This window comes from Canis lupus, chromosome 31, assembly GCF_003254725.2.
Source record: "Canis lupus dingo isolate Sandy chromosome 31, ASM325472v2, whole genome shotgun sequence".
NCBI lineage: Eukaryota > Metazoa > Chordata > Mammalia > Carnivora > Canidae > Canis > Canis lupus.
In genome coordinates, this window is record NC_064273.1 from 34,231,546 (window position 1) to 34,340,874 (window position 109,329).

A 109,329-nucleotide genomic window follows, 5' to 3' on the forward strand; every position below is an offset into this window, starting at 1 on the left:
TGGTGCTGCAAAGACCTCTTTCTAAATGTAAATAAATATGTGCTTCTGTTTTAAATTGGGCTACGTCATTCCAACTTCTAGAAAGTTTCAGGCCAAGCTACAGAGGTTAGATTTTCTTACTTTCTTTTTTTTTTTTTTTTAGATTTACTTTCTTAATAATAACACCTGGCATGCATTCATGCATGCATGCATTCATTCATTCATTCTTTGTTGAGAATTTATTCTATTCTGGTAGTGTTCTAGGTAATAAAGATACGTTGTAAACAAATAAGAAAAAAGATCCCTGCTTTTGTAGAGTGCAAAGGATGTTCCGGCTAATTTTAGCCTGAATTATGAAAGTAGAAACACAATCTCATTTTATTCAAGAAAAAAAACATGGCTGGAGAATAATCATTCATAGATTTTTATAATTAGTATAATTTAGTCTTCTTTTTAAATGTTCCAATTTAAGGGTGAGCATTCATAGAATTACTGAGTCACCCAACCTCTCTGAACAAAATGAGTTGTCTGTGTGTGTGCTCGCGCCAGAGCCTGCGTGGGGAGGGGTGGGGAGGGGAGGGAACCAACCCAGACCTAATTAAGGTAAAATTTTATGTCCAATTCCTGCTTTTTCGGCTCGTCACCCTGCAGTGCCATCTGGTGGTTGAAATGAAGGAAAATCGTTTCAGCCTACACAGTTGTGTAGACATTTGGTCTCTGTGCACCATTGCTTGACAGGCATTATTTCATAACTTCCACGCAGTAACTCTGAGAAGGGTAAGTTCAATTTTTTTTTGAGAGAGAGTGTGAGCAGGAGGAACTTAAACAGGCTCCACACCCCCACCATCAGCCCTCAGCCCGGTGTGTGTATCTCCCAACCCTGAGATCATGACCTGAGTAGAAATTAAGAGTCAGAGGCTTAACCAACGGAGTCACCCAGGAGCCCTGATAAGTTCAATTATTATCTTCACCTTATTGATGAAAACAGGGGGCTTTAAGGTTTTCCAGATAAAATATAGAACAACCAGTTAATTTCAGATAGTCAGCGAATAATTATTTTTGTATAAATATGCCCCACATACTCAGATAAGCAATGCATATAGTTTTTTTTTTAGTATGAGTGTATCCCATGCAATATTCGAGACATATCTGTACTAAAATGATTTGTTGCTTATCTGGAACTCAAATGTAACTGGATGGTTGGCTGTTGTGGTTGCCTCTCTGGCAACCCAAGCCTGTAGAGGTTAAGTAACTTACTCGGGGCGATGTAAGTAGCAAGGGCAGAGCTGGTTTTCGAGACCGGCTCTTGCCCAGAACGAAGCTCAGGCCTTCCCTGCCTAAGTACAATCTCCTCCTGACCAGGAAGCACACATGGAGGTGGAGGGAGGCAGAAACCCCACGATGTAATCATGCTGGGACTTCCGCCTCCATAGGCAGGCAGGTAGGGACGGTGTAGCACACGAAGGTTTGGCCCATAATCATTAACAGTAGAGTTTAATTTAGTAAACCTCATGAAATTTTAGTGCAAAAGTGCAGTAGGGCCACAGGAAGAACTAGATCCAGGCACCAGAAGGTGCTGGAAGGCTGGGGAAGATTTTCACATGGCCAACCAGAAATGCCAGCTTGGAGCTTAGGGCTTGGGGCAGCAGGAGTGAAGGCTGGAAGGGCACACACGGAGCTCAGTGGCATGGTCATGGGGGTTGGGGAGACCTGAGATTTCTTTCTTCCTTTTTTTTTTTTTTTTTTAAAAAAAGATTTTATTTATATATTTGACAGAGAGAGAGAGAGAGAGAGAAGCACAAGCAGGGGGACGGCAGAGGGAGAAGCAGACTCCCTGATGAGTAGGGAGCCCTACTCGGGGCTTGATCCCAAGATCCTGGGATCATGACCTAACCCCAATGCAGATGCTTAATGGACTGAGGTACCCAGATGCCCAAATCTGGGAATTCTTAAGAGACATTTTCATGCTCCTTTCCCAACAGAGGAGGGGCCCACACCAAGGCTCCCACTGAGGGATGGCTCCTCTTTCCAACATCCATGGGCAGATAGCCCTGCCTGGAGGCAGCAGGTGGTTGTCAGTGCTGGGCCTAAGCCTTAGCCACCAACTTCTAGAATGTGTGTTTTGAGAAATCTCCTGGTTCACAAAGCCCTTTTATGAAACCTACTCTCCAATCCTCGGGGTGCTGGCATCTGTTTTCGTACTTGGTAGCTGTCCCTCTGTCCACCCCAGCAGGTGGCAGTGGGGACAGCAGACCAGGGCCATGATCAGAGCCCATCCTCTGGGAACTTAGAATTGGGACCCAAGACATGAGTTAGTCTCTGGTGGCAAGGAGATAAAAATCTGGGAGCTGGAAGGGTCCAGACAGAAGAGATGGGGCAGGGAGGAAGGGGAAGGAGGACAGGGAGGAGAAGGAGGAGGAAGAGGGGAAGGAGGGAGAAGGAAAGAGAACCACAAAGAGAAGCAGGGCTCCTATGGCCTCAGCTGCACCTGGGAGCCCAGGCCTGGCTTCCTGGTGACCTCCCAGCTCCCAATTCTGGAATCTTATGTCCAAATAAACCTTATATTTCAGTTGTGAAGCTCTCAAAACCTCCCTGTGCTCCCAGCAGCCCCTCGGCTTTCCTGTGCACATGGCGTGCCACTATCAGGACTGGCATCCTGCATGACACCCATCACATGGTCCAAGAACCACAGCCCCCATCCACTGGGTCGCCCCTTCTCCACTTCAGTAAGAAGAAACACTGCATTTCACCAATTTACCTAGAAACAGGTTTCTTTGGAGACTCTCTCCCCAGGATGTCTCTCCTGTATCTTGGCCTCATGCTAAGTCAGCCCTCCTGGCTGAGCTGTAGGGCTCCTGCTCTTACCTCAGGCTCTCCCTCTCTTCCCCCTGCACGAACCCTTCCTTCCATCCATGAAGGGCCTGTTACATCCCTGCCTTGGGCACATGCCTGATGCTTCAGTCTTCCAGGTATCCTCTCTGAAGGGCTTAGGGCGTTGGGTGTCCCCAGGACAGTGCACCTCTGTGCCTGCCCTGCGGGGTCTGTCGCCACCTAGTGGCCAGGTGTGGCCTATGGAGAAATGATGCCCAGAACAGAGGTGGCATTCTCCTGGGCCAGGTGAAGCAGCCCAAGATGGAGTCATTTATGTGAGGCCAACTCATAAAATTGGGGCATAAAACCTATCGTAATTGCAGTTTCAAACTCCCCCTGAAATCTGAGTTTTAACAGGCCAGTCAGGGACTTTCTGCTAAGCATCAGTGAGATCGCCTGTCCCATGGGCTCTCTCCATCTGCTGAAGGAAGAGGAGGGAATCCACCTGGGACCCCTGCCCTTCTCCTTAAGGGAAATTGACCTTGCCTGAAACAATCCTTTCTTTTCTTTTACAAATAACTTCCTTGCCCCACTGTCTTTCCTATAAAAACCATTTTGTACAACCCAGAGCCTCCCTCTACTTGCTAGATGGGATGCTACCCAATTTGTGAATCACCTAATAAAGCCAATTAGATCTTCACATTTACTCAGTGGAATTTTGTTTTTTTAACACCATGAACTTCCACCGCTTGCCACGGTTTGGACTATGTACTTGCTGTCGGATTTATTTTTATTGCACACCTTTCTCTTCCACCTGACCGTATGCCCCATGAGGCCAGAAATCATCTGTTCTACGCACCTGCAGCAGGAAAGCTGATCCTTGACACACGGTAAGTGCTCCACATGTGTTGAGAAAACAGTGGGTATCCCAACTCCCTGTATGCTAAATGGCAAAATTCTGGAGGTGAATTCACCTTCTCCAGGCTTCACCTGGGTCAGTTCAGGCACAGAATGAATCCCAGGCCCTCTCTGCCAGTGCATTTGGCTTGGCTGAGGTCCAGGCTGGTCTAGTCTCTTTCAGGTCATGGTCAGGACAACTGATGAACATTAATTTATTAGGTGGGAGACCAAAGAAACAGACAGGAAGTATAATTCATGTATTTCCTGTGAATATAAATAGCTGCCAAGTTTGCTTCACACTGCCCTACAGAGTATTGCCTAATGCCATTTGTCCCTAACATATTTTCCTACAAATATTATATGTAGAATAAATAAAACAATCCATGTGTTTTGGTATTAATGTGCATTTCTGACCTAGCACGTGTTGGCCAGTGATAAGGGAAGAGCCCCTGAAGGCCTGATACACAAGGGATGCCATTTAAATTCCTTTCTAAGCCAGCACTGACTGTATGTAAACTTTATTTAGATCAAAAGCTTGATTTATGGTGCCAAGCCTAAGTCATACGTAGCCTAAAGGAAAATCATCTGTCTTTAAGATATGGATCAATGCTCCTCCTGCTGCCTGCATTCCTTGACATTAAAGCTCATGGTTCCCGCCTGTATGTTAATCTATAATCTTTGGAGCTTTCCCAAGATGTGAAAACCATTCATTCTCTGGAGCGCTTTCTTCACTGTGAAGCCCTTGTTTCCCTGGGCAACTGTCTTAACTTGGGCTCAAAGGAAACTCCTTCTTTTAGAGATTCTGAAAGGCTTGTTCATTTAACATCGACACCAGCGAGAGGTAGTGAAGCCGACCCAAGCATCTCTTCCATCAGGCACAGGTGACACCCAACATTGAGCATCACACTAACAATCACAAAGCAATCTCTCGCAATTCGACTTGTGCAAATGGTATCGTGATGATTTAGCTTTCAACTTCATGTATTTTTGTCTTAGGCTTTTGAATTTTCTTCTTATCTTTTTTAAAAGATTTTATTTATTTATTTGAGAGCAAGAATAAGGAGGAGGAGGGACAGAGGGAGAAGGAGAAGCAGCCTTCTGCTGAGCAGGGAGCCTGACATGGGGCCCCATCCCAGGACCTTGGGATCATGACCTTAGCTGAAGGCAGACACTTATCATGACTGAGCCACCCAGGTGCCCCTGTCTTAGGCTTTTTAAAATAAACTTTTTATTTTGGAATGGTTTAGATTTACAGTAAAATTGTGAATATAGTATAGCGGTTTCTGTATTCTCCTATAATTAATATCTTACATCTGTAGGGTGTGTGAAAAACATGAAACAAATCCCAGTTGAGGGATTATACAGATTATCTACTCAGTCCTCAAAACTGTCATCAAAACCGAGGAAAATCTAAGGAGACAAGGTGACTAAATGTCACACATGTGGTTTCCTGGACAGAATTCAGGAAAGGAAAAAGGACATTAGGGGAAAACAGGAAATCTGAATAAATGATGGACTTTGGTTCATATTAAGGCATCAATATGAGCCATTAATTGTGACAGGTGTATCATACTTGTGTAAGATTAATAATAAAGGAATCTAGAAACCCTGTGTACATCACTGTATTTTTTCCTTAAATCTAAAACTTCTCTAAAATAAAAAAAATTTACTTAACAAAGAATACCCACGTGAAATCTAGAAAATACAAAGGAAACCCCCCCCTGAGCTCACAGATAAGAGATTGGTGGTTGGCATAGTTGGGATGTAGGTAAAGATGGTCAAAAGGTACCAACTTCCAGTTATAAAATAAGTGAGTCCCAGGGATGTAAGGCACAGCATGGTGACTAGAGTTAACCGTACTGTTCTATATATTTGGAAGTTGCTAAGAGAGTAGATCTTCAAAATTCTCACCACAAGATACAAAGTTCTGTAACTATGCGATGTGAGGGATGTTAACTAGACTTATTCTGACCATCATTTAGCAATATATACAAATATGTTGTACACTCGAAACTAACAGAATATTTTATGTCAATTATATCTCAATTAAAAAAATCCAGATACTACAAAATAAAACAAAACAAGAAACAATGACCCCAACAGGATCATAGTATAAAGGCGCTGATGAGTTGAACTGTAGGTGGCAATAACTTAATCTGTAGGAATGGGCACGTGACTATCACATCTTTCATTGTAAGGACGGTTTTCCAAATGGGAGGTTAGGTTAGTGAGGCATCTTATAAATTTATCATGAATAACCTAATGGAAAGACAGTGCAGTAGCATGGGAAGACCATGGGGAGTCCTTGGGGTCAGAAGGAGAGGCAAAGCTAGCTTCTGGATGGCATGGCTCTTGGCAACATAATGAAATGTGGAGAGCCTCAGTTTTAGTCTCTGTAAAATGGGTATAATAATGCTCACCTCTCAAGACTGTTAAGCTGATGCATGAGACTGCTTTCCACGGGGAAAGCAGACCCTCCACCTTCCACCAATGCTGAGCCCGCAAATGGGTATGAATCACAGAGACGGCTTATTTCAAGGTGTAAATTGCTTGTAGGATGTATTTGATTCAGGAAGTTAGTTTTAATTCAAGTGCATAAACTATCTAAAGCGGGAACACCGATTTGAAATTTTATTGCCTGTTGTAGGTAATTGGGATTTACGTGCCAAAAATTGATTAAATTAAATCATCTGAAAATTAAATCCCAGGATCTTATTTGCATTGTTCATTTGATTCAGAATAGTTTCAAATAATCAAAAATTTGATATTACCGTAAATTCTAAATTAAAGATATCTAAATCCATGAGGTTTTAATTTACAGTTAAAATAACCAGGTGCTTAAAAAATGTAGTGTCCTTCCCCATATGGACGACATTCCTCTCTTGACAGTGTCAGATCCTGGATCTAATGAGGCAGCATTAAATATAAATAATGTGCTTCTCCCCCACTGCCAAACCAGATGACATACTCACCAGTGGGGAGCAGGGACATTTACTTTCAGAGCATTGCGGAAAGTGTCCTAAGGACAAACAGAGGATCAGAGAGAGGTAGTAAAACAAACAGACAAGCAGCCGGGCAGCCAGCCACAGTGGTTTAAAAAGAGCTTCCATATGCTGGGTCATAAGGTTTGCACTACTGGGTATTTACCCCAAAGATACAGATGTCAAAATGAAGGGGCACCTGCACCCCAATGTTCATAGCAGCAAGGTCCACAATAGCCAAATTGTGCAAAGAGTCCAGATGTCCTTTGACAGATGAATGGATAAAGAAGATGCAATATATGTATATAAAATACACACACACAATGGAATATTACTCAGCCATCAGAAAGAATGAAAACCTACCATTTTCATTGATGTGAATGGAACTGGAGGGTGTCATGCTGAGTGAAATAAGTCAATCATTCTCTGGTCAATTATCATATGGTCTCACTCATATGTGGAATATAAGAAATAGTGCAGACGACCATAGGGGAAGGGAGGGGAAATGGAATTGGAAAAAAATCAGAGAGGGAGACAAACCATGAGAGACTCTTAGCTCTGGGAAGCAAACAGAGGATTGCTGGAGGGGAAGTGGGAGGGGGGTTAGGGTAACTTGGTGATGGTCCTTAAGGAAGGCACATGATGGGATGAGCACTGGGTGTTATATGCATCTGATGAATCACTGAACTCTACTTCTGAAACTAATAATATCCTACATGTTAATTAGTTAAATTTTAATTTAAAAAGAGCTTCTGATGTTTAGGTTTGATGTTTAGGTCACTTATTGGCTTTTTTCACCCTCAGATATGTGTGCTGAGGGTGTCTCTAGGGGGCTGAGTGGATCTGCTATGAAGAACAACCTGGAAGGAGCCAGGTAGAGCCATATAAAGCTTCAGAATAATTTCAGAATACAAGGTTTTCAGTCATGCCTTCTCAGATTGCAAAAGTAGTGTGTTCATTGTAGCAATCTTGGAATATTCAAATAAGGCTCCCCCACCCTAAATTTGAATAATTTGCTAGAGCTATTTGTAGAATTTGGGAAAACGGTTTACTTGCCAGATTACTGGTTTATTACAAGGGCTATTAATGGATATGAATGAGTAGCCAGGTGAAGACATACACAGGGAGAGAGCCAGAAGGGTCTCGAGCATAGGAGCTTCTGCCCCTGTGATTTGGGGTGCACCACTCTCTTGGCACAAGGATGTGTTCTAGAAGCTCTCCAACCATCATCCTTTAGGGGTTTTATAGAGGCTTCATTTTGTAGGCACAATTGATTACATCATTGGCCTTTGGAGATTAATTCAACTTCCATTTTTTTTCCTTCTTCCAGATAGAGACAAAACATGGGGCTGAGAATTCCAACCTGCCAGTTCCAGGGTTGGTTACCCTGGTAACCAGCCTCCATCCTTAGGGACTTTCCAAAAGACACTTCAATAACATAAACTCAGGTGTGATTGAAAAGGGCTTTTTAATGAATGACAAAAGGCATCTTTATAGAAATTCCAAGGGTTTTAGAAGCTCTGTGCTAGGAACAGGGCTGAAGGCCAAAAAATTATATTTCTATCAATCAATCAATCAATCAATCAATCATCATCTATCCATTTACTTATATCAATGTGAATTCCTCCAGAGAAACAGAACCAGTAGCATGTTATTTACGTATATTTCTAGCAAAGCAAGGCTGAAATCCATAAGATAAGCCATCAGGAAGGGCAGGCTGGAAATCTTGGCATGAACTCAAGCTACCATCTGAAGGTGGAATTTCTCCTGAGAAGCCTCAGTTCTGCTCTAAAAACCTTTAGATTGTTTGGATCAAGCCCACCCAGATTATCGAAAATATTCTCTTTTACTTTGAATCAATTGATTATAGACACATCACATCTATAAAGTGCCTTCTCAGCAACACCTAGATCAGTGTTTAATTGAATAACCAGAGACTGTAACTTATCCAATCCAGCTTAACACATGGAACTTACTCATCTGTTTATCTATTATCTATCTATCTATCTATCTATCTATCTATCTATCTATCTATCATCTTTATCATCTATGTATCCATCCAACTGTCATCTATCTACTGTGAGCACTTTCTTACTATACATTCTTTTGTATAAACTATGATCACATTCCTGTTTTTTTTTTTTTTTTTAAGAAAGGGGAGTTACCAAATGAAAGATGACAACTTATTTTAAAATTCTGAATTATATAGGTCAGAGGTCAGCAGACTTTCTCTATAAAGGGCCAGATAGTAAATATTTTTGGCTTTGTGGCCCATACATCTCTGTCACAACGACTCAACTCTGCTGTTGCAAAGCAAAAGCAGCCACAGACAATGTATAAAAGGATGAGCATGGCTGTGTCCCAATAAAACTTTATTTACAAAGATAGGTGTTGGGCTGGACTTTGCCCCAGGATAGACTAATTGCAAAGGGATGTCTTTAGAAACAGTGGAAAAGGAAGCTTGCAAGAGCAGCTGCTGAGGGCAGATGTGGGTGTGTGTGTGGGGGGAGAGGACAGGGCACCTCAGTGCTCAGAGCAAGAGCGGAAGCACCATGGCTACTGTGTGAAAATCGTGACCATGGTTGAGTTCCATGTGAAGCCAGCAGTGCTGCTCTCCAAACGTGGGGTCTCCTTCCTTCCAAGTGCATGGACTTCGCTGCCCACTTTGATGTTAGGTGTTGATTTGGACAGTGAAGCATAAGCAGGAAGGACATGTTGCTTAGGAAGGACACTTGAAGGGCTAGCATGTGATTTGTCACATTTCTGTCCCAATGCAGCAGTTTTCTGAGGGAGCCTCCCTCACCTGGCCAGCTGAGCAAGTGAGATGCCCCGGCCAACCCACATAGTGTGAGTGAGATGTAGACCTGGACTGTGTGAGGCCACCAAGATTTGAGGTTGTATGTTACTGCGACAGAGCCTAGCGCACTCTGAATGATAGACCTACCATCAACCACAGCCCTTACCTGAAAGAGTACCCCGTTACTACCTGTCTTTCGGACCCTACTTTACTTGTCTTCATAATGTATACCACAATCCAGCATACACTTATCTGTTCATTTATTGATTATCTCCCCCTCAAGCATACGAGCTTCCCCAAAGCAGAGACTTCTACGGTGCTCATTGCTGTCAAAGTGTAGTATGTATTTATTATGCGAATTAATCAACATCACTGAAAGCCTTGACCATATAAAGAAGCACTTACTAAATACAGGGTATTGCATCAGGAGTGATATGCAGGATCTTAGTTCTCACAGAGCCGTGTGAAGCTGAATATTGTTATGCTTCTTTTTCTGTATAGGTGAATTATTCTCATTTTACTTTTTCTTTAAAAAAATGATTTTATTTATTTATTCATGAGAGACACCAGAGAGAGGCAGAGACGCAGGCTGAGGGAGAAGCAGGCTCTCTGCAGGGATCCCGATGTGGGACTCAATCCCAGGATCCCGGGGTCATGACCTGAGCCCAAGGCAGACGCTCAGCAGAAAAGGCAACAGTGAGCATCTGCTAGCAAGATGGAAGTTACAATCTTATGTGATTACAGAAGGGACATCCCATCACTTTTGCTCTGGTCCATTGGTTAGAAGCCACTCAGAAGTCTCACTCATGCTCAAAAGGAGGAATTTACACAAAAGCACGAATGCCAGGATGCAAGGGCTGTTGAGACTATCTGGGAGTTCAGACAGATGAAGTCACCTGCCCAGGGCCATGTGGCAGGTGCGCTGGTAAAGACCTTGCTTCCCAGAACTTACCTCACGGAGATGGTATCAGAACTATAGGCGAGGGGCGCCTGGGTGGCTCAGTTAAGTGTCTGACTCTTTATTTTGGCTCAGGTCGTGACCTCAGGGTCATGAGATCAAGCCCTGGGTTGGGCTCTGTGCTGACCATGGAGTCTGCTTGAGATTCTCTCTTTGCTCCCCTACTCCCCACTCCTGTGCACTCTCTCTGTCTAAAAAGAAAGAAAGAAAGAAAGAAAGAAAGAAAGAAAGAAAGAAAGAAAGAAAGAAAGAAAGAACTCTAGGTGATTATGGATGAAAAAGTAATTTGTATTCCCTGAAGCATCATACAAATACTAACTTCGTTCTCACTAGGGTCAGAATCTGGGCTCCAATACATTTTTTTTTTTAAGATTTCATTTATTTATTCATGAGAGACACAGAGAGAGAGGCAGAGACACAGGCAGAGGGAGAAGCGGGCTCCGTACAGGGAGCCCGATGTGGGACTCGATCCCGGGTCTCCAGGATCAGGCCCTGGACTGAAGGCGGCGCTAAACCGCTGAGCCACCAGGGCTTCCCAACTAATACATTTCTAATTTTTTTCTTTTTAAAATGTGAAATAGAAAATTTAGATTTACTTTCAAAAAGAAATCAACTTCTAATGGCCTGAGATGATGAAACAAATTTCTTTTTTTTTTAAATTTCTTTTGGGTTAATACTTTTTTTTTTAAATAAATTTATTTTTTATTGGTGTTCAATTTACCAATATACAGAATAACACCCAGTGCTCATCCCGTCAAGTGCCCCCCTCAGTGCCCGTCACCCATTCCCCTCCATCTCCTGCCCTCCTCCCCTTCCATCACCCCTAGTTCGTTTCCCAGAGTCAGGAGTCTTCATGTTCTGTCTCCCTTTCTGATATTTTCCCCACATTTCTTCTCCCTTCCCTTATATTCCCTTTCACTATTGTTTATATTCCCCAAATTAATGAGACCATACACTGTTTGTCCTTCTCCGATTGACTTACTTCACTAAGCATAATACCCTCCAGTTCCATTGAAACAAATTTCTTGAACCTAAAAATACTTTGTGTCTTCTGGTAACATAATAAGTTTATATCTCTACATTGGTAACAGAAGCCAGTGGAACTATTTCTGCTCACCTCCTCTTTGTCTTTTTATTTGGGCGAACAATGTGTTCAGCTAAAAGAGTACATTTCTCATCCTCTGCAGGAGGCGTGGACATCTGAGTGAAGTCTGGCCACTGTGTGATATGGGGCTCCCAGGGGGAGGCCTGGCAGCCGGGTGGCTCAGCCTGCCTGTACGTCCTCCTCAGCTTTCTTCTTTCCTGCTCCAGCCACCAGCTGGGCTGTGAGAGGATGCTGGGAATGACAGCTTCATGCTGAGGGCAGAGAGAAGAAAGCAGGACTCTGGGAACTGGTTCAGCACTGCTTACCTCTGGGCTTCTTCTTTTTTTTTTTTTTTTTAATAAGATTTTATTTATTTACTCATGAGAGACACGGAGAGAGAGGCAGAGACACAGGCAGAGGGAGAAGCAGGCTCCATGCAGGGAGCCCAATGCGGGACTTGATCCCAGGACCCCAGGATCATGGCCTGAGCCAAAGGCAGATGCTCAAGCACTGAGCCACCCTGGTGCCTCTTCTTCTTCTTTCTTCTCCTTCTCCTCCTCCTCCTCCTCCTCCTCCTCCTCCTCCTCCTCCTCCTCCTCCTTCTTCTTCTTCTTCTTCTTCTTCTTCTTCTTCTTCTTCTTCTTCCTCTCCTCCTCCTCTTCTTCTTCTTCTTCTTCTCGTCTTCTTCTTCTTCGTCTTCTTCTTCTTCTTCTTCTTCTTCTTCTTCTTCTTCTTCTTCTTCTTTCTTCTTCTTCTTCTTCTTCTTCTTCTTCTTCTTTCTTCTTCTTCTTCTTCTTCTCTTCTTCTTCTTCTTCTTCTTCTTCTTCTTCTTCTTCTTCCTCCTCCTCCTCCTCCTTCTTTCTTCTTCTTCTTCTTCTTCTTCTTCTTCTTCTTCTTCTTCTTCTTCTTCTTCTTCTTCTTCTTCTTCTTCTTCTTCTTCTTCTTCTTCTTCTTCTTCTTCTTCTTCTTCTTCTTCTTCTTCTTCTTCAGATTTTATTTATTTATTTAAGAGAGTGAGAGAGAGAGAGAGAATGAGTCAGGGAGGAGGGACAGAGGGAGAGGGAGAAGCAGACTCTCCATTGAGCAGGGAGCCTGCCCAGACTTCTGACCTACAGAAATAAATGGGTGCTCCTTGAAGCCACCAAGTTTGTGGTGGTTTGTCACTCAATCACAGAAAACTCATCCAGTGATATTGTGCTAATTTCTTGGTCCAGGCTTTAAAAGACTAGCAGCTTTTTTATATATGTGGAACAATGGCTTTTTTGTATAATGGAACAATGGCTCTTGGGCTCCAACTCCAAGGAAGCCCAAGAGCTCCTAGGAGAGGCCCTTGTGGAGAACAGAGACTCTGTGCAGCCACAGCCCTGCGCCCCGAAAATAGCCAGGACCACTCTCCAGCCTGTGACTGAGCCGCCTTGGCAGAGCAGTGGCGATGTGGGGAGCAGGGAGGGGGTCCTCTAGCCGTGGTCGATCTGTCCCAGCTGATGCTGTGTGAGGTGGACAGGCTACTTCCGCTGAGCCCTGTCCAGATTGCAAGATAAATGATTGTCCTTGTTTTTAGCCATGGAGTTTTGGGGCGCTGTAAATACAGGGTGAATTTTCTGCTCTTTGCCCTGGACCAAAATTGCTGATTATTTCACCCATGATGTGAATGATATTAAAAGGAACATAAAGCCATTAAAGACGTTTCTACCTGAGGGGGAGAAAACAGCCCTTGCGGCTGTTAAGGGCACATTATCCCAGCCGACTTCCCTCCTGGGATTTCGTGAATCATGGAGTGCAAGGGAAGGAGAGCATCTTGCAAATCCCTAGTCACAAGAGTGGTTTATTAACTTTGCATTCCAGTTAACCACATTCACAAATATGACAGGTTCCCATGCTGCTGAGGGTGTGGTGAAACCAGTCATCTTCGATACTGCCTATGGGATCATAAGTTGGCATCGTTCTGGAAACTTTTAACTTTATCAATCATTGTAAAGTGACTAATGTTTTTACATTATTGGAATGAAAAGAGCCTAATGTAGATACAGTACCAAATGCAAAATACAGCCTAGCCCAACCCTCTCTACACAAACATACATTCATTTCAGTATTATTTGAAATTGAAGAGATGGAAGCAACATGATGTTTAACCACATGGGTATTCTTATTGTCATTATGATACACACATAATGATGTTATATTATGTATCATAATAGAGCATATTACCATGAAGCCATTGAGACAGTGTGAACGAACGGTTTTTAATGATAGGGAACAACGCTTATGATATAGTGTTAAATTAAGAAGGATATAAAATCACATTCTACTATATAATACATGAAAGTTGGTTCTTCAAGTCAAAGATTTCTAGTAGCTAAAATATAGATGCAGCTTCATGTTTAATAATAAAAAATTCTTTATTGTATTTTTTTGTTGTTTCTCTGGAATTCAAATTTGTTTGTTTTTATTTGTTTTTATTGGAGTTCAATTTGCCAACATATAGTGTAACACCCAGTGCTCATCCCATCAAGTGCCCACCTCAGTGCCCGTCACCCAATCCCTCCATCCCCCTGCCCACCTCCCTTTCCACCACCCCTTGTTCATTTCCCAGAGTTAGGAGTCTCTCATGTTCTGTATCCCTTTTTGATATTTCCCACTCATTTTTTCCCCTTTCCCCTTTATTCCCTTTCACTATTTTTTATATTCCCCAAATGAATAGACCATGTAACGATTGTCCTTCTCCGATTGACTTACTTCACTCAGCATAATACCCCCCAGTTCCATGCACGTCGAAGCAAATGGTGGGTATTTGTCATTTCTAATGGCTGAGTAATATTCCATTGTGTACATAGACCACAGCTTCTTTATCCATTCATCTTTCGATGGACACTGAGGCTCCTTCCACAGTGTGGCTATTGTGGACATTGCTGCTAGAAACATCGGGGTGCAGGTGTCCTGGCGTTTCACTGCATCTGTATCTTTGGGGTAAATCCCCAACAGTGCAATTGCTGGGTCGTAGGGCAGGTCTATTTTTAACTCTTTGAGGAACCTCCACACAGTTTTCCAGAGTGGCTGCACCAGTTCACATTCCCACCAACAGTGCAGGAGGGTTCCCCTTTAAAGAATTCTTTAAATAACTGATGGTCCATCCACAAAACAATACTTTTTAGCCACTTAAAATTGTTTTGTAAGGATACATAAATTTATGGAAAGATACTGAGGCCATTTGGTTAAGCGGTTGTATTAGCTCCCTAGGCTACTGATGGAAGTGCCTTAAAATAAGACACATTTATTCTTTCTGTGTTCTAGAGGCTGGAAGTCTGACATCAGGGTGTTGGCAGGGCCTGGCTCCCTCTGAAGGGTTTGGGGGAGACCCCTTCTTTGCATCTTGTAGCTTCTGGGTGTTTCTTGTAGGCACATCAGGCCAATCTCCACCTTTGTTATCACTTTGTACGCTCCTTGTGTGTGTCTTCATGCGAATGTCCTTCTGTGTATGTCTCTGTGTCCACGTTTCTTTCTTCTTATAAGGACACCAGTCATACTGGATTAGGGCTCTCTATGATCCAGTAGGATCTCACCTAATCTAACTAGCTACATCTGCCAAGACCCTATTTCCAAAGAAGGTCATGCTCTGAGGTTCTAGGGAGATAGGAATTTTGGGGAGACACTATTTAATCCAGTTTAGTGGGTGAGGTTAAAAAAGTCAGACTTTGTATATAAAATTATACATAATCCTTCACCAAAAAGTTAAAAATTATACTTGACATACACACATACACTCGTAGACATACAGATGCACATATGTACACTTTAAAGATTGGAAGGCTTTGTAAGAAATATTCCAGAGTGGGGGATCCCTGAGTGACTCAGCAGTTTAGCTCCTGCCTTCGGCCCAGGGCGTGATCCTGGAGTCCCGGGATCGAGTCCCATGTCAGGCTCCCGGCATGGAGCCTGCTTCTCCCTCTGCCTGTGTCTCTGCTTCTCTCTCTCTCTCTCTCTCTCTCTCTCTCTGTGTGTGTGTCTCTCATGAATAAATAAATATAATCTTTTAAAAAAAGAAGAAATATTCCAGAGTGGGTCTCTCTGGATTGCAAGATTTTGGGTTCTGCTTTAATGATGTTATTATTTTTCCTGAATTTTCCACATTTTCTACATTGACAACACATTTCTTTTATAGTGAAAACAATACTGAATTAAATTTTTTTTTTTTGCCAAATTGTCCAAAATTAAAATAGCTGATCGTGTGGATTGCATTGCACATTAGTTTCTACAGGCAACTTTCCTGGAGGGATTTTGCCAATCCAGGATATTTCAGACTTCTTGCAATGTGCGTGTCTTTTGTAGCAGCAATTGCATTAAAAAATAGACTTACTTTTATTTTTAAACTTTCATTTATTTATTTTTAAATTTAAATCCAATATTATTAACATATACTGTTATTATTAGTTTTGGAGGTAGTATTTATGATTCATCACTTGTATACAATACCTAGTACTCATTACTTCAAGTTCCCCCCCTCCCTTAATGCCCATCTAGATTTTTTTATTTTTTAGAGCAGTTTTGGGATCACAGCAACATTGAGCAGAAGGTACAGAGAGTTCCCTCCACACATGGATAATCCCCTCCACGGCCGGCAGCATCCCCAGGCCAGAGTGGTACATTTGTTGCAAATGATGGATCTACAATTGATAGTCATAGTCACACGAAGTCCACAGTTGACCTTAGAGTTATTAAATCTTGGTATTGGACGTGATATGGGTTTTGACAAATGTGTAATGACACCTACCCACCATTACAGTACCATGCAGAGTATTTCCACTATCCTAAAAATCCTTTCTTCTCTGCCTATTTATTCCCCTACTTCCCCAGCAATCACAGATCTTTTTACAGTCTCTGTAATAGCAATCGCAGTCTGCAGAACGGACCCTAAGGAAATCATTAGGCGTAGCCTCCCCGATCCAACAGACACGGTGTTCACCACCTCGTGTGGCATGAAGCCTGATAGAGTCAGCTTAGGTAAGTGATGCTACCTTCAGTTGATGGAATTATGCACAGTCACTAAAAATAATTTACAGTATTTACTGACTGGGGGCAGAGGTTTGTAATATATTAAGTAAATAAAATCTGACTACTGAACAATAGGTCCCATATGAACATTTTCAAGCAGATACATGCCATGCTGTTAACAGGGCTTGTCTGCATGGTGTGCTTAGAAGCAATCTGATTCAAACTTTTCTCCTTTTGGATCACCTGCATTTCCTAACTCTTTTTCATAGTAAATACATATTAATTTTTAAATAAGGAAAATAATAGGAGCCGTTCATTAAAAATGGATAATGCTTATCCATGGGTGATGTTGAGATTATAGACGGTTTTTATTTTATTTTATTCTTCATTTTAGGTTGAGCCTAATATGAAATTGCTCTTTCTGTAGGAAAAAAAATGGTTACGTGTAGGCACTTTTATATTATTACTTTTAATATTTTAAAAAAATTCTAGGGGGATTATGTCACCTGTTCACTTAGGTTCCTCAAAGGGCTCCTGTTGAGGGGATTTAAGACTGTGACTCTCACACAAATAAATCTAAAAAGGAACACATGTCTGAGATTTTATTTAACTCACTAATTAATGAGGAAACCAACTAGCAAGACATTACAACAGGTTCAGTGGAGAATTCCAAGAACACACATGTACACGCTATCACGGATGCTGAAAAATTTCCAAACAGATGCAAAACTGGCCAATATCTGAAGAGCAAACATCAAGCGTATCTTCACCAAAATTCACTTGCATATCTATATATCCATATACAGGAGTAATTAGTATTACTATCAGTTTCTTAGAGCTTTGTATTAGTCGGGTTCTCTAGAAATAGACCCAGTAGGTGTGTTGTGTGGTACGTGCTGGATGGCTGGTTTGTGCAAGCACACCCTGAACGTCCCTGTTAATCACTATCTTGAGACTATATGGATCTCATCCTCCCACTATATTCCCATTGAGCAAGAAATGTAGAAAAATGTGTTGTTCAGTGTTTGAGGTCAGGTGCTCAGGAGACAACCAACCTGGAACATAATGAGGGGTGTCCAGATGGCAGGTCTTCATGTCCTTGGAATGCTGGCCATGCAAGGAGGAAAGGTGACAGGTGGTTGCTAGGCTAGTTGCTACATTATAAAAGCAGCAGGTGGTTTGCCCAATGAGCTACTTCTGGACTCCCTAATGTAAGCTCCCCCAGTGAATCCCTATGTTGATTGCTGTCTCTGGGTCAATTCTTGAGTCTCGTGGGATGACCGCCCACCTTGGGCTTAGAGTCTGCTGGTGCACAGCTGCACGATATGCATGTATATATATATGTATGGTGTATTATGAGAAGCTCACTCATGCAATTTGGGAGGGTGAGGAAGTACAGACCTGGGAGACTTGGTGCTGTGGCTCTCATCAGAGTCTGAAGCCCTCAGTCCAAAGGCCTGAGGACCAGGAGTGCCAATATCCAAGAGCATTGGATATTGGAGAAGGTGGATTATTAATTGCTATTATTAATAAGCAGAGAGAGAAATTTCACTGTTTTTCACCCTTTTGTTCTATTTAGGCCCTCATTGGATTAGATGAGTCTGCCTGCATTCATTCGGGAGCCATATCTGCTTTACTCAGTCTCCGGATTCAAATGTTAACATCTTACCAAGATACCTTCACACACACCCCCAGCAATCGTGTCTAACTGGCTGTCTGGGCACCTTGTAGCCCAGTCAAGTTGATGTATAGAATGAACCATCATACGCTTAGAGTTTTCAATAATGATTGAAGATGGCTCAGGTCCTGTTGCATCAGGTAACTCCATGTGGAGAGCAAGATGGAGTTGCTCATGTCAAGCAGTGACTCATATCAAACAGTGATGTAAGGAGCCAAAGGCATTGCAGCCAAGACCAGATATTGGCCGGTGACACCAGCACCCACCGATGACACCCCCAGACCTGACAGCCAGCAGAAGCATAGGAGGCCTGTAGGGGCCCCAGACGGGTGACATCCCTCAACAAGGGAGGATTTTTGCAGCAAACCATCAGACTTCCCAGACACTGACCCCTCCACATCTGACCACTTCAAAAACACAGCTGCTGCGGAAGGTCCTGCCCAAATGAGGCCCAGGAGCAACAGAGATCCTTGCCTGCTGGGATGTAAGAGGCAGTGCCAGCTGGAAGCGGACCCGGACGGGCCAGAGGCCTTATCTCCACTGTGCACCCACACACTCACTTCGCCTGGGATGGTTCACTTACAACGTCCTGTTCCACCTCATTTGTTGTGTGGCCTGTCTCCTGCCTTGTTTTGTGGGATGTGCAAGAAGCCAAGTTCAACACGCCGTGAAATGTCCCTGAGTTTGGAATCCTGGACCTGCTTCATCATCGCGTGAACCTTGCTTGAGGACCGAATAAAGCCGGCCCTGGGGCAGACACACCTTACGTGTGCACCTTCATAGTGTGCTCACGACACCCCACAAACTTCTTTGCTCATTTCAAAGTTTTTCGCTGCTTTTTCGGACATTTCTTTTTATATGTGAAGATAAAAACCCAATTCTTGACTGTACCCTTTGGTCTGGACCCTGGCTCTCCTCTGGACCAAAGGAAGACCCTGTCCTCCTCCAACCCTCATCCCTTTGCATTCAGGCCCCACTAGGCCCTCTGACTTCCTCGGGCTTGAGGACCTCCCACCGCCCACCTGCTGCACGGACGCCCCCCTTGCCTTGCTTCAAGAGGGGATCCTCCTCAACTTCACCCTCCTACCCACCCCCACCTGAGCTCAAACTTTGTTTCCTCAGGGAAACCCCCTCCCAACCCCTGCACCTTCATCAAAGCTTCTTTTAGAGACTTTGCCACAACTTGAATTTTAGTGTGAATATGTTCTATGTAAATCTGAACTTTGTGATTTTCAAATAGCATAGGCTAAAAATCTTAGTAAATCTTTCTGCTTAAACTTGGAAATAATGCAAACCTTCTAAAGTACCCTTTCCCTCTGCCCCCTGCCCCCCCCCACGCCCCCCCAAAAAAGTCCCTCAGGACCGCAGAGCTTCAGAGCTGCATTTCCAATGACCTGTAAACAGGGTTTCCACCCTGGGTGGCTGGTGGACAGAAGTGTCCGCACCCGGGGTCAGCAGCGTAGACCTTGCACTTGCTGTGACACTTCTGTGGTGGTTACTGTTTTTCCACACGCAGGTTGTTATGGCACTTGCAGGGGACCAGAAGATGCTGGAATTATGGTAAGCTGAAGATAAGTGAGACACAGCAGACACCAGACGAGCCCTCCCCTCTCCTGCATGGGGACACTCTTATCACAATCTACGGAACAAACTTTCCTGACACAACCCTTTAGCCTCTCCCAAGCATTCACCTTTCCACGGCTCGCCACGCCTAAAAGCCTACATTTCGTTTCCTTTGTCCTGTCACTTCTCTTCAAATGTATTGTCCCATGAAGACTCCTTTGGGTTACTCTGCGCTGAGTTTCCCCCACCTGTATGCATGCAGCCTGTATTAATAAACTCTCCGTATTCTCTTGTTTTTCTCTTGTGTGTCTTTTGTCAATTTAATTTTCAGGGCCCAAGCCACAACACCAACGAGCATATAGGAAAATTTCTTTCCCCCTTCTCCTACACACTCACGGTTACCATAACTTAAAGTGTCTAGAAGCTCCGACAATATTCTCCAGTGGTAGTGCTGAGGCTAAGACTCTTCTCTAAAGGCCAGTCCTCACGACTCCTGGTGCTGATACTCTAAACAGTAGGAAAATTAAAAAAAAAAATTTTATTTATTTATTCATGAGAGACATACAGAGAGAGGCAGAGACACAGGCAGAGGGAGAAGCAGGCTCCCTGCGGGGAGCCCGATGCGGGACTTGATCCTAGAACCTTAGGATCACACCCTGAACCCAAGGCAGACGCTCAACCACTGAGTCACCTGAACTGAGAAAAAATTTTAAGAAGTATATCAGGGAACAAAATCGGCCACACTGGCCTTGGGTGTTCATTTTTGTGGCTCATTGTTCTGGAATTATGAGTTTTGAATTATGCTTCGCTTTTAGGGACATAGTTCATAAATAAAATGCTACAATCTTGTGTGCATTTGAGAGATTATTTGACTCACGTGTTGATTTCTGGAATCTATCTGTTGTGCGCACCATTTTTTCTGACTGGCTCCTAGCACAGGACCTTGTAGGGGAGGAGGAAAAAAAAGTCTTTCCCTTCACCCTCTTAGGTGCTATGCCTGAAACCTGTGAATTAAACTATCAGAACACAGGTTAACAGGGTAAAGGTTTATTCTGCAGGCATATGGGAACCGACGGAGGAAGCATCTGGCTCACCAGGTGATTAGAGTTAACGGCTTGTATACCTAATTTAGAAGGGGAAAGTGAAGAGGGAAAGAATCTTGTTATAGGAAAAACAAATAGATTTTTTTTTTTTGGAAGGACAAATAGATTTTCAGGAGAATAGACAGGAGATGGGAAAGTTTGTGATAATGTTTATCTACACAGGTATAAGTGTTCTTTCGATTTTATTTGGGGTCACAGACTCCCCCTGGAGAAGGGATCTGGAGTAGGCTTTGTGTTCTCCCTTTTGTGGGTAGATCCACCCTGAAGAGGAGTTTACAGCAGCCTTATTTCCCAGTAGCTGCTGTTTTTAGCCAGAAAAGGGAAACTCTGAGAAGACTTAAAAAAAAAAATCTGTTAAATGTCAAATATAATTTTCAGCGTAAAATAATCTTTCTGCCAAACTGGCATCTTTTGGGGTGGTATATTCTGATCCCATTCAACTGGAGAGAAACGTTTCCCCCTATTTATTTGTTTCGGGGTCTTACGCTAAGTACAGGATCCACACCCTCGGGTGGTGTCTGTTCTGTTCTTGACCCCGAGTCCCCTGACAAGCTGAGAACGCAGTGCGGGGAGAGAATCCAGATGCTCCGAGAGAACCCCACGAGAGCACACAGTTCCGCGCCGGGCTGCGCGGTCCCATTCTGGGCGGTGGTCTTTTCCAGAAACTGCCACAGCGCTCCGAGAGGCCAAGGTCCTCTGTTCACGGGAGCGGCCGGGTGTGGGCGTGGGAGGCCGAGGAAACCTCTCGGAGGTCATCCTACAAACGCTCCCCCAGGGAGGTGAGGCCGCATTCCAGAGGGCTTCATCATCAGGGCTTCTGGCCTTTCAGGGAAGCACCTGCGCTTGGGGATGTGCAGGTGCCTGGCCCGAGAAGGAACCGGCTGGGCCGGACCCAGGTCTGCGCTGACGCCAGAGGGCGGCGAGGCTGTCCAGGCCCATGTCTGCAGCTGGGAAGCCCCCACCCCCACCCCTGGCCCGGCCAGACGACCACTGGCCAGGCCAGCAGGGCCCAGGCGGGGCTTGGCTCTGTGGGACCGGGAGAGAGGCCCAGAGGAGGAGCCGGGTGGAGGCTGGGGGAAGCGGTGGTGGCCCGGTGGCCCGGTGGCCCTGCCATCCTCAGCCCCACCAACCTGCCCCGGCTGCTGTTTGGGGCTGGCTAATGATTAGCAGGAAAAAACCATCACTCCGGGGCGCGCACACCTTCCGGGAGCCAGGGGCCGGTGCAGGCAGAGGCCACCCCTGTGTTGATGGCCCGGCCTGTGACGTGCCACAGCCATTTCGCGAGGAACTTCCTGTTGACTGGTGACGTGGGTCGGGATTCTTGGGCGGCCACACAGGTTTGTGTCTGCGTCTGCGTGGGGCGAGGCGGAGGACGGTGGGCCAGATGCCTCTGGGATCAGAGGACCTTCTCTGAAGCCCCAGGGCGGGGGCTGTCGTGCTGCAGGTGAGCCTGCTCGGGCCGCGGCCGGGCGTCTGTCCAGCGGGCTTGTCCCCAGGCACCTGTCTCGGGCGAGGGGCGGGCCGCCTGGCCGCAGGCCTCGAGCTGCTCTCCCAGGAGAAGCGGCTCGGGATCAGACACATACTCTTTGTTTCCCAACTCCCACAAAGTTAAACATTAAAAAAGGAGGCTGCTCTGGGAGTTGAGGAACTCAAGATGGTTTTAAGAGAGCCCCCTTTCACGGGGCGCTGCGCTCTGGGGTGCGGGGGAACCCGAGACCCCGCTGGAGTTTGGGAGGTCAGGGTTGCAGGGCTGGAAAATCACCGTGGCCCCGTTGCTCATTCCGTGCACCTGCCAACGCCGTGTGTCCTCCCCCGTGGGAAGGAGAGCTGCTCCGAAGCCTCCGGAAGCCCTCCGAGGGCCCTGAGTCGGTCAGGCAGGGCAGCCCTTCCGGAGGTCGGGGTGCAGGGGCGGGTGTGTCCGAGGGGAGCTGTGCTGGTGCCCATTTATATCTGCGCACAGACGTGTGCAGGCAGCCCCTGGCATGGATTTGGCTGCAGCTAATTCTCACCCACCCTGACACGCACTCGTCCTTCCTTTTGGGATTCGGCTTCGTGGCGCGGCCTGTAACAACGGGACGTTTGCAGGCGCCTTCGGATCTTAGGATATCACGCTATTTCCAGGAACCCAGAAATGTGCGTGTGAGTAATTAAGGGAGATGATCACATCAGCCATCTCCTTCCTGAGATCCCTCCTCCTGTTTAACCCTTGTAAGGAATTGGTTGGTGGTTAAATCCCATCTATTTAATACAATTTAATAAGGTGTCAGGTTTTAAGACTTTGCAGTTTTTCTACTAGAAGCAGGCACTTCCAGTCTCCAAGAACAAAATGAATGAGAAGTCAGTTCCATCTCAGGGATGACCTCAGACCACTCTCTAGGGGTACTAACTTGCAAATTACCTGCCACAGGTCCTCATTTGATTAAAACAAAGGGTCTGATTTCAGTGAGAACCTGGAATCGGCTTTCTGACAGCTCTTTCCTGCGTGCACCCTTCACACCCGGCCCGGCACACATGTGCGTTCGCAGCAATCCTGGCACGGGGCTCCTGCAGCTCTCGGGGTGCTCCTACCCCGTCCGCCCTGTGGGTTCCGCTGGGCTCTTTGGAAACCGAGTCCCTTCTTCTACGGAGAATAAGCCCGACGGCGGCACAACCGAGCCCGTCGTAAATGCAGCACTCTGGCCCCTGTCCCAGGCCTGACTCAGCTCCGTTATCAGGATTCCCCAGGGGACCTCAAGCTGCCCCGGCAGTTTCAATAGCGCTGGCTGCGCAATTGTCATTTATTGCTTTGGGGAGAAGGTGCAAGCTTCGGCTTCTCCTCCAGCCGCGCCCGGGGAGCAGCACGCTGGGGGCCCGGTGCAGGGCCTGGTCGGCCGAGCTGCTGAGTCGTGCTCGTCGAACCCTGAAATCAGTAAATGATTCATTCGGTGCTTCCTGGCTCGGGGTCTGGAACGGGGCTGGGAAGGAAGGCTGAGATTTCAGTTTGGTTCGTGTGCGGCTGCTGAGGCCCGTTTGTGGGGGTCTCTGGCCTGTTTTAGATTCCTGCAGGGCTGACCCCCCCCACCCCCCCACTGAAGACCCCCGCGCCGGGCAGGGGGCTGCAGCACACATATTGTGAACCTTACCTTATGCACATGAGTGGCTACAGTTTTGCACACATGCTGCTTTTTGCTTTCCCGGCACATCAGAGAAACAAAGGGGTGGGAAGCCCGTGTTCCTCCTCACGAGCTCTGAACACCCAGTATCTCACCTGAATGGGAAACGGGTTACAGGCCCGAGCATTTTCCCGATGCTTCACACCGTCACTCAGTTTTATTCAGCCACCGGGATGCTGTGTGCTCCGCAGACCAGACCGAGGCGTGGCGGTTATTTATCGGTGCCCTGCTTCACGTCTTGTGTTTCTGCGTGTGTGTTGCCGTGGGGTCCGCCTCTTTCGGCCTGAATGAGAAGAAAGGAGAATGAAGCTCCGCGTAGGTGCCAGCTCGTTACAAAATCCCAGGGTGGGGGTAGGGGGCGGTCTCTGGTGGAACCGCTGCCCCACATCTTGGAGGGTCCGGGTGGCTCCCTCTCCACCTGCTGATGGGGCTGGGACATCTGTGCGGATGCCAAAGCCACAGAAAACCATCCCCTGGTTAGGGCGCCGTGTTCCACACGGCGGTGGTGAAGCACATGTGAAAGAAAAAGAGCCTTTTTCTGAGGCTAAAGGGCTGTCATTTTTGTGGCCAGTTCCCAGCATGGCCAGTGAGTGACTTTCCGCGACGGCATCGCATAGGTTGGGCGCGGGGAGAAGGAGAAAATAAAAAGACAACATGCGGGGCTGGAAGGTGAGCAAGAGGCTTATCCAAGAACAAGGGATTGGCAGGAAGGGCCAAGACGTGTACAGGACAGGACCCCTGCCAGGGGGCCAGCAAGGCTTTACTGCATCTACCCTGACCTCCCCTAGCTCTGACCTGTGCTGCTCTCCCTCGCCCTGCCCTAGCTGCAGAGCCCTCTCAATCGCATTAGCACGGTCCCACCCCAGGGCCTTTGCACCTGCTGCTCCTCTGCAGATACCTATGCGGCTGCCCACCTCCCTCCCCCACTGTTCACAGAGCACCTTCTCGGGAGCCTCTCTCTGACTTCCCTAGAGGTAGTCATAGCCAGCCCACTCCACACGCACAACCACTTGCACACGCGCTGCTGTTCTATGTTCCTCTGTATGTTTGGCAACTTCTAATAAGCTTATGTTCTAGTTCTTCATTTTATTGCCCGTTTTCCCTTTTGTTCATGTGAACCTGTTGCGGGCAGGATTTATTTTTTTCCTCTGATGAAAACATCACGTTTGAAAGGGTGGGCAGTAGGCCCCTGCCCCTATGGCGCAGGGAGGGCTTCCGTGGAAACGTTGTGCCATCTGCAGTCCATGATTTACATATGGACTTGGGAGTAAGATCATTTAATACGGCGATTCTCGATCTTGAGCACGTGCCAGAAGTGGCTCCTTATTTTATTGCTTAGACAGATTTCTGGGCTCATCCCTGGATTTTCTGATCCAGTGTTTGGGGGAAGGAGCCTGGTGCTGCTGACCCACACTGAGTGGCTCTGACTAATCCATCCACAGGCACCCACAGGCTGGTAGGGGCCCCGCGTCCTCTGAACAGCGAATGCTCATCATGATGGGCTGTTACCTGCCTGCTTTATTTTCCCAGGACTGAAGGAAACGTGTGGAGATGGACAGTAGCTGGAAAGGCATCCCGGCCGTGCTTGTCGTCCTGGCTGGGCTGGCAGGTAGGGCTCCTGCGAGCTTGGTGGAACGAGCCTGGGCATCTGCTTGAAGTGGGCGGAAGGGAGCCCAGCGAGGTGGCCTGGACATGTGGCTGCCAGAAGCTTCTTCCTCGGGCCCTGCTCACAGCGGAGTCTCCTCTATGGGGCCCATTTCCTGCTCTGCTGAGTGGTGGGGGTGGCCCTGCCTGTGCCCTTCATGTGCCTGCAGCCCACCACTCCTGTTCCTTGGTTTGTCCCTGTTGTGGGCATTTGCCCCCCCGCCCCCCGCCCCCGTCTTTCCCTATTACTCATGGCTCTTGTTGAAATGTCCCATCATCTGCCCAGTTTTCTCTTCTTCTGTTTATATCCGGCCTTCAAGGACGGTCTGATCCTGGCATCACTGCCTCCCTGAAGCCCTCCTGACCTGGTAGTTTTCAGGGTCATAATCCCAGCTCCCATTTATTGACAGGGACAGGTCCACTGCCTGTGAGGCCTGCCATTCCTCCCATCAGCTTCTCCTTGACCCTCATCTCCCCCCAGGGAGCCAGTCGGAAAGGACTCCAGGGTGTCCAAGGCCAGGGTCTCCGGATCAGACTCTGCTTTACAGGAGATGGAGCGAGTAGATGGCGGGGTCCTTGGGGCGGCCAGAGTTGGCTTCCCCAGATTACGTCTTGTCTAGATTTCTTTGCTTCAGGTGTATTTATCTTGTTTTCCCAACTAGGCTTTATTTTTTTTTTTAATTTTTCATTTTTTAAAGATTTTATTTATTCATGAGAGACAGAGAGAGAGAGAGAGACAGAGAGAGAGGCACAAACACAGGCAGAGGGAGAAGCAGGTTCCACACAGGGAGCCCGACGTGGGACTCGATCCCGGGTCTCCAGGATCACCCCCTGGGCTGAAGGTGGTGCTAAACCACTGAGCCACCGGGGCTGCCCCCAACTAGGCTTTAAACCCTAGAGGGTACCTGTCCTGTATTCCTCATGCAGCAATTTTAAGGCACTGCACTGAAGCATAACAAACATATAGAGAAGTGCACAAGTCATAGAGGTCGAGCTTGATGAATTTTCACAGATGGAACACCTTCTTGTATCAACAGTGAGACCAAACACCTTCCACAAATGCCCCCTTTGGTCACCCTGATATCCTCTCCCCCAATATTCAATATTTATTGAGAAACTAAAAAGGCAAAAAAAAAAAATAGGATAGGGACTATCAGAGTGTGTTATGGGCTGTAAGGACTGTTCTGTAAGTTTTGGTTGGGGTACACGTGGCCACAGTAAGCCCAGGGGCCCAGGCTGTGGTGTGAACATGTATTTTGGGGGCAAAGATGTTCGGAAAGGCCGGCTTACGGCACGTGCAGTGAGAGGTGTTTAGTAGGTTGCTGCATAAACGTTTGTGTGCAGAGTGGACAGCGAAACACCGTCCCTGCTCGTGGAGCGTAAGGACTTGTTGTGGGGCCAGCAGGCCACGCTCAGCACACATTTTAGGGGCAAGGCTCCAACGCGGCTATTTCAGCCACAGTGGCAAAAAGTCTCCTAGCAGCTCAGCGGGAAAGGGATGTGCTATGGGGCCTACCATTTTCCTGAGATGTTTTTCCTGAAGCTCTGTTTTGAATGAAGGGATGGCTCTGGTTGAGGCCCGGGGATGGCTGTTCCAGGAGGGGAGAGGGTTACGGGCTGCTTCCAATGCCCCCCCGGGGGCTGGGGTCCATCACAAAAGCCTGGGCCCCTGGATGTTTCATCTTGGAAAGTCTTGGGGCAGGGACTCCTTCATTTGTAGTCTTGGCTTTGAATTAGCTGTGAGCAACCTTCATAAGCATCCAAAGGGTCCCTGCCAGCTCTCTCCTCTCCACCTTGTCCCCACGTAATGGTTTATTTAGAATCTGACACCCTTATTTATTTACTCAGTGAATATTTCATGTAGGACCTATTATGTGCTATTTAGTTGCAGGCACTGGGATGTGGTGATGGGCAAAGCCAGGCATAGTCCCTGCTAACAAAGAGCTAAGAGCCTAGCTGGGGAATCAAGTGTTAGTTGAAAAATCAGTATAAAATCACTATTGTGATGATTGCTTCGATGCTTTGAAAGCCTGTTATAGGATAATAGGATAATTCAACCTAAAGTGGAAGTCTGGGGAGGCTTCCTCGGGGAGGAGACAATAAGACTGGGAGCTGAGGAAGGAGACTGGCGTGCCAGGCTGATCACTGCCTGTGCAAAGGCCCTGGGGCCAGAAAGAGTTGATGAGTTGGGTAAATTTAGGAATAGCCTGGTAACTGGAGGGTGGAGTTTGGGGCAAAAGGAAGTTGATGCAATACTAAGTAGGGTTCTAAGATGTGATAATGTTAGGGGCTATCTGGTCTTTATCCCAAATGGATGTGTTTAAAATATTTAAACAAAGACTGAGTGTGGGGGTGGGAGGTATCTGCTCACACCGGTTTGCTGAGAAGGTCCCCCTGGGTGGTGGTTGGCGCAGGGGTGATGCTGGGGCCTCCTGCCATCATCAGTGGGACCTGCAGGGGCCTCAGGACCCTTCCCTCCCTTCTCAGTTTGCTTCTGACGGTCCCAACCCCTGACGTGTTCTGATTCCCGTTTTCTTCCTCAGAGCAGCCACACTAAACCGTTTCTCTGCTGCCAAACCCCTTGCACTTCCCTTTCTCCCTTCTGCTTTTCATGGTCTGCCTATTTCTTTCCTGTGCTAAGTGAGAGATTGGCGATGGTGAGAGTTGTGCAGGTGCAGCGAGAGTGGCCGGAGGAGAGTGTCTAACCCTCTGCCAAGAGGGACAGCCAGCTGCTACTCCAGGGAGCTGAGAAAGAACCTCGGTAGAGGGGTGACAGGGTCCGCCTTTGGGATCAATTTATGGACGGCTCGCAGGAGGCCCAGGAGCAGGCAGAGGAGCGACTATCTGAGTGATCCCCATTTTGCAGATGAGAGGGTGCAGCGAGTCGAAGAGACACTTTTCGGTCCCAGCTGCAGCCAGTGGTTCATGGAGATGCCTGGTGGGCTGGGATCCTAGGCAGGGGAGGAAGCGAGAGGGTGGCGCGGGACCCTGAGTTGGGTGGTCACCACAGCCGGCCGCCGGGGGACACTGGGAGGGGGACGCTGATCTTTCCCGTGGCTCTGCCCCGATTGGTCTGTTTGCTCTGCAGAGTGAAAGGGGCAGCAGAGGGAAAGGGAGGATTTGTGTTTGATGAAAGGTCTTATTTACCATTTTCTCCTATTTGCTCTGTGCAGGGCAGGGTTGCACACACCACAGCCGATAGGATTGAGGGAGAGGAAGGAGGCCCCGGGACCTCACACTATCAGGATCCAGCTTCTGAGTCATGAGGCAGGGCTGAAGGCCAGTTGACTCATGGTGGGAGCCGAGACCGCAGGTGATGCTGTCAGGGGAGCAGAGGGCTCGGGACGGGGTGCCTCCCGTTTGATGCAGGGGTCAGCTTCAAATGCAAAGAGCTCCCACTTGGCCTCCCGCTGCCTCATCTCCCACCTGTAAGGTAGGGTGTGTGCTCTGCACGTCTTCTTGGTCACACACGCAGTCTGCTGGCTTGGGGCAAACAGGGCCTGCAGCGAGAGGCTCTCCCCACCTTGCACCAGGGTTTCAGGTGGGTTTGCGTGTCCTGCAGGAGCTGCCTAGATGGGGCTCCTGGCGGAGAAGCCTGGGTCTTGGTCATCCCGGCACTGGCCACATCCCCGCCGCTGGGCTCCGTCCACGGGACCCCCACCGAGCTGCACCCCGAGTGGGGGCAGAGCGCTCTCGACACCCTGCCGTGGGGAGAGCCGTCTCTCCTCGGGGTGGAGATTTGGCTATTTCTCTTCTTTTGTCCTTCCTCGTAAGATGCAACTCGGGGCTCGTGGAAAGAGCCAAGTTGGCACAGCGGCTGTGGCTTCCCTGGGGAATCATTTCTGACTTCCCTCCTCAGGCCTCTTTTTTTTTTTCTTTTTCTAAAATCCCAAATCAGAGGGATCCTTGGATCAGAAAAACTGGTCCAGGGATAAGGGAGGATTCCCAGTAGGAGCCTCCCTGTCCCTCTTTTCCTGCCATGCCCAGACACAGGAGTAGTCTTAGCTGTTTCTGACTTTTCCCCAGTCCTGCCTCCTTGACCCAGGCCCTGGCTGCCTCTCCCCTGCTCCTGCTGCCTCTGGGGCACTGTCCATGCAGCAGTTCCTCGTCTCCCATCAGCCTGCCTCTGTGGCAGACAGTGCATTCTGGGTACTCAGGTGGCGTGTTAGTGTGTGACCACGGTGTGGTCTTTCCCCAGAAAACTTTAGGGCTGTAATGAGATTCCTTTGGGACCTGTCTTACAAGTTGACCTTATAAGGTTGGAAGGAGAGGGGGCTGCAGTGATTTGGGGGCATCAGTGCATATGGCAGGCTACCTCCTGGTGACCTGCTAGAGTCGTAAGGCTCCAGAAGGTAAGAGGAGCCTGTTGTAGTCTTATCGACATGGGAGGCAGGGCTGAGGAGGAACCACGGATGTGGTCCACCAGGAGGTCTTTTTGCTGTCAACTGAGTGAAATCAGAGGGAAAAGTAGGAAAAAGTGGGAAGGTCTGAGTTTGGGTCCCAGCTCACCACTGTGACCCCAGGTCCTGAGGCTCTTCTGCTTTTCATTTCTTCATTGTTAGACAAGAGGCGGTAAAAAATGAGTGTAAGAGATTTCGAAGACCATCCTTTGCTGTGCAAGTTCTACTTTGGGTCATTATTACAAACGTGGGAAGGTCTTGAAAACTTTGGCCGCCAACTGGCTCCTCTAAGATGACTAGAACATCAGTCCTAGATGGCCAACAGATTTCTTGGGCTCTTCGGGTGTAGAGCATGCTCCACCTCAGGTGATCATGACTGAGTTCGCGGGAGCTGGAGAGGCCCTTGAGGTATATCATGTGGAAGACCAGTCAGAGGTGTCACTCCAGTTAAAACCAGTGTCAGGGTGCATCTGGTGAGTGGAGGGTTGAAATGTTGTGAGAAGTGTGAAGGAAACAGTTTTACTTAAGTCTGTGGCATTCTTGGCTTGTTTTTATAAATCAACGCATCCCATCTTGCAGGTCAACACAATCCCTTCCTTTTTTTTTTAATGATTTATCAATTTACTGTTTTTATTTTTATCTATATATTTTTATAGAAGTTCAATTTGCCAACATATAGTATAACACCCAGTGCTCATCCCATTCTTCTCAAGTGCACATAGAATTTTCTCCAGAATAGACCACATACTGGGTCACAAGTCAGGTCTCAACCGATACCAAAAGATTGGGATTTTCCCCTGCGTATCTTCAGACCACAGTGCTTTGAAACTAGAACTCAATCACAAGAAGAAATTTGGAAGAAACTCAAAAACACTGTCTCTTCTTGCACATCACATAGTGGGGAATGTTTACTGTGTGCTTGAGGGTCATGTGAAGGGCTCTCCGTGGATGATCATATCTGGTTTTTGAAACAAATCACGGTGGTACTAGAGTCCCTGCTTTGTAACTGAGAGGAGTGGGGCATGGAGAAGTTGAGACAATGTGTCCAATGAGCCAGGAGCCTCACCTGAGAGTCCCTGGCCTTAGGCTTGTGAGCCACCTGCCTGTCTGCTGGAGCTTTAAACCCAGCACTAGATGTGGTGAGACTTGCACCAAGCTTCCTTCCAGAAGCATCGCTTGATGGTTCTCATGAAGAGAGTCTGCTCTCCTACCTCCTTCTACCTGTTTTCTCTCTCTTTATATCTCTCCCACTCATGTCCCTTCTTGTCCTTAAGAGGAGAGGCATGGCCTCAATGACAGTACAGTTCTCATGATACTTGGCGGCTGACTTTCCTATCACTCCATGACCGCGTACTCAGAATACAACTGTTGTCTCTCTCCAGCTGGATTCCTTCTCTATCAACCTTGTTTATCCACCAGCCCCAGACATTGTCCTAAGTATCCCATTTGGGGGCTCTAAGGGTGCAGGGGCGTGCAGTGGGCTGTGATTACTGTATGCTGGTGTCCGTCCCCATTCTCTTTGTGAAGAGAAGCTACTTTCCACCTTTGCCTCTGAGCCTTGGGATTTCCATACAGGTGGGAATCAAAGATCCTTCTCATTTTACTGGGAAGATAACTCTCATGTCATAACGAGGGTGAAAAATTGCCTTAAATAACACAGCTGGGTTAGGGAAGTGCTCTCAGGGCCAGGCTGGGATCAAGTATTCAAGGTATCATTCTTCTGGAGATAGAAGAACAGCACTTTTTTTTTCTTTTGGCCCCCAATTTTGCCGGGAGTGCTGAGAACTGTGGAAGGAGGGATTGGACATGAGGGATGGTTGGCTTCCTGTCCACTGGGGAGGCAAGGTGAGGGACTAAGAAGACATAGAGTCTGATCCCTGGCTATCCAGAGGTCACAGCTGGTGAACACAGAAGAGTTAAACTGTGTGGTTGACTCACGTAGGTCCATTCACTTACTGCCTTGAAAAACTGGTTGCCTTCCAGCTTCTGGATCCAGCTATCAAATCATAGAAGGTCCCAAGAATGCAACGGTGCTGGAGGGCTCGGAGGCTCGCTTCAACTGCACCGTCTCACAGGGCTGGAGGCTCATCATGTGGTCGCTGAATGGCACGGTGGTGCTGAGCATCACTCCCACGGAGCCCATCATCACCAACGACCGCTTTACCTCTGCCAGCTATGAAGAGGGCGGCAACTCCATCTCGGAGATGATAATCCATGACGTTCAGCTCGGTGACGCGGGGATTATTAAGTGCAGCCTCCAGAACAGTGACCGGGATGCCTCTGCTTTCCTTTCTGTCCAAGGTGGGTACACAGGTGCCTCTGAGGGGAGCAAGTGGAATCCTCTGGGCAAGACCAGAGCAAAGGAAGGACCCTCAGAGTTCATGTCATGTGTGACGATGGGTCTGCCCTCAACTGGAGCTATTAGAATTATTCCAAACCAACGAATACCTGTTGTTTTGCTATTTGTGATTTCTCACCCCCCCTTCCTCATTGATTCCCTTCCTACTTCCCTTCTTTCTGCTTCTCCTATCTCTCTTCCCCTTTCCCTTTTCTCTTTTTAAAATTTCTTTTAAAAAGATTTTATTTATTTATTTATTTATTCATGAGAGACACACAGAGAGAGAGGCAGAGACACAGGCAGAGGGAGAAGCAGGCTCCATGCAGGGAGCCCGATGTGGGACTCGATCCCGGGTCTCCAGGATCAGGACCTGGACTGAAGGCAGCGCTAAACCGCTGAGCCACCTGGGCTTCCCTCTCACTAAAATTCTTCAAGACAGGTCTTACAACTTTCCCATCTGGTCCATGTCCGTACTGGTAGCTTTTGTGGCATATACTCTACATTCTCCCCTGGCCAGTTGCGGTCACTGCTCTTTGATTTAGGGAGAGTTGCCAATCTTTGCCTTTCCTCTAGTTTTTTTTATACACTTGACCCTGTTTCTTTGCCTTACGTCATGTATGCACTTTGAATCATGCTTTACCCTTTACCTCTTTCCAGCTGAACTCGCTCAATCTTTTTTTTTTCTTTTCTGCCCTTAGCTGTTCTTAGAGTCAAAGATGTGTGTTCACTAAATATACCACCTATTTTAGAGAAAAGAGCAAATGAAATTTGTCATAATGGGTAACTTATTTTTCATTCTTAGAGGTAATTGTGAAGTGCTCCCAAAATGCTATATAGTGAAAAAAAATAAAAGGATGCTTTACAAGAATTCAGAATATCTTTATCAAAGATAAAGATATTTATCTTTATCTTTATCTTTTAATCACTTTGCATTCCTTATATAATTATATGGTATTTATAGATGCATTGGAGCTGATTTCTATGGCAGCATTCCTTACAGCAGACTGCGTCATATTTTTGAAATTTTTTTTTTATCTATTTATTTGCTTGTCTAGGAGAAATTTCCAAACTTTTGATTTGTGTTAATGTTGCATCAAATCTAGCTTGATAACATTTGGTAGACATGCATGTCTACTTACTTCTACTTTTTTTTTCTTCTTCTTTTTTTTTCTTAGCCAAATTGTTGTCATTTTACTCTTACGTGTCTTTAATTTTATGAGGTTTAATGATATTTTCTAAATAGTGATTTTATGAGACTTCCTGGATTATTGGCTTAGTTTGCATGACTAGATTCTTATTTTAATAATTTGTGGTATATGGGAAAGAACACAGGAAAAATAGAGTCAAAGACATGAGTTCTGGTTTTGCTTTTATCGGTTACCAACCTGGTGACCCCCAGATTGTCTCAACGTCTTCATCTCTTAAATGGGGATAAGGGTCCCCTGCCCACCTCACAGGTTTTCTGTGAGGATCAGATGAAACAATAACTGAGGATGGTTTGAAGACTCCAAAGTCCTGTCTGTTTCAATTCATCACACATGCAATTGGGAGCCAGAGTGGTCTAGTGGTTCATGATGCAGGCTTGGGAGCCTGAATGCAAGGTTCAGATTCCGGCTTTATCACTTACTGTGTATGTGACCTTGGCCATGTTATTGAATGACCTCATGCCCTAGTTTCCTCTCAGAGGGTTACTGTGGGATCACATGAGTAGGTTCATGTAAAGCCTTTAAAACAGCACCTGGGTCCTAGCAGTCTCCATACAGCCAATTGCTATTATTTATTGCATTCCTAATAGAAGCACACCTTTGTGTCAAGCATCTGAAAGGGGGACTCAATGATGAATAGAATAAGACAGAGTCCTGTCCTCAAGAGCCTTACATGAAGAGTAGATAATGCATGAATGATGTTCATGCCTTAGAGAGACTGGCAAATACCCTGAGATGGAGACAAGCTCAGGTTTGACTTGGGAAGGGAGAAGGGACAATGAAAAAAGCCTTCATGGACAACTCCATGGTGAGATGCCCTTATGTGCTCTCAAGGTCTGGGAATGATAGGCAAAATGGAGAAGCAAGAAAGGAAGAGGGACCCCTGAATCAAAGAAACAGATTCAAAGGCATGACTTACTGATATGTCTATAACATTTCAAATTCATAAACCCATGTGGTTTTATAGCAGCTTTTCTCAAAGCTATACATTTATAAAATTGTCTGAATATGCCTAAAAATGCTTTTTAATATGTTGATAATTACTATAACTTTTGATTTTAATATGGATGGAAGAATAAGCATCTAGAGGTGTTAAATTCTTTCCCAAGGTCATGCAGAACGAACCCATAGGGCAGGGACTAAACTTTGTCATATTACCAGGTTGCAATGGTCTGAATGGCACTTTGTTCCTAGAGGAACAAATGTTCTCTAAGCAGCAGGATCTCTTTCAAGGGAAAAGAATTTTGAAAAAAAGAGGAAACATTCATTTTATTTTTAAAGTGAATTATCCAAAGATTTATTTTTTCCTCCTGGTGTATCAGCAAGAAAAATAAAGACAGCTTACATAAGTCCCATAGTGAGTCATCCAAAATCTATGTGAATGTTCTAGTCATCACCCTTGTATAGAGTGTTTGTCGTGCTACTCAACAAGATTTGTGAAAGCCAATGTGAAAAGTTGAAGCATAAATATATATAGAAAAAGGAAATGCTTCAGACTGCTTCACTAGTCCATCCATCATCCAATCTACCAATGAATCATATACCAAACTCTAGACCTCTTGTGTTTGTGGGCCACTAGACTTGAGTTCAAGATCATCCATTATTAATTGAGGCAATTCCATTACTTCCAGTTTCTATCATCTGAAAGCCCTGCACCAAAATGAAACAACGGATGGAGAAAAAGGAATAAGGACAAAACCCTTTAGCTTTGAGGGACAAATCCATTCCCCTCTCATTGTTGAGTTTACAATAATCCTTGCTTTAGCAAAGGTACTTTATTTATTCCAAGAGACTATTGAGGAAAGGAATAATTGAGAATGCAATATTTCAGAGAAAGAAGAGCTTTCAGAGCTGATCCAGTTCCATCTAGTTTGGGAACTCTTGGGCATCCCCTACCCTAGATCCTTTCAGAGTCTGTGAGGTCACAACTGTTCCCATAATAATACTAAGATGTGAGTTGCCTTTCCTACTCTCATTTAAGTAGTGCACAGAGAGTCTTCTACTGTATTTTAGGAAGGTCTGTGTAGCTTAGTGGACCTGCATTTCTTAAATGACCAATGTGTGATGATACAAAGTCTTGCAAGAGTGAAAGATCAATCAAAGATAGAGTGATGGATTTTAACGTAAAAGAGAATGAAAATTCCTTTATATACTTTCAGTTTCCACAGTGCAACTAACCTGTAAGAAACCACTACTGGCCCAGTTTGGGAAATCAGAGTATCCTTGATTATCTGAAAAGCCTTCTCATTCTTCCACCTGCATATCCATGCGGGGTCAGATTTTTTTGTATACTCCAAATAAAGCAATATATTGTAACAGATTGAATGCAGAAGCTGATATGAGAATCCAGCTGGGTATTAAAGAGATTTGCATAATTATAAAGCAATGATGTTTTTCTTGATAATTTATTTTGGTTTAAAAATATAGGTATTTCCTCATAAACATATGTTAACTTGTAATGGGTTATCATTGTTATTATAAAATAAATATTTAAAAATAAACGAATACTTAATTCTAATTTCAAGTTTGGTAAATATTGGTAGATAGAATCCACATAAACAAAAGGTCTTTGGAGTCCTCATGATTTTTAAGATTGTAAAAGGTCTTGAAACCTAAACATTTGAAAACCCCAATTTAGTCAAACTGTTTCATTTGACCAATGAAAAACAGAGAGCCTGAAAATGTCAATGACTTGCTCCAGGTGATGGCAATTTTTGTAGGAAATCCAAGATTGAGAACAGAGTTTTTGATTCTTGGTCCAGTGTTCTTCCCATTATATTATGCAGCAGGGAGGATATTTTAACTTGGATGTTCCAACGTTTATATGTTTCACTAAGGCTATGTCTTTATTGGAGCCAATCCTCAGGTTATTTTATTAATATTAGCAGACACAAGGACTATTTTCATATGGGTTTTTTACAATGTTCATACTGGCATATGCCAATATATTAAGGTGGGTCCTTAATAAAAACTTTAAAATAATTTATCTGAGTATTCTATTCTGATACATGATTTAGGGCAAATATTTTTATAATTAGATTTTATTTTGATTTAATTTATAATTGGAAAAGTATTTTAAGGAAATATCATAGGAAGTTATGTTTAAAAATATGTGACCCATAAAATAAATAAAATGAATTGGACTGACCAAAGGCCAGGAAAGACTTGCTTTCCATAAGACCTTGAGATGTCTTCCTACAATGGAAAGAACGCAAAGGTTTTTCCCTTTTTGCTTTGGCTCCCAGAACAGCCCAGGACAACTTTGTAACTCCACTTCAGTGGTTGTGTAGCCTATTATGGCAGGCGCATTTACCTTCTCCTTCCCATATAATTTATACTTTCCTGGACCCTGATTTTTATTTATTCATTTTTTTCTGGAATTATAGATTTTCTGGTGAGCAACCTCACCTTCTTTCAGGAAACTGGCAGATAAAATAAATAAAGACACAGATAAAACCTGAGTTAAGACTCTCGATATAGACATAGCCAGTTAGCACTCATGAAATGTGATTTGAAGGAAAAATTAAAGAAAATTTGGAACCAAGAGACGCATGGTCAGTCCTTCAGAACATTTCTCTTTTCTTCTTTAGTTATGGGGGAGTTGCTCATTCCCAGAGGCAACCTTGTAGTCACTGAAGATGAACCCTGTAATGTGACTTGCTGTGCATTGGGCTGGATCCCACTCCCAGATATTTCCTGGAATATCGGGGTTCTGGTGAGCCAGTCAAGCCATTATTCTGGTCCGGAGCCCAACAACCTGCAAAGTGCAGTGAGTGTCCTGACTCTTACGCCTCAGGGCAATGGGACTTTGACTTGTGTGGCTAACATGAAGGGGTTGCTTGCCCACAAGTCTGTAACTGTCAATCTTACTGTGGTTCAGCCTTCTATGGGTAAGTGAAGACATTTTACTTTATATAAAAAAAAAATTATTGTTGCATGCTTATATTTTATATGTGGTGCTCTTAATCAAGAATGCCTAGGAAAATTGTTTGGTGACCTTGACTTTGGATGGGGATGGTAATGGAGACAAATCAGCATCTGTTTAATGACCCTGTGATTCCACTTTCTTTTAAATTTCATCTTCAAGTGTCTTTCTTATCTACTTACTTATGGAAACCATTAAGAACCTTGACAATTATTTATCTCAAAACACCATCAAGATCAGTGATAGGGATCCCTGGGTGGCGCAGCGGTTTGGCGCCTGCCTTTGGCCCAGGGCACGATCCTGGAGACCCGGGATTGAATCCCATGTCAGGCTCCCGGTGCATGGAGCCTGCTTCTCCCTCTGCCTATGTCTCTGCCTCTCTCTCTCTCTGTGACTATCATAAAAAAAAAATATCAGTGATAAATACCTGAAGTCAATGTTCCTCTGTAGCTTTTATCTGTTGTTCCAGTTTGATCCCATACCCTGGGCCAGTATGAGACAAGTTCTTCTAATATTTGAGGAGGGTGTACAGGTGCTCTTGGATTTCTTCCAACCTTAGTAGAATTATAGTTTCATTTTTTTAATCTGGCAAATCCACAATGTATTTGAAAGTACCTAACTAAGTGACATAAATAAGATGAAGTTGGAGAGGGAGATAAACCATAAGAGACTCTTAACTCTGGGAAACAGTCTGAAAGTTGCTGGAAGGTGGGGGAGGGGTAACTGGGTGATGGGCATTAAGGAGGGCACCTGATATGATGAGCACTGGGTGTTATATGCAACTGATGAATCACTGAACTCTACCTCTGAAACTAATAATACACTGTATGTCAATTAATTGATTTTAAATAAAAAAAATAAAGTTTTCATCCCCAAGAGAACCTACTGTAGGGTCCTTGGCATATTCAAACCTCAAACTACACAACCTGCAGGGCTGCAGAGCCTACTTAAGCTCTGAGTCAGCCCAGGCCAATGAGAAAACATGGGGCCCAGAGCTAGAGATTGACTGACTCCTTAATTTTACAAACTAGGACAGAAAAGGAGGCCCAGAGAGGTGCTGTGCTCTATTTCAGGACATGCATCAGGTTGGGGTGGAACTGGGCCCAGAAGTCAAGAAATGGTTCTCTCTTGACACAAAGATTTTCCCTTTATTCAAACAGCTTTATTTAAAGTTCAGAACAGGGGCACCTGGGTGGCCCGGTTGGTTAAGCACCTGCCTTCGGCTCAGGTCATGATCCCAGGGCCCTGGTATTAAGCTCCAGGTTGGGCTCCCTGCTCAGTGAGGTGTCTGCTTCTCCCTCTTCCTCTGCCTCTCACTCTGCTTGTGCTATGTCTCTGTCAAATAAATAAAAAGTCTTAAAAATAATAAATTTCAGAACAAAACTGCAGCCAGAGCAAGACTGATGAGGAGGAAGGAAGATGTGGCAAAGGAGGAAGAGGAGAAAGCTGAAGGAGGAAGAGGGGGGGAGGGAGATGGAGTAGAGGAAGAAACAATGCTTCACAGAATTTGCCAAGTAAAGGGTCTATTTTAAGTGCTTCTCTGATATTAACCAAATTAACGTGCACAACAGGTCCCTGAGTGGATCCTCATCCAACTGGATGTCTGAGATCAAGATGTTGGTAGAGTTGGTTCCTTCAGAAGACTATAGGGGAACAATCTCTAGGCCTCTCTCTTAGCTTCTGGTATTTGCTGGCAGTCTGGTGTTTCTTGGCTTGTAGAAGCATCAGCCTGAGCTCTGTTTTCATCTTAATATGGTGCTCTCTCTGAGTGCTTGCCTGTATCCAAATTTCCCTATTTATTTATTTTAAAGATTTTATTTATTTGACAGAGAGAGTGAGAGAGCATGAGCAGGGGGAAGGGCAGAAGGAGAGGAAGCAGGGAGCCCCATGTGGAACTCAGTCCCAGAACCCTCAGATCATGACTTGAACCGAAGGCAGATGTTTAACTGACTGAGCCACCCAGGCATCCCCAAATTTCCCTTTTTTTTAAACTAAGGACTCAGGTCATATTGGATTAGAGGGCCCATCCCATCCAGTATAAACTCATTTTAATAAAATTATGTCTGCAATACTTTATTTCCAAATAAAGTCACATTCTGGGAGTACTGGAGGTTAGTACTTTAATGTATGAATTTTAGGGGGGAACAAAAGTCAACCCATGATAATGTCTCCACGAGCCTGTAAAAAGCCATTCAGAGTCTACCTTGTGGTCAGTACAATGATTCTGTGCTTTGCACTGTAGTGATTGGTCCTCAGTGCAGTCAGCCCAAGCTTGCTCCCCTGTTGTTAGGATTTTGCCTCCTGTCTCTGACTCAGATGCCCCCAGAGACCAGGCAGACAACAGAAATGAAAGCATGAGTGAATACATGTGTCAGGTAGGAGGGGAGTGGAGGGGCCCATTGGGAACCAGACCTAATGCTCCATCCACATGGAGCAGCCATACCAGCACCAGGTGGTTGTTGCCAACAGGAAAGGGGATCCAGGACTGCCAGATTTTTGATGTGGATCTGGTGAATATCAATACTTTTGAGGGCGAAGGACACAGAAATCTGTATTTCTTTTTTTTTTTTATTTCTTTGGTTTTAAGTCAAGATCAATTTATTTTAGTTAATTAAATTTGGAGGAATTCAGCTTATTCTCTATTAAGACTATATAAGAAGAAAAAGCTAGAATTCAAACCCAGCTTACTTTTCTTGCCTCCAGTTTATTATTATTATTATTATCATTATTATTTAAAGATTTTATTTGAGAGAGAGAGAGAGAGAAAAAGAGAGAGAGAGAGAACACAAGCAGGGGGGAGCAGTGGAGGAGGAAGGAGAAGCAGACTCCCCACTGAGCAGGGAGCCCGATGTGGAGTTTGATCCCAGGACCCCAGGATCATGACCTGACCTGAAGTCAGATACTTAACCAGCTGAGTCACAAAGGCACCCCTCCAGTTTATTATTTTTAACAACAAAAACCTTTAGAAAAGTTGCAAGACAAGTGCAATGAATATCCATGTACCTTTGCCTAGATACAACAAATATTAATATTTTGTCATCTTTGCCTCTTTCTCTCTCATTTTTTTTTCTGAACCATTTGAGAGTTGATGACACTTTATCCCTAAATACCTCCGATATGTATCATAAGAATGAAGGCATTCTATTTAACCACACCCGATGTAGTTGGCAATCAGGAAACGTACTGCTGACACAAGACTGTTATATAATATACACTGCATATTCAAGTTTCACCAAGTATCCTTTATAGCGATTTTCTTCTCCAAACCAGTATCCAGTCAAAGGCCATGCCTTGCCTTTGGCTGTCAGGCGTTGCAGTCTCTTTCCCTTACTCTTGAATGGTTCCCTTACCTTTCCTGTCTTTGCTGATTATAAACATTTTTGAAGGGTCCAGGCCATTTTTGCAAGATGCTCTTCAATTTGGATTTGTCTGAGGTTTTCCAACATCCTTTGATTTGAGGCTGTCTATTCTAGGCAAGTCAAGGGTAATGTCACATGGGCTCATGATGTCAATTTTCTCTATCAATGGTAATAAGTTTGATCATCTGGTTAATGATTTCTCCATTGTAAAGGTCCCTTTCTCCATTATAATTAATATGTAATCAATGAATACTGTATGAATATCTTATTTCCCAGCGGGCTTTCACCTAATAGCTTTTGCGTTCATCAATAAGTCATTGCCTGACTCTGTTGTTTCTATGGCGGTTGTAAAAGAATGATTTTTCTGGCTCCATCATAATTTTATCTTTGTTAGTTGGTAGTCTTCTGTAAAGAAGAGCCTTCTTTCACTTTTTCTTTTTCTTTTTTTTTAAAAAACAGTTCAAATATGAACTCATTTTTATTCAATACTATAATCTACTCCTGTCATTATTCATCTTGATGCTCCAGATTGCTCCAGGTTTGGCTAGTGGGAATCCCTTCCAGCTGGCTCTGGTGTCCTTTTGACATGGCCCTATTAATTTTTGAGCACTTGGCCCAATAAAATGTTCTGAACTCCCTTTGCATTTTCCTTATTCTATCCTGGAATCAGCCATTTCTCCAAGGAGCCAATCCAGCTGGCTTTGAAGCTATTTAAGTATGATAAAGAGGGATCCCTGGGTGGCTCAGCAGTTTAGCACCTGCCTTCGGCCCAGGGCGTGATCCTGGAGTCTTGGGATCAATTCCCACATCGGGCTGCTCCCTGCATGGAGCCTGCTTCTCCCTCTGCCTGTGTCTCTGCCTCTCTCTCTGCGTGTCTCTCATGAATGAATAAATAAAATCTTAAAATAAATAAATAAATATGATAAAGTATGGTCCAAGCTTTGAAATGGAAGATTTTTTTAAGAAGTCCTATTAGCACCAAATAGAATGAAATCGACTATTTAAAGCACACATCTTAACAAGGTAACAGTGCAACAAGGAGCTCTGGTCTGACTGATGATGCCCCATATAAATGGATTTTAGAGATTCACTTGCCTGCAAAGTTTCTCTTTTGTAGGGGAAGGGCAAGGGACACATAATTTCCCTTGATCGGGTTTAATTCCGTGGAGTGCTTCCCTCGTCAGCTAGGACTAGGGAAGTTAGCGGCCTTAATTATGGCAGCTGGAGTCCCTGCAGCCTCAAAGGGAAGCACAGTGGGTGCCTTGCAATGAGTCTTACTTTATTGGACTCATTTGGAAAAGGGTAATTTGTTCCTAAATTATTCATCAAGATTCAGAGCAGCTGGTGGCTGGCTGCATGTTGTGTATTTTATGCAAGTTTTAGTAGCTGAAGGCCTCATTACAGCCCCGGCTGCTGGTGTCTGGGAGGCTTCTAGGAGCACAGCCAGGAGTGTGGAACACCCAGAATGCACCCTCCTGTGCGCTGTGCAGGCTTCTCCAGGAATCGATAAGCATCATCATGTCCCGCCAACCCATTTCCTCCTAAAAGTGCAAGGAGTCTCTGTTCATTGTGCTCATTTCTGGAGCAGTCCCTGTGAGTCGTTGCAGGAATGACAATGGCAGTTTAGGAAGGCTAATTAGTTCAAGCCAAACAATCATTGAAAGAAAAGCAGGCTGAAAAGGGTACTGCTCATGTTTCTTTTTTTTTTTTTTAAAGTTCAATGTTCTTGATTCCAGAAGCAACGCAGCCTTCAAGCATTGCAGACAGGTGTTCAACTGGCAGGTGGAAGCACCTCTCATGCACGCCTTGAGATAAGCACTGTCCACCCCCTGGGCATCCAGCTGCGTGGCTTTCTCTGTTTTCTCGTTCAAGTGTACAGACTGCGAAGCATTAGAGCAAAGCGACATTTTTAGGACAGAGGTGCACCTGCTAGAGTGTAGTGACTCCAGGTTATAGCCTTAGTTTTGTGAGGAGTGGCAACTTTGAGCACAGACCGAGGGGGGGCAGTGACAGTCCTGGGTCACAGTGCTGGCTCTGGCTGTGAGTCTCTGGGCAAGTCACTGACCTCTTGGGCTCAGTTTTCTTGCTTATAAAAAGAGAGAGGGAGAAGAATAGGACAGGACCTCTCTCTCCCGGGTTGCCCGTTAGTCTCCAGGAGCTTTAACGCACAGGATGATGCTCAGGCCCCACGCCAGAGGTTCTGATTGAATTGCCTGGAAATTTGACATTCTTAGGGAAGCTCCCAGATTCCTGGGCAGTCAGACCGGGGACTACAGAAGAGGGAAATCCCGAAGAAGGCCTTGTCGCCTGACCCAGCCTCATCAGGGGGCCACTATCCACACAGATTGCCTCTTCCTTGCTGTGTGGCTTTGGGCAAGTTACTTAGCCTCTCTGTGTCTCAGTTTTCTCATCTGTAAAACTAAGATAATGATAATATCTACCTCACGGGCTTGTGGTTGGTGTAATCAGGAAGCGGGTTACCATGTCTGAAGCACTCAGGACAGTCCCTGCTGCAAAGCCCGCAGGGTGGGAGAGGAGGCAGTGGCTGTCACTTGTTTCACTGATTCAGAGGTCTCCTGTGTCCCATCCAGTCTGCACAGGAGCACACTTTGCACATGACGCTGATGACATTTTGTTTCGAGAAATTCTATGTGGCCTTTTAAAACTCTGAGCATTTCTGTGAGAGCATCTGGGAAGTACTAGCTTCCTTTTCTGCACAGATGGGAGAAGGACAATCTGGAAGTTGTGATGAAAAGTCGTGCAGTAAACTCGGTAATGTGGTCCTGTGTGAGGGAGCGCAGGGAGGAAGGCCAGTGGGGTTGAGCTCGGAAATCCTCTTCCTGGGTCGCCTCATGCACAGACGAATCCCTTCCAGCAACTCTGCTGTTTGCCTTGAACCATTATGGCCACAGCCTTCGCTAGGGCCCAAGTCAGGGACCAACGCCCAGCGGGACTCCCCATTTCCAGTAAGACCTGGGCTATATCTTCCCAGAAGATATTCCAGGTCGGACACACAACATGAGTTTGAAAGACGAGAGTCTCAGCCCTGGGTTGTTGTTGTTTTTTTTTTTTTCTTTTCCCTGTTCTGAGTGCCCTTGTCCAGTTCACTGAGCCTCTTTGTCCTGTGTCTTATCCACACAATGAAGTGGTTGGATTGTGGACAAGGTCATTTCAAGATTCTGGGCTTTCTGTCCACTGTCATGCTTTTTATCAATATATGACCATTATTTATTTTTCTTTCAGTCCACTATAAATGTGCTTATTTAAAGATTAGGGATGGCTGCATGGTGTGGTGGCTGAGTTGTCTGCCTTTGGCTTGGGTTGTGATCCTGGGGTCTTGGGATTGAGTCCCACATCAGGCTCCCTGTGGGGAGCCTGCTTCTCCCTCTGCCTGTGTCTCTGCTGCTGTTTCTGTGTCTCTCATGAATAAATAAATGAAAATCTAAAAAAAAAGAGAAAAATAAACATTAGTATCACATTGAAGTGTTTATAATAAATACGCATGTATGTTTTCATATATATGTCATATGTGATAAATTAAAAATCATTATTAAAATAAGGAAGGTTCTTTTTTTAAAATAGATTTTATTTATTTATTCATGAGAGACGTAGAGAGAGGCAGAGACATAGGCGGAGGGAGAAGCAGGCGCCCTGCAGGGAGCCCGATATGGGACTCAATCCCAGGACCCTGGAATCACAACCGGAGCCAAAGGCAGATAGATGCTCAACCACTGAGCCACACAGGTGCCCCAAGGAAGGTTCTTCTGTGCAGCTCCAGTAGCAAATTACACCTCCTCATGGTGCATACACCATGCTATTTTGGGGAGCCCTACTGAAGTAGAGAGAGAAGGTTAAGTCTTCCCCCGGTGTGGAACTCTGGGGGAGATTTGACCCCCAGTAGACTGTGATCACAGCATATAGGAAGCAAAAGAAAGAGCCTTGTGGCTTCTGAGAGCAGTTGCTGTTTTGATGAGAGTTTGGGGCTTTTAGGTGAGAGCAGGCATCAATTTGCTAAACTTGGTGGTTAAATTAAGAGACAAGAGAGTGAGTGAGGTCACAATATCACCTGCTCTCTTCCTTGGTTTGGTCACCGAATCCGGTGAGGTAGCTGGTCCCTTCCTTTAAAGAGCTCCTCCCTGAGGATAAGCAGATGTTTCTGTGCTTCATCAGAGGAAAGGTTGTCACGTCAAGATTTGATAGACAGAAGCTTGGCACACTGAACATTTTCTTCAGCAGGGGAAGAAAATGCCCTGATAGAGAATGTTTAAGTCAACAATGTGTGTTGACTTTTTCCAGTACAAACTCCAAGCCCATCTCTTGAATCCTGAGTCAGACCTTAATGTTTAACCCCAGCTGTCTCCCCTATTAAGAAAGCTGCTAATATTTGCAAACTTCAATTTGTAAAAAGTTCATCAGACTGACTTAGGGTGACGTCAGCAATCTTGAACGCGTGTGTTGTACCCTACGGTGTTCTCAGCACTTTCACATACATCCCGAGTCTCTGAACACCTTAGGGGAGGGAACGGGGCAGGAATCCTTGCAGATGAGTGAGCCAGTGGCCAGAGGGAGCACAAGGAAAACAGTGCCCTTGAGCTTTCACTGGATCCATTGACATGAAGCCCAAAGCTTCTTGTCAGTCGCAAAGCTTCCGCATGGTGATCTGAGTTTAAACTCCAGATTGTGATTATCATAAATGTGGTTTTGGACTTAATTTTTTTAAATCATATCCATAAGAGGAAGGTTATGGGAACATTCTGTAATGTGGCAGTTTGCTTAGGAAGTGTTTCCATTTTGGGCGTTTTCAATGTGTGGATCACCAACCACCTGTGTCAGGATCACCTGGGTGCCATTCCACACCCGCTGACCTGGCACCACTGGGGATGGGCTTGGGATCTGCATGTGTAACAGGCATTCCAGGTGATGCTGGGATTTTGCTCTCTGTGTAGCAGCGGATAACTTGTATCACTCTCTGGATGTGTGAAGACATTGGCTTGTTTTAAAGCTTGACTTCTGGGGGTGCTTGAGTGGTTCAGTTAGTTAAGCATCCAACTCTTGGTTTTGGCTCAGGTCATGATCTCAGGGTTGTGAGATCCAACCCTACCCCAGACTCTGTGCTCAGCATGGAGTCTCCCCATCCCTCTCCCTCTGCTTCTTCCCCCATGTGTGTGTGCTCTCTTTCTCTTTCTCTCTCTTTCAAATTGATAAATAAATAAATAAAAAGAAAATATTAAAACTCCAATTCTGGGGCTGAGGAGGGGTGTTATGAGGAGAGTAGAATCCTGTCCCTACCACCTCCACCTTTCTCGGAGAATTCTTTTCCTATTTCTGTCTGTCACAAATTATCTCACAAAAATGGTGGGTGATGTGAAGCTCCATCCATACATCCTCCCTCCCTCCCTCCCTTCCTCCCTCTGTCCCTCCCTCCATTCCTCTGATGTACCCAATATGTGCTAGGTGCTTGGAATATAAGAAAAATAAGACACAGTCCTTGACCTTGAGGGGACTAAGTTTAGTTTAGATAGTAGCAGATGTGTAAGAAGAACTGGAAGTGACAGCCATCAATTTCACAAACATTTAAGGTGGCAATGAACAGGAGATGTTTTCAAAAAATGAAATAAAAAAGAAACATTGCAGGGAATGCAAAAGCTTTGCATGAAGAGCAGAAGACAAGTATCTTTTTATATTACATAATTCTTCAAAGCACAGAGGTCTCTGAATTTTGGCACATGCTCTGAGATCAGTCCATGTATTATTTTTCAGTGTGATCCTTACTTGCCCACGAGTCAGAATCCAGGTGGTTGATGATTGTAGAAACCAGAGCATTAGTGATCATCTCTAACCATTCCTGCAAGGTACTCTGAACATTTAACTTTGACCCAGTATTATCAAATTATGATTTCAAGGTCAATTTTCATGGATGACTTTAAGGAATAACACCCAAGAACTGTTTTTCCCACTATAACCTATGGTTCCAAAAAGCTGGAAAGGCTGTTGTTTTATAAACTCTATCTTCCTTCATAGAAAGTCTACTGTTTCAGTATTTTCTGATGACTCGCATTTAATAAAATAGCATTTGTTCACAATGAGAGTCCAACCAAGCACTCAGGACTGAGTGACAGATTTTATTGAGTAGCAATTCACATTTGAACAGATCAACTTAAATGTGGTTTGACCTCAGCCTTGTTCAGGAGGGGAAGTGCGATGGTGGGTAAGAGCTCCCTCCAAGACCTTCTGGTAGTTCCCACAAACCCTTGGCTGGGCAGTGCTGTCCAACAGGGCAATGCTGTGATGAGGGCAATGCTCTACACCTGTTGGAATCAAGCACTTGAAACGTGATCAGTGCAACTGAGGAGCTGAGTATTTAATGGTATATAATTTTGGTTAATTTAATTTCAATTTAGATAACCGTGTAAAGTGTGCTGGACAGCTCTTCCTAAGACAGGATTGCCCTACCTGGTATAGCTTTCTCTTCTCCCTTTCACTCCCTGCTGGCACTTGCCTATCTGTTCTCTTTCCCAACTCCATGACTACTGGATACAACAAGAGGGCAAAGCGGATCCTAAGGCTGGTGGCTCTTGAGAACCATGGAAAGCAGCAATTATCAGATGATAAATGAGTTCTGTGGGTGTGGTGTGAATTGGCGTGACACTTCTTCAGTGTGTCCTCAGTTTTTCTGGACTCTGGACCCTTGATGGGTGGGAACATGGGAGGGAGAACCAAATGCTAGTCTTTGCAGTCTTGACCAGCAGTAGCTGCTCAGTAAGTATTCTTTGGCTCAATAAAGCATGTTAGAGTGTGGTAATTTCTACTGCAACCGGGGAGCTGTTGTCCCTTGCAGTCTACTCCCCCTCTAGGAATGATAGAGGTGCTAACCAATGAATACTGGGGCTGTGTTGCTCAGTGGTATTTATTGGCAGCAGTAAGTATTGTAATGGAAGATCCTATAGAGTACTGGACATCTGTACATATTGAAGAGAAGTTGGCCTATGACACCCAGCTGTAATGGGTGGAATTGTTATAATATTATCAGAAAATAAAATATAACTGAATTTTGATTACGTGCCCTACACAGTAGCAAGCACCACTAACTACAATTTTTTTTTCTTCTTTCAACCTTATAGGTAGCATTGATAAACCAGGTACATCATTGCCTACCTGGGCCATAGTTCTGCTTGCAGTATCATTGTCATTGCTTTTGATCCTGATAATTATTCTGATTATAATATTCTGTTGTTGTTATGTCTCCGGGAAGGAGAAAAAAGGTAATTTTTTTGTTCATATAGATTCATATATATTTTTGAACTTTTGGCACAAGCACTTGAATTTCATTAGTTCCTCAGCTCTTCCGTAAGGTGCATTGGCCTTCAGAGTGTACTTTACTTGAAACTGGACATGTGAGCTTCAGAGAATGAAAGGACTTCCTAAAGAAGGGATACATTCCTTTTGGGGGCATACTGAGATCTTCACACTTTTGGGAAGGTGAAGAGACAGCACCTTTCTCAGCGAAGACACTGACTATTTGAGTTTTGTGCATATTTGTGAGGTTGTAAGGGCATTGTAATCTGCCATTCAGATACTATGCTTTTTTTCTAGAATAATGACTACCTATCTGAGCACATTAAAACAATATCTCCTATTTTGTGTAATTCCAAATTGCCTTTTGTAGGCAAAATGTTGTAGAGGTAGGAAAAAAAGAAGGTCTTCTGTCAGTAAAAATAGAATAGATAAATTAATAAAGACGATTACACATTTCTTCTGAATGATGTCTTTAGAGATACTCAAAAGCAGTGGCCTTGTTTGGGAGCCAGGCTCAACATTGGGGTGGGCTTGTTGTAGAATTGAGCCGTTTGTGACTCTAAAAACCAAGGATCTTTGTCATGTAGTTGGCTCAGGACTTTCCAAGTGCTGAATGTGTGCCCAGCCTTACTTTTCTTTGTCTCATAAAACCTCACTTATGCCTATTTGAATATTTTCTACAGTTAATTTTTCTTAAAATCAGACTTCTGATATTAGGCTACATGTCAGTTTAATTGCATTTAAAATTTTATTAATACTAATTGCCCTTTGATGAGCACTTTTTGTGGATGTGCCAGGCACCGTGTTTATTATCCTACAGGGAATATCTCTCTTAGTGAGATATTCTGTGTAAAGTGCATAGTTAAGCCGTATCTAGGCTAATTGTCTAGCCTTAGCCCCTGCATGGATTTGGTTTGGGATTGGGAATTAATTCCATGATACAACTTTATTCCCTAGGCAACAGCACATGAAAAGTAGTAAGCTTCTGTTGGCCCAGATTTGGTGGGAATTTGCTTTTACCTGGGAGTTACCCTATATGCCACAGATGGGTTACTCAAGCAAAATACACTGGATTTTAAATGAAAACTATTGGATAATTTAAATTTTAATTTAGAAGTGACTAGGATTGTTCAGTGCCTTCAGATTAATTGTTTTCAATATTATCTGTTGTGGTGTCATTGGAGGACATTCTGGTTATTTGGATTTCTGCTTCTCTAGCCTGGTAAGAAGGCTTGATGGTTGGTGGTCCATGTAAGATGTACACCAGGGTGACTCTGATTCTTAGCATCCTCATTTACAAGATGAGAATAAGTACCATCCTATAGATTGGTTGTGAGGATAAAATACATTGATATGTGAAACTTCCACCGTAGATTTTATCCTCTATTTAACTTTGAGATGAAAAGCTCATAAAAGAGTATGCTGTTTTTATTGCCCTGGTTTGTAACAGGCCCAGGTAGGTGCTATGAGCAGGGCCTGTGACACCTCTCTCACAAATGCTACCCCATCAGGTGGAATTCACAATGGACACTGCACTTCACCCTGACATAAATGTAAAGGATGCAGAGTGGTCCTAGATTTCCCCATGACAATTATTTCCATGCTTAAAAATAATACACATCAAGTTTCTTCAGAAGTACTTTCTGGCACTTTGCTTTACTGGTGCCTGGAAAATTCTCAGTGCTCTGACCGGTTAACTGGGCACTGACCCCACTCAGTGTGGCCTGAGGGCCTTGGGATTGCTTGTGCTAATAGAACAGAGAAACCAAGCTCCCATCTCCTGGAGTCCATCTTTTATGGGAACACTAGTGACATACCAGACTTTCAATTCAAGTAAGATTGCTTCTGAGGTTCAATTTGGGATGTGAATTGGCAGATGTTACTACAACTGAAAGTAAGTGAGAACATTATCTAAAGATAAGGAAGGTGAAAACCTTTTAGATCTCAGTAAAGCTGGATGAATAGAAGGCCTTGACAGGACAGCAGAGTTGCAAAGTGTTCTTTTGAGACAGATGATTGGAGACTGGTTTGTGGCTCTGTTACTATTTCAGGTTCTAAGTTCCTTTTAGTCTAAGAATCCACTGATTAAAAACATTAGTACTTTAATGACAGCTTCTGGGGGTGAATGCAACTCTGCATTGATACCATTGCTACATGTTGATTGAAAAGGTATCTTAGAATTAAGGAAATGCAGTGCTTAAGCGATGTAATTCCTTATTTGTTAAAGTATAGTAATAAAATATAATAGTGTCTAGTTTGTTAAAAATATGATGACACTAACACCTACCTCTTGGGTGGTTGTAATGATTAAATGAAATAATATTTTGCACTGTGCTGGCACACAGTGAATACTGAGTGAATGGCAGTAGGGACTGGGAATGCAGAATGCCTCCTCCTGGTGAATGGAGTCTTTGTATCTCGCTAGTCAAATTCAATACTCATTAAATACTTATTAGGTACTTGCTATACTTCAGGTATAGTAATGATATGATAGTTAATAGTGAATTCTACTTTCCTTATGCTTGAAAGTCATTTGGTAATTCAGTATGGGGGAATTTAATAATACTGAACGGTCACAAATACTCAGCAATGTATTTAAAATCAGGGGGTCTATAAAATTGATTAGATTTTATTTTCAGAATAATTATCCTCATTTTGCTAATGTGATTTTGTTCCCCTTCCCCCCTTTTTTTCAGAATCTAGTTATCAAAGTCAAATAAGGTAAGTTTGAAATCACATCAATTTTCTGAAAACAGGGATCCCTGGGTGGCGCAGCGGTTTGGCGCCTGCCTTTGGCCCAGGGCGTGATCCTGGAGACCCGGGATCGAATCCCACGTCAGGCTCCTGGTGCATGGAGCCTGCTTCTCCCTCGGCCTGTGTCTCTGCCTCTCTCTCTCTCTCTATGTGACTATCATAAATAAATAAAAATTGAAAAAAAAATTTTCTGAAAACAAAACCAAAAAACTGGAAAACAACCAAGCAACACCAACCCTACCACCATTAACACACACAACTGTGGGGTTTCAGAATTGTGTTAATCAAAATTAAGTACTGAAAATGGACAGCTCCGAAAAACACGTATGCCAAATGCAAACTCATATGGTAAAATTAATTGTAAAATAAAATAGGGGATGGAGCTCCTGCCTACATTTGACTTGCCCTGGCTCACTTAGGAAAATAGATTTTCTGCTTGGTGTCTGGCATTTGCAACTCTTTCCACAAGAGGACAGTATGCACCGTGACTGTTGTCCCTCCTGTTTTGAGTCCATCTAGGGGACTTGAGGACCATTTTAAGAATAATAAAGAACCAGGCGGAGGTCCTGCTGGAATTTCTGGGGCAGTGGAGAGCAGTGAGGAAGCCAGCTGGATGGCTGCCGGCACACGAAAGCTGACCAGGCAGACAAATTAGGTAGCGTTTACTGCTTGTACCACTAATGGGGGAGGGGACAGAAAAATCCTTGCCATTCCCACAGCTGTCCAGAAGTAGCTGCAAGCAATTTTAAGGTAGCTACTATGTCAAGGACCTACAATAATACAATAACCAGCTGAAATGTCTGCAATATTTACACAAGTATAAATGCACTAAAAGGAGGGATTTTTAGATAGCAGTGACTTTGCTGGAGGTGTTATAACAAAACCATATCTAATTTTCAGTATTTTATTAGACAATTATAGTTTTTGAAATGCTGTGATTTTAAAATACCCTTTGGCTACACGTGGTGAATGAAGATGTGTGTCATCATTGTGTAACAGACACTGGCTATTTTCCCTTTGACCCCAATCGCTCAATGGTGATAATGTGGTGTTAGGAGAGGTGGCTGTGGTCTCTCTGAGGACACCATGAAGCAGCAGTCTGAAACTACACCTCCTTTGGGGCCTGACTTAGGGCAAGAGGAGAGGAAGGCAAATGGACTCCAGTAATTGTTCTGGCATTTCTCTTGATTGCTGTCATCAGAAGGAGGGCAGCTTGGATTCTTCTATTCACCATTATTGACTTCACAACATCTTTTATTTCTATTTTCTAGGATCTTAGATGATTTCAAAACATAGTACAGTGGTCAACAGCTATTTGGAGTCAAGTAGAGAATAAGAGGAATAATGACAAGAGCAGCAATAAAATGACAGTAGCGATGACAATAGCTAGTATCCGCTGGGTGCCGAACATACATTAGGCCTGGGAAGGAAAGACAGGGTGACTCACTGGGACCCCTGTACCCTATCTGCTTTCCCTGCACTGTGCTGGCTGTGCAAACTCCAGCTGCTCGCTGGTTCCTTCTGCAGTAAAATGACATGCATATGTCTTCCTATAGAATCAATGCATGTTTATTATAGAAAAAAATTAAAAATATGCTTTTAGGAAATGATTTTGAGGGACCTCTGGGTGGTACAGTCAATTGTGCCCAACTCTTGATTTCTGCTCAAGTTGTGATCTTAGGGTCTTGAGTAAGCCTCAGATTGGGCTCTGTGCTCTGTGAGGAGTTTGCTTGTTACTCTCTCTCCCTCTAACCCACCTCCCCTAAAAATAAATGGATAAATCTTTAAGAAAAATAGAAATGATTTTGAAATCTCCCCCTAATTCTATTGTTTAGAAGCAGGTATTATTATCAAAGTATGTGTCTGCTCACACACATATGCATTTACATAGATACACACATATGCATTTTGTGTCACATAGATACACACACATGGATTTTGTGAAATTTGGATCATAGTAAATGTTATTTCACAGCTTGCTTTCTCATTTGGCACTATTCTGAAGATTATTTCTGTTAACAAATTTCTATAATAAATAAATTTCTTTTAATGAAACAAAATATTTGTTTCATTAGCGTAATAAAAATACCTTATTGAAGTATAATGTAAATCCAGAGAAGTACACAAATCATAGGTGTATAGCTTGATTGCTTTTCACAAAGCATATGGACCTTGAGTGGCGACATGCAGAACTAGAACATTCCTAGCACCCCAATCTCCTCATGCCTCTCAAATCCTGTCTGCCCCTTCCTTAGGGTCATGTCTTTTTAAAGTTTTTTTTATTATTGTTATTTAAAAAATTTTTTTAGAGGGAGATTGAGAGAGAGGGACCAGGGAGGGGCAGAGAAAGAGGGAGAGAGAGACTCTTAAGCAGGCTCCATGCCCAACACAGAGCCAAACTCAGGATCTCACAACCCTGAGCCCAAATCAGGAGTCGGATGCTTAAGTGACTGATCACCCAGGCATCCCAAAGGTTATGTCTTCTGACCTCTGTCTCTCCCCACATCCCCAGAGATTAGATTTTAGATTAATACAAACTTTATATAAATGGAATCATATCATATATACTCATTCATTTTGGTTTTCTTAAGTGTCACACTGTGAGATTGGTCCATATTGTTCAATGAAGATGTAGATGGTTTATCATATAATACCACACTCTGGGTATATATGCAACTTATTTTTCCCTTACATGGGCATTTTGGATAGTTTTGGGGGTCATTATGAATTCTCTGGCACTAAGCAATTTGATATGGATCTTTGGCGACAAGTTCATAAGTACTCCTTCCTGTTTGTAGTAGGTTGGGTTTATATCTACCAGTGAGATCTGGGTAGTAGAGTCAGAGTAGGTAGGGCAGACAGCATTGCCATACAGTTTTCTGAAGTGGGTGTGTTAGTTTATACTTTCACCAGCAGTGCATGAGAGCTCTCACCTGTAATAATTCTTACAGGTGGCATGGAATTTCATTTTGAAGATGTATTGTCATGTATTTCACTAGTCCTCAGTGGTGAGGCACTAGGCCATTTGCAGTATTTGCTGTTATCAATAGTATGAATGAACATTCTTTCAAGTAAATCTTTGCACATACCTTTGGTTATTTCCCTATAATAAGTTCTTAGTGGTCACGCATGAATATTATTAAATCTTTGGATATCCATTGTCAAGTTTTCTTCCCCTGGGGTGTTGCACACATTTTTATTGTATTTCAGAGATTGGCACACATTTTCTATAAAGGGCCAGATAGTAAATATTTTGCTTTTGCAAGCCACGCACTCTCTATCACAATGACTCAGTTCTGTTGATAGCTATACATAATATGGAAGCAGACGGGTGTGGCTGTGTTCCAATAAAACTTTATTTATAAAAATAGGTGGTGTATTTGCCATGTAGGTCTTAGTTTGCCAACCCTGTTTAATTTGGTCACTGGCTTCTGAGGATTGATTATCGACTGGGGAATGGAGTCCATGGGGCTATCATGATGAAGTTCCATCTCTCCCCACCTCAATGGGAGCATGAGAGACAGATCAATCACACAGTCTGCTGGTGGCTCTGAGTGTCTTTCCTGATGCTGTGGTAAGTTCAGCAGGCACGAATGCTCTGGGTGGAGCAGTGTGAACTGAACGTCCACTGCTGATTAACATTTGGCTTTTTAAAATGGTCTAATTCCAGGAACTCTGCAAGTATGAAGACAAACAAAGAAACTTCTGAGATAAACTTAAAAAGTGGGAGTGAAAACAGTGCCTATAGCCCAGATGAACCGAGGACAGCAAGTGAGTGGGCATGTGGGGCAGTCAGAAGACCTGGGCATGTGCAAGAGGGGCTGGCAGCACCATGCAGGGGACTCAGCCCTTGTGGGTCATTATTTTTTGAGTAACTTTCAGAAGAAGGAAAAATTTCAGGACTAGAAGTATTCTAGGAGCAGAGAAACAGTAAAAAAAACCCACCCATTTGTCCAAAGTTTAAAGTAAAGTGGGATGAAAATTTAAAGGCTTTTAAAATAAATTTTCTGGTTTCTTTTTTTTTCATGCTTTCTCTTTTGTAAAAGCCTTCTATCTTTAGTAAAGCATGTGAGGAGGCATTTTAATACATTGAGGGTCACTTGCCCCAAATGTCAAATAAAACTGAAACTCAAGGAGAAATCTGTTCCTACTGAGCTCTAGAGGGTGTGGGAGAATCAAAAAAGGAAACCCAACTTTGAAAAGTCTTTGTAGCACCTGAACATCTTCCCTTTCGAGGACACAGTCCTCGTGGGGGCATCTTGGATGGCTTGGCCACCAGCAAGCGGCAGGGGTAGGATTTGATCTAAGATCCTTCTGGAAGGCAGATGAGAGAGGAAGGGAGTACACATGGGTAGGAGAGGGAGACCCGGCCCTTACAAGTTGCCTGGCAAAACAAATTCCATGGAAAGGTGTTTGGTTAGTTAGTTCTTGCTGAGAGGCTCTCCCTCAAATTGTTCTTACTAAGATTGGGGCTGCCCTCCATGGTCATCTCTCCCCCTTCACCATGGGCACCTCCCATGTCCATTCCAAATGGCTCACTTCAGCTTCCACAAAGCATGACCATGTCCTTTCACATTCTGACCACAGCTTACAAAATATCCTATGGGCAAATGTTTATTTATTAGTGTTTCAAGCAATTAATCAAGTAGCTTGACCAGAATCATGGCCCAAACCAAACCTCTTTGTCTTTTTTATCCTCTTGTGTTCTGTATTTATTTTCCCTTTATTTATTAAAGCTACGGATTCACCTTGTCTCTGGATGAGGCTAATGAGTCAAGGAAGGACTTGACTGTGAGTCTGGCATATTTTTATTTCATTAGAAAGTTAAGATTTGAAAAGTATATGACCTCAAGGGAATGCTAAAAACAAGTCTGTCTGTGGTTAAGGATTACTTTATGCTAGGGCTACTACCTAAGAGCCAATGTGTTTCTTTATAAATCAGAATTGCTTGGATGTTATTTGGGTTTTGTCACTCACACTCTAAAATCATTCTTCTCTTGCAGAGCTTGCTTCTCTCTCGCCAGAGTCCTCCGAATCCAGTGCTCTGGAACAACACAGAAACAGGCAACCACATCAGGTGATTGAGACTATTTTCCCTATTTGGAGATTTTTATTTTTAGCCATTTAAAAATCCTTGCCTGTTGGTAGGTGATTATAAAATAGTACTTGCTTTATGTTCAGGTTGGAAGAATGAGGCCTTTGCTCACTGGTCAACCTGCTAGCATGGAGGACATGTAGTGCCTCTTGCACAGAAGTGTAGGTGAGAGCTTGTAGATCTTGGGGTATCTCTTACACGCCCACATAGAGATGCTGAGTGGGCAGTTAGATGTGAAGTCTGGAGTTCCAGCTAAGGAACACTAGTTGTAGATATTTTTGGTTGTTAGGCAAACTCTGGTGGGTTCCATCCTTCCAAAGAACATGAAGAACACAATCACCCGGGACCTATGAGGACACGGTATGTTACTTTTGTGACACAAAGCAGTGTTGGTTGCCACAGATGAGTGAACTGCAGTGCATACACAGAAAATGTGATTCTTTATATCCACCATTGTATTAGGCAAAATATGTATTTTCTGACCTCCACAATGGTACCTTCTAATGAGAAGCACTTTGATATGACTCTGTGATGCTGTCCCGATGTTTATGGATATCCTCCTCTTTAGCTCTTGGAAAAGGCTCACTTGCAGATTGGGTTCCTGACAGGACGTGAGATCTGTGGTCTTGGCTGTGTTCTGCCTATGAGTCCCTATTAGTCTGAGGTGCTGCTGTGGGGAGTGTCTTCATAGACCCATCATTCTTTCTTGGGGGCAGATATTGACTTGGGTTGCTGGGCAGCTCCAGGCCATAATATTACTCCCCATGGTTGGGATTGAGCTTAATCCATATATCTTGTCAGTGATGTGTGCCTCCCAGGCCTTTGTTGGGGAGGCGAGCTTTGATTAATGCTCAGCCATGTATCGGGGGATCTAACTGATGCCATTAGTGGAAAACAAGTGGTAGCCAGATAGTAAGACATATGAGGGGTCTATGGCACAAGAGAACATTGGCATAAGTGACAAATTGTTGGGTTCCTGGTACAAATTCAGGCTATGTCCTTAGGCTGGGTGTCAGGAAAATGGAGAGGTAAATTTCTTTCCATCACGGCTGCTCTCTTTGGCACATAAATCTTCTGATGCATTCAATCTGGCCCAGGGAGAGATAGCTAGGGAGGTATAACAGGTTCTCTTTCAAGGGGCCATCTCTTGAGTAAGGTGTGACTGGCAAAAGGGAGTAATCACCAGGCTGTGAAGGATGTTTCCTGTCAAACCTCCACAACTGGACCTGAGTGGGAGCTGTGGGCTGATGGAAGAGTTCTTTTCACCCAGAACAAAGCATGGTCACCCAAGAACACATTTCCTCCAGCCCTTATTTCTGCGACTTTTCTATAGTTACCTTTTACTGTCACCTGTCTTTCCACCAGACAAGCCAAAATGCTTATGTCTGGAATCGGGGGCATGAGGTAGGCAGGGAGGGAGTCAGAAAATATTATGTCAAATGATCCCCCCACTGAAGTAGAAATGAAGACAAAGGGGAACTCTAGATGCATTTGGATACAGGAATGGAGAATGATGTTTTGGAGCTAGGAGTAGATGCTTCTTAGGCTTGAATGTTTTGAAAATATGCAGGGAGAGAAACTTAAGAAGTCTTTGCTACTTAAATATGTAACCAACTAAATAATCTATTGGTGGAAAAAGAACAGTGGCCTGAAGGTGCTGGGCCCTGGGGGATGGTCACCTGTGTTTCTTGAAGTGTCTGTCAGGCTTCTAGGGGAAGGTGCATCTCAGCCCAGAGCATTAGGGTCCCTATGAAACCAAACAGAATGTAAGGAAGAGGAGCTGCTTTTGCCTGGGCTAGAAACTGGCAGAGAGCTATTTAATCAGCTGTATTCTTCTACTTAGAGTGTGAGAGCTTTAGTGCAAGCACAGTTTTGAAGAGTTCCATCTCCGATCATTAACCAAAGAGTGCCTCTCAGGTATGGGCTTAGGCCCTGTCTGCAGGTTGCCAGACAATCCGGACTCAAGATGTGGTCTACGCTTTCCATGAGCATGTAGTGAACGGAGGGAGCAAGACAGATGGCAGAGGGAGTGGTCTGGCCTCGGAGGATACAGGCCTGCATGTGGGCAACTGGCCACTTGAGAGCTGCCAAGTGGCCAAGCCACTTCTTATAGAAGCAGGTCAAGGTGACCTGTGGCACAAAAGTCCCTTTTAGAACTTCTCAATGCCAGCCCTGCAGCCCTGCCTGGTCCATGGGGCCATGTTCTTGATGTACAGGTGGAGGAGGACCTTCCTCAGAGCTTGTTAGGACTTGGGGCAGGAATACTTGAACCTGTGCTTTCTTGTCTCCTAGCCTTTCTCCATTCTGTAGTGAGCTTTGACAGTTAACAGCCCGGGAGAGGCAGCTGGGAGCTTCTCAGACCCTCTTCATCTTTCTTTCATCTGGGCCTCCTCCCCACAGGCCTCAGTATGACTCTGGCCCATGACAGAGCCACCCATGCTGTTATGGGGTGTTTCCATTCCCAGGGGCTCCTCTGGGACTCCTGCCCAAAAAGCTGGCTTGTTGGGAGTTTAGGACTGTTAACTCCAGACTACACAATTGTGCAGAAAATCTGTACTAGCCTCGGGTTAGCCTCGGGTCCTGAAAAATCCTTAGCTCCAGCTGAGAGATTTCCAGCTGGGAGTCAGCCTGCAGCAAAGGCTTTTCCCATTCCCCATCACCATGGAGCTGGTGGGGGCAGATGCACATCTTATCCATGGAGGCATGGCGTACACATCAGCAGCCAAGGCTCCCATTTTGTATTAATAGATCTCACAGTGGGGTGATCTTGGCTTTGCTGACAGCACAGCTACTGTTGAGTACATGCTCTTGTTCTCTCTTCATGCTGGCTTTCTCGTCTGCTCAACCCGCTGGTCTTATTTTCGCTCAGCATTTTCAGATCTTAACTAATGGGTGGCCATGGACCACATGCAGTCCAGCACAGCATTCCCAGGTGCTCATTAAAAGTTATTTGTTGAAGTGCAGAATGTCTTCCATGTCTCGCATTCTGGTGTCACAAGCAAGGAGATACAAGGAATGTATGTACAGTAGAGATGGTCCCCATGTGGATAATCACAATCTGGTCATGACAAGCTATATTATTACACTGGTATAAATTAGTATGCTTTGTAAAAATATTGTGTTTTGAGTCATTGAATAAAAGTGAATAATTCCATGTCAGATTGCCACTTTAATACTTTGCAGTCTTGGGCACTTTGGTTTTCAAGAGTATCCTGTTCAAACACCAACCAAAGAAGGGGAAGCCTGAAAGGCTAAGGGCTGCATATAGGAATTGTCAATGTGGCCTTTAGGATGACCAGATTTTTTGGTCCTACCTGTGGACCACCTGGCTCAGTGGACTTGGGGAGCAGCCTGAGTGCATCTGAGTTTTAAGACAACATGAGATAGTTGTCTAGGTGGCTGGGTCTAAGGGCAATTAGCTACCTTATAGCAAGATGGAAATGGGTGGCTGCTGGAAGGGACAGTAGGACATTGCCACCAACCAACTTGCCTATCTGCAAGTTGTATCTGCAAACCACCCATGGTTATGATTTGCTAGTGTCCCAGAGCATTCATAATACTCATGTTAAGTACACTGGGTAGGGGTTGTACTGGACTCTTTTCAGGGGTGGAGGGTGCTGTGCCCTTATTGGAATCATGCGTATCCCCTGCAAATAGAGGAGGGTCCAGCCCTGAGCCTTGAGTGTGTATCTGGCTTAGGGACCAGTGAAGTGCTCTGAGGAGCAGGCATTGTGTCAGGGTCATTCACATCTTCACCTTCAAGATCACAACTTTCAGCCCCACCCAGAGTCCCATGTCTGATCTCCAGGTTGTGGTGAGCCTCCATGCATTGCATCCTCAACATGCAGCACCAGCCATGATTTTAATTACATCCTACACCCAACAGTTACTAAGACAGGAAGCTGGAATTTTAATACTTAGGATGTGCTACAAACCCCATTTGTTGCTGTATCAGCTTCCATAACTCTTGCTCCATCAATATCCTTCTGATTGAGGTCCAGAACGCCAGAGACCCATTGGCCTTGGGGAAGATCAGCCTGAGATGTCTTGAGAATCCTCTTTTTCAGATCTCTTGTTATGTCCAGATGCTTTCAGAACTGACAGCCCTGAGAAAGCTTTGGAGGGGGGAGGGCTCTGCTCAGGGACAGGCTGACATGAGTCTGGTGTGTTGGTAACTCTGGGCTGTAAACACAGGAAAAGGTACCTGCTATCTGCCTGGAGCTCTCCCCCTTGCTCATCCCCACCTCTAAGCCCACTCCCCTATTAGGATCTCCCCTGAACATGGGACTTTTCACTAGAGGCTGAGAGATGGGGGCAGTCCTTGTTCCTACCATCAACTGGCAGAAAGGAAGGATGTGCCCAGTATCCTGGATCCTAAGAAATGCTTGCTGAGGATGGAGGTTCATCCAGAACCTATAAGTTCCTGCATCTTGGTACCTTGCTGCTCCCTTGGTACATCTCAGTGGAGCAGTATACCAGAAGCTCTTTGGGTGTTTGTTAAAATGCCAAGTCCTGAGTCTCTTCCAGCCTTTCTTGATCAGAATTTCCAGGAGATAGGGTCAAAGAATGGGTGTTTTAACCATGTTCTTCAGGTGATCTGCTTCAAGGATGATATTTTAATGACTCAAGATAAAAATGTAATGGACGTGTATAGCGCTGTTCCTAAGGGCAAGTCATCACGGAGTCCTGGGGTTTTCCTTACAATCGTGCGATGGGAATGACTTCAACTTGCCAAAAAAGCATGGAGAGGAATTTGGAGTGCTGTGTGATACTATGATGAGTGTCACATGGAAGGGTCTCAATGCTGAGGTTCTTGACAATCGAAGTTCTTCACAATCATGGGGGAACACTTTTTAAACCTCCTGTAGTTTAGGTGGGTCCTAAAGCATACTGCATTCACTCTATGTGAAAGAAAAACAAGATTTTAGGTTGTAGAGCCCCCAGAGCATGTATTAAATTGTAGGAAGTATCAGAAAGGAAAACAAGAAAGTTATGTTCAAAACTGACGTATACCAAAATGTGATGCTTCTCTCCACTGATGATCCCTATCCAGGCTGGACTTAGAGTTGGGATACATCATTCCGACTTTATTTTCTAGAAAGGAGTTTCTGTTGGTGAAGTACAGTAAACTCAAGCATAACTGCCCACAAAACATGTGCAGACAAAACTAATCAATAAAATTAGAAATTTTGACTAACAATTATAGCTAATGGGAAGGGTAAACACCATTTATTTATTTATTTATTTATTTATTTATTTTTAATAATACATTTATTTTTTATTGGTGTTCAATTTGCCAACATACAGAATAACACCCAGTGCTCATCCTGTCATGTGCCCCCCTCAGTGCCCGTCACCCATTCACCCCCATTCCCCGCCCTCCTCCCCTTCCATCACCCCTAGTTCGTTTCCCTGAGTTAGGAGTCTTTATGTTCTGTCTCCCTTTCTGACATTTCCCACACATTTCCTCTCCCTTCCCTTATATTCCCTTTCACTATTATTTATATTCCCCAAATGAATGAGAATATATAATATTTGTCCTTCTCCAATTGACTTATTTCACTCAGCATAATACCCTCCCGTTCCATCCACGTTGAAGCAAATGGTGGGTATTTGTCGTTTCTAATGGCTGAGTAATATTCCATTGTATACATAGACCACATCTTCTTTATCCATTCATCTTTCAATGGACACCGAGGCTCCTTCCACAGTATGGCTATTGTGGACATTGCTGCTAGAAACATCGGGGTGCGGGTGTCCCAGCGTTTCATTCCATCTGTATCTTTGGGGTAAATCCCTAGCAGTGCAATTGCTGGGTCGTAGGGCAGGTCTATTTTTAACTCTTTGAGGAACCTCCACACAGTTTTCCAGAGTGGCTGCACCAGTTCACATTCCCACCAACAGTGTAAGAGGGTTCCCTTTTCTCCACATCCTCTCCAACATTTGTGGTTTCCTGCCTTGTTAATTTTCCCCATTCTCACTGGTGTGAGGTGGTATTTCATTGTGGTTTTGATTTGTATTTCCCTGATGGCAAGTGATGCAGAGCATTTTCTCATGTGCATGTTGGCCATGTCTATGTCTTCCTCTGTGAGATTTCTCTTCATGTATATGCCCATTTCATGATTGGATTGTTTGTTTCTTTGGTGTTGAGTTTAATAAGTTCTTTATAGATCTTGGAAACTAGTCCTTTAACTGATATGTCATTTGCAAATATCTTCTTCCCATTCTGTAGGTTGTCTTTGAGTTTTGTTGACTGTATCCTTTGCTGTGCAAAAGCTTCTTATCTTGATGAAGTCCCAATAGTTCATTTTTGCTTTTGTTTCTTTTGCCTTCGTGGATGTATCTTGCAAGAAGTTACTAGCCAATGGGATCCAACAGTACATTAAGAAAATTATTCACCATGACCAAGTAGGATTTATCCCCGGGACACAAGGCTTGTTCAACACTTGTAAAACAATCAATGTGATTCATCATATCAGCAAGAGAAAAACCAAGAACCATATTATCCTCTCATTAGATGCAGAGAAAGCATTTGACAAAATACAGCATCCATTCCTGATAAAAACTCTTCAGAGTGTAGGGATAGAGGGAACATTCCTCAACATCTTAAAAGCCATCTACAAAAAGCCCACAGCAAATATCATTCTCAATGGGGCAGCACTGGGAGCCTTTCCCCTAAGATCAGAAACAAGACAGGGATGTCCACTCTCACCACTGCTATTCAACATAGTACTGGAAGTCATAGCCTCAGCAATCAGACAACAAAAAGACATTAAAGGCATTCAAATTGCCAAAGAAGTCAAACTCTCCCTCTTCGCAGATGACATGATACTCTACATAGAAAACCCAAAGGCCTCCACCCCAAGATTGCTAGAACTCATACAGCAATTTGGTAGCGTGGCAGGATATAAAATCAATTCCCAGAAATCAGTGGCATTTCTGTACACTAACAATGATACTGAAGAAAGAGAAATTAAGGAGTCAATCCCATTTATAATTGCACCCAAAAGCATAAGATACCTAGGAATAAACCTAACCAAAGAGGTAAAGGATCTATACGCTAAAAACTATAGAACACTTCTGAATGAAATTGAGGAAGACACAAAGAGATGGAAAAATATTCCATGCTCATGGATTGGCAGAATTAATATTGTGAAAATGTCAATGTTACCCAGGGCAATATACACGTTTAATGCAATCCCTATCAAAATACCATGGACTTTCTTCAGAGAGTTAGAACAAATTATTTTAAGATTTGTGTGGAATCAGAAAAGACCCCGAATAGCCAGGGGAATTTTAAAAAGAAAACCATAGCTGGGGGCATCACAATGCCAGATTTCAGGTTGTACTACAAAGCTGTGGTCATCAAGACAGTGTGGTACTGGCACAAAAACAGACACATAGATCAATGGAACAGAATAGAGAACCCAGAGGTGGACCCTGAACTTTATGGTCAACTAATATTCGATAAAGGAGGAAAGACTATCCACTGGAAGAAAGACAGTCTCTTCAATAGATGGTGCTGGGAACACTGGACATCCACATGCAGAAGAATGAAACTAGACCACTCTCTTGCACCAGACACAAAGATAAACTCAAAATGGATGAAAGATCTAAATGTGAGACAAGAGTCCATCAAAATCCTAGAGGAGAACCCAGGCAACACCCTTTTTGAACTCAGCCACAGTAACTTCTTGCACCCTTTGTTTTTATATAAACTCATGGGCTTTGCAAATGTTTTGCATCTTGATGAATAGTTAACACAAAGAGCCTTCCTTCTCGTCTCCTCTTTCCAGGCCTCAACTCACTGCCAGTCCATTTTTCTGTTTATTTTGGGAAACTCTGTTTCTTTCTCTCCTGAGTCTGTCAGTTTTGAAGGGTGAGCGCATGAACGACTTGAAATGTGGATCAAGTCTTCCCCGCTAATCACCACCCTCCTGAGATAAACAGAAATACACTCTTGGTAAATTTAGAAAACGGCAATGCTTTTGTGCAGCCCAGCCGGGCAAACAAAAGGCAAACAACAACTGCAAAAATGTCAAGCATATTCACAGTGGAAGCCCAGTTCTTAAAGCATGTTGCTGAGGTGGCTCCACCAGCTTCCTGTTCTCCCTGTAGGACTGGGAGTCACTAAGTTAAGACCATGTACCAGAGTGATTCTATCCTCAAGACTTATTGACATTCTATTGCAACTTAAATAATGCATGGTGCCCAGTTACATTATTTAGGGTGTGCAATGCAGCTGCAGTGCTCTGGAATCTGAGCCGACACTCTCAGGACTGGCAGGAAAACATATTGCATGTTTTGCAATATGGCAATACTCTTCAGCAGGCATTGGCCCCTCTGGAGGAGTATGTGATTTGCTTAGGATCACATTTCCCAATGAGAATGGCAAAGACTACATTTCTGAGAGGAGACAGCAGCACGGCTGCCTGGGGGGACAGTGGGGTGACCTGTACAGGGGGTTGTTCAAATTTGTCCCTTGCCTTTAGAAGGAAAGTATGGTTTTAAAGAAGGTTAGAAATATTTTATATTTTCATACAGAAGTTAGAATTTCCATAGGAAGAGTTAAAAAAAAAAAAGAAAACAAATTGGAACAATACATCTTTGCTATTAATTTGCCTTCATACAAACAAATATTGGGTTCTTTGAACTGCATTGCTCATTAGGCCCTGGACTCAGAAACTTCTAGAGTGTGTGGTCATTGAAAATAATGAAATAAAGGAAGGACGTGTGTTGACATTTTGGTTCCTCTCTGGGCCCTCACATTTCATCTTATCTGATGAGTGGAGCTTTCTGCTCAGGTGTGCCTTTTACATTCATCTCCATTGATTAAATCCATCTTCTCTTTGTCACCAGGGACATGACCATCAGCGGCCAGGCCCGGTAGGTCGCCCACAGGTTTCCTTCATCATGACCAGTCCTAGGACTGTCAGGAACGTGACTTTGGTCTAGTGAAGATGTCCCTTCAGTTCCATTTTGCACGAGGCTGATGACCTGCATCAACAAATATAGTCCTTCCTCTCTGCCCCAAGCGTGGGCTCCCGCTCTGCCAGTGGTACGAGGAAACAGTGAAGCCGGAGTAATCTGAATGGACACTTCATAGTGAGAAAAGGATCTATTTCCTCACCTTCCAAAGTAGAATTTGGCTTTCAAAAATGTTTCAAGATTTTAGTGAATTCCACCAAGTAACTAAGTAAAAGCTGCAAATTCATCATCTTAATTTACTTATCACTCAACACTCCTTGCTAATCCAATAAATGCAGATAAGCCTATATCCTACCATGACTTTTAAAATATTTTTTTATTTTAAATCATATAAAGATGATATTTATGTATGTTTAATATATGGGGCATTATTGTATATTATCCATGAAAAAAGAGCATACACATTAGGATCAAACAGAAATCTAGGATTGCCTGGAAAATCAGAACTTATGGGTTAGGAGTAAGATTAAAATCAAAGCCGATACGCATATTGTGAAATATTTCATCATTGGATATTTATATGAAGACATTCACTTAATAATAAATAAATAAATAAATAAATAATAAATATCTGCTCCTTATCAGTCTTGCTCTCGTGTTGTCCGATGGGTTAGATGTGGATTATACTTTGTGGGGGATGTACCTTACATGTTACAAATGCTGTGAAAAAACTGGAAATGGATAACATGTTCTTTAAGAAATAAAAGAGAAAACACTAAGCCGTATGTATTGCCTTTCTTAATTCCTTACTATTCAGGTAATAGTTTAAGGAATCATGATATTTAGGAATCAAGCAATTCTAAGAAGTGAAACCAGAGATGTCTGTAAATAAAATCATATCTTCATGTTAGTCTTTGATTACATTTGCCTCATAAAGTTAATATGAACGTAGTTATGAAGAATAAAATTACTGCATTTTCTACATATTTATTTTGTGTGTAGATATTGTCAGTGCATCTCCTGCCCATCCCTTCATGTTTACCCCAGAGGCAGGACTATTATTTGGCTGAGTGCTATGCCAGTTGGTACAGATTTCTATGATGCTTAGTAATTAGAGACAGTAATTAACAACACGCCCAATATGGTCCTGCTAACATGGAATGTGACTTTTAAAATGTGTTGAGATTTTAGTGTTGCTTTATTTATTTATTTATTTATTTATTTATTTATTTATTTATTTATTTATTTTTAGTGCTGCTTTAGAGTTAGTATTTTAAGTTTTTTAAAAAATTTTTTTATTTATTTATGATAGTCATACACACACACACACACACAGAGAGAGAGAGAGAGAGAGAAAGGCAGAGACATCGGCAGAGGGAGAAGCAGGCTCCATGCACCGGGAGCCCAACGTGGGATTCGATCCTGGGTCTCCAGGATCGCGCCCTGGGCCAAAGGCAGGCGCTAAACCGCTGTGCCACCCAGGGATCCCTAGAGTTAGTAAGTATTGATGACAAGAGCTAGTATATGCTGGGTGCTGAACAAACATTAGGTCTGGGGAGGAAAGGCGGGGTGGCTCATCAGGACCCACATACCCTACCTGCTTTCCCTGCGCTGTGCTGGCTCTACAAAAACTCCAGCTGCTCCCAGGCTCCTTCTACAGTAAAATAATATACATATTTCCTTCCTTAGAATCAATGTTGTTTATTATAAAAAATTAAAAACACAGTTTTAAAAAATGGTTTTGAAAGCACCCCTAATTCTATTGTTCAGAATTAGGTGTTGTTAGGTAAGTATGTGTCTGTTCACACACACGTGTTTGCATAGATGCATACACATGTGCATTTTGTGAGATTTGGATCATCATAAACCTTATTTCATAGATTGCTCTTCTCATTTGATGTGATCCTGAAGATTTATAATTGCCTATGACATTTTAGCTTTATTTGCTTAATAAAAATATTTGATTGAAGCATAAGTCCAGAAAAGCACACAAATTGTAGGTAATATAGCCTGGTTACTTTTCACAAAGTATATGAGCCTTGAGTGGGGACATGCAGAACTAGAGCCCCTTAGCACCCCGGCCTCCCCATCCCCCTCAAATCACTATCTGCCCCTTCCTCACAGGTCACCTTTTGCCTCCAGATGTGTTAAGATTTTAGTGATTCCTTAAATGATGTGAATTCATCAGGGTGATGTTTCTTATCACTTAACACTCCTGCTTGCTAATCCACTCAATGATTAACAAAACTATGTACCACCATGATTTAGAAAATATTTTTATGATCTTATACATGCTGCCTCTACCCTGAGCCCCCTCTTGGAATTGGTTATTACTAATTCCAGGACTAATTGCTGGCACAAATGGGGCTGTGGCTGGTATCTCTTCTGACCCACGGTGCTCATAAGTATCTGTTCTGAGTGGCTATTGTTCATGCTGTACTGGTTGTCAAATATTTTGAATATCACCACTGCTTGGAGGATCCCGAAAAAAATGTCATCTCTTCTAGGACTATGTCCCTAAAGTGAGGGAATTGGCTGCCTATTTTCTCTGAAGTAGAGCTAAAATACAAAATTTCTAAAACCCATGATTATTGCTGAGTCACTTTCTTAAGGTAATTTATATGGAAAAAATTGCTAATTCACTTGCTTAAGAATGAGTCTCTTGCTTAATATAGCTTCTTCTTTACTCTTTTGTCTCCCACCACTATCCTGAATGGGTACAAGTCAAGAGGAAAGACAAGGGTCCTGAGACCCTTTGGGCAGTTCAATGAGTGAACACCATACTTTTCACTTCATGGTTTGCTCTCCTTAAACTACCACAGAGCCTAGATCCCAAGACAAGGCAAATATCATGTCATCCATGACTTTTGTAACCTTTACAGAAGCTAGCATTCTGTAGGCATTTCGTAAATATTCAGATCAAACAGGTCAATATTGAGAAAGACAGTATATCGAAGTGTAACGAATATTCGCCTGCTATAAGAATCATATTTCTGTGGTTATTTTAGGAGTCAGCGGGAGTTGCATGTAGAATATGCTTGAACTTTAAGTTTTGAACTCTGCAGACCGGTGCCAAATGAGTTTCATGGAATTGTCTCCGACTTGGTTTGTGCGTGTTGAATCACCCTCAAAATATTTATCAGACTCTGGGAAGTTTTTCTGTGTTTTTCTACTTTCCTACAGTAGCTTGTTCTGGAGTAAGGCTTCTTAAAGGGATCCCCAGCCAGTGCTTACTGCACAAGAGGTGGCAAGTTATTTGAACAGAGCTATCTGTAGCTCCGCTGTCCAAAACCTTAGCATGTGTGGTTATTTACATTTAAGTTATTTGAAAGTAAATAAAAGACAAGATCCATTTTCTTGCCACAGGTGAAGTACTCAGTCGCCGTGCATGGCCAGTGGCTACTGGGTTGGACAGTGTAGATAGAAGGTTTCACTGCTGCAGAAAATTCTATAGGACTGTGCTGACCTGGAGTTAGCTACTTAGAAATGACCTTGATGGGCCAAGGGTGGCCTCTTTTTACACAAACACTCAATCGGTGTTTTCTGTTAGTGTTATGTCTGTATACTTGCCAGCTTCTATTTAGGAACCCTGTAAACCCCAAGGCAGCTCTCAACTGAAAATGGTATTTTGCTGATGTGGTAAATTCATCTCTTACTTCTGCACTCCTGAGAGCTGAAGCAAGCTCAGGGGGATGAGGTGAGAGGGGTCCGTCACAGCAAAATGTCACGGCCAAGGGTGTTCCTCAGAAAGGCAGATGGGGTGACTGCTAAGGGGTGGCTATGAGGTGCAGGTTTACTTTAACTAGTATCTCTCACAGGTGTGTGTCATAAATCCTAGCAGTGCAAAAACACTGTCCATCCTCCCAGGCATCTTTGACCTTGGTCCCTCTGTCAGATTCCAAGCCTGCCCCTGAACTCAGGGACCTTCCACAGTTTACTTAGAGTAGGGCCTAAGTGGTAACATCAACACATGGAAAGTGATTGGAGGGATTGAATAGATGCACTTCCTTCGCTCTGTGTGGCCCTGACCTTGGACACCGTTAGAGTTGCTGAAGTTGCCTTGCCAGACCCTGAGAGTCTGATGACCAAAAGGGTGAATGGGTGCTGCCAAGCATATAGGAGATGCTGTGTCAGCAACTGAATCATGCCATGTAAGTGCCCAGGATGTCATGAAGGGGGATGTCGCTCCATCCTGTGTGAAGGGGGAGGACGGCTCTCCCTGTGAGAACTTGCAGCAGAGATGAAAGGGATAGGGGGGACAGGATGGTAGGAAGGGTTGGGGTCAGTAGAATGGAATAGACAGGGTGACAAGCAGGACTGGAGACAGAACATGAGACTCCTAACTCTGGGAAACGAACGAGGGGTGGTGGAAAGGGAGGTGGGTGGGGGGGTGGGGGTGACTGGGTGTTGGGCACTGAGGGGGGCACTTGATGGGATGAGCACTGGGTGTTATGCTATATGTTGGCAAATTGAAGTCCAGTAAAAAAAAAAAAAAAAAAAAAGGACTGGGGCAGGACCTGAGGAGCTGTTATTATCCATGGGGCTGACAGGACAGGGAGAGGTGGCTAGACTGGTCTAGAGAAGGCCTCTGCCAGTTGCTGGGCCTTAGATACAGGGTTGCTGCCAAGTAGGAAACTTGGCAGTGGAGAGTGAGGTGACCAAGACTCCTTCTCCTCACTCTCCTGCTCATGCCTCCCATTGAACAAGCACAACCAGAGCCAGAGGTCCATGGGGTCAGCTGATGTCATCCATACAGGATGGAGAAGGGCAGGAAATGAATGTGGATGGAAGGCAGGTAGGAGATACCCTGCCTGGAGCATCTGGCAACATTTATGAAACAGAGATCAAGGAATGGAGAATGTGTTTGTAGAGTCATGGGCAAAGACACACGGCTGAGCAACATTCCACTTTTTCCTTTCCGTAACACTGAATCCATTTACCAAGAGAGGACACCACTGGGGGGAAAGAGAGGAATTTGGCTGCACTAAACCTGAGAGGGTCACGGCTTTGATGACACATCAGTAGAACAAAGGGATTGATGGGCTCCTGAAGTCTCTTCCTGGTGCCTACCTTCAGAGAGGTGCTCACACACGCATGCACACACACGCACATACACACCTGCCCCGTCCTCACCTGACATGGCCCAGCTGTTGGGACCAAAGCTCCTCTCACGTGTGTGTGTGCAGACATCCCCCGTCCCTGCTGCCTGGGGAGAGAGCTGTGCTCATCTGCAGATGGTAAGTATTTAACTCTCACCCAGTTCGGCCTGTAAATCACACCACGGCCCATGGCCTCGGGTGAGGCACACCCTCCAACATTTATGAAGCAGGCGCTCCAGTGTCTCCCCGGACCTGGGCGAAATGCAGAGTGGGAAGCGGCAGGCTGGGTCCTGGGCTGCAAGCCACCTCACATTTGCCTTCCTTCCTTCGTTGGTGGAGGCATGTTATTTCTAGCAACACAATGGGATTTGGAACCCACGGACTGGTGGGAGGATTTGTGAGAATTACTGCCCAGCCAGTGGCTTCAGACTGAGAGATTCATGACCGGCGTCTAATCCTACTGGGCTGACAGAGCAGAAAATGAGTGATTCCAGTAACGCCTGGGGGGAGAAATACAGCGCAGAATGTATTGATTATATTTATGTTCAGGAAACTTAAGAAAGTATGGTATTTTATAGGGTAACTTAATTTGAGAACAATTGGTAATATTATGCTTCAATTTCATGGCTAATAAAATCTGAGGTAGTTCAAATAATAGCAAATTATTGTCTAAGTCAAAAACTGATTCTAAACATTATAGTTGGTCTAGTTTTTTTCCTTAGAAAATGCAAATAGAGTGGGAATAGGTGAAATGTGGTTAGCCTGAAGGCTTGTAACCTGACAGTAGCAGGTGTTGGAAGAATGTGCCCATCCCTTCTGCATCTTCACAGTTGTGTGGTGCGTGTGTGTGATGTACATGCGTGTGTGTGATATACATGCATGTGTGTGTGCTATGGTTGTGTTTGCATCTCTCTGTGTGTGGTATGTGTATGTGGTGTGCATGTGTGGGTATGTAGTGTGGATGTGTGTGTATGCATGTATGTGGTGTGCATGCATGTGTATGCTTTGTCTGTGTGTGTTTGCAGCTCTGTGTGTGTGGTATGTGTGTGTGTGTTGTGCATATGCATGTGTGTGTATGCATATATGTGCTGTGTCTGTGTGTTTCCGCAGGTGCCTGTGTCATGGGGGTTAGGAGAGCTGGGAGAAAGGCAGGGGTCCCAGTTTTTCTTCGCAGGTCCAAGTTTGCATCCCTGCGGTCCCAACTCTTCTTGCTGATGGCAATGACTACAGGCCCATCCTGGATGCAGAGGCAGGAGCTTGCCATGGACTCCTCGTGGGCTTCGCCTCATAGTCCCTGGTTAGTGATTCTCCTGATCCTCTCACCTTCCCCTTCTGGGCCTTTACTTCCCCAGCGTCTCCTATGATTGGGTGAAGTTGAGTCCCTATAATGAATCCCTTACTCTGTGTTACTTGGAGTGTTGTGCTTCCCTGATGCAACTCTAACAAACCTACTCCCTGTTGGGTTGATGCCTGGACTGCGTTAACACATCACCTTAGATGTCTTCATTGTGCTACCTGGTGACATAATTGTTTGTATAACGATTTGCTGAATGCCTCCTTTCCCATTAGATTCTGTGAGGGTGGGCAGCTCCACATCTGCCTTGCTCCCTTGCAGCCCGGGCACTAATTCCACCAGGGCAGGCACATTCCATGGGGGTCCATAAATACCTGCCGAATGAATGATTTATTCCAAAAGCAGTGAGGGCACATGAACCTTGATTTTGTTTTTAGGCAATTGTTCACATGTTTTTGAAATCCCTAGGCTGTCAAGGTCCATGAACTGATGCACGTTAGCAGCCACTTTCCACTCACTGTCTCACCTGATGCCACAAACGAAGGAGGCACAAGCATCCACCTACTGCTAGAGACACACACTGTTAAGGTAATCACCATGAGTTTTCTTGGTCAGAGGGTCATTGTTGAGTGGGATTTTTTCTTTTGGAGTCCTGGAGGCTCCTAGCAGCACGATCCAGGTGAAACAGCTAGAGAGAAGCTTGCTGCGCAGGTGACCTTGGGAATGTCACCTGACTCGTGTGAGCTAAATCCCATTGGTAAAAAGTGTGAGCATGGTTGGGTGCTTGAAGTTCTTAATGATTGACAGGTGCCAGTGGCTTCCAGTTGAGGGCAGGTTTCTTTAAAATGATAGTGATAGATCTGTTTATATGAGCTTATGTTTCACTGTAAATGTGTCACAAGAAGTAAAAGCATAGAATGTGTTTGTTGTGCATCTAAGGAACCAAATTTTCCACAAATGCAATGACCTTGGAAAGACTGTGGTTGGCTTTGTGAGGAGCTTCATCCAGGGCGGTTTGCCATTTTGGCAAACTGCATCACCAGCAGCACCACCACCTGCACTATCTGAGCTGCTGTCATGAGACCCAGCGATCGCTCTAGAGTTATAGCTGCCGCATTCTGGTGATTCGCAGTGTGGAGGCAGGGATTTGACTGTCTCTTGTGTCCTACATGGAGTTCCACTGAGCATTGCATTTTGCTGTCTTATAAACAGCTTCCCTGTTAAACCTCTTTTATACCATATACAGGGCGTTATGTTGGAGTTTTATTTAATCTTGAAATTTAGGTATACAGGTAAGTTATCTATGAATTTAATTTCAGAATGGTAAAACAGGCATTGCAGAATAATTGTTATCAAACTGGTGTTGCATTCGAAAGGGCAAGAGCTTTTCCACTATCTGTCAATGTCCTTCTAGCTTCACGGTATCTCTGCATCTCCCCCATTCCCATAGCATCACATTTGACTTCCGGAGGAGGTTTGGCAAAAGCCAAGAAGAGGAAGCCTCCAAGTTAGCATGTTCAGGTATGGATTTCTTCTCTTTCCAGCTGTGTTCCTTTTACCTGGATATTTACACATTTTTTGAAAATGTTTTGAGTGTTGGAGAATTATCAGTGACATCAGAGTTTCACGGGAGACCTTTATAGCACTGCGCTTGACATTGTCTATTCGCAACTTCTGGTGCTGAATTCAGTATTTATATGCAGCAAACTGGCTGCTTAACATTGGAGAGGGGCTCTACTTTTGCCTGGGGTGTAGACAGCTGGAAAGAACGTCACTCGGACTTCAGTGAGAACATGCTGGAGAAAGTACCAAATTGTAGCTTTTCCTGGAGCCATCAGAAGTCAGAGAGCTCAGGGCAACTGAGTAGCCTGAAACCCAAAGGGACAGAGCCCTTCCCCTCCAGCAAAGGCAGGACATAGCAGTTGGCAGAGCATAGGAGGAAGCCCCCTCTACTAGAGAAGTGTTTCAAAGAAATCAGCTAAAATTTTAAGTAACTACACCTGGCCCCAGGATGGACTCCAGCGTGTCAGCCCAGAGACCCTGGGAGCAGCAGATGCAAGAGGATTCACATGCACTCACAGACTCTGTTCCTTGTACCTCCATCAGGAACTCTCCAGAAAGACCAGGGTGGGAGGCTGGAGAGACCTTGAGAGGCCACCTTCTCCTTGCATCCTCACATGGTTGTGCCTCTGTGCATATGCATTCTTGGTGTCTCTTTCTCTTCTTATAAGGACACCAGTCAGATTGGATTAGAGTACACTCCTTATGACCTCATTTTACCCTCATCATTTCTGTAAAGGTCGTGTCACCAAATACAGTCACATTCTGAAGTGCTGGGGTAGGGCTTCAACACATATACTCTTGGGGGGAAATAATTCAGTCCATAATGATACCAAGAACTAAAACAGCCCAAACCCAGTTCCATCTTAACTAGATTTACTCAAGCCTCCCCACTTAAAAAAAAAAATCACCTCTCATCCTATTATAAGTGTTTCCCCATTGCTGCAGTCACTATGGTTGCCATGGTTAAAGATTACATAATAATTCTTAGACTGGATTTGTCATTCTTATGTCTTTTCCTGCTGTTGCACATTTTAGGTTAGTTCCCCTATTTGTTTTTTTTTGCAAGGAAGATTTTTTTATGCATGTATTTTCGATAGTTGAGAACAGGACATTAGGATAGATTCTAAAAAGAGAAATTAGTGCATGGAAGGGGATGACCTTTTTCATGTGCCGAATTATATTTCCTGCAAATTCATGTATTGAAGCCCTAATTCCCATTACAATGGCATTTGGAGGTGGGGATTTGGGGAGATAATTAGGGTTAAACAGGGCCATGAGGGTGGGCCCCTAACCCTACAGTGTTCTTGTAGGAGGAGAAGGAGGCGCCAGCTCCTTCTCCCCACCCTCATCCCCAGCGTGTGCCCACAGAAAGGCCATGTGAGCGCACAGCCAGAGCAGACCACTACAACCCCTTTTACACATTACACATACATTAATTATCCATAAATGCTCTTGCCCGTAATGAAGTCACCTACATTTTCTTCTGGCCATTTACACAAACTTCTCTGTATGACTCCCTCTGAATGACTTTTCTGTCATCTATAAACAGGATATTCAAATGCACTCCTTCATGTAGATAATTTATGCAGATATATGTCGGATTTTAGCACTGATATCCTACAATTAAAATTCATGATTTTTGTATCTTTAAGCTTATCAATAACAAAGCAGTAACTGAATTCAGACATTTCCTTCTTTTTTCTTTTAGATCAGCCCTTTTATGTACATATGACCACATGACTAAAACCAAACTGAAACCCAAGAAAGCCCAAAACCCCTCAAACTAAAAAACCCCTGGAGTTATAAGAATTTGTGACTAAACCCTATAAATATTTTAGCAGACATTTTCCCAAAGTATATTTTTCTGTGTCTTTAATACACAAGGAGTATTCTCTGAATACTTATTGCTTTCACTAGATTTGCATTAGTTTAAAACACAGAGAGGAAAACCTCAATGCAACACTTTTCTGTCATGTGTGTTGGCAAATATGAGGAGTGAAAATTATGTAAAAATTAAAAATGAATAGCCAAGGAGAGATTGGCTATCATTAGATGATCCGACTTTGAAGATGAACCCTTGGTTCCCCCTGCGATATGGCTGCTCTGGGACCACGGGAGTATCACTTGGATGGAGGATCAGATTTTGCTTCAGAGCCTTTGTTGCTGTCTTCAATCGAAGCTACAGTCAGTCAATGAACATTTATTGATTTTCCAAGGTTTCTTAGGATGCAAAGAATAAGGTACTGTCTGCATGGACTTTTTGAATCATTGGTTTTGTCAAAGTGCTGTTCTAAGGCTGACTACTGCTCATGATGGTACACTAGGGACTTGCCCCTGGGTTCTCACATGAGTTACATCATCTGAAAGAGAAATACATCTCTGCTTCTCAGGTTTGTCGATGTTTCCTCAAAGACTGGCTATATTGCAGTCAATGTACAGATCAGGACTTTTAGAGGGAATAGGGAAATTTTCAGATGATCCAAAATTGTCATTTAATGTTAAATTGGCTCATGAATCCAGTTACCTCCTTGCCCAATTTCCTGACATATGCACATAGCAGAATTGATGGGGGGGGGGGAGGGTTTTAGTTCACCTGTAAAGAAGGTGATTTCAGGAAGCAGGATTTAGGGAGTAGGGAAGTGAGGTAGGGAGGGGGAAGGTAGAGGGTATGAATGTTATCCATAATACACACAAGCCAAAAGGGCTTGCAATTGTGACGTGAGGGCCCAGGCCCAGGCTGCTCCTGCAAGGAGCATGGGTACCCCCAGAAAGATTCACCTGAAGGACAGCAGGTTTATTCATGCACTCCATTCCCACTGACTGGGGACATTAACGTCTTCCTTCCTTCCTCCCAGCTGCCAAGAAAATGCTGGGGTGCAAATAGGGGAGGCTCAGGTGCCTGCCTGAGATGGGGTGCTGCACAGTGCAGGATGAGTTTGAGTGCACTGGGAACTCTTCACTACATCTGTGACACTGCATCAGGGAGACAAGATTTGCAGTACCAGGAGCATTGGCCTCAAGTGACTTTGTCTCCCCCTTCCTTTTCCTATCCGACTCCATAGCCAAACAAGCCAAGATCAGAAGAGAGTAGAGGGAGGACTCAAGCTTCTGATCTCAAGACTCCCATAGGACTCCCATAGTCTAAGTCTTGCTTTTTTTTTTTTTTTTTGGTAAACTGTTGAGAAAGTGTGCAGTCCTTGCAGCTGCACTTAGATCATGATAATTATAAGGAAACAAATTAATGAAGAAGCCTGGGGGCATTGACGAGCATTCTTCCATTGTCATGGCTATGCAAGCAGTTCTCTTAAAGACCTATAGGACTAACTAGACTTAAAAAGTAATGAGGGTAACATGTTTTAACTCATATGTCTTTTCAGAGAAAACAAGGGCAGGTGCAACCGCAACCTGAAAAATGCAAAATTTAGATCCATTCTCTGGAAAATGCACAATTCTGAGTTTCAAAGACCAATGGCCAATTGTGGTGGAGGGCATCTGCATGGCTACTGTTGGTCATGGCTTAGGATAGCACCAACATACCCTTGACTTTTTATTTCATCATCAAGATAAAAATAGTAACATCTGTCTGAATGTGATACTACATAATATAAAGCTATGATATGTGGCTTCTAAAAGCTTAAATATAGAAGACACTACTGAGGGGAGAGGTTAAGTAATGTAGAGTCAACCAGGAAAACAGTTAAATTAATGTTTAAAAGAGTGAGCTATTAGTGTCATTACCAAGTGGTAAGGTTGTGAGTGTGGTTACGAATTCATGTTTAGGGGAGGGTGGCTGGGAGATTTTGCTGTTGTTTTCCTGTAATGGTGAATTCCTGGGTTTCAAGGACTTCTTGCTTTTAGGAAGAGATGATGATAAGGGAGAGCATCCATGGCTAGAGTGGGACTCCAGAGATGACTTGGAGATGGAACCATGGCCAACGCTACACTGAATATGTTTTCTAGAGAAGAACACACATTTTAGGCAGCTTGAAAGATTTGTTGTTGGAAGGCAGGATTTTAGCCATGTTGGAGGAATGGATAAAGAGACATAGTGTGTGATGTGCATAAGCAGAAGGGAAGGATGGAAGACAACAGCAAAGTGGTGGGTTTGTACTGATTTACTGTGCAAGAGAGGAAGGGCACCATGGGAAAGGAGTCACTGGAAGAGGAAGTAACATTCCCAGGGGTCAGAGGACAGTCCAAGAGAAGTCTAAGCAGCAGACAGTGGACCAGTGAAAAGCAGGTGTCAGTGAGGAGCAGGGTGGAACCCAGAGTGGGGAAGGTGGGAAACGTTAGGAAGGACCTACCCTTGGCTGGTTCTTCCATAATTAGTGTGTGATGGTTCCTGGGGATCTTCTGAGGGAGGCTTTCTGAATGGCCAGATCCTCTTTGGAGAACTTTGACCATGAATCATCTTCCATTATGTAATCAAAGTGCTGAGTTTCGTTCGCCTTTCATTCTCCTGGTGGTTAAAAGCAGGTTGCTGGTGACTTGGACTGAGTCTGATGGAAACAGGCCACCTGATAGGAGCCCCTCAGTCCTGGCCAAGTGCTTAGCCAGCGATTTCTGCAAGTGACACTACATGTCTCTGCCACACATCTCATTGCAGCAATTAAGGGGGAGGGGCGCACAGGGCATGGCAATCCTAGCAAGACCTCCCCTCCCCCAGCCTCCCTGCTTGAGATGAAATGAGAGCTGGTTTACCAAATTTCTTCTAAAAGACCAACAGAAACAATCTTATCACTCAGTATGCATATCTCTCTTTAGGTCATTCTCCACCAGAGCCCCAAGACTTTTAGTGGCCTTTTCCTATCCTGATTTGTGCCTCACAAGATTCTTTATATCTTTTGAGAGGACTCAGTCTCCCACCCCTTCCCTACCACTCAAAACATTCTACTGTGTCCTCTGCAATGTGATCTGGCACAGCAAGATTTCCTGGACCTTCAAGCTCTCAGGAAGTTTCCTTCTTTCTCAGAATGAGATCTGCTCTCCCCCGGGGACACTGTAGTCCTTTTCATCGTTGGTTATTTCTTCTCATTCTCCGTGGAGCACAGGACTGGGAGGAGGGTGGACATCCTTTCTGTTTCTCATGGCCTCTTCCTACCATTTTCTTCCTACTTTCCTCAAAAATTCTGGCCTTGTCAGATAGCTTCCATTACCATATGTATTAGGCTGGGTTTTCCAGAGAAACAGAACCAATCTCCTCTAATAGAAAATATTATTATGTCATATTAGAAAAAAAATATGTGATACATTGTCTACATATTTGCAGTAAGGAACTGGCTCACATGATTACGGAGGAGTCTAAAATCTGTAATGGGCCAGTGAAGACCCAGGAGAGCTAAGGGTGTAGTTCTAGTTTGAGTTCAAAGACTTGAGAACTAGGAGAGCAAATTTGTGTAAAATCCTGTCTGAATCGGAGACTGAAGTCAGGAGAAGACAAATGTCTCAGCTCAAAGACCACGAGGCAGAGAGAAAAGATTCTTTCTTATTCTGTCTTTCGTTCTATCTGAACCCTCAACGAGTGGATGCAGCCTCCTCTAATGGGAGACGGCATTCTGTTTTACTCAGCCTACTGATCCAGATGTTAATCTCATCCAGAAACCCCCTTACAGACATACCTAGAAGAAAGTTTAACCAAATATTGGGATGCCCTGTAACATGTACAACCAGTCATCACACCATACTGTCCTGTCACGGTCCTCTGCTCGTCTTCTGGTCACTTTTTTTTATGGAAACTTGGACACTCCATCGTTATTATTATCTGGGGAACTGTAGAGAAAATATTTTTATGTTTCTGCACAGTTAGAGCATTCTGAGCAAATTTTATTAAACTTGAAGCCTGGGCTAAAAGAACGAGCCTTGAAGTTGAAGTGTGATTAGACAAGGAGAACTTTCCGGAGAGATTTGCCTCCCTGGAAGTGTATGTTTACAGTTCAAGGTGGGGATGAGACCCAGGGCCATCCATGGGTTCTGAAGCCGGAGACACTAATCTCTTCCTCTTGGAATCATTTATTTACATTCCACAGGGTAAGAACTCAGGATCCTTTCCAAGGAGAATTTATTTACACTAGGGAGTGACAAAGATTCTTTGCTTGACCAAACGTTAGTCAGGCTCCTGAACCTTCTCCCAGACCAGTCTGTATACTTCCTTGTAAAATCTAGTTTTAGCAAGAACCCTGCCAAGTCAGTTTAACCACAGCACCCACCCTGGATGTCTCCTCAGGTTCCTCATCCTCACCTCCCACCCCAGGTGGAGTCTGATCACCTGGCCTGCTTTCAGCAAGAATCCTGTCAGGTCAGTTTTGCCAGAATCTGCTTTAGCCCTGAAAATTTTTTATCTACTCTGCTTAGACATGTTTTATCCACTACCTCACAACCTGCTCCTTGACTATAATTTCCACTTGTCTATGCTGTATCAGAGTTAAGCCTGGTGTATAGTAAAGTATTTTTCCCCCCATCCTAATAGTTCTGAATAAAATCTGTTTTTACTATTATAACTACTGTCCAACTCTGGTTTTTCTTAGGAAGGAAATAAATTTTATTTTCCTTTTTCAGAACAGGAGGAGGACTGGGACACAAGCCATTCTATGTAGCCACTCAGATTTATATTTTTATTTGTGGACCACAGTGTGTGTGTGGGGACATCTGACGTAGCTCTAATTGCATCTCATTGTATTACCGCAGGGGCAACTGGGGGATGTGAGGAAGGAGGGTGGTTATTAGAAGTAATAATTAGTCTGTCTTTGTTCTGGAAACTCACATCAACTTCAACTGAATGTGAGCAGCCATGGATTCTGAACACAGAACATTGTCTTCAACACTGCTCCGGTTCTTGGTGATTGAACACTCCTGTCAAACCACCACACTCAGGCTTCTTGGGTCCTTCATTTCCTCACTGTGCATACACATTTCTTCTCTACTCTACTCCCTACCCATTGCTTTGATCATTTCTTAGACGTCCAAAATTTAAACTCTGAACATATTCTGCTCAGACTCCCCACTTCTTTCTTTTCTTTTCTTTCTTTCTTTCTTTCTTTCTTTCTTTCTTTCTTTCTTTCTTTCTTTCTTTCTTTCTTTCTTTCTTTCTTTTCTTTCTTTCTTTCTTCTTTCTTCTTTCTTTCTTTCTCTTTCTTTCTTCTTTCTTTCCTTTTCTTTTCTTTCTTTCTTTTTTTTTTTTTTTTTGAAGGAGGGGCGGAAGGAGAGGGGCAGAGAGAATCTCAAGCAGACTGCCTGCTGAACAGGGAGTCTGACATGGGGCTTGATCTTATGACCCTAAAATCATTATCTGAGCTGAAACCAAGAATTGGATGCTTAACCGACTGAGCCACCCAGGCTCCCCTCTTATCTTCACTTATTGTAGTCCTTCTGCTCCCATGATCCTTAGTCTTCATTGGGACCGCCAATGTATTAGCAGTCCTTCTTCACTCCTCATGACTCCTTTTTTCCACCCAGTTTAGAGTTCATGGACCTTAAATATAACCATTCCCTTACACACACCCTCAGCTCCTTGACCTTCCTGACATTGCTCGGCAAAACTTCAGCCTTCACTACAGTAGATTTTCTGAGTATTTCACACCTGCTTCCATTGGCAGCATGTGGTGCTAATTGTTTCTGTTTTGAATTCATCACACAACCTCACATAGCTCTTCAGCACTGCCCAGCTATCCTGCTACTTTCTCTTGTCATTTTTCCCCCTCACCTATACAGAGATAATTATTTCATACTTTCTCTTCTCTCCTTAAAATTGCTCATACCCTTATGTATTAGACAGTTTTTGCTCTGTAACAAACAAGTACAAAATCCCAGTGGCTAGGAATTTGTGACCATACTTACAGGTCTGATCAGCCAGGCTGCTTGTTCCATGTGTCCCTCCATGTGTCCTACCATTATCCTGGTAGTAATTGGTGGCCAGGGGCCACATTCTTCTCATGGCAATAGCAGAAGCAAAGGGGCCAAGACCAGGTGGACTAGGTCATTTTGTTTCTCTGTTCACCTCACATTCATTCACATTCCATTGGCCAAGTTAAGTCACAAAGCCAAACCCCCCCTCTCTGTGATGGGAAAGTCTACTCCTCAGATGGAGATATTGGGGGAAGGGAATGATTATTGTTGAACAATAAATGCCCCCAGGTGATGATATTGTTTTATTTCACTGAGTAATGAAAGGAGAACCACCTTATGTTTTCCCTGCCAAATTGTCAGCCCAACATCAGCCTTGGTCTGGCTCATGCACCCTACTTCTCTTGTGGTAAAAAGCCTACTTTCGCTGTGCCAACTGCTCCAGTGTGACTTGGATCCTGTCTTCTTTGGACATGCCAGTTGGCTTCCCTGCGTGGTTGGCTTTTCCTTCTCTCCTGAATCATTCTCATTAGCTAGCACCACTCTATTGCCTGCACTGAAACATCATCCTTGTTTGTTTGACCCTCTAGTCACTAACCCCATCTGCTATTCTCTATAGTAAAACTCTTCACAAGAGTTGCTCCAAATCACAGTTCCCACTATCCCATTTCCCAATTCCAATCAAGATTTTGTCCTCCACATTGAGATCATGCCAGTCAAGGCAACCCTTGACTACCATCTTGTCCAACCCAGTGGACATTTGGCACTCTCCATCATGCTTGACCCATTGGTGGTATTTGACATGGTTGATTGCTTCCTCCTTGAAATCTCCATGGTTTCCCTGAAGCTCCATTCTCCCCTTCTACCGTATTAACTTCTTCTATGTTTTTTTTTTTTTTTTTTTTTTTTTTTTTTTGTTCGTTCTTTGGGATTCTCCTCTTCCTGTGATGTTTAAATCTTGGTTCATTCTGAACTGAGTTTTAGATTCTCAAGGTACAGTCTCTTTCCAGATGGCTTCACATTTCACATTTCATTAATCTCATGGCTGATAGTTCCACATTCTATATTTATCCTTGACCTCCCCCTGAATGCCACACTTGTTATCCAATTTACTATGTGGCATCTCACTGGGATGTTGACCACATCAAATCTGCATATCAATACTAGATTTCTCTCTGACCTCAATGCTCCACATGTCAGAAATGATACAACCTATTGTCTGGGCACATGGCTTTGGTTCTCTTCTTTACATCTTTCATCCAGTGTCTTATTGGAAATATCCTTTAGACACATCTGGAATTCACTTGTCACCACTTCTATGTTAGGCAGAATAGTGACCCCCCCCAAAGATGTCAATTATGTAATCTCCAGAACCTATGAATGTCACTTTACATGGGAACAGGGGCTAAGCAGATGGGACTTAATCACAGAGTGTGAGGGGAGATTATCCTAGATTATCTGGGTCACAAAAGTCCCTAAAATGGAAGAGGGAAGCAGAAAGATGGCGTCAGAGAGATATGATGTGGGTATGAGTCAAATGCTGCTGTTGGCTTTGAATATGAAGAAAAGGAGGCCATGAGCCTAGGAATGTAGCACCTTCTGGAAGCTGGGACAGCCTTCACTTCACAGCCTACAAGGACACAGAATCCTTTGCTCTATAGCCACAAGGAACTGAGTTCTGACATCTTAAATGAACAGGAAACAGTTTCTTCCCTGGAGCCTCCAGAGAGGAATGCCACCCTGCCAACACTTTGATTTTAGCATCGTGAAACTCTTCTGGACTACTGACCTACAGAGTTGTAAGCTAATAAATTAATGTTTCAAGGCACTAAGTTTGAGGTAACTTGTCACAGCAGCAGTGGGAAACTAAAATACAGCCTCTGTTACTATCACCTTGTGGAAGGCGCTATCATCACTCATTGGCAATAGTTTCCTATTTATTTCTACTCCACAAGATAACCAAAGTGATATTTTATTTTTTAAAGATTTACTTATTTATTTTAGATGGGGGGAGGGGAGAGAACAAGAGTGTGCAAGTAAGAGGAGGGGCAGAGAGAGAGGGACATGGGGTTTGATTCCAGAACCTTGAGATCATGACCTGAGCTGAAATCAAGAGTCGGGTGCTCAACAAACTGAGCCACCCAGTCACCCCTTAAAGTGATATTTTAATATATAAATCAGATCATGTCATTCTCCTGTTCCTCTAAAAGCCTCTCAACACATTTTGAAAAAAGCCCATTTTTTAGGGATCCCTGGGTGGCACAGTGGTTTGGTGCCTGCCTTTGGCCCAGGGCGCGATCCTGGAGACCCGGGATGGAATCCCACATCGGGCTCCCTGCATGGAGCCTGCTTCTCCCTCTGCCTGTGTCTCTGCCTCTCTCTCTCTCTGTATGACTATCATGAATAAATAAATAAAATCTTAAAAAAAAAAAAAAGAAAGAAAAAAGTCCATTTTTAAAAAAAATCTGGGTCCTCACATCTCTTCATGCCTAATGCCTGTGTAACTTTATGATCTTGAATTCTTCCAGGCTCACTCCTTCCTTCTCATTTTGCTCCAACCACACTTTCTAAATTGCTCCACTGCAATTTCTAAAATACACCAAGCTCATCCCTGTATCAGAGCTTTATCCTCGCAGTGCTCTTTTTCTTGAATCCTTGCTTTTCTCCCAGATATTCACCAGGTTATCTCTCTGATTTCATCAGGTCATGCTAACATGGTATCCCTAGGGGCAGGACCACTCTACTCTGTCAGCCGTATTTATAATTGGCCCCTGTCCTACTACTACCTTTATTCCTTTGCCACTGTATTATTCTTGGTAGTATTATTACTAGAACTTGAAATGAGTATTATAGACTTATTCCTTTGCTAATTTGCTGTTTGTCTCTGCCACTGGACAATAAACTTCTTGAGGGCCCCTAAAAGTATATCTTGTATATTACTGTTTTGTGTGTTGCTGGTTAGAATAGATTCTGGTATATACTAAGGTTCAATATATTTTTGTTGAATGAGTAAGTGAGGGACAGTATCTGAGTCTTTGATTTTATAAATCCATTTCTTCTATACCTGAAGCACTAGGAGAAGGAGTGGAGAAAGATATTCTCAATTTTCTGTGTAATTAATTCTTTACCAGACAGAGTAACATGTCATCAGGCTCCCTGGGTGAAGGGTCTTTGTATGGCCATGGAAGGCAATGGTGCTGGATTGGGCTGGCATGTTGCACATCTCCCAACACAGCAGAATCAGAGCCCAAGGGGCAGATCAAACAGGGGAGCATTTGATGGAGCTAGTCAGCTGCTGCCTCAGGGTGCTGGGGCTCAGAGGGGCAAGAGGTCACAGCATTTTGCTTGCTCCTTTGGTTTTCTGCTGAACTTACAGAGTTTTTGAGGATAATGATGGCTGGAAGAGGGTTCTCTCCTCCTCCTGTGTACAAAATGAGCTGGTACCATGCTGTCACAGCCTACAGGAAAGGTCACTGAGCATGACCTTCCAATTAAGTAACACATCTAGCATCTCTCATTTCTGATGACATCGCTGAAGTGCTGAGACATCAGGGCATGAGATATTTAAAAAATATCCCAACTTATTCATGGAACAACTCCTTCACATGGGGAGGAAATTCTGGCAGGCGTGTCCTTGGGTCTATGTGACCAGCAGAACTCCTATATGTCACCATCCACTTCCTTCCATGTATGCTTTGGGACCCAGTGGCACAGCAGGGCTCAAGCTTCTGTAGCCTTCTTTGTGTACATCATGAGTTTTCTTATAGTTTTGGCCATTTTAAAATTATAGTTGGGGATCCCTGGGTGGCGCAGTGGTTTGGCGCCTGCCTTTGGCCCAGGGCGCGATCCTGGAGACCCGGGATCGAATCCCACATCAGGCTCCCGATGCATGGAGCCTGCTTCTCCCTCTGCCTGTGTCTCTGTCTCCCTCTCTCTCTCTGTGTGACTATCATAAATAAATAAAAATTAAAAAAAATTATAGTTGCAAAATAGAAATTTACCTTTATCTATTAAAAATAGTTATTTTGTCCTGGTCAAGTTACTCTGCTATTTACTCTTTTTCCTGGATGAAGTAGCAATTTGGCATGAGTGTTGATTTTCATATTTCTATCGGTAGCAATCTACAACTTCGGAGTCACGTGGGGCTGCACAGGAGACATGCCTTATAATGGATAATGATATGTGATGACATTTAGTAGAGCTTACGATGTGCCAGGCTCTGTAGTAAGAGCTGCACTTTATATGTATAGTCCCTCATGTTCTATTCTTCTCACTTCAATCCAGCTTCTATCCCTAGGACAGCAAGGAATCAGTTCATGTCAAGGTCATCAATGACTGCCATCTTGTTAAGACCCAAGAGAGCCACACCAGTTCTCTCACTGGTGCCTCTTGGCAGCATTTGAACCCACTGACCACTTTCTTCTTCTGAAACATTTTTCTCTTTGGCTTGCATGTTGTTTCATTCTCTTGATTTTCCTTCTCCTTTAACTGCTTTCTTTATTGTTTGTTATTACCAGGTTTCATGTTGGAGAAACCTGGTCCATGGTCTTTTTTCTTCTGCTGCTTACATTTTCTCTTTAGGTGGTTTATTATGGTTCTATGCCTTTACGCACCATCTATATCCTGATGATTTATACATTTATCTTCACCCCTGACTTCTTCCCTGAGCTCTAGTTTCATATACACAACTGTCCCCTTGGCATCTCTGTTTAGATGTCTATTATGCCTCTCAAACCCAAAAGCCCCAAATAGAACTTTTAGTGATCCTTGCCATAAAATGAAAAAAAAAATCTAGAAGCAATTCTTGATGCATCTCTTTGCATTATTGTAACATCTGAATACATTAGCAGGTGCTGCCATCTCTATCTCCATAATATACTTCCCCAACTCGTCCACTTGGCCCATGCTTATGGCTGTCACCATGGCCCAAGCCACTATTACCTCTTGTCTAGATAACTACCCTAGCCTCTTACTGGTTTTCTTAGATAAATAAGGAGGAAGTGAGCCCAAGATCATTTTTGGCAATAGCAGCAGAGCCCAGTAACAGAACAACTAGATGCTGAATAAAATGAAGAGGGAGTCTGTGAAATTTGCTATGCAGGCAAGAATAAGACCTTACATCATTATACACAGATGACAAGATCAGGACTGCAAAGTTAACCTGTTCTCCTCAGCTAGGAAGGTATTGTGTGTTTCCTAAGGGCATAATATGGACGTGAGAACCTAACACATACTTGTATATGTGGTTAGCACATACACTTGATTTAACAGCTTAGCAAATACCCTCAACCATTTGTCACAGTGTGATTGTGATTCTCAAGTAATTCCTTTAATTTGACATCACCATTAAAATAATCCCAGTGGGTATTGGCTGAAGTAGAAATACTTGAAACTGGTGAACAACATTGTCACAGGACTGGAACCAGAAAAGACAATGGGACTAATAATAGAAAGAGTGAGTGTATCAGCTCTTCCATTAGGTTGCTTAGATGTTCCTTTTGGGTGATCTCTACCTCAACCTTCTTGGGAGAGAGAAAGACAGAAGATCCTTATGAGGTGGCCCAAGAAAGAGGTTTCTTACATAAATGCACTCAGATATCAGCATAATCTTTTAGAGCATGTACGGAGTTTAAAAGCTTCCTCCCTGAACTTATGTCCATCTAGAACCTGTGTATGGGACTTGATTTGGAAGTAGGGTCTTTGCAGATATATCCAAGTTAAGATGAAGTCATTAGGATGGGCCGTAAGTCTGCAATACCTAATGTCTTTACAAAGGAATTGAACACAGAGATGCAGATGCACAGGGAAAACGGTCAGTGAAGACAAGCAGAGACAAGAGTAATGGAGCTAAAAGCCAAGCTACTCCAAGGACTGCCAGCAACAACCAGAACTGGAAGAGACAAGTAAGGACTTTCTGCTAGTGTCTGCAGAGGAATCATGGCCCTGTTGATGCTTTGACCTCAGACGTCTGGTCTCTAGAACTGTGAGAGAATACATCTCTGTTTTTATAAACCATCTACTTTGTGGGTACTTGTTAATGGTAGCCCCAGGAAATGAATACAGAGCATCTGAATTGGTCACTTTCAGATGCTCAAAATAAGTAAAAATTCCCCATAAAACAGCTTATTTTTATTTTGAAAGTGGTTTCTAAAGATCTACATGGAGAGACAGTATATTTACATGGTGCTCAAATGAAAAATCAATCTGAGAATGTGTGAAAAGCACCCCTTCCTTCCTCTGCTCCCACTTCCCCTCTTCATAGGCAACAATTTTTATTAGTTTCTTGGGTATTTCTCCAGGACAATCTTGTGCATATACAAGCAATTCAAGGACACATTTTCCCCCTATTTAAAAAAACAAATCATAGCATACTATACACTCTGCTTTGCACCTTGCTTTTTTTTCACTCAATTATTTATCTTGGAAAACTTTCCATATGAATATATAAAGAGCATCTTGATCCATTTTTATAGTTGCAAAATTTTCCATTGTGTGCTTGGAATGATAATTTACTTAGCTGCTCCTCTCATGATTGCTTTCCAATATTTTACCTCCCCTTCTCCAGACCCTGGAAACCACCATTGTATTTCCATCTCTATGAATTTGACCACTCTAAGGGCCTCATATAAGTAGATTCATATAATACTGTATATTTGTGTCTGGTGTATTTCATGAGCATGAAGTCTTCAAGGTTTTTCCATTTTGGAGCAGGTGTCAGAATTTTCTTCCTTTTTAAGACTGAAGAATATTGCACATGTATGCACAGACCACATTTTGTTTATCCATACGTCCGTGAATAGATGTTTGGGCTGTTTCCAGCTTTTGGTTCTTGTGGATAATGCTAGTATGAACATGGGGGTACAAATATGTGTTGAAATCTCTTATTACAGTTCTTTTGGGTAGATAATCAGAAATGAAATTGTTGGATCATTTGGTAATTCCATGTTTGTTTTTTTTGAGAAAACTCTCACAGTGGCTGTGCCATTTTACATGCCCACCTATAGTGCACCAGTGTTCTAATTTCCCTACATTGCCACCAATACTTATTTTCTTATTTTTTGATATCAGTCATCTTAATGGATATGAAGTGTATCTCATTATGATTTTGATTTATTTTTCTCTAATGGTTAGTGATATTGAGCATAGTTTCATGTGCTTATTGGCCATTTGTATATAATCTTTGGAGAAATATCTATTCAAGCTCTTTGCTCATTTTTAAACTGGGTTCTTTTTGTTGCTGTTAAGTTCTCCATAATTGCTTTTTATGTATTTAAACACCACCATACTTTGTGTTGTTTTTGATAAAAAATGTATAACAGGCAGTAGTTGCAACATAACTACTTTTCTGCTTCACATTGAACAGAATTTATCTTTTCCTTTCCAACTCAGAGATGTCTTGCCTCAGTGACTCCATTGGTTGGAGTACAGGGAAAACTGGAGGTGTCAGCCATGATACAAATTTCCAGATTGTAGAGCCAAAACTTCTGACTTCTTGGTGTAAGATTTTTAGTTCACATATTTAACATTTAATAAGGACTTGCTATAGTGAACACTGTTCTTGCAGTGCACAAAACAAAAACAAACTAGAAATTATCACTGTCTTTGCAGAACTTGCAGATAGATAAACACATGATTGTAAGAGAGGGTGGAAGAGCTGTAGGTCTTGGGCATCTAATTAGGAATGTCTTTGGCTCTATCTATCTATGTGTCAGAAGACTAAGAGAACTGTTTCTTTATCAGATAATCATAAATTTGAACCAAAGTCTCTTTGCAATGTCTCCATCCGAAACTCATCGCATTCTCATAGGCTCTTCAACTACAAAATGGGACAAAGGTAGGGCATGAATTCATAAAGTGAATGTTATGAGAGTAGAGGCTAGTTGATCTAATTAAATTTTTCTTGAGCACCTACTGGATGCCCAATATTGTACAAAGGCAGGGTCAGAAAATACTTCTCTGATCTTCTTCATGTCAGCCCTGTAGTAAGTCCATCTCCTAGGGTGAGACTGACAAAAATATGGCATATGGCCCTTATGGTAGACATCACTAATTGTGGGTTTTTTCTCACTTAGCCCAGTGATGGCTTCCCAACCCATGCCACCATTCAATAGGGTCTCCATTTGGGTCTCCCAAATTTAGGGGTCTGTATTAATGTCTGCTCCTTAGAGGAGAGGAAACTTTGGTGCTTCAGGGAATGAAGCCAGAGAGGCTGCTCCCCTCTGGGCCTAGATCCTGGTGAGTCAAGTTTGCTACCTCTTTTTTCCTCTTCAGTTTATAATTTCTCTTAAAAAATATTGTGTTTAAGAGAAAAAGCTGAAATGTACTGGTCCCTGAAAAGAAACAGTCATTGTAGGCTTTCATTTGACTGATGTGCTCACACATTTGTTTGCATCCTGTTCGTCTGTGTATCCTTGGCTCCTGCTGTAGCACTTGGGACATGATGGGGATCAGAGAACATTAGCTGGATGGATGACTGAATTTACAAGAAGCCAAAGACTATAGGACCATACCAAGTTACTGCTTCCCAGGTAAGCAAGGAAGCCTTCAGATAGTAAGTCCTATCTGAGGGCTATAGGATTACTACTTGGGAGCCATGTATTCAGGTATTCACTCATGCATTTATTCACTGTGTATGTGTTCGCCTCAGGTACTTGGGAGAGACCAGGAGCATGATCCCCAACCTCATGGGACACCCAGTCTAGTTGAGGTGACACACTTTAGACAAATAGAGAACTAGAAACTGATAAATACTAGGAGAGAGAATGCAGGAAAGATGTAGTTTAGATGGGGTATAAGAGTTGGCTGGTGAAGAGGGGGATCGAGCTTGGCACTCAGTCTTTCACCTGGAGGTCTTCTGTGACTTGACATATGCCCCCAGTATGAATGACCAAGAGGCACGGTGATCTGCTGCTCTTGTTGCATCAGGGGCACCTGGTTCTTAGAGCAAACTATTCTCCTCCACAAGTACACAGTCTGTTATCCAACATGCTCTACTGGTGGTGGGATCCGAGTGTGCTTTCCAACATCATTAAAATTTTAGCTTCTCAGACTTTGATTCCAAAGAAGCAATAAACTAAATATTTAAGAGGCCCAGGATTAGTAGACAACCCCCCAAAAGTACCCTACTTTGTAATTATAAAAATTAGCATAGTTTCCACTTCATAAAAATGTGCTCTTGCAGAGTTTATTGGTTTTCACTTTATGGTGGCTTAACTAAATCTGAGCCCTCAGAGCTTGGATTTTTAAAAAATATTCCACAAAAATAGAGACTTTATTCTGTTCTATTTAAAGCTTTAATTTCTTTTCTCTATTTTATGAAACAATTTTAATTTTATGTCAGATTTCAAATCCTGGTAAGACTTTGGAATGCTTATTCTATTTGATGGCTTCATTCCTGCCTCCCTTTTTCCCTCCTCTCTCTCTTCCTATCTTTCTTCTTTCTTCTCTCCTTCCTTCCTCCAATCCTTCCTTCCTTTGTGTTCTCTATCTTTGAAAAATATAGAATTTGAGCTTAAAGCCCCCCTAAAATTAAGCCTTAAAAAAGGTTAAAACCCATCTTCTCTTTATTAATACATTCTACAAAGTTTTCTAGTTATCTCTAGGGTAAGATAAAGGAGAGCATTTTAGAACCATCTCTACCAATAAGGATATTATAAGAAACAAAATCTTTAAAAATTAATTGTTAATAATGCTCCCTTCATGTGACCATATTCAGGGATTTTTCCATTCGCTTGTGTATAATCAAGTCTTCCCACTATCTATTTTTCCTCCCTGGTGTCTGATGTTTGGGGCCACTCTCTACTTCCTTGGCTGGCATAGTGCTTCCTGAATGTCCCTGTAGCAGTGATCTTTGTAGCAGAGGGACAAGATGCATGTCCTTGGGGTTTTGGGGATAGCCCAAGATGGCTTGCCAAAAGCGCAAGGCTTTTGTGTGATCTCATATTTTGTTTCGTATTTTCCCTACATTTGCATTTTTGTTATATTCCTACTTGTTTTAAAAATGTTTATCTCTCCAAACCTTCAAGTAACTTTGATGCTTTTGGATGCTGTCTCAAGCATATGTGTCCTACAGCTGTGTGTCTGAGGAATAAGGGCTACTTGGCCCAGATGAGCTTCACGGTGTCTGGGTATGGGACTCATCACAAGGTTTGTTGAATGCTCCAGGCAGTAGATGAAGACCGAACCTGGCCTTCTCATGTTGCCCCAGGAACCAGCAACCTGCAGTCCTGACTAGTTCTGCTCCCACATCTCCCCTATGTGGCTTCTGGAGTGTGTCCACATGAGCCAGCAAGAAACTGGAGAGAGCAGGACCATCTACTCCTGGCCTAGACAGGGCACAATTTGCATTTTTAGGGAATATCTCTTTCCTGATAGAAGGCACCAAATGCAGCTTTTTCAATATCCTTCCATGTCTCCAAAGGCCATCTCCTGCCTGAGGCTTCCTTCATTACCCTAGCTAGAGTTGGGATCCTCTCCTTCAAATTCACATAGCAAAAGAAAAGTGGAACAAAACAAAAGGAGGAGAAAGAGTTAAAGGGAAAGTGATGAAATTAGAGAATAATTATTTTGTCATTGTCATTAATTGAGTTAGGTGAAAACCATGGGAAGAAAAGTTGGGGAACAGGGACCTCACACTGCCTCAGAGTAGCACTCTGCAGGCTATTCATTAATCACAAGGGGAAACTTCCCTGTCCAGCCCAGCCACCTGTCAGCATCAGGGTCACAGGAGAAGCTGACATCATGGGCTCTTGCTCTGATGGAGGGAGAAGGGCACGACATCAAATATTTAGCATTCCGGTCCAACATGTCAAACCTGAATCTAAAAATGAGGACATACTCAGACAAAATCAGACTGTTCAACATTCTACAAAACAACTGGCCTGGACTCTTAAAACATATGTTGCTAATGAAAATAAAAACAGAGGATCTATCTGTTCTAGGTAAAAGGAAACAAAAGAGGCATGAAGAGTAAATACATTGGTCCCTGTTAGGGTCTTGGATGACTAGGATATTTGTGTACAGACTGTATATTTGATAATATTATTTATCAATGTTAAATTTCTCAGGTGTGACAATGGTATTCAAGTTATGTAGGAAAAATATCTTTTTTTTTAGAAGAAATGTTTGGGGATGAAACTTGAATTCACTTCCAAATAAATAGATAAGGATAGAGTGGGGGTGGGTGGGCAAGCTAATGTTGGAGGGATGTTCATAGTTGGTGAATTGGTGTCAAAGGTATGGGAACGTTGTTTGTATTCTTTGGTAGGTTTGAAGTTTTTAAAACTTTTGCAGGAAAAAAAATCCACACAGAAGCATACCTATCTACAACTCTCATTTGGCAAATTTTATTTTATTTATTTTTAAATTTATTTATTTGGGAGAGAGCAAGAACACAAGCAGGAGGAGGAGCAGAGGGAGAAGGAGAGAGAATCTTAAGTGGTCTCCATGCTGAGAATAGAGCCTGATGTGGGGCTTGACCCCAGGACCCTGAGATCATGACCTGAGCTGAAACCAAGAGTCAGGTGCTCAATGAACTGAGTCACCCAAATGTTCTTCATGTGGCAAATTTTAAATTTTGTGCTCCAGTTGTTTGTGGGTATTCTACTCTCCTGATGAGATGTTGACTCTTCTCTCTCCTACATTCCATGAGCACTAATGGGGATAATTTATGGCTTTACACACAATACATGTTAAAAAAATACATGTTCAATGAACATCACTTGCATGAATGCTGTGTATTAATACTTTGAATGAATGAATGAGCTTCTCTCCTCTACTCAGCCTGGGACAATGAAAGGGCTCAGTCTCTGTTGCAAAAGGTAGAGAATTTTCACCTTTGTGAGTCATGAGGATTTTGTGTGTCCTTCCAGCATGCAAGTCCCAGGTTAAAGATGCTGGACTTCATGACCTTGAAGGCCTCACCTTCATCTATAGAAGATGATGGGAGATTTTGTGCGTAGTGGCTTGTATGTGGGAGCTATCCAAATAACCTGAAAGTAATGTAATAATAAGGCTTTTATAATAGAGGAGAGATGAGGCACCAAGTTTCAGATGATAAAGTTTTTATGAAGTTATGTTTTAAGGTCAGAAGCATGGATAATAGAAAGGAAAAGTACATTTAAGTCAGAGCAGTCAATTTTTTTCTGAATAATATATTTATTCAAGGATCAGGAACCTTGTATTTTTTTTCTTATTCTCACATGCCTAGGGAAGCATTGGTTCATTTTATAAAGGGGCTCAGTGATAGTGAGGAGGGGCTCTTAACCTTCACATCAGATCTCAACAAGTCTTGGGACTTTCATAATATTTTTCTTGAGTACTCCATAGTTTGTCGCTTTTCTGAACCCATCCTGGATGGAGATGGAAGCAAAGAGCTTCTTTACTGAAGAGTCAGGTTGATAGTGGGGGACTACTTCTCTGCTCTTAGGAAGAAGGGGTTTTCTCCAGTGGGGTCCCCATTGAGTCTTGAATTCTGAGCACCTCCAGGTTAGGATCGATACTAATGGGGAGACTCTTACTGCTGCCGAGGCTCCAGGTGGAAGGGTCAGCATTATTCCTGGGGTGCACAAGAAAGCAGACGCCCATCAATAGTTCAGCCCTATTATCAGTCAGAGGGCCAGCTGACTGCCTTCCTAGCTCACTGGCAAAGCAGGCATACCTCGCCAAAGTAAGTGCTATTTCTTCTTGGAGACAACACAGTTGGTCTCACCCAACAAGAGGGATGTTGCTCCTATTACATGACCTCGTTGTTGCCTCCTTGCAAAGCAGTAAACCCTGGCATCACTGTGCCCAGGAGTGTTTGGCTTCTTCCCAGGACCAGCTTCCATTACAGGAGCCTCCTTCCTGGCTATGAGTGGATTTGTCTTTGTCTGTAGGGAGGAGGACACTATTCTAATGAGATTGTTTTGCCTCGAAATCTTTCCCAATGATTGAAACAGTGGCAGTGGTTCCCAATTCACAGGCTTGTAAGCTATTGGGGATATAGTAAAATGAGACCATAACTTCACACTAAATCCTATACATACATACATATATATATATATATATATATGAATTTTGATTTCATATGAATTTTTTGATTCTAGTCTGGGACATGGAGAGATTCCCCACTTATCTCCCAGTTTCATGGACCAGTGGAGGAGATGTGCTGGTGGGTGTATTCACAGGGCACACTGTTGTCTCTCTTATCCTGGGTCCCCTTGTGTCCCAATGATTGACCTATTTGAATGTTTGCATTTTACCTCATATTAATTTTTGAATAGGAAATACATTTGAATAGGAAATACATTTGAGGGATGCCTGGGTGGCTCAGCAGTTGAGCGTCTGCCTTTGGCTCAGGGCATGATCCTGGGATCCTGGATCAAGTCCTACATCAGGGCTCCTTGCATGGAGCCTGCTTCTCCCTCTGCCTGTGTCTCTACCTCTCTCTCTCTCTGTGTCTCATGAATAAATAAATAAAATCTTTTAAAAAGGGAATACATTTGCAAGGCTTGAAGTTCAAAGCAATGTGAAAAGTGCACACAGAGATGTTTCCATCCATCCCATCTCCCACCCACCTGGAGCTGTGATTCTTCACTTGCCCTCAATGTCCCTTCTATGCTCTCTTCTCCCCACTGAGCCCAGAAACTGCCCTATGAAGTGCACTGATTAAGCTTCTTGGCCATCAGCCAGGGGGAAACGTTGACAGGGGGTCGTGCAGAGAGCTGTAAGGAGCCTGGGAGGCATATGCATATAAAGTATTACTCCCCTTCTTAGAAAAAAGGCAGCACACTTTTCACTGGACAGCATATCCTGGAGGTACAGTATATCAGTGCATAAAGAGACTCCTTCATCTGTTCTCCCTCCTTCTTTTTCTTTTCCTTCCCTCCCCCTCTCTCTCCTTTTTCGCTTTCTTTCCTGCTTCAGTCCTGCCTGAATTAATGAAGTTTTTGTTCACACCTGCTGTGTGTATGTTGGGGTGGGGGTTGGGGAAGGTGTGTTGGGTTGGGGAATGGGTGCATATCCCATGGTGTGGTCCCACTGAGTGGGAGAGGGAATCTGTAGTTGGGTTTCAGTGTCACCAAATCCACCTTTAGCACCAGGCTATTTGAGAGCCAGAAATTAAAAAAAAGATTTGGGGAGGGGGGGCGGAATGCCTGGGTGGCTCACTGGTTGAGTATCTGCCTTTGGCTCAGGGTGTGATCCTAGGGTCCTGGAATTGAGTCCTCCATCAGGCTTCCTGCGAGGAGCCTGCTTCTCCCTCTGCCTATATCTCTGCCTCCCTCTGTGTCTAATGAATAAAGAAATAAAAATCTTAAAAAAAAAAAAGAAAAGGAGAAAGATTGTGGGAATTTCAGGGGGGCTAAAAGTTGGGGGGCAGGAAGGGTAAAGTGTCTTTGACCACAGTGGGTCAGCACTTCTGCTTCACCTTTGCAAATCTTCCTCCTTAGCCCTTTGGTCTATAAGGTGTGAACCCTGGGGAGTCCTTAGTTCTGTGACCTCAATAGGTGCTTGTGGTCCAAAGGAGGAGCTAAAAAGCAACCTGCATTAGGGTCTATCAGATGAAAAAAATGTTTTAGCTATATTTGACTCAGGTTTTAATTTATTCATGGGGCTGAAGGCCTCCCAGCATGTTGCCCATCTGGCATCACTATCTGGGAGCACTATTTAATCTGAGGAGCTGAAAGCCTTTGACCTCTTTCTATTTTCCATTCCCAGTGGCTGACTTACTTACTCTTATCAAGTAAGCGTTACCAGTTCAATTTCCCTTCCAAGGAAGGAAGGAAAGAAAATGGTCATCCTGGAAAAAAGTGGGAGGCTATCCTAGAAGAAGGTTTTGGAGAAGAAGTCACAAACAACTCAACAAGAGCAGTGGAAAAGCATTATATTTCACAGGGAAGCTCTACCAACACAAGAACTGTAAGGTCACGAGAGAGAAGAACCCCCTTGTTTTCCCACCTGGGAATGTTTTTCTTTCAGCCTTTTGAGTGTGCAGAAAATCCATGTTGACTTGGAAATTAGCAGCACAGCCATTCCTCTCTGCTTTTGGAGAGCGAGGCTCTGTCAGGGACAAAGCAGACACCAGCTTTGGGAAAAAACAGTATAGAAGGGGTTCTTGGGCAGGATCCAACTCCCCAAGGTGACCAGCTAGCTTGCTAGCAGCTTCCTTTTCCCCTGGGGTTAGGTGCCTTTCCTCTTGAAGTTATTTGGAATGAAGGCTCCTAAATCTAGAGCCCTGGCAAACAGGTGTTGGGAATGGCTGCCCTTGCACCAAGTGTCTTGAAACCAGAAAAGAAGAGTGGAGGCAGAGGTATACTTTTATCATCATCCTTTCTAAACTGCAAGAAATAATTATCGAGGCCTTTTTTAAACACATTAATTCCCTTGTCTGAATAGAGATTGAAATTTGTTAACTGATAATTAATGTCTTTTTTACCTTTTAATTAAAAGTTAACTGCCAGTGGAAAGTGCCAAGGAAAATTCTTGTGCTGTACCCAGTCAGTTAATGCTTCTGTGCTTTCCTGACCTGTGGCCAGTTGGAGGGCCAGAGGGTGGCATCTGTTTGCAAGTGACAGGTTAGGGACTTGGGGAGCTTGAAATTAAAGTTATTTCTTTTATGCAAAATTATGCAAAAGGTAAGGCTGAAATAATTAAAAATGAAAGGCATGTCCAAGTCCATAACCCCTTGAGCTACCAATCCCAGCCTGGCTTCCTGCTTGCTGGAGAGGAGAGGAAAGCTTTGTTTTGTCTTCCTGAGGATGACTGATGAGTCATCGTGGATAATAGCTTTCTCCAGTATCTTCCGTAAGTGGAGGACAGTTGGCCACCATACTCTGAGTCTCCATTGGGATGATAGCTCCTTTTTGCCCTTCCAATTGTCATGAGCTGTCACAGATGGTGTTTAAAATTTCCCCAAAGGGTACTTTCTTTCCACCATTGTTTATACCTTAGTTAATGGCACGTGTTATGTTCTGTCCAAGGTCTGGGGTGAGGGGGGGGGGCACAATGTTCTTATCTAGAAGTTATTATTCTTACTGTATTTTGCACAATCCAAGCTTAACTTACATCCTTGTAGGGTTCATATTTACCATTTTTATTGGCTCTTGTTATGTGACCATCACCATGCTAATGTCCTGAAATGTTGGTTCGAACCCTGTGAAATTGCAGATATTGAAGTTTTTGATCTATAAAACTGGGCATTTCCTATATGGTTCCACCAAATACTTGATTTCATCTAATCCTCACAATCAGTCTAAGGGGAGGTATCATTTAATTCACCTTTTGGATGGTGAAGAACCCCTGCTTGAGGGAGGTTATGGTATTTGCTTCAGGCCATGTGGCTAGTAGGCTGGCAGAGCCAGCTGTCTTATTCTAAATAGCTTGTGCTGTTTTCACCTTGCTCTGGGCCTTGGGACCCACACCTGTATGTTTCAGAAAGATCGGATGAAGATTCAAGGCTTTTCAGCAAGATGCAGTGCTATTCTCTGAAGAGACATTTAAAGGGGGCTGGTTTTGTGTTGCAATGATTGGAGAGGGGGCCCTTTTGGCATTTACTGGGTAGAACAAGGGTACTAAGTATCCTCCAAAGTGTGGGAGGTCCTGAATAATGATCAGTCATTCTGCTCCAATGCCAATTGCTTTCTTTTTAGAAACATGGCCCAAATGAATGCCAGGTTTCTTCAGAAAATAGAATCTGAGCCTTCAAAGCTGAGAATTTCTGTGCGTTGCTGATAGACTGGCTATCTGACCAGTCCCTTTCTGAGGATGTGCCGGGTCTACCAGTGTCAGGGCTAGCCCCTGGGGCCATGTTTCTTTCATGTGTCCATTTTTTCCAGGCATAGTCAAGCCATCCAGGGGTGGGCACTTAGCCAAGCAAGGCTAATTTCTGGGAAATATGACCACATGTACACAAAGAAATCCTATGTGGCAGGAACCACACATGTGAACTTTGGCTTGTGGGGGGGTCATTTCTAGTCATATGTGATCTTGAGTAGCTGGGAAGGTCACTCTGTGAAGAAAGAGGGTAGAAGCCAATTATCAGTACCTCCTGGATCCCTAGGGGCCTCCAGGTCCTGGGTCCAGCCTTCCTTGTTGATCACCTGCCTTCTTGTCCTTGGGTCCTAGGAAGGAGGCTGCTTCCCTACAATCAGTCATTTTCTTTGGCTTAAGCCAGTTGGAAATGTCTGCTAGTTGTGAAACTAAGATAAGCCTAAGCCAGAGAATGGTATCTGCCCTACCTTTGCACACACATGATAGGATGTGTAAGATGAGCCATGCTGCAGAGTCCCTCTTTAGAAAATAAAGTCATACTTCATGCAAATGAGAAGATGCTCATCTTAATTTGACTCCACAGGAGGTTAATATTTTTGGAGTAGAAAAACTTAGCTTTCATTGTTCAAGGTGAATTTTCCATAATGAAAAAGGCAAATTACCTGTGAAACTGGCAGCTGTTATTAATTAAACAATTTCCAAAGGAAAATTTCCTGGTTTCCCTACTTAAAAACCTTTTTTTCCCTTGAAATCCTTCTTTGAAATTGGTCTCTCTATTTGTCTGGAAATTTATCCAATATTCAGGTATTTATTGTGTAGCTAATTTTCATCAAATGGAAATGCATTATAATAATTGAACTTCATTTCAAAGTGAGAACATGGGTACTTGCCACATCAAATAACTATTGCCTATAAATTCTGTTCTGTGGGGTTTTTGTGGGCAATAAGAACAGCTATATTGCTTGTGTTCAGATCATCACTGCTTAAATATTCCAGCTTAATTATCTTGAAAGTTTTATCTTCATCAAAGTCACTGAGCTACTTGGAAATAATAGTTCCAACATTGGCTAATAGAATTATGTGTGAAAAAATCCCATCCTTAGATGTTGAAAGGAACCATGACAGCAGTAGACTTCTATACTGCTCTTTTATGTTTATAATTACAAGTGTTAGATCCCATCATTATGGAAAAAGAATATACTTCATTTTATTAAAAAAAAAAAAAAGGGAATGTGCCTGTTACATAATAGAAGTGATTTTCAGCATCCCAGGCTTGGGGAAATTCTTTATCTGAGAATTTCCTGGATTTCTTTTCTTTCACTAGAGTCCACTGTCCAGGTGACTCATCAGGGTCCTAGCTAATTTCTAATATTTTGGACTATAGTCCAACTCCTGAAAATCCCCTGGATGCACCCCAGGCTTCAGTTTGGATTATTTGTGTTTGAACCCACTTCACTCATGTATCTTTGTTCACGCCTTAGGGGGTGAGAGGGCAACCTGTTGAGTAAAGTCAGAATTTCTCATGGCTCAAAGGTTCATGATGGCAGTGTGTGTGTGTGTGTGTGTGTGTGTGTGTGTGTGTGTAAAAGAAAGAGAGATAAAGAGAGGGACAGAAAGAGAGAGAGAGTTCAACAGAATAATGACTTCTGCAAGTGTGTCTGTGTCTTAATTACTAGGACATGCGAATATGTTACCTTGCATGGCAAAGGGACTTTGCAGATGTAAATTAAAGATTTTGAGGTGGGAAGATTTTCCTAGATTATCTCCATGGGCCCAACGTGATCACAAGAGTCCCCCAAGATCTCACTAAGACAATTCATGGAGAAGATGGTGAGACTCTGGAGATGATGGTATAACTTGTGGAGAAGATGGTGAGGCTCATGGAGATGGTGAGACTCATGGAGAAGATAATGCAGTTCACTGAGAAGACTATGTGGCTTAGGGAGAGGATGGCGAGGCTCATGGAGAAGATGGTGCCGCATGACAAAGATGGTCTCCATGATCAAACTCTAGTTAGGCCCTCTGAGCCCTCTTTTCAACTAAGCCTCAATATTGACTAAAAAACTACAGACTTTCAGCACAGATGATTTCGCTTCCCACCCCACACTAAGAGACTTAAACAAACACTAACATAGTTTCTAACAGCTCAAGGCTATGTCCCTAGGTTGGATTAAGTGTCCCTAGGATGATGACTGCACTCTCTTCAGTCCTGTTCAGGAAAACTCAAGGCTGCCAAAACCTAGTGATAGGCAAATAGGCCTCTGTACTACTCATAGAGCTGTTACTTTAGAAAGCTTGCCATTATAAATTCTTCCCCTGCCCCTTTGAGATATAAATCTTCTATCACACAGAGCTATCTTCTCAAGGGCCCCAAAACTGTCCTGGAGCAATGTTCAAGGGATAACTCTTTGCTTGCTCTTATTCCCACTTCCTGTGAGAAGGTAAGGGCCTAACTTTAGTGGATACCATGCTCTAACGTGTACCAAGGCCCTCGGTCCCAAAGACATGTGAAATTTGTTTCTCTGTGAATAAGCACCAATGAAAAAATCCAAATGGCCTAGTCACATGAACCAACCCCACTTAATACTCTTCCTTTTAGCATATCCAGGCCTTTAAAAAGTCTCCTGATTTTTGTCTTGGTGAAGTTGAGTTCAGTTCTTGCTAGATCCTCTTCTCTGTTGCAATAATTATTACTGAATAAAACCTATCCTTACCACTTCTAGTGTCTAGCTTGTGTACCTCTGACAAGCACATGGCAAAGACAGTGCAGTTCTTTTTACAGCCCTCAGGCCTCTAGACCATCAGAGATCCATTGCACCAGAGAGGGACAGATTCACACCACTTTTCCATCCAGCTACCATCTTTCCTCAGCCCCTCCTCATTGCATGAAGTATGAAGCCAAAGCCCCTTCACAGATGGATGAGGTGAACAAACTTAGCCACTGTTGAAGGGAGGCAGTGATGAATGCAACCAGGCAAAACCTCTTAGTTGCCCATGCCTCTGGGTCCAGACTTAGAGAAATACTTCTTGTCTTCTCTGGGAACTGTACTATGGTTTTCCTGACTTCTTGAGGTGAATGACCCCCTGATGTCCTGGTCCAATACAATAAGCACACTGTGCATTCACCAGGAAAGGCACAATGGCCAGTAACAGAAGGTGCATTCCTGGCAGATGTCCCTTGGGTTAGCTCTTAGTCAGCCAGTACTAGTACCCACGGATTCCCTCCCAGTTAACCTACCTGTTAGTTCAGCTCAGTTTCCATCTGTAAGAATTCTCCATGTGTAACAAGTCAACCAGGGTCTCATAAGATGCAGCTCTTCCTCGCCAGCCAATGTCCAGAATTACCTCCCTTCTGTACCTCGAGATGCAGCCTGGCCTCCTGGCTCCATGATGCTGACCCAGCTGGCCCTGAGTACCTCCACTCACTTGAAACGTGATTCACTTACTCATCATCTCAGGCCATTTTGATTCCCTGGCTCTGGACCTCTCTGTCTCCTACACTCGGAGATTCTTTGGGAGACCTCCAGGAGAACTTCCACTGGGCCCTCCCTTCCTGTGTTTTGACTCCATTCTCTCCTGTGTCCTCTGGTCTTTGGTCCTCCCATGCCAAACTGCATGTGGTGAGTGTCACTGGCCTGCCACGGAGCCACTATCCCTCCCTACTGTTGGGCCCCTCCCTTCTCCCAGGGGTAAAGCTCCTTGCTGTAGCTATTCACCTATTCCCTGTATCTCTACCCCCCTAGGCTGGTATTCTTACATGTTTCTGGCTGTTCTTCCAATAGTTCAAATGCCTTATGTAGTTCTAGGTATCTTTCTATGGCACCAGAGATCAAAGGATACACAGGACCCTGAAGAATTACTTTTCTCCAAGGATCTTATTAAAGGTATTACTGGGATGCTTGGGTGGCTCAGTGGTTGAGCGTCTGCCTTTGGCTCAGGGCATGACCCCTGGGTACTGGGATCAAGTCCCACATCAGGGTCCCCACAGAGAGCCTGGTTCTCCCAATGCCTGTGTCTCTGCCTTTCTCTGTGTCTCTCATCAATAAATAAATAAACACTTTTTAAAAAAAAATGCATTACTATATATAGGGGAAGGGAGAAGAAATGTGTGGGAAATATCAGAAAGGGAGACAGACATAAAGACTCCTAACTCTGGGAAACGAACTGGGGGTGGTGGAAGGGGAGGAGGGCGGGGGGTGGGGGTGAGTGGGTGACGGGCACTGAGGGGGACACTTGACGGGATGAGCACTGGGTGTTATTCTGTATGTTGGTAAATTGAACACCAATAAAAATTATTTTATTAAAAAATAAAAAAATAAAAAATGCATTACTATTATAGCTAAGGGCTATGTGTTCATGCAGGAGTGGGCAGTGATCTTGTCCATACTACAATGTTTTGTGTAAAGATGTTACTGTAGATGACATTCTGGCTCTTAAACTGTTCAGGTGAAAATTGGGCCACTGAATGGGATGTTATCACCCAAAATGTTTTTGACTTGTAGATACATGGTTGCAGAAGCTATATTATTTTATTATTATTATTTTTAGAGAGAAAGAAGTAGGAGAGGGCCAGAGGGAGAGAGAGAGAATCTCAAGCAGAGTCCCCACTGAGTTGGAGCCTGACACAGGGCTTGATCTCAAGACCTTGAGATCATGACTGGAGCCGAAATCAAGAGTCAGACACTTAACCAACTGAGCCACCCAGGTGCCTCTGTAGAAGCCATTTCTCAGAGGGGAGTAAAGGCTCTTTCTGGTTAATTTCTCTATATGATGAAAATGGCCTTGCTTTTTGAGATCCTAGTATATGATGGCATTTATGCATTTTTAAACTTCATTCGCCACAATTATGCTTTTGTCAAAATATCTCATTATGAGGCTAGTAAGTCAGGCTGCTCTGGTGCAACATTGTGCTTGCTGCCCCCACCCCTCAGCTGCTTAATTAGGGAATTAAATTTTTCTAAAGACTTTTAGTTCCCTGAGTTTAATTGACTGAGATTTTTCCTAATTTTACAATATTGGTAATAAGTTTTTCAGCATGATTTAGCATTTGGAATTATTTAAAGCAAGCACTCATATTAAATGGAATGAACTTATCACTTTCTATGCTAATGTTTCATAGTCTTGAAAGAACCAAAATGACATGAAGGTTTTGCAGATTAATCTTGTGCATCATTTTTGCTTTCATTTGGAAAGATATTAGCACAATTTCCCAGCACGCTGTTGACACATGCATTAGGTCCAGATAGCGGTGACATTATATAAATTTTTTCTTTGTTACTCATTTAAATGCTGTACAATTCAGTGCAGCAGAGGGTGCCACTGGGAATATATTGTGGCTGTTTACTTTTTGTCTAGCCCTCTCCCTAGCTTCCACCTGACACACACACACACACACACAAACACACACACACACACACACACACACACTCCGTATCTTGGTCCTATTTGTGCGGCATAACTCCTAGTACAGGGAAGACTAATAAAAAGCAAGAAGAAGAAGAGTGACATCTACTGTGTTAATACACCCCCCCAAAAAAAAAACACTGGGATGAAATTTTATTTTATTTTATTATTTTTAAATTTTTTAAAGATCTTATTTACTTATTCACAAGAGACAGAGAGGCAGAGACACAAGCAGAGGGAGAAGCAGGCTCTCTGTGGGAGCCCGAGGTGGGACTCGATCCCAGGACCCTGGGATCATGCCCTGAGCCAAAGGCAGATGCTCAACCGCTGAGCCACCCAGGTGCCTCACCAGGATCAAATTTTAAAGTTTGATCACCATACAAACTATTTTTATTAAGGGAAAAGAGTTGGGACTGTCTGAATTCAGGGACCTGGAAGTCAATACTGTGGGTAACAATAGCTACATTACCCATTTCTCTGGTATTTTAATTTCCAGATCACTTGGAGATTCTCGCGTAGACAGTGAGATGCGAGACTCATTTCCTTCAGTAGGACCCACGTAGCCTTTTCTGGGACACTCATGAGATCACGGACTGACACTGATCTTTATGAACGCTACTAGTCCCTCTATAGTCTCTGAATGGACAGTTCCTTTGATATCAGTGAGTCCAAGCATATTATCAGACATGCTGCCATGCAGTCAAGCACACAAATTTTGCAGCCAGACTGCTTCTTTCTAAAAATAAGACTTCACAGTTACTAGCGGTGGGACTTGGGGCAAATTACTAACTTCTCTGAACTGCATGTTCTTTGAAAAAACAAGATTAATAAAATTGCCTATCTTGTTCAATTTTGTGAGAATGAAATGTAATAAGGCACCTACATCAGGGTCTAGGGAGGTAGGGTCATTAGGAGGCAGAAACCACACTGGTTTTTGTCCAGATGAGAGTTCATAGAACAGTTAATAATGAGCTATAAAACTGCTAAATGGCTGACCAAAGGGGCAAAAAGAGGTGTCACAGAAGTGGCAGTTGAAGGCGGCTATCCCCCTCCTCCCCGGGGCCTGGGGAACAAAGGGAAAAATTGGAGATTATTAAAATTCAGAAGCTTAAAGGAAGGACCTCTGGGAGTTGAAGTTCAGACCTCTGGTGTGTCTGTGGGGAGTGTGGTGAGGCTGATCCTGCAAATTTTGGGAAAACCATAAACTAGATCCAGAGGAAGTGCCCCTCTCAAGGTAAGAAGCACTGCCACCAATGGGAATGGGGATCAAACAGGAAGGAACAAGAAGAAAACAGGAAGGAACACACTGGTCCTTCCTCCTCCTTCCTCCTCCAGCCTTGAAGAATCCTGACCTACCCTGCTCTCTCTTGGCTGGTCCAGAAAGGAATGGCTGGCCAACCTGAAATGTGGTTTGCAGAATCCTGAATACAGATCATAGACTGGGGATTTATAAAAGAGACATTACCAACTCCATCATCTCTGCATTTCGTTTACACGAAATGAACAGATCATATTTTCCTGCTTTTTTGGATGCCTGGCAATTTTTGGAGGCCCAACATTATGAATGCCATATTGTGGGGCACTAGATTTGACCGTATTCTTTTAAAGAGTGTTGGACTGTTTTCCTGGCCTATAATTAAGTAAACTGTGGGTCACTTTGAGTCTTTTGAGGCTTGGTGTTAGGCTCTGCTGTGGCGAGCCAAGAGCAGCCTTCATTCTGGGACTAACTGAGCTCTGTTCCTAAGACAAGGCTTCAGTCCAACACCTGTATATTTTAAAGGTGGCTCCAGGAATGATCCCGACAGGAATGATTGCCAATTCCGTGGGATCTCCGGGAATTGTCCAGGGGCCCTTTCGCCAGCATTGAGAAGTTTCCTCCACTTTGGCTTCAGAGAGTACCTTTTGCACAGATCAGTATTCAGTCAAAGGCACAGGGGAACCTTCTGGGGTGCTCTCACTGCAGTAACCTCTCTTCCCGCAGGTCTTGCAAACCTTAGTCTCCCTGGCGCCCCCTGGTTAAAAGCAATGCCCTCCTTGTGCTTTTCTGACTTCCAAGGTCTATCTACTCCAGCCCTTTATCAATGAATGAGAATATAAATAATAGTGAAAGGGAATATAAGGGAAGGGAGAAGAAATGTGTGGGAAATATCAGAAAGGGAGACAGAACGTAAAGACTGCTAACTCTGGGAAACGAACTAGGGGTGGTAGAAGGGGAGGAGGGCGGGGGGTGGGAGTGAATGGGTGACGGACACTGGGGGTTATTCTGTATGTTAGTAAATTGAACACCAATAAAAAATAAATTAAAAAAATTAAAAAAAAATAAAAAAAAAGAAGGAAGAGGACACATTTGCCAGATCAATGACCACATACCATCAACCTGAGGCTACATTAATCTCCTCTGGTAGAGATATCATGTCTGGCACAATAGTTGCAACCTTGGTCTTAGCTGGTTGGGATTGTGCAACTCTACTGACATCTTCCAGGGTCTGTCTGGCTTCTGTAGTGACCAGACTGGTGAACTAAGTAAAGATAAATTGGAAGCCACCAACGTGCCACCCTTTCACTCTTTAAGGGTGGCACTGACCTCTGCTATTCCATCGGAATGTGATATTGTCTTCTATGATCATCTTGGCTGAGGTGGGAATAGCATCAGAGCTTTTACTTGGCTTTCCCCACAAAGGAAGCTCTTGCGCCACAGGCCATGGATCCGTTGTGGCAATTCTGCCCAATATGTCTATTTCCGGTGGACCCACTCTGGGTTGCATCTACGCCAGGATCCATGTACAGTCAGCTTCCTTATACTCCCACTCAGGCAGAGAGGCTGGTGCTTTGAGTTCCTAGTTTCCACTTGCACCTGTATTTGATAGTCCTTAAAATTTCCAGAGATTCTCTTTTTCATAGTACAGTCACTCAAGAAAATGGCCATGGACCCTTCTGAGGAATAACTGGGATGATTAGCACTATACCCTACGGCTATGATGTTGGTGGGTCCTTTTCTCGGGAGACCTGGCCACCTTTTCACGTGATTGCTTCTGAGCCTGAAAGCTGGTTCAGATTGAAAACTGGGCAAGGAATCCTGACTTTTTTATTGGGATGTCTGCCCTCAGCCTCTTGATTATTCACCTTCCGTTTCTCGTGCAGAATTGTGTAGATCCTCATCTAGATGTGTTTATATAGATTCAGGTTTCTCATCCTCAGCACATTTTCTCCCAGGTGATTCTTTGTTGCAGGAGACTGTTCATAATATTGTAGGAAATTTAGCAACAACTCTGGTCTCTGTATACTAGGTGTTGTAAGACTATCCCTGACCCAATCACAAATATTTCCTCCCAGCTGCTATATCCCGAAATGTCTGCAGACATTGCCAGTGTTTCTTGGGTGTGGAGGGGTGCCCTTACCCCCCTTTGAGAACCACTAGTATAGACTGAGCAAGGCCCTCCCTTTTGATGCCCCTCTATGGATATGTGTTCTATTAATATCAACACAGTGCTCTGTGAGTCAAGCCCACTGGCTGCCCTCAGACTTTTCCATTCATTTTGATTATTGCACCCACATGCTTTCAATGATTGAGTGTTGCCACTTGTTATCTATTATTTCTGGATCCCTGTTGCTATCAGGAAGCCTGATTCTGTATTGGCTTTCCCTTCCACCAATCCTGGCTTGAGAAGGATAGAACCACTGAGCCACTCAGTGATGCTGTCGTCCCTCTCATCAGCACATTCCTTGTTGCTTTGGTGAAGGCAATGTCCTCATTGCGTGTTTGTTCAGAATTACATGGTATATCCACTCTAGCATGGCCTCATCTCTGAGCCTTTTGATCCCCTCTTCCACTTTTTTTTTACCATAGCAATTCTGGCATTTCTACTTCAATCTGTGAACCACCACTTTCTGCAAGGTTCCAAAGCAATCCTAGCAGCTTATTGGAACCATCTCTTGGGGTCTTGCCTGGAAAGTGTTATGGCATAGGTAGGTTTCCCATTATCAAGAAACTTTCTCTTGTCCAGCTTTATTTTCTGCCCCCCACCTGTGGCTTTCGTCCTGGATCCAACACTCGGAACCCAGCCACATGGTTGGGCTGGGTTCTGCCAGTACATGTTGGCCAAGCCCTGTAGCTCCTTTGGGCTCTTCCCTTACCAGGCTTGACGCTTGTGCCAGCTTTTACAATGATTCAAACATAAGTATGAATCTGACAATCAGGAGGGGAGGTGGGCAGATCTGGGATAGGCATGCAGTGTCCTGCAAGACGGAAGCCTCTGTATCATCTTCAAGTACCGAGAGCACCCAGCCTTCAGCAGGTAGGAGGAGGTCAGTTCTGTAGGCCTGGAATGATCCGAGGGATCTGGGACTTCAAGATATTCATGTGCATCTACCATGACTTAGGATCTTTTCCCCTCCCAACCAGACCCTGGCTTTGGCATCGATTAGGAGAAATTGCCTTCTCTGGGATTTGGCAACATATGGTCAGTCTTGGGTCTGTTCTTCAGCTTTTTCTGCCGCAGCCATAAGACATGAAAATTTCTGCATGTTGCTCAAGAGGGCCTGGGTTTCACACTTAGTCTTTAGTTCCTAATCACTCTCAGCCTTGCCTTATTTTCCTCCAGCAACAGCTCAAGTAATGGAAGCCGAAGACATTCCATTGTCCTTATAATTGTTTTTTCCTGGGCTGGTTTCCTCTGGGGCCTCTCTCCTTGGCTTGTAGATGCTGCTTACTCCCCGTATCCTCACATGGCTTTTTCTCTTGGACGTGTATCCCTAGTGTCTCCTCTTTTTATAAAAGTACCAGCCCTATTGGAGTAGGGTCCCACCCTTAGGGCCTCATTGAACTTCAATAACTTCATTAAAGGCCCCATCCCCCATATGGTCACACTGGGGGGTTAGCACTTTGAGGTGTGAATTTGGAGAGGCATTATCAGCCTATAATACCAGACCAGTGGTCTGGCTTTGCAGAATCATTGATTTGAAATTTTGGGAGGAGTTGCTGAAGAGTGAATTGGAGTTCACCCGTGTAGGGAGTAAGCATAGGGGAAATAATTAAAATCTCAATAAAGCAAAATTCTGAGAGCTATCAAGGCTGCTGAGAGCGGAGAGCCCTTCAGCGATGGGTCTGGAATTGAGGCGTCCGAGACTCTGAATGCAAACACTGCTGACCTTTTCATCAAAAGGGGGATCTGCAGAGGGTGACACGTGGCTCTGGAAGCTCTCTAGGCAGACCTTATCCCCAGGACAGCCTTGGACCTTTAATTGAGCTAAAAGGGACTGCAGATTCTAAGATGACCTTTCCATCCATAAACAGGGAGTAATTTAAACCTGCAGAACAGTAGCAGCTTCTGGTGAGACTGTAGCATTTGACGTTGGAAGATGAGACGAGACAGGTGCCCAGAACCATGGCAGAGAGATTGGACCTGCCCGTGTCCATCTCCCACACCATTCTCTCTTCTCTTCTAGTGCCTGGTGAGTTTTTAAAGAAAAGGTGACCGGGATCCCTGGGTGGCGCAGCGGTTTGGCGCCTGCCTTTGGCCCAGGGCGCGATCCTGGAGACCCGGGATCGAATCCCACGTCGGGCTCCCGGTGCATGGAGCCTGCTTCTCCCTCTGCCTGTGTCTCTGCCTCTCTCTCTCTCTCTGTGACTATCATAAATAAATAAATATTAAAAAAAAAAAAAAAAAGAAAAGGTGACCTCACAGAGTGCCAAGATGGGATGGAAATTGCACGCTGTTTTAGGAGAGTGTGAGACATGGAGGGGGAGGAGAGAGAGCACTCGAGAAAAACGAATTTTCAATACCTCTGAGAAGTAATAAAACGTACACATCTGTTATGCAGAGTACCCAGTTAAGGGTGACGGAAGAAATGGGGGAAACACGTGTGTGGGATGGGAATGAAGAGGCGGCCGCAGAACAGCAGCTGTATAATCTTATTTGCTAAAACCCTGAGAGGCCATAGCCTAATATTTCTGTTAATCTATTTTCTCCTTAAAAAAGTCAACAAAACACAGTCATCTAGGTTTAAAATAGGTCTATTTTTCCCAAATTTTTAAAAGTTCTTTTAAAAAGCTGGTTTAAAATCCGACTACCTGGAGATTGTTGAAATATCCTCTTTTCTCATTTTTAAAAGAGAAAATTCTTCTACGTTGGCTTTTTTTTTTTTTTTTAAATAGAAAAAAGACAAAGAGTTTTCCTTATACAGCAGCCTCCACACTCGGTGGCCGGTAGGAAACTTTCTTGTTTGGAAGTGGTTTTGAGAGCTAACGTGGTGCCCACACAGGAGATGGGGGAGAGAACAGGATGGGATGGCCTCACCCTCTTTCATGAGCCTTAAAGTCCAAGAGGGGAGAGGCAAGCCTTGTGCAAGCCAGCTCACACCTGAATCAGTCATTGGAATAAACAGATGCTACTGGGAGAGGTCTCTAGAATCATGTTACATTTCTACATCTGTAGAGTGGCTTC

General features: G+C 43.8%; 1 protein-coding gene and 1 long non-coding RNA gene across 8 annotated transcripts; both read left to right on the plus strand.

Annotated features, from left to right (window-relative positions):
* The first annotated feature begins 16,051 nt into the window (after nt 1–16,051).
* On the plus strand, nt 16,052–20,032 carry LOC125754125 (uncharacterized). The gene is made up of 2 exons (XR_007407558.1): nt 16,052–16,508; nt 18,079–20,032. It is a non-coding gene; the product is annotated as an uncharacterized LOC125754125 (long non-coding RNA).
* Nucleotides 20,033–21,745: 1,713 nt separating this feature from the next.
* Nucleotides 21,746–65,718, plus strand: IGSF5 (immunoglobulin superfamily member 5). 7 transcript variants are annotated; one of them, XM_049104643.1, is made up of 10 exons: nt 21,749–22,287; nt 22,929–22,982; nt 25,526–25,604; nt 32,023–32,340; nt 37,173–37,472; nt 47,988–48,128; nt 50,859–50,883; nt 54,587–54,687; nt 55,920–55,993; nt 64,871–65,718. In XM_049104643.1, exons 3-10 carry the CDS (start codon nt 25,547–25,549, stop codon nt 64,964–64,966), a joined length of 1,113 nt encoding a protein of 370 aa, XP_048960600.1. In that variant the 5' UTR covers nt 21,749–22,287; nt 22,929–22,982; nt 25,526–25,546; the 3' UTR covers nt 64,967–65,718. The 7 variants fall into 7 exon arrangements, with proteins under 7 accessions (XP_025305605.1, XP_025305604.1, XP_048960600.1 ...); XM_049104644.1 differs by having other exon boundaries at nt 22,929–22,976; XM_049104645.1 differs by lacking the exon at nt 22,929–22,982 and adding an exon at nt 24,187–24,310 and having other exon boundaries at nt 21,749–22,180.
* The last annotated feature ends 43,611 nt before the right edge of the window (nt 65,719–109,329 follow it).

Bases quoted from the DNA above. Each gene is read 5' to 3' on its own strand.
- IGSF5 (XM_049104643.1), top strand. From the start codon at position 25,547: ATGGACAGTAGCTGGAAAGGCATCCCGGCCGTGCTTGTCGTCCTGGCT. The intron at 48,129-50,858 runs GTAATTTTTTTG...CCTTTTTTTCAG, and splicing joins CTCCGGGAAGGAGAAAAAAG to AATCTAGTTATCAAAGTCAA. The intron at 55,994-64,870 runs GTGATTGAGACT...CTTTGTCACCAG, and splicing joins GAAACAGGCAACCACATCAG to GGACATGACCATCAGCGGCC.